Here is a 144179-nt window from a genome sequence, read left to right as displayed (position 1 = left end):
TGGCAGCTTGGACCGGGAGGTGTCAGAGGAAAAGTGCTTGATTGTGGGAGTATTTTGAAGGTGATGCCAAAAGGATTTGCCAATGGATTGGATGTGGGAGTGAAAGACAGAGAGGAATCCAGGATGACTCCCAGATTTTTGGCCTGAGAAACAGGAAAAATAGAGGAGCCATTAACTAAGATGGGAAAGACTAACGTGAGGCAGGTTGGGTGGGGGAGAAATGCAGGACTGGATTTTGGGCCTGTTCATGTTGAGATGCCTGTTCGATATCTCAGTGGAGATGTGGAGGAGGCAGGTGGAGAGAGAGGTCTGAGGACATCAGTGTGTGGGTGGTACTTCAAGCCTAGAAACTGGATAAGAGAAGTTGGCAAAGGACTGAGCCATGAGGTCAGAGAGATGTGGGGAAACCAGTGAAGGAGCCCGAGAAGGAGCAGCATCATTAAAACATTAAAATGATATTGACCCATCATCATTAAAAATAGCTACCCATGAAAAAGATTGTACTGAAGTGGGATGACCTCCCACATAAACTGTTATGTGAAACAATTAAAACAAACAAAAAGCCCAAGACACAGAAATGGGTATATTTATGTGAATACAAATACAGATTATATTTGACAAGCATCGCAGTGTAGATTAGTTCAGGCAAAAATTACTAATGGATGCTAGATCTAAGTGGGGAAAAACTGACGAGCTAGCTATAAAATATTTCAATGTCCTTCATCTGTTCCCCTACAGATTGTTTATTGTTTGCAGGAAGAACTACATCTTCACCCAGTTGATAAACATCAACATCATCAATGAGATGCAGACGGACCTCATGTGTCTCTGAATGTGATATGCTGAGAAGGCCACAGCATGGCTTAAATAGTAACCAGCCAGGGATGCGCAACCTGAATTAAAACTGTGGCGGGTTGTATTTTCCAAAGATGGCCACACCAATAGGTATCGCATTCCAAATGCTCTTCTTACAGGGTGACATCGATGTGCCTCCACTGAGAGGTGGGATCTATGTTCCCATCCCTTGAAACCAGCTACAGCTTTGTAACTTCCTTTACTAATAGAATGCGGTGACAGTGCCAGAGCATGACTTCCAAGGCTAGGTCAGAAAAGGCAATATGGCTTCTGCCTGCTCTCCCTCACTTGCCCTTTCATGCCAGCCGCCATATTGTGAGGAAGCTCAGGACACATGGGCCACGTGTGGGCCTTCTGACCAGCAACCCCAGCTAAGCTGCAGCCAGCCATGAGCAAAGGGGCCCCACATGTGAGGGAATGAGCTTTTGGGCCACTGCAAACCGCCGGTCTTTGAGTTTTCCAGCTGAGGCCCCAGAAAGCTTAGAGCAGAAATAAACCTTCTCCACTGGGCCCTGTCTGAATTCCTGACCTACAGGGGCTGTAAAACATAATAATTGATTATTGTTTTAAGCTGCTATGTTTTGTGGTAATTTGGTATGCAGGTATGTTAAGCAGACAAACCCCAAATGTGGAGCATTCTCTGAAATAACTGACTGTATTCTTCAAAAATGTCAATGTTACAAAAGACAAAGAAAAGTTGAGGAATCTTTCAGATTAAAGAAAACTAAAGACATAACCACTACGTGCAAGACATGGTCCTCGACTGGATCCTGGACTGGAGGGAACACATGCCTTAAAGGATGTTATTGCAACACTTGACAAACTTGGAGTATAAGTGGTAGATCAAAATTACCAAGGTAAATTTCCTGAATTTTGTATCAGTGCCATTGTTACATAAAATAATAAACCTGTTCTTTGGAAATATACACTGAAGTACTAAGGGGTAAGTGGGCATTATGTATGTAACCTATTCTCAAATGTTTCAGAAAATGAAAGTTAATAATATTAATATATTCCCAGGGAGATAGAGAGGATAATAAAACAAAAGGCAAAATATTGAAAATTGGTGAATCTGGGTAAAGGGTACACTGGAATTCTCTGAATTATTCTTGTAACTTTTCTATAAGTTCAAAACTCTTTTGAAACCTGCAGCTGTGATTGTCTCTGGAGAGGAGAACTAGGCCGGGAGAGAAACAGGGGAAGGAGGGACTCACTTTTTACCCTTCTGTTGTTTTTGAAAGTATGACCTGGTCAAATAAATAAGTAAAAATTGAAAATAATGACAGTTCATTTATTAGACTCTATAGTCTAGGACTGTGCTAAGCCATTTACATGATTAAGAGATTCTCATTTATTCCTCTCAACTCTGCCCATTGCACAGAGGAGGAAATGGAGGCAATTTTCCCAAGACAGGGCCAGGACTGGGAATTAACCCAGGTCAGTCTCACCTCAGAGACTTCAACTGTCAGTTGGGCAGGATCTCTACCTTTGAGGAGACTTAAAACCCTCTTCATTGCTTAAAGAAAAAAAAATTGCACTGGCCTCAGCTTGTGAATGTGGGTTGTCTGATCTGAAGATAAATCTAGGATGTAGTTATTTATTCAGTCAGTCAGTCAGTCAACAGACATTTATTGAGAATCTTTATTTGTTTCAAAGGCAGATTTACCATAAAGCTTAATCCTTAGACCCCTTCAGGTGCTGGGAGGTGAGGTGTTAAGAGTTCTAGAGTGTTCTGGGGCGAGGGAAGTGCCTTCAGGGTCCATCGGGAAGTTTTTCTATTTTAGCATTTCTGGTAAATTGTCTAAAGAGATCTTGGAAGAAGGGTCCTGAATCTCCAAGTGTCACGTGCCTGAGAAGGATGGCCACAGCAGAGCAAATCTGAGTTGAGAGACGGAGCGAGACGAAGTCCGACTGATAATGCTTGAGCTCCTGAATCCAGCCATGCCCTAATGTCCCTGGACTTATCAATTATATGAGTTTATATATTCTGCCCTCTTGCCCCCTTTTTATGGCTCAGGCTGGTTGAGCACGTAGTGTAGTTCATGAACTGGGTATGGTTGAGGTCGTGGTCACAACCCCACCTCCTTTCTTATTTATTTGTTTTTTACATTTTTCTTTAATAGCTTTATTGACATTTAATTCACATACCATAAAATTTCCTTGTTTAAAGTGTATGATTCAATGGCTTTTAGTATATTCACAGAGTTGTGCAACCATCTTCACAATCAATTTTAGAACATTTTCATTATCCCCAAAAGAAACATTGTACAGTTCAGTTACCACCGCCACACCCCACCCTAATCCTCCCACACCCCCAGCTCTAGGCAAACATTTCTTTCTCTATAGATTTGCCGAGTCTGGACATGTCATATAAATGGAATATAATAGGTGGCATTTGTGTCTGGCTTCTTTCACTTAACATGTATAAAAGGTTTATCCATGTTGTGTAGCGTGTATCGATACTTCATTGCTTTTTTTCATTATTGAACAATATTCCATTGTATACTCTTTCACATTTTATCTATCCATTCATCAGTTTTTGGACATCTGGGTTGCTTCCACTTTGGGGCTATTATGAAGAACACTGCTCTGAACATTCCTGTACACATTTTTGTGTAGACACGTTTTCCATTCTCTGGGGTATATACCTAGGAACGGAGCTGCTTGCTGGGTCAGATGTAACTCAAGGTTTAACCTTTTGGGGAACTGCCAGCCTGTTTTTCCATAGCACCCGCACCATTTTGCATTCCTCCAGCATTGTCTGAGCCACTGCTTTTTTTTTTTTTTTTTTTTTTTTAACCTTTTAAAAAATGTATTGAGGTGAAATTCACATACCATAAAATTAATCACTTAAAAGTGAACAATTCTGTGGCATTTAGTACATTCATGCTGTTGTGTAGCTACCACATATGTAGTTCTAAAACATTGCCATCACTCCAGAATAAAATCAGGCACCCACCAAGCAATTTCTCCCCACTTCCCTGACCCCCTAGCCTCTGGCCACCACCTTTCTTTTGCTTTGAGTGACTTTGGCATGTTGCTTCAACTCTTTCCGGGCCTCAGTCTTCCCATATCTGAAATGGGGATGCATTGCTATTGTGAGGACTAAAAAGAGATCGTGTACATTTCTTAAGTTCTGGGCTTCAGTTCTCATCTGTGTTATGGGAGGTGTAAAAGCATTTACCTCCCAGGGTTCTTCTGAGAATGAAATGGACTCAGATGCTGGAAAACAAGACACACTCAATACATGAGGCTGTGGCCCTAGTTTATAACGTAGTTTCCCTCTTTCTGATTCAACAAAACCAGCCTGAGCATCTCCTGCGTGCCGTGCAACCAGCAGTATGCTATCTATTAACGCTTCCTTGGTTTTCGAGTTAGTTTCCTTCCCCTTTAGAATCCCTGGAAGATTTGTGGTCTGATCTGTGAGGATCAGCTGACATCCGGAAACTCACAGCGGGGAGCAGTGGCGTGACACAATCTGCTGAAGAATGACATGTGCTGAGATATAGACCTCTGCCAAGCTTGAAGCAGGAGAATGTGAAAAACCTCACAACTGAATCACGGTCCCTGGAGTAGGCACGAGGGAAAAGGGGGGTGAGGAGGAGGAGTGGGGCGGAGAACATCACAATTCCCTGAAGTCTGCTTCCCGACTTCCTCTCTGACCTCAATGGCTTCCCCTCCCCCTCCTTTAGTACCAGTTAGTCAGACTAAATCACTTGCATTTTCCGGAACAAGCCATGCCCTCCAGACCTTTGTCCATGCTGCTCCCTCTGCCTGGGGCTCCCTTTCTAGTCCTTTTTTCCCTGTCACCTGGAAAAGTCCCGCTTATCCATGAGTTCTCGGCTTAGAGGTCAACATCTCAAGGAAGTTTTCTGTGGTGGGGATCTTTTGTTTGGCCCATGTGACAGTTATTTCCTTTGGTACAGGAAAGGGCACCTCAATTTTCCTTTGGGGAACGACGCCCCCCCCTGCCCCACACTCTTATCCATGGGGTATGGGCGTGGATCCCCGGCTCCACGGCAAGCCTGGCCTATCAGAATAGCCCTCCTCCTGGTCACAGTGATTGGTTCCTGGATGGGCATGTGATGTCAGGCCGGCCAATGAGACTCCTTCCTGAGACTTTTGGTGGAATTACTGGGAAAGAGAAGTCCCTTTGCAGTTGTAAGAATAAACGAAGCTGGAGTTGCTACTGGCCATCTTTGCCACCATGTGGAGAAAGTCTTTCTGAGAGTGAATTCAATACAGAGGAAAAGCAGAACTGAAAGCTAGAAAGAGACACAGAGAGAGAAAGAGAAAGGAATGAGAGACCAGAGACAGAGAGAGGTATTTTTTGACATTGTTTGAGCCGCTGGATCTAGCCATGCCTGAAGACAGTTGCACCTCTGCATTTTTCAATATATAAGTCAATAAATGACCCTCCCCCTTTTATTTCATGAATTTGGTTGGTACTCTATTACTTACAACCTAAATACTCCTGACTAATACTTGCTGACCCCATACACACCCTGGGCTGGGTTGGTTGCCCATTTTGGGCTCTCAACTAGCCCCTTTTCCTCCATTTTCATTGTACTTCTGAGATTGAATTATAATGATCTCTTTGTTTGGTTGTATCTCCCACTAGATTCAAGGGGTGATTTTGCCTTGCTTGCTGCTATGTTTTTAGTACCTAGCCGTGCCTGGCACGTAGTAGGATCTTGACAAATTCTATTTTAATCCCTCTGAAAAAAATTACAAATGATTTCATGAGCATTTATTCAAGCACACATAACAATTCCACAATTTTTCTATGGGTTCATATGTAAATGCACAGAAAAAGTTTAGAAGGATACAGCCCCACACATCATGGTGGTTATCAGGAGAATGGGCTTAAGTATCACTCATTGTATTAAAAATTAATTACAAACACAGTTTAACAAAACAGACAAAAGCAGCACATGCCCGTTGTAGTAACAAATGCAAATAATTCAGAAGGATATAGTTAAAAGTGAGACTTACCTTGGCGCTCCTGATAAATATTTGTTGAATGAACAAGTAAATGGCACACCTATAAATAGTTGATGAGTGAATGACTGAATAATAAAACAGTTCTGTCCAGGGAGACCTTGGTTCAAGGTGACCCTCTGAGTGGGCCAGCTGGTCTCCCTGAAAGTCTGGGCCTCGGGCCAAGGTTTTATTTCTTTCTGGGATGGGCCCGTATCTGGGATCCTGTTTCCCCTGGAGCCTCAGAGAATGACTCATGGGGTTCTGCGTGGACAAGTCCCTTAATGACAAGAGAATCACCTCCAGTTACTCAGACAGGTGAGATTTGGGTAGACCCCCTGGGGGTGGCCTGGCAGGGGATGAGGGGCTCCTATGTAGCCAGCACCTGGTGGCTATTTCCCAGGAAATAGCCCCCAACAGACTGTGAGTCCCCAGTTGTAACTAGCAGCCTGGAGAGGCTGCTGATCCAGAGAGTGGGTTCAAGCTCTGATCCTGCCAATGAACTTATTGTGGGGCCAGGGGCAGGCTCTTCCCTGACTGAGCCTCAGTTTTCCCATCTACAAAACGAGGTGAGGTATGTGGCAGACACTGGTGGTTGCCTGTCTAATAAACATACTGCACCTTCTTCCTTGCTAACATGAACCCAGTTTGGGGGGCATTGGATGGCCTCCCCAGCCTGCAGGTTTGTGTGCCCACATGTGTATGGGTGTGTGTGTGCGTGCATAGACTAGCACATAAATCTTATTTAGCCTAGGTGAATCACAGTAACTCCACTTCTCTGGCTAGTGATGGGTGTCGACACGTGATGATGTTCTTCTTACTTTCTATGTAGCTGGGACGTGTCACTTAATCTCTCTGTGCCTCAGTTTCTTCTCTAAAATGGGGATGGTTTTACTTCCTGATATTTGGGAGGCTTAGAAATACATATCTAAAAGGCCCAACATATGGCAGGAGTTAGAATAACAGTTCTTAGATAAACACAGTTTGTTTAATTCTCAGTTTGAGGACAACTTCTTTTCATAGGCACTCAATGATGACAATGTTCTTCTTAACTTTGTTTGCTAATACAGCTTATTCCATTTGGAAAATGTAACAATTATTATGTTAAAAGCAGATTCTGTTCAATAAGCAAAATAATTTCAAAACTTTGAGAATGTTGGCTGTAAAATACTGAATTGCTAGTTGTCTGGAAAGCCGATGTAGAGGAAACACAGAACTCCTGGACCCTGCCCTGCAGGTGCTGATTCAGTGGGTCTGGGGTGGGGCCTGGGCATCTATGAACAAGGACACCAGTGGATTCTTATCCGTTGGTGAATTTGGGAATCATGGTTCAGGAGATAAATTCTAATTCCGACTTTGCCGCTTATCTCCTAGAAAAGTCATCCTACGTCCGTAAGCCCCGGTTTCCTTATATGTTAAATGATAAAAATATTCCTAACCTCAGTGGTTTGTAGCAAAGGTTAATGATGGTTTTCAACTGGTGTGATTTTGCCCCCTCAGGGGACATTTGGCAACATCTGAAGTTATTTTTGATTGTCACAATTGGGGGAGAATGCCACTGGCCTCTAGAGGCCAGGGATGCTGTTAAACATCCCACAATTCACAGGACAAGGAATTCCACCCCCACCCCCACCCCCCACCCCCCATGACAAGGAATTATCCTGCTCCCAAATGCCAATAGAACCGAAGTTGAGAAACCGGGTAAAATGCACCCTGGGCTTGGTGGAGGGTAGAGGCCAAGGAGTACTTTCTATTGACTCAGTGCAAACAAAGTGTCCCACAATGTAAAGGCCTTTCAGCCTTTCGGCCTTTCGCAGTCCAGGAAAGGGCGTGGAGAAGGTTGGAGAGCAAGAGAGGGTTCGTTGTTCAGCGTGGGAGAGTGTAGATGGAGCCAGAATTTCATCCAGGTCATTTTGAGAGAGAGAAGAAAAGTGTGTGTTGGCTGGGAGGCAGCTGTGGTCACCACCCTATCACCAAAGCTCCACCAGAACCTCGGTCTGTGACCCACTGGGGGAAGCCAGCTGGCTGGAGGGTACCACCACGGCCTTCACAAGCTGTGTTTGTGTAAGGAGCCTGAGGTTTTTACTATAAGTACGGCTCAATGAAAGTAGCTACATTTCCTAAAGTTCCTTGTACTACATTTATCTTTATTCTCATATTTTATTCTCATATCTTTATTAAATTATTTTTATTGTAGAATATAGCATAGACCCATAGAAGTGATAACTTTCTGAGTGCAATTTAACAAGTAGAGAGCAAATTTGGAAGAATGTTATGGGTTACAGTTCCAAAGTTTCAGTCATTTCCTTATTGTGAAATATAACATATATGCAAAAAGCTAATATCTTTCAAAGTATGATTTAACAAATAGTTATTTAGGACATTTCAAAAAATGTTATGAGTTACAGTACCATGGTTTCAGTTATTTCTTTATTGTGAAATAGAACGTATATAAAAAAGGTGATAACTTTCAAATTACAATTTAACAAGTAGCTATAGAACAAATTTTAAAGGATGCTATGAGTTACAGTTCCACCATTTCAGTTCTTTCCTTCTAGCTATTCTAATGCCCTAGCAACCAAGAAGAAGAAAATTATATAGAGATTCAGTATTCATAATCCTTTGTTAAATTCCATTTTGCCTGTGGCTACCCCTTCCTCTAGTTTCATCACTTTCTGGATCTTCAGGGATGTCTAGGCAGTGATCATCCTAACTTGTTCATGTTGAAAAGGGGTGTTGGCATTATGGGAAAAGGGGACACATCTGGTTGATGTTTTTGAAGAAGCTGTTGCTTCTGGGTTTTGGGACTCAGCTGGCATAGGAGTTCTCTGGAGGATTTAAGTTTCTGAAGAATAAACATAGTGAGTAAAACTTTTATAGAGTCTCACATAGGGATCCAGGTCTTCTTCAGGGTTTTTGGGACTACTGTTGACTTGGGCTTATCATACCATGGTAATTTGGCATATCTAGCTGAATCTTGCATTGGCGTAACCTCCAGGATAGCCTCTTGACTCTATTTGAATTCTCTTAGTCACTGAAACCTTATCTTGTTGCCTTTCTTTTCCCCCTTTTGGTCAAAAAGTCATTCTCAATCCCTTGATGCCAGGGTCAGGCTCATTCCTGGAATCTGTGTTCCACGTCACCAGGGAGACTCATTCATCTGGGGGGTCCTGTCCCACGTCAGGGGGTGGGTGATGGGTTTATTTGAAGAGTTAGGCTTAGAGAGAGAAAGTCCACATTTGAGCAACAAAAGACTTACTCTGGAGGTGACTCCTAAGCATAATTATAGGTGGGCTTAGCCTCTCCTTTACAACCATAATTTTCACAAGAGCAAGCCTCAAGATCGAGGGCTTGACTTATAAAGTAGGGGGTTCCTAAGTTCACATGGCATATGTTATGTCCATGATAATTCATCCATATCTCACAATATCATTACTTAGTTGCACAATCCTCATTACTCTCCATTTTAAGCAATTCTCATGACCCAAATCACCTCACAGCTCTTGTCAACCCTTAATATTTGTCCCTAGTATTTGTGTGGTACTAATATGGTATTTCTATTAATTATAGTCCCTAGTATGCAATAGGTAGATTTCTCCTATATACTATTGTATTGTCGACTCTCTGAACCAGTGTCATACCTTAGAAGTATATCATGCAAGCACCTATCTATATTTGTAATGCTGATCTGTGGAATAAATGCCTTTAAAGCAATCCTTTCAATCCTATTCACCTTCACTGCAGCTCTGATACTTATAATACCATTAACAAACAATTGTCACCCCTATCCATTCTATACCTTGAATTGACCATCATTAACATATCTGAACATATTAGATGATCACTCCCCCTCCACTAGATTCTATCTCGAGGTCCCCAATATTCTTACATTATAAGACCTTGATTTTACATTGTTCAGGGAGTTCACAGAAGTGGTAACATATGATATCTCCCCTTTTGTGTCTGATTTATTTCACTCAGCATTATATCCTCAAGGTTCATCCATTTGCCCCATGTTTCAGGACCTTGTTCCTTCTTACTGCTGCATGGTATTCCATCGTACATATATACCACATTTTGTTTATCCACTCTTCTGTTAAAGGACATTTGGATCGTTTCCATATCTTGGAAATTGTGAACAATGCTGCTATGAACATTGGTGTACAAATGTCTGTTCGTGTCACTGCTTTCAAATCTTCTGGGTATATATCGAGAAGCAGACTTGCTAGATCGTAGGGTAATTCGATATCTAGTTAACGAAGAAACATCCAAACTGTCTTCCATAGTGGCTATATCAGCTTGTTACTATATTTTATATAAAATTAAGGAACTGTCATTTGTCTATATCAGTGATTCTCAACCAGGGGCAATTTGCCCCCCAGAGGGCATTTGACAATGTCTGGAGACAGTTTGGATTGTCACAACTGGAGGGGTTGGGGGATGGAGAACTGGCATCTAGTGGGCAGAGAGCATCCTACAGTGCACAGGATGGTCCCCTACAACAATAGTTTATCCAGCCCCAATGTCCATAGTGCCAAGGATGAGAAACCCTGGTCTATACCAAAGAATGTTGTTGTTATTGGGGTATAAAGGCCACCCCCAGTCATCCCTCCAATCTGTCAGAGGGTGGATAGAGAACAGGTTGGAGGGAAAAAACAAGAATTCTGTTTGAACAGGTTGAGTAGTCCCTGAGATCATTTGGGAGCCAGAGGGGAAACTTCAAGGTATTTTGTGGTTGTTTCCAGAGACCCCATTATTTTCCATGCCCTCTGCTGACCAGAGGGGCATCTTCAAGCAAGCTTGTCTCAGCTCTGGAGAAATGTTCAGTTAGCTGAATGGCATGCACCAAGGATTTGGAGGGGTGCAGAGTGAAGAGCCCAGGACCAGGAGTTCAAGTCTTGACCCGGCTACCGTGAGACCAGCAAGTACCTTCTCTCCTCTTGTTCTCCCTTTCCACATGCAAGCCCTGGACTCTGAGGGGCTGAGATGATCAGCAAACAAGATGGCAGGAGCATGGAGGGTTACAGGAGTTGGACAAAGGTCCTGGCACCACCAGGGTTCCCAGGAGACACGGTGCAGTTGAGGGTCAAGAAGGTCCAACAATGATGATAGGGTATACACAGACTTAGGGCAGGTTGGAAGGTCTGGCTGCCTTTTAGCCAAACAGGAAGTAATGAAGGGAAAGAAAAGGTTGTTAGGAGGAGGAGGCAATACAGAAGAGACAAACTGGAGTTGGGTAACCAAGTCAGCATGGGAGCTGGGAGTAGCTCCTGTAGGTTGGCTCAAAATTAGGCTGACCAACTCATCCCAGGTTGCCTAGGACTTTCCTGGTTATAACACTGACAGTTCTGCATCCCTAGAACCCCCTTATCCCAGGCAAATTGGGACAGTTGGTCACCCTATTCAAAATACCCATTCCCAATTGCTTTTCCCCTTGTCTTCCTCTATGAAAGAGACCAGAAAGCTAAATATTTGATTTTCCTAGCCACCTTCTAGCCAGTGGAGGCCATGAGACACAGCTCAGGTCAATGAGATGTAAGCAGAAATCCATTGGCAAGGCTTTCCTTCTGGAATATAAAGACAAAGCATTGCCAGGAGAAGACATTTGTCCCTTCTGCTTCCCCTTCTGTTAATAATAGAATGCCTGAAATTTAGCTGGACACCTAAAGACCACATTTCCCAGTGGTCCCCTTGCAGCTAGGTATCTGACTATATCCCAGCCAATGAGATGTGAACAAAAGTGATGAGCACAGCATTCATGCCATTTCCTTAAAGCAACAGAGTATGCCCTTCACTACTCCTTCCTGTGGGCTGGAAATATACATATGATGGTGGGAGCTGGAGCAGCCATCTTGAATCCAAACACGGAAGCCATGTGTTAAACATAGCAGAACAACTATGTAGAAGGGGCCTGGGTTCCTGACATGGTGGAGCCATCTTAGCCCTGGATTCCTTATTTCAGACTATTACACAAGAGAGAAATAAATCCTGTCTAATTTAAGCCATAGTAATGTTGAGACCTTTTATACAGGTTAAGATAAAAGACTGTATCTTAACCAATATACTTTTTAATATGGTACATAAAGTGAAAGTAATGTATAGTCAAATGTTCCTTAAAAATTCTGAAATCAAGATAAATCAGAATGCTAGTCTCCCCACTTCCACTTTCAGCACTGGAACATAAAGCCAGTTGAGTTCCAGATGAAGAATAGCCTGTATTAGGACAATGCTGAATAAAGATATGTGTTCATGCCATGAAAGGCTCGGGTGAACTGAGGTCAATTGAGGAAATATCAGATTCATGTCTCCCATCTCATATCCACTCTGAAGCAAGAGACAGTGGTGGAAACATTCTTACTTTTTAAAATGCTGTGGAGGTTTTTCTCCCTCTCTCCCATCATTCTCAGCATGAAGCATGGCTCAAGATAACTACTTGAGCTCCTGCCATCATGTATAAATTCCTGCCAGGAGTTAGAAGAAGGCTCACCACCATCTCTAAGGACACATCCTGAAAGTTATACACATTACCCACTTGTATCCCATTGGGTCAGACCATAGTCAAATGACCACACCTAGTGTCCAGGGAGGCTGGGAAATATAGCCTTTATTCTAGGTGGCCATGTGCCCAGGTAAATTATAAGTTCTATTACTCATGAAGAAGAAGAGAATGGATTGGAGAGTAACTGGCAGCGTGTGCCACAGTCGCCTACTGACCTCCTGCTGTCCTCCTCCTGTGTACTGGGTATTTGATAGCCTTTGTCCATTTAATCTTCACAATGCTCATGCCAGGTGGGAGTTATCCCCATTTTACAGATGAGGAAACCAAAGCTTGGAGAGGGGAACGGACTAACACAAAGTTACCCCAGCTAAAAATGGCTGAGCAAGTTTCCAACTCACGTCTCTGTGTGCTACCCTGCCACTGCTTGGTCAATGGACTCAGACTGAGCAGGCTCACCAGTCAGCGTCTTCGATGAGCACCTATTTGTTTGGTCTGCCCAACACTGTCTTCTTCTGGTTACAGCAGCCCAATTTTCCTTTGGAGAAGGTAGCAAATGCTACCAGTGCCCTGGTTGTTGCTCCCAACCCACAGTGCACACTGGCCAAACCTCCGTCTTTGTGTCTGAGGACTTTCTCAGGCCACCAGGAACCACTTTGTTTCCACATCCTGGAAGCTTTGGGCAACTAATGCCCTTGGTAGAAGCCCCCAGACACCAACTGACAGGGTGTGGAAGGTAAATACCTCAGCTCCCTCAGAAGAGACAGCATTAAGGGATGTGCTCCACACTGGCTCCCAGAGTTCCCCAGTGGGATTGAGCTTCACTTGCCCACAGTGGTAACGAACTTAATCCCCTACCAGTTCTTTCTGGGATCGTCTCCCAAATAATCTACTTGGACCTCAATTCCTTGTGTCATGGTCTGCTTCTGGGGGAGCCCAAAATAAGGGATGAAACTATCTTCCCCTTTCTCATTCTCAGTCCATATGGTTAAGGTGGGACTGACCACCCCCTACCTTTCTAAGGATGGTCACATGACTCGGGTCTGACCAATCATATCACCATACCTCTTTGGCCACAGTGATTGGTCCAGGGATGACCATGTGACCCCCACCAGGCCGATGACAGCCTTCCCCTGGGTTTTTGCTGTAACAATTGAGCAAGAGAAACTTTCTCTGCTGAGGTGTCTAAACCATTAGGATGTTGTCTGCAGGAGATATCCAATTCTCTGGGAATCAGAGCCAAATCAGAAAACAGTTGTAACAGTAGTGCTGAAATGGACAAAGAGAAACCAGGTCCTCATGGCTTTATGTGCATCCCTGGTTTTAGTGCAGTATATAAATAGGTTATTCCCAGGCAGTGCTAATCCTATTGCTTCCCTGATTTGCCCAACTTGCCTGGCTCCTGAAGGCACCTGGTTCACAATCTCTGGGTTTGGCTGGGAGACAGTTCTTACATCAGTGCACAGAACTGCTTTAGCAACACTGTGGAACCAGGACAGATAACAAAAGTTTAAGTGGCAGGATAACCTGATTAAGAAATCAACTGCCTAGTCAGATTAAACGGTAAAGGTTGATATTGATGGTGTTTTAAAACTTCAAATTTTGTGTGAGGCCAAAGGAAAATATGTTTGTTTGGTGCAAAATCTATATTTTCTGTAGCACACCAGATAATTTAACTTGTACATTCTGTTTACTCAAACATCATAATTACATGGAACTTTGAATAGGGAGTGAGATCTGGTTGGTTTGTACAGGTTAGTGTGAAACCCTGATACATCCCAAAGTAATTTGGGCAGATAATAAAAATGTATTTGCAAAGCCCCCTGAGGGACTGGGGGAAAAGGCAGAAATATTGAACTCCCCCACCTGGGTAATTACTGATATTCTCACAAGCATTGGGGCTACCAATTTAGAAGGCCAAGCCCTCGATCTTGGGGCTTGCCCTTACGAAGCTTGTTACTGCAAAAAAGAGGCTAACAACTTGGCAGGTGAAATCACTGCCCTCCCCCCTACGTGGGATCAGACACCCAGGGGAGTGAATCTCCCTGGCAACGTGAAATATGACTCCTGGGGAGGAATGTAGACCCGGCATCGTGGGATGGAGAACATCTTCTTGACCAAAAGAGGGATGTGAATGGAAATGAAATAAACTTCAGTGGCAGAGAGATTCCAAAAGGAGCTGAGAGGTCACTCTGGTGGGCACTCTTACACAGAATATAGACACCCCTTTTTAGGTTCTAATGAACTGGGGTAGCTGGTGGTAGATACCTGAAACTATCAAACCACAACCCAGAACCCATGAATCTTGAAGACAATTGTATAAAAATGTAGCTTATGAGGGGTGACAATGGGATTGGGAAAGCCATAAGGACCACACTCCCCTTTGTCTAGTCTATGGATGGATGAGTAGAAAAATAGGGGAAGGAAACAAACAAACAAACAGACAAAGGCACCCAGTGTTCTTTTTTACTTTAATTGTTCGTTTTCACTTTAATTATTATTCTTGTTATTTTTGTGTGTGTGGTAATGAAGGTGTCAGGGAATGATTTTGGTGATGAATGTACAACTATGTAATGGTACTGTGAACAATCGAATGTACGATTTGTATGACTGCGTGGTTTGTGAATATATCTCAATAAAATGAATATTAAAAAAAAAAAAAGAGAGGCTGAAAGCCTACTTGTAATTGTGTCATCCCCAGAGAACCACTTTTGTTGCTCATATGTGGCCTCTCTCTAAGCCAACTCAGCAGGTAAACTCACTGCCCTCCCCGTTACATGGAACATGACTTCCAGGGGTGTAAATCTCCCTGGCAACATGGGACATGACTCCCGGGGATGAACCTGGACCCAGCATCATGGGATTGAGAATATCTTTTTGATCAAAATGGGGAAGAGAAATGAAAGTTTCAGTGGCTGAGAGATTTCAAATGCAGTCAAGAGGTCCTTCTGGAGGTTATTCTTATGCGTTATCTAGATATCCCTTTTTAGTTTTTAGTGTATTGGAATAGCTAGAAGGAAATACCTGAAAATGTTAAACTGCAACCCAGTAGCATTTATTTTTGAAGACAATTGTATAACTATGTAGCTTACATGGCGTGGCACTGCGATTGGGAAAACCTTGTGGTTCACACTCCCTTTATCCAGTGTATGGACAGATGAGTAGAAAATTAAATGAATAATAGGGGAGATGTGGGTATGGGGATGTTTTGGGTGTTCTTTATTTATATTTGTATTCTTGTTTTTATTTTATTTTATTTTACTTTCTTGGAGTAATGAAAATGTTCAAAAATTGATTTTGGTGATGAATGCACAACTATATAATGGCACTGTGAACAACTGACTGTACAGTATGGATGACTGTAGGGTATGTGACTATATCTCAATAAAACTTAATAAAAAAAAATCAACTGCCTTTCATTTTTCTCTGCTCCCAGGTCATTGAGAAAGAATGAGAGATATTTCCCCTGGTCTTTGCCAAGAAGGTAGTTAGAATTTTGTGATGGAAAGATCTGGATTTCTTTTATCCCCAGGGCAAAATGAACAGGCCATACTTTCCCAAAGTCTAGGCCAGACACTCCCAGATTGTGGTGGGCAGGACCACCTATACTGGGTCCAGAGGAAGCATGTCCCAAAGATGGAGTGAGTCTCAGGCCCCAACACAGGTGACTTAGTCACAATCTGGGGATGGGGCCTGGGAACTTGCCTTTTGAACCCATGAATTCCATGGTTTCAGAGGCTAGAAGGCTTGCTTCCTCCTAGGATCAGTATCTCCTGGCTGGCTGGGGTTCTTTGGATTTTCCTTCACATGGAGTGCACATGGCAGTATCTTCTTTTTCTCTCGGGTTCCATTGACTTCTGGCTGCACCCCCGCTTCTCTTTCCATGTCCAATTCCCTTTGCTCATAAGGACTTCAGCCCTATTGGATTAAGGCCCACACTCATTCAGTTTGAGCCCATCTTCTAAGGTCCTGTTTACAAATGGCTTTCCACCCATAGGACCAGGGGTTGGGACCTGAGCATGTCTTTTATGGGGGACATGCTTCAATCCCCAACAACATACTTTTCAGAAGGATGAGAAACTTAGGATTCTCGATAAGGCAATGTATCGGCTTAAATGACTGAAAAGCACTAACTTAAGGAACTGAAGAATATTGGTTTCAGGCCTGGCTGGATCCAGGAACTCAGATGAGGTTACCCAGACACAGTCTGTCACCGTCTCTTGACTTTGCTCTTTAATGAGTTGTTTCTATTCTCAGTCTCCAATTAATGGCAAAGTGATAACCAGCAGGTCCAGGCCTGCATCCTGCCAGTTATGTCTGATGGGAAAGAGATAGTCATTTCCTAGAAACTCTGCTGAAGTCCCAGCACTGACTCTGATTGGACTAACTTAAAGTCATGGGCTTATCTCTGAATCAATCACTGTCACTCAAAGAAGGTGATGTTTGGGCCTGGTCACATGCCTACTGGTAGAATCAAGGGGTAGAGACAGCCCCACCAGAACCTCAGAAACTGGGAATGGGGGAAGGGTGGTTCCCCCAAGAAATACTGGGTGTTGTGATGACACATAGCGGGAATGGATGCTGAACAGGCAAAGGCAAACAGTGCCCAGCATAGAATCCCTGATATAGGCCATAAATCACCCCCTTACACTCAGGGTGTTCTAGGCTTCTTGGCATTCTTGTGGGTCCAAATGGTTCTTTGATCCAGATCACAAAAGGAGATCCAAGGCACCTTGCTCAGCAAGATCACCAAAGCCACGAAGCAGACACTATTGATTGCTTTATTCCCCTTCTTCTTTGCAAACAGAAACAGTTGGGGAGGGGGAAGGACATAATGTGCCAGGCAAAGGGGATGAATTCTGATTGTTCTAAGCCAGCTCATCTAAGGCAATTTCTATCTCTCTTTGCATGGAACTTAGTGCTGACCAATGAGGCATCAAAGGAAATCTGGCCTAGGCTTCTGGGAAGGATTTTCCTCTCTATTAAAAGAGAGTTTTCTTTCCCAAACCACTTTTCTTTCTCATACACACATGCATATAAACGTATTCTTCAAGCCTTAGGACATTGTTGTGCCATGGTGTGATATTTGGAGCTGTGGCAGCCATTTTGAGATCATGAGGGAAAGATCAAGGTAATCCTCAAGAAGCTGACTCTTTGCCCCAAAGCCACTGAGATTCCAAAATAACCAATCCTGGAACAGCCTACCCACTGCTTTATTATTACCTGAGATAATAAATGTCCTAGTCATTTAAGGCCTTCTTGATTGCGTATCCTGTTACCTCCAAACCAAAGCACCTTAATGGATCTACCTCTGGACTGTAGAAGTTTAGGGCAGGGAGGACAGAATCAAAAAGGCTGCCTTCTCATTTAGGCATTAAGTGATTAGTGCCTAATCACTTCTCAGAGATTATTCTGGTTCTGGAGCTGGTCAGGTCTCTCCCACTTTGCACAAGAGAAGCATTAATGATTTGTCAGGATCCTACTACCACAGTCTGGGTTTTATAAACTTCCTTGTAAGTTCTGAAGGTTCTAAGTATTTACACTGCAGAAGGTGGGAGTCGGCTGGCTTTGGGGTCTGGTCTCTAATATTTTAATTTTTATCTTTAAAATTTTCATTTGTTAATAATTTCAAACTTACAGAAAAGCTGCAAAAATAAAAATAGGATGAAGAACACCCATATACCATTTACCCCAAATCACCTATTATTAATATTTTCCTCACGTTCCTTATCATTTGCTCTGTGTGTATACATTATTTTTTGAACCGCTAAAGGTAAGTTACATACATCATGGCCCCTGTATACTTCAGTGTGTTTTTCCTAGGAATAGGGATATTCTCTTACATAAGCACAGTATAGTTAGGCAATCTTGGAATCTTTAGCAGTGGTAAAATACTTTTATCTAATCTACAGTTCATATTCCAATTTTGTCAGCTGATCGAATAAATGTCCTAAAGTGCTTTGTTTTTTTTGTTTTTTTTTTTCTCCTCCAGTACAGGATCCATTTTAGAGTCAGCTATTGCATTTAGTTGTCATGTATCTTTAGTATCCTTTAATCTGGAACAGCTTTTCCTTGTTTCTTATAACATTTATAACATTGACATTCTGAAGAATATTTATTCCCTCCTTTCCTTTTTCTAGAAAAGAATGCTCCTCATTTTGGGTTTGTCTGATGTTTCCTCATGATTAGATTCAGGTCTCTAAATGGCCTCTAATCTTGGTTCTAACAGAACCTGGCCATGTGACCTGAGCAAATCATATCCCCTCTGGGCCTCAGTTTCCCCATCTATAAAGGTAATGAATTAAATTAGATGATAACTGAAATTCCTTCCTAGGATTCTACTATCATTTTGTATATGATACCATCCCTCTAAATCCTTTCCTTTTTTCTTTATTCTAGAAGGAAAAAAAACAGATAAAATGAATTAAAAAAGAAGTAAATAGACAATGGCAATTCAGGATCCATGTGTCCATTCAGTCATTCAATAGATATTTACTGTTCACCCATATTATCCAGGACTCCTTCAGCTGAGAGGTATGGACCCACAACTCATACTGGCTTAAGCTACAAAAGGACAAAGGCCAGGGGTAGGTTTCGCTTCAGGCAAACTTATCTGCAGACGCTCAACTGACATTGTGTGGAATCTGTGCCTTTATCTTTCTTCATTCTGCTTTCCTCTTTGTTGGCTTCAGTCTCAGGCAGGCCCTTTTTTTTTTTTTTTTTACACTTTAAATATGTTCAGTTTATTGTATTCAATTATATTCAATAAAGAAATAAAAAAAAAACAAAAAAACATTGCTGGGCTCTACCACCAGAGCCTCTGACTATAAAAATATTTACCCATTTTATTAGATCAAAATCAATCATTTCAACAGTTTCCTACTGAACTCTAAAAAATCCATTCACTTTAATAGTAAGTATGACATCTCCGGAATGTAAAGTTACTATTTTCTAAATAAATTTCAATCAATCTAAAAGCACCTGTACTACATTGTTTTCTTATTAGCTGGCACAGAACAAAACACAAGGGAATGGCAAAAAGATGAAGGATCCATGAAGTTTATATTTCTAATGGTTAAGGAGAAATGGCATAATGATGACAAAGAGAATGGGGAGGAAAACAAAACAAAAGAATTCCAGCCTGGCAGCGGAAAAAGAAAGATGGAATAAGAGCTATTACTATTAGACAATAATCTTAATTTTGAGAAACTCATCGTATGGTATTGAAGTAATGAGTGGCAGGAAATGGCTGGCATACAGTAGTCCAGAAGTAACACTGCAGAATAGGATATAACAGAACTCGACTACCATCTTTTTCCTCTCAATATCTGTGCATCATGAGGAAGGCAATGTCAGAATTGCAAAATAATCATCATAAACCTGTCTCATTAACCAAATACTAGCTTAAAACTTGTTTTTTCAAAAATTAATTAGATGTGGGATAAATTTTAGGAGCCACGATTCTGTATCTTGTATCAAATTGTTTCATCTATTTCAAAAAAACAAGGACGTATAATTGGAAAAATTCTAGAGACTGTTTTATTACCAACTTCTAATTTCTAATGACATAATAGTAAATGCCACCAATTCAAAGAAGTTATAGATGGCAAATAACTAAAATCCATTATCTTGGGTATCTGACTGACATTTAAGTTATTCACGAAAATTTAGTCATTATGAGCTAATATATTTTGTTATTTAAAAGATACTTATTCATAATTAGGCTTTTCAATTTCTTTAACTATTTTCAGAGAATTAATATATTAAACTTGGAACTTAGTAAATAAAAACCACTTTTTTCCCAAGTTATGCTGAAAAGGAAAAAAATTAGTAAAATCCAGATTAATAAAAACAAGTGAATTAGGTGAAAACCCAACAAATTTTAATGCCAGCTCTTTTAAATCAGCTGAAATATTTTGTAGAATACTTAGAAGAATATTACCCAGTAACTTCTAAAAAGAGTAATATGTAATACATTTTCTCATTAAGAAACAATTTAAAATCCAAAGAATAATATTTAAAAGTTGTTACTTTAAAAAAAAAAAAGGAAGAAATAAAAATAATTTCTGAGATTTAAAGTAAACAAAAAATGGTTGCATATGAAGAAGCTAACAATACCTATATTATTAAACTAAAATAATTTCATCAGATTGATTCATACAATCAGTGATCTGTTATAGAGGATAGGAAATCACTTAACTGATCTGCCTGCTACTAAACTGAACCATCTGCATATTCAAAGCGAAGGACACAGAAGAATTTCATTTGAATTAAAAAATAAAAATAAAAAACATTCAAGGAGTAAAAGGAACCCAGTAATGCACAACTTTCATTTACAATGCATTTTTAAAAGAATTCCTACCCTACTGAAAAATAACACAAGATATCCAAGTGCTTTAAAATCCACAGCTTTTAATTCTGTTCTCAGTAATGACCATAAATCAGGCAGGCCTTTTTTATAGCGTGGTAAGATGACCACCAGCAGCTCCAAGCTTCGGCCCAACCAGCTCAGCAACAGTAGTGGAAAGACTGTTATGGCTTTCCAATTATTCCAGCCAAAATCCTGGAGCAGACTCTCATTGGCCAGGACTGCACCAGGGCTGTGGATGAGGCAGTAGATTTTTCTGTAAGGGGACCTGGAGCATGTCTCCACCCCCAAAGCTAGGGAATATTGTCTGTCCCTGGGCTGTGTATCAGTCAGGGAAGCAGAATCACTGTATCACAGAATAAGCAATTTATTATGGGAACTAGATGTCCCACAACTGGGGGGAAGTGAAGGCTCAGAAGAGGACTTGGGGGGTTAGAGAAAGAGTCACCAGTCCCATTGAGAAATCAAGCATGTCCAGCCATGAACTAAAGACTGCAAAGGGGGTGTCTTGTGGAAAGGTTTATGAAAAGTGGCTGCCTCTTTGAGTCCACAGCAAAGCATTTGGCCATAGGCCTAAGATAGCTTTTGGTCAGCAGGGCCAGCAGTTAGGGAAAAGAGCTGACATAGTAGCAGAGAGCAAGGACAAGCCCTCTAGTCATGAAAACAGATCATTACAATCCAGTTTGATAAGTGTTATTGCAGTGAAAAGCACAGGGTGCAATGGGAGCCCCAAGGGGTTACTAAATCCAGTTTAGAAATCAAGGAAGGCTTCCTGGAGGAGGCAACATCTGAGCTGAGACCTGAAGGATGAGAAGAGTGCCAGATGAACTGGGAGAAGAAGGAGCTGAATTAGCACATGCAAAGGCTTAGAGGTTTGATAGGATATTAGAGACCTACTAGGTAGATCAGTCTGGCTGGAGTCTAAATGTGAAGCAGGGAGGGTCATGGAAGATGCAAGAGACAGCCGGGGCCAGATCTTGCAGGTCCTTGCAAGTAAGGAGTTTGAACTTTGTTCCAAGAGCAGGGAAGGATTGAAGAAGGGGAATTTGTCATGGTTGGGCGTTGGCAAATTGGACATAGGATTTTCTGAGCATCTCTCCTCCAGTAAAAGTTTCAAATACCTCAACTGGAACTCTTGAGTACTTCATCTTCAAGGGTGTGCTAACTCTGGGGAAGGCATTTTGGAATAAGACTTTGGGGGGCGGGTGACTGTATTGGTTATGATACTTTCAACTGCAAGTGACAGCATGACTAACAGGGCTTAAGCAAAGAAGAAACTTAATTATTTTATAACAAAAGCTCTGTAGATTGGCAGCTCCAAAGTTGTTTCCGTGGCTCAGACATGTTATCAAGGACCGAGGTTCTTCTCACACTTCCACTCTGCCACCTCTAGCAGTTGGCTTTTGTCCTCAGACTCATTGCCTCAAGAGAGCTATGGCAGTGCCACACCTCATTTCATCACAGGACAGTGGTCAAAGCTGGAAGGAAGGGACAGGGATAAAAAGATTTCATCTCAGAAGGCTCTATCTTGTTATTAATGATCTGAAGCCAGCAGATGTGCCCTGACCTTTCTTTGGCTAAGAGCTGAATCATGTGTCCATCCCGGACTGATCGCTGCTGAGGAAGAATGGAATTCCTATGCCTGCTTTAGATGAGTCACGATTTACCTGCTGGGGTTGGAGAATGACCCACTCTCCAAAGATCAAGGTATTTCTACCCCTTAGCTGAGCCCCAAATCAAGGTTCTGTGGGCAGGGAAGATGTGGAGGTGGAGTGGGGATGACTGTGGGGTGCATCAGTTCAGGTCCTCCCAGAAGCAGATCTAAGATGGGGTTAGGAAGATATCTGTACATCAGTGTTCATGGCAGCATTGTTCAAAATTGCCAAAAGGTGGAAACAACCCAGGTGTCCGTCAACAGGTAAATAGATAAACAAAATATGGTCAATCCATACGATAGACTATCATTCGGCCATAAACAGGAGTGCAGTTCTGATACACACTATGACATGGAAGAACCTTGAAAACATTAGGCTAAGTGCAATAAGGCAGATACAAAACAATAAATATTGTATGACTCCATTCATATGAAATATCTAGAAAAAGCAAATTTCATAGAAACAGAAGATTAGAGGTTGCCAGAGAGGGGCAGGAATGAAGAGTTACCACTTAATGGGCACAGAGTTTCTGTTTTGGGTGATGAAAAATTTTAGTAATGGAAGGTGGTGATGGTAACACAACACTGTAAAAGTAATTAATGCCACTGAGTTGTACACTTAAAAATGGTTAAAATAGCAAATTTTATGCTATATGCAGGAGCAGAAGAGGTTTATGGGAGGTAGAGGAGGGCTATGCCTGTGAAAGATAAATATGGGAGAAGGCAGAATTGAACAGGGGATGCTTGGACTGTAGTGCAAATCTGACAAAGTCTTGGTCAACTCAAGGGGAGCTCCAGAGCAAAGACTATGAGAGGAGTCACATTTTGGGCAAATGTGACTAGGCCCTAGCACCCCACTGCTCAGTCACCCACTGCATGTCCCTGACTTGAAAGTTAAGGCAGATCCCTAACACACCACAGCTGGAAGCTGTCAGCTAAATGCACAGTTTGCAGCTGAATAGCAAGTTCTTTCCTGTAGCTGTGCCCCTGCAGGGCTGCTCAGGGCAGTGTGTGCCACAGGGAGTCTGGCCCGGCTGTGCCCAAAGAAGTCAACTTTGAGGAAACAAATCCATTTCTGCCTGGGCCAGCATCAGGCCTATGGAGGGAGTCAGTAGAATGACAGAGAGATCAGCCTCAATTCAGAAACTGAGTTTCATGTTTTGAAAAACATGTTTCTGTTGTTGTTTTTTCCCACACATAGAATATTTTCATCTTAGTAAAATGAGAAACTGCACATTAGAAAGAAGAAGATATAAGTCAGTCAAGATTCTTCCATCATTGATGAGGGTGATATTGATAATGATAACAGTAGCTAACATTTACGGGATGATTACATGTCATGCAATGTGCTGAACGATTCATAAACATTATCTCGTTTAATCCCAGCTCTGTCACATGAGTGAGTTACTTAGCCCCCCTGTGCCTTAGTTTGTTCATCTGCCTGATGGGGGTTACAACAGTAGTTATCATATGAGGTTGTCTTGCAGATTCAATGAGTTAATCCATTGAAGAACATGGCCTGGCACTGAGTAAATGCTCAATAAATAGTAGCTCTCATTTTCATTGCAACTGCTCATTCCTTTATCCACAAGTCTGAATTTAAAAAAAAAAAAAGGACAGACTATAAAAACAAAATTTTCCAAAAGTCTAGCACAGAAATTCATTTGGGGGCAACTCCTGATGTAATTTCTAGTCTTGTTTTTCCCACTTTGTGTGAATATTCATGTTTCATGTCCGTCCGTTAGATTATGGGGTGCTGTAAAGTATATGACGTGTAAACCACTTTACCTGTCTAAAATCTAAACATTTCAAAATTTGAGGATACTGGTTTCTTATAAGTGATTGTGGACTTGTAATAGTAATCTGCATGACAACTCTGTGGGATGGGTACTATTTTAATATCCCTGTTTTACAGATGAGCAAACTCAGGCTCAGAGTCATTATGTGATTTGCCCAAAGTCACCTAGTTAGGAGGTGGAAGAGTGAGAATTAGAACTGATTCCAGAAATTATGTTTTTGGGAAAAAACAATCTTTTTAAATAAAAGTCATTTTTGTAACTTTAAGAAAAAAGTACTTTTCTTTAGCGCAGGACTTTTCAGAACCTTTAATCCACTAAAGCTGCTCTGTCAATCTGCAGGTGGAGGGTATAGAATGCTGCATTCCCCAGACTTACGAACCATGGATGTCAAGTTCATTTTTTCATAGATCTCCCAGTGCTAACTGTTTGAGAATCAGGGAAGACCCTTTGGATAGGACAGCCTGGAGGCACTGGACAGAATGGGAGCATTTAAAGGATCCCAAACCAAGAGGAACTGCAGGCCCAGGGGAATCCCTGGGGAATTCCTGGGGACTCCCTCTTCAGTCACCAATTGACTGCGTGTGACCTTGAAAAAATCCTTCTTCCTCTTGGAAAATCAGCCTCCTGACTTGGAAAGCAAATGACAAAACCATCTTTGAGGTCCTTTCAAGCTTGCCAGCAGTACTTTACCTTCCGCTTTTGAATAAAAGGAGGCAGGCTGACGCACTTGAAGCAGACATTCAAAAGAACTTCAAGGGGGTACAGCTGGTATCAGGTTTCCCTTCCTAGAAATCTTTTGAAACATCAGGCTGGGCTGAGCGAGATGCTTGGCAGCAGGAAAGCAGACAGGAAGAAGTCTGACTGTCCCTCCAGCTCTGTGATGCTGAGTCCCAGATCACCTTCTAACGCTTTAATAACAGCTTTCAAGGACATTTCTTTCTTCACTGTCCCAGCAGCCTCTCCAAGACTATCTGAGCAAGGGCCAGGTTTGCCAGATTAGATTTATTTATTTCATGCACTTAAAAGAATGTCTAACCCAATTGTTCCACTGACTTTTGAAATTTAATTTCTAGTTTTTGAAATGGTAAATGCTGGCCCAGGGTAAAAAAAAAAAAAAAAATGCAAGCAGAATAAAAATATCCAGGAAATGTTAGGTCTCCTTCCCACTCCCATTCTGCTCCAGCATCCTTAGCAGTCTGACTTCTGGCCTGGAACCCTCTTGTCTCCACACTGGAAGTGTCAGTAGAGTGGGCAGTAGGATCCCTGGAAGCCAATCCCAGGCCAGGACAGCTAGCAGTACCTTCCCTGTGCACAGAAGAGATTGAGAGCTACAAGATTACTTCCCATGAGAGCCAAACTGAATGGATCCCCCATTCAGCTTCCCCTTCGCCAATCCCGAAAATGCCCCCTGACACCAGAGCATGTAATGCAGGGAAGCTGGAGAATCAGTGGTCTTAGCTGTGATTGTTGTCAAAATACCTCATCTCTGATTTTACAGAAGCACACGACCTTGCAAATACATTGCCAGAGCTTTAGAAAGGGCTGGGCTCGGGAAGGGCTCTGCACTCACACTTCATTAAAATCCTGGCAGATCCACCTCTAGCTGTGCAGGAGGCTGGGCAGGATTGAGTGATGGGTTGGCTGTGAAAAGTGAGTGGGTGTAAAAAATTGAGAATGACTCTAATGAGTGTTTTTGGCTTGAGCAACCAGGTGTGTAGTAAGAGAAAAACAGGATTGTGTGTGTATGTGTGTGTGTGTGTGTGTAATCCAAAGTTACATTTGTGATTCCTAGTAGACGTCAAAGTGGCAGGTGGACCCCCAAGTTTGGAGCTCATGGGGAGGTCAGGATGGGAGCTATAGAGGAATAGATGGAATTAAAAGTGATGGGACTGCTTGGGGATCACGGGAGTTCTCGTGGCTTCCTAGTGGGATCAGGCTCTCTTTGTCCTGCTCTGATTGAATGCTCCTCCTGGCCCCTCCTGGGTCCTATCCTGACAGCTGGTCCACTTGCCCATCCAACTAGCCTCAGCACACCCCAGATGCAAGGCTCAGTCCCGTCCCAAAGTAACAAATTCTTAGCTTCAGGCCTGGCATTTGCAACTTATCTGCCATCTCTTTGTAGATAACCTCATTCAACTGCAGAGCATCATGGGCACATTAGGTAATATCTTCTCAGCCCATGGTGGCCTCATCTCTTTGAAACTGCTTCCTCCACATTGTGTGGGCACCCCAGGAAGCCATGCAAACAAGCTACATGACCCCAAGCTCCAGCCAGAGTTGACAGGACAAGGATGGACACCTGACCCAAGATAGGCCAATCAGATCCTGTCTCTTGGGAATTTGGGAATAGACTCTAGTGATTCTCGTGGGCTGCTGCTTAAAGGAAGGGGTTGTGAAGTCAAGTGCTATGAGGTGGCCATCTTTGGTCACGGCCTTGGGGAAGGGGGGAGAGAGAGAGAGAAGGAAAGGAGAGAAGCATAGGTGAGGGAATCTGTGGGCAGAGTGACAAAGGGACACAGAATGGGCTGCAACGATTCCTGATGACTTCTCAGGTGCCAGTTCTGGAAATATGGGAGGCCACTGCTTTTCCTGCTCTTATGTTCAGTGTGATAACAGGGATCCTCCTATAAGGACAGCTCGGCGGTATGGCGGAAACCCATTGTCTTTACCTTTATGTCCTCTACTCTTTCTTCTTCTGGAAACAGCACCTCTATTTTCCCTGGGGCACCACCACCCCCCTCCCATTCAGTCTGTGGGATTCTGTCAAAGCTGGTTCCATCTCTGATTGGCTCTAGCTGACCCAATAACAGCATTTTATCCCCTCTAGCTACAGTGATTGGTTCAGAAATGGACACATGACCTGTGAGAGCCAATGAGATTCGATTCTGGGATATTTTGTTGGCACCAATGAGAAGACGCTGGTCCTGTGGTTGCTGAGAGGCTGGAGTTATTGGTGGCGATCTTGTCCCCCCGAGGGGAAACTCAGCACCGAGAGTGGAAAGCAGAGGTGGAGATGGAGGACATGTTCTTGGGACATCATTTCAACCCTTGGATTCAGCTGTACCTGAAGCTGGTATTCATCCTGGCCTTTTCAATTAAGTAAGCCAGTCTACTTCTCTTTTTGCTTAAACTGATTTTAATTGGATTTCTGTCACTTACAACCAAAACACTCCTGAGTAATACAGCTTGTGATAAATTGCTCTTTTCACTTGAGCTAGTTTGAGTGTCTTCTGTTACTTATGATCTAAAGATCCTCAACTAGGACACTGAGCTTGTACTCTGATATCCATGCTTCTGCTCATCCCAGTGACTCTGTAGGTTCCAGGTTTGGGGCCATGGTTCCTTTTCCTAACTTTCTGTTTTGATAATCTTCCTGGGGAAAAGGAGAAGTGGGAACCCCACTTCTTCAAGTGATTATAATTTTAATCATCCCAACTCTCCTATGAGGAAGGTATTATAATCACCTCTGCCTTGGGATTTAATGGAGGCAGGGCCTTACAGATGACCAGCAAAAGCCCAAACTGGTGAAGTGATTTGCCCAAGATTATAGAGCCCCTAATTAGCTGAGCCAGGATTTGAACCCTGATCTATTTGACTTCAAAGCCAGCTTTAACCACCATCTGCACTGCCCAAAAAAAGAATGCTCCCATGATTACCACCTGCCTAAATGAATTTTATTGAGAGTTCTCAAGTTTATGCTCTTTGACCTGCAAGTTCCAGGTGTAGGTGTTTATCTTAAGAAACAAACAGACAAGGATAATTGAGCATGTGCTTTGCAATATTGAGAGTGAAAAATTGGAGACAACCTAAATATCTATTAAGGAGGACTTAAATAAAGTATGATACGACAAATTGTGTGTATGGGTTCTGGAACTAGATTCCCTGGGTGGGAGTCCCAGTCCTGGGCTTACTTTACCTCTCTGCATCTTCTTTCCTCATCTATAAAATGGGTCTGATAATAGGATTATTATGATTAATTAAAACACAGATACAAGTATATTGTTTAGGACAGGGCCTAGCACATAGAAAGGAATGAATGTTAGGTATTATGATTTTACCTGCTAAAGTCTTGTACTGTATTTTCACAAATTCTGCGCCCCCTCAATATGATAATCGCTAGTGACAGGAGCACTTATATGGACCAGCTGTGTGCTAAGCCTACCATCTGTTTTGTAAGGTCCTCAAGCTAAGAATGTTTACATTTCTAAATGGTTAAAAAAAAAAAATCAAAAGAATCAAAGGGGGAAGTGAAATGAAACAAAATAAAGTTTCAGTGGCTGAGAAATTTCAAATAGAGTTGAGAGGACATTCTGGAGAGTATTCTTATGCGCTGTATAGATCTCTCTTTATAGTTTTTAGTGTATTGGAATAGCTGGAAGGAAATACCTGAAACTGTTGAACTGCAACCCAGTAGCCTTGATGTTGCTTACATGGTGTGACTTTGTGATTTGTGACTCACACTCCCTTTATCCAGTGTATGGACAGATGAGTAGAAAAATGGGGACAAAAATTAAATGAAAAATAGGGTGGATGGGGGGGGATGAGATGTTTTAGGTGTCCTTTTTTACTTTTATTTTTATTTATTTTTATTTTTTATTTTGGAGTAATGAAAATGTTCAAAAATTGATTGTGGTGATGAATACACAACTATATGATGGTACTGTGAACAACTGATTGTACACTGTGAATGATTGTATGTATGTGAATATATCTCAATAAAACTGAATTTTAAAAAAAGTGAAAAAAATCAAGAGAATTTTTTGACACACAAAAATCATATGAAATTCACATTTCCATGTCCAAAATTAAGGTTTTATTGGGACATATCCTCCCCATTTTTTCTTATTGTTTAGGCTGCCTTCACACTACAATAGCCGTGGTCAGTAGAGGTGCAAGAGATGGTTTGGCCCTCAAAGGCTAACATGTTTTCTATGTGATTCTTTACCTAAAAGGTTTGCCGAACCCCATCTTATTTGGATTCTCATAACATCCATGTGAGGTTGGAGCCATTTTTGTTCACTTTTTATGAATGGGAAGACTGGGTCTCACTGCGGTGATGCCACACACCAGGGTCACACAGAAGGAAAAAGCTTGGATTGGAACCCAGGCATCCTGACTTCTGAGCTCAGGGCTTAACTGCTGGGCTAGATCCCTCCTCACTAGCTATCTGCCTGCCTGAGACTCACCCTGGGCGTCCCCCCAGCCTATGGCCTGTCCTCCCTGCTGCAGCAGAGGCCAGGCCAGAGGCGGGGGAAGGGGAGGAGGACTGCACAGTGTCTCCTCAGATGGCCTGGAGGGCCCCTCGCCAGGCCCTGTTTTCCCCTGGAGCCCGGCCCAGTGCACACAGGCCGCTCTGTGAGGCTGTGGGCAGGAGGCCTCTCTCGGCAGCAGTGTTCGGTTACCCCAGTGACATTCAATTGTTCCTAAGAGAGGAGGCCTGTTTTTGGCAGCTCCTACACCTGGATTCCAGGAAGCTCTGCCTGATTCCTTGCCTCTTTGTTTCCAGTCAGCGAATCTGCCTCTATCACTTTCCAGTAGGTTCCGTAAGTCCGCCTGTTGCTCTCTCTTGCTGTTACTTCCACACCACTCTGAGCACATGGCTGGCCGGAGAGGGTGACATGGATGGGGTCTGGAACTTATAGGAGGAAGAGGTGTCCGTAAGAGTTAGTGCTCCTAAGATAGACCCAGCACAAAAGGCTCTAGGGATGCATGCCCTTCCGTAGCCCACAGAGCCCAGGGGTGAAAAGAGATCCCTGGGGTGGCAGTTCAGCTCTGTGGAAGAAAGACACATGCCCACATGTTCATCTTCTGTAAGGTACTTTGGAGATAGGGAAACAGAAGACGGACAGGCAGACTCTGGAGGTGACTGCCTGGGTTCAAATCCCGGCTCTACCATTTACTGGCTGTGACTTGGGCAAATTTCTGAACCTCTCCATGCCTTAGTTTTTACACCTGTACTCTGGAAATAATAAAAAAAATTCCCCTTATTAGAGTATAGTAATTAATTAAGGATTAATTACTTAAGAATTAAATCATGTGATACACATTAAGGGCTTAAAACAATACCTGGCACAAAATAGGGGTTCAATAAGTATAAGTGATTATTATACTACTACTACTAATAATTACTGTATTCACCAGAGAGGAAGGGCCATACTTATGCCCCAGGAAATATGAACAGTGATATTCATTGCAGCACAATTTTTAATAGGGGCAAATTGAAAGCCATCTAAATGTCTCTCAATAGGGAACAGCTAAACAAGTTATGGTACCTTCATACTATGGAATTCTGTGCAGCAGTTAAAAAGAATGAAGCAGATCTATACAGCCCAATATGAAAGATTATCAAGATATAGTGTTCAGCAAAGAAAACAAGTAGCAGAAGGGTACATAGAGCACGGAAATTCATGTAAAACACAAAAATGCAAAACAGTCTGTAAGTTCACATATGTAAGTAAATGCAATAAGAAAAAAGTCTAGAAATGCGCCTTCAATAGGTAGCCACTAGCCACATTTGGTTATTTACATTTAAATGCAAAATAACTGAAATTAAATAAAATTTAAAATTCAGTTCCTCAGTGACATCAGCCACATTGAAATGCCCAAAAGCCATACGTAGCAAGTGGCTGGCATATCTGATGGCTGAGGTATAGAATATTTCCATCATTGTAGAACATTGTATTGGACAATGTTGGTCTAGATGGATAAAAAAGTCAAACTGATACAGTAATTACCTTGGCTTGGGGGTGGAGGCAAAGATTGCAGGACATTATTTATTCTTTTAACAAATATTTATTGAGCACTTAATCTGTACCAGGCATGATCTTAAGCACTAGGACAGCTATGAATAAAACAAACACAAATCCCTGTCTTTTTGAGTTTTCATTCTAGTAGGTGGTATGTCAAGTGGAAACAAAGCTTTGGTGAATAATAGAGGCAAGGAGGGTAAGTTGGGATGGGGGTGGGGTAGACAGGGAAATGTTGGCAGATGGCAACATTGATCGTTAAAGGTGATTATTAAAGACATTTTTTACACTTACCTACATTTTTTTTTTTAAATAAGGAGACTGCCTTAAAAATTTATGAAAGGTAACCAAAGCATTCCAAGGATGAATAATAGGAGGGGATGGGGATATGGGATGTTTTGGGTGTTCTTTTTTACTTTTATTTTTATTTTTATTCTTATTTTTATTTCTTATTTTTTGGAGTAATGAATGTGTTCAAAGGCTGAATGTGGTGATGAATGCACAACTATATGATGATACTGTGAACAATTGATTGTACACTGTGGATGATTGTATGGTTTGTGAATATATCTCAGTAAAATTGCAGGGGGGGATAAGTACCCCATGGAACTTGGGAGACTTGAGTTGAGTGGCTTAACCTTCCTGGGCTTCCATTTCTTCCCCTCCAGTGTGCAGGAGCCACGGGTTCCCGGGCTCTGCCAGCCCCCAGCCCTGCCCTCCTGCACACCCACACTTCTGAGAGTCTCTCCACCTGCAGGAAATGCCCAGTTTGCTGGAGTCCTTTGGGAGCGTTCATATGGCAAGACTCTGCAGGATCTCTTGCAAGAATCACAAGAAACCTGGGAGAAGGAAGAAGAAACAGGAGACAGAGGAGGAGGAGGCAGGCCAGCAGAGGCCCGAATCTCCAGCCGAGGTTGCCTGGGGGCTGCTTCTGCCAGGGATTAAAGTGACACACAGAGTTCCTTATGGTAATGCAGACAGACACTTCATAATAGTAGCTAATTTTTATTGGGCACTGACCTTGCTCCAGGCACTGGTTCTTTCACTTGGATTAACTCACAACACAGCCACCCTAGGAGACTGGTATGATTTCTCACCCCCATTTAACAGATGTAGAAATTGAGGTTTGAACAAGCTATAAAACACCTGGTTATAAGTGGGGAGACTGGCCTTCACCCCAGAGCCCTAGTTCTTAACCACCACGGTGCTTCAGCGTCTGCTGTTTACCGTCAGCTGGAACGTAAAACAAAAGAAATAAAAGCTTTTGCTGGTTTAAAGCAGTCCAGGACTGGGTTCTGAGTAGCCAGACTAAGTGGGGATGAGCTCTGATTGCCAAGTGGAGGGTCTTTTGCTTCTACCCTCGCCACCCCCATCTCTCAGGACCTTCTCTCTCCAGAAGCCAAAGGGATCCTGTTAGAACCTAAGTCAGACCATGTCTGTCTGCTCAAAGCCCTCCAATGCTCCCACCTCCTTCAGAGTAAAAGCTGAAGTCTTACTGTGATCTACAGAGCCCTCCACCATCGGGGTGGGGGAGGGAGTGGGCAGCCATTACCCCTCTGACCTCATCCCTCCACTCTCCCCGCCCCCTCCACTCCAGCCACCCACACTGGCCTCTTCCTGGTTGCTGCGACTCTCCAGCTCGGTCCCTCCTCTGGGCCCTTGCATGAGCTGTGACCTCTTCTGGGGAGGCTTCCTGGCAGAGGTGCGGTCTCAGCTGAGCCCTGCAGGATGTTCTTGTCTAAGGGAGTGAGAAGAGGAGGGGAAGGTGCCAGGGAAAAGGCGTGGCATAGAGAGTGAGTGTGAGCAAGCACGGCTCATTCAAGAGACTTAGAGGGAGCCAGTGAGGTCCAAAATACAGATTGGCATGAAAAATCTTGTTGTTTTTAAATGATGCCAACTGAAAACAACAATGACAACAAAATCAAGTCTGTTTGCCACCACTTCTCAACCTCTGCTTTAGAACACAGGCATTTCCCAATAAATGGCACTGTATAAAACTGCTACCTCCTCCAGGAAGTTGCCCCAGAATTCATCTTTCCCTCCCTGTCTTTCTTTGTTCTTTGTTTGTATCCCTCGGACATACTTGTTTGATGTTACAGCTGGTACCCTGGCTTAGCCGTTTAATTAATCTGTGAGTTCTTGACGTTCATGGTGGGAGCTCCAAGAATGTGTGGGAAAGGTGGATTTAAATTTCTTTCCCTTTTAGAAGAGGATTCTGCTCAGTTGCTATGGTTCCAGGGGAAGCAAGGTCTAAGGTGAAGACTTGTGGGCTGTTTGTGTGTATGTGGGGGTGGGGGGGGTGGGGGAGCTTGGTCTGGCCAAGAAACCGAAAGTCCACAGATGAAAAAGCATGTCAAAAAGACAAATGACCAACTAGGAAAAATTTCGACTTGTATACCAAAGGCTAATGTCTCCCTAACAGATAAAGCATCTTTAGAAACAGAAAGAAAAGTATACAGCTAATGGGAAAATGGCAAAAGAAATGAGCAGAGAAATACAAATGGCTCTTAAACATATTGAAAAATGCTTGAATTAAAGTACACCAAGTTATACTTTCCACCCTGTCAGGCTGGCAAAGATTGGGTACCCTCCCTCCCCCTTTGCAGGGGGGCATGTAAACGGCTACAGGACCCTTGGAGGGCAATTTGGCAACATCTATTGAAATTGTGGAGACATATACATTTTGATCCAGAAAGTCTACTTCTGGTCATTTATCCTATAGACCTACTTGTCTGTGTAACACTTTGTAATGGTTTTTAAAAAGGTTGGAAACAACTCAAATTTCTATCAGTAGAAGACTAAACAAATTATGTTTTATCCATAAAGTCGAATATTATGCAGCGCTAAGGGCAGAACAGTATTATTATATACTATTCTTATATAAAAGGGTAGAAAAGAATCTGTATTTATATTTGCTTGTACATGCATAAAGGACTCTGGAAAATCACACAAGAAGCTAACAATTGTAGTTCGCTCTTTGTGTGTGTGTGTATGCATGGTAAGGGGTAGGTGGTGGTGGGAACTACTTGGATAGAAAATAAGGGTGGGAGGAAGATTTTTCACTGGGTATTTTATTTTTATTTTTATTTTTATTTTTGTTTTATTTTATATATGAAGAGCTAGCCTTGTTTCTGTAATCAGGGAGATAGATGTCCTGGACAGTCCATTCAAGGAAGGCCACCTAGTTGAACTTGATGAAGCCTCTATCCTTTGCACGCTGACAGAAATATTGGTGGCACATATTGAGGCCATATTTAGAAATCAGACTGTGCTGGTTTGAGCAGATGCAGCAGGAGCAGGAACCCTGGCCAAATTTTCACGAATGGCTTCAGGAGAGCTGCTGGTGACCCATCTTGCTTTCAGGGATGCAATGAGGCAAAAGGAAAGAGTGGATATTTTTTAATATAAAAGCTTTATTAAGATGCAATTCACATTGCGTACAATTCACTCATTTAACGTGTACAATGCGATGGTTTTTAGAGTTGGGCAACGATCAACACAATCAGTTTTAGAACATTTTCATCACCCCCAAAAGAAATCCCACACTCATCAATAATCACTCCCCATTTCTCCTTATTCCCACCCTGCCTGCCCCCATCCCCAGCCGTAGGAAATCACTAATCTACTTTCTTTCTCTATAGATTTGTATATTCTGGACATTTCATATAAATGGAATCATAAAATAGCTATCCTTTATGTCTGGCTTCCATCACTTAGCATACTATTTTCAAGGTTCATCCAAGTTGTTGCAGGTATCAGTACATCATTCCTTTTTATGGCTGAAAGATATTCCATTGTACGTATGTACCATATTTTATTTATCTATTCATCTGTGGAAGGACACTTGGGTTGTTTCCATCTTTTGACTATTGTGAATAATACTTTCCTGAACATTGGCATACAAGTACCTGTTTGAGTCTCTATTTTCAGTTCTTTGGGGTATACACTTGGAATTGGAATTGTTGGTTCAATAGGCAATTCTATATTTAACACTTTGAGGAACTGCCAAACTGTTTTCCATAGGGGCTGCACCATTTTACATTCCCACCAACAATGCAATTTCTCCACATCCTTGCAACCCGTTATGTTCTTTTTTCTTTAAATAGCTATCCTAGTGAGTGTGAAGTACTACTTTATTGTGATTTTGATTTGCATTTCGCTAATGACGAATTATGTTGAACATATGTCATATGCTTATTGGCCATTTGTATATCACCTTTGAAGAAATGTCTATTCTACTCAAATTCTTTGCCCATTTTTAAATTGGGCTGGTTGTTTTTTGTTGTTGAGTTGTAGTCCTTTATATAGTCCATTAAATTCTTATCAGATATATGGTTTGCAAATATTTTTCTCCCCTTCTGTGGGTTGTGTTTTCACCCTCTCAATAGTGCCTTTTGATGCACAAAAGTTATACATTGTTTCTTTTTTTTTTACTGTTGCACAGTATTCTATTATTTGATGGACCACATTTTATTTGATCAGTCTCGCATTAATGGATAATGGAGTGTATATATATATATAAATATATTGCTATTCCAAATCATGCTTTCAATAAATAATTTTTTACAAATGTTATCTCACATATATGTAGGGTTATTTGGAGGACAAATTCCCAGAAATGAAATTGCTAGGTCAAAAAGGTATATGAGTGCTGAGCCCTCTGTCCTGGGGCTGGCCCCTATGAAGCTTGTTGCTGCAAGGAGAGGCTTAATCTGCTTATAATTGTGCCTAAGAGTCTCCCCGTGAGTGCCTCTTTGTTGCTCAGATGTGGCGCTCTCTCTCGCTCTCTTTCTCTCTCTCTCTCAAACTAAGCCACCTTGGCAGGTGATCTCGCTGCCCTGCCCCCTACGTGGGACCTGACTCCCAGGGGTGTAACTCTCTCTGGCAACGCAGGATATGACTCCCGGGGATGAATCCGGACCCGGCATTGTGGGATTGAGAACATCTTCTTGACCAAACGGGGGATGCAAAATGAGACGAAACACTTCTAGTGGCTGAGAGATTTCAAGTGGAGTCGAGGTCACTCTGGTGGACATTCTTATGCACTATAGAGATAACACTTTTTAGGTTTTAATATATTGGAATGGCTAGAAGTAAATACCTGAAACTACCAAACTCCAACCCTTGACTCTTGAAGATGATTGTATAACAATGTAGCTTACAAGGGGTGACAGAGTGAATGTGAAAACCCTGTGGATCGCACTCCCCTTACCCAGTGTATGGATGGATGGTAGAAAAATGGGGATAAAACCTAAATGAAAAATAAGGTGGGATGGGGGGGTGATTTGGGTGTTCTTTTTTTATTTTTATTTTTTATTCTGATTCTAATTCTGATTCTTTCTGGTGTAAGGAAAATGCTCAAAAAATAGATTGGGGTGATGAATGCACAACTATAAGATGGTACTGCGAACAGTTGATTGTACACCATGGATGATTTTATGGTATGTGAATATATCTCAATAAAACTGAATTTAAAAAAAAAAGGTATATGCATTTGTCATTTTGATAGATATTATCAAATTGTCCTCCACAGAGACTGTGCCAATTTATACCCCATCAGCAACCATGAAGGTGCCTGTTACCTCCAACTCTTACCATCCAGCGTGTATCAAGCTTTGCGATCTTTGCCAGTGGGATAGATGGAACGATCATAGCTGTGTGGAGTTTTAATTTGCATTTCTTAGAATGTGAGAAGCTGAGATACTCTTAATATGTTGAAGAGCCATTTGAATTTCCTTTTCCTTGAACACTCTGTTTACATCCTCTGTTTATTTTTCTATTGGGCTGTTGACCATGTTTCTTATCTGTCTTGAAGAGCTCTTCTTACATTACGGAGAGTAGCTCTTTCTGAATTTTTCACTGGTTTGTCACTTGTGTTTTGACTATGCTTATGGTAGTTTTCTCATTTTCATTTTTCTTTTAGTCACAGAGAACTTTTTTTTTTAATGTGGTCAAATTTATCAATCTTTTCTTTTGTGGTTTCTGGATTTTGAATTATAGTTAGAAAGCTCTCTTTCACATTTTCTTCTAATATTTATAGTTTCGCTTTGTTACATACTTTATGATTCAACCAAATGTCATCCTTGACTCATTCCATAGCTTGTTGTTTTCAACCAACATTATTTTTGGTATCTGTCCACGTTGACATATAGAGGAGTCCTACTTCCTTCATTTTTACTGATGCGTAGTATGCCATCATGTGACTAAACCACACTTTATTCATTCATTACCTAATGATGGAATTTAGGTGGCTTGCAATTTTTTCCTGCTGTACTCAATGCTTCAATGAACATATCTCATTATGCTCACTAGCCAGAATTTCTTTGGCACACATATCAAGGAATAGAATTTCTGCCAATCTGACTGTGAAGTAGTATAGTATCTCATTGTGGTTTTAATTTGTGTTTCCCTGATTACTTCTAAGACTGAACATCTTTTCATGTTTATGGGCGCTTTGGGGTTCCTTTTCTTGCAGAAGTGCCTGTCTAAACCCTTTATTCCTTTTTCATTAGGGTGATTGCCTTTATTTTTTTCTTATTGACCTACAGGATTTTGTAAATTCTGGATATAATTCCTTTTTTATATGGGTTGTTAGGGTCTTCTCCCAGCATGCCACTTGTCTTTTCTCTTTGGGAGGCCTTCTGTCAAAAGGAATATTACATTTTGATGAAGTCAAAATATGAATCTTTTCCTTTATGGTTTGTGCTTTTTGTGCCTGATTTAAGAAATCTTTCTCTCTCTGAGATCATAAAGATATTCTTCTATATTTTTCTTTAAGGACTTTAGAGTTCTTGAAAAAAACATGTTTTAATCTAAAATGATGCCAAAGGAGACTATAAAATGCTTTCATGTTCATTGGAAGGGGGTATGGGTTTTTAAAAAAAGGAAAGTGAAATATAGCTATAACCTCTTTCCATTCTATGGCCTCTAGCTAGGGCCAAAATTATATATGCTGTCATGTGGGGTTGACTGATTATGGCTGGACTCTGGGACGTTAAGAACCTAGATTCAGATTTTCTCTCCCTGCCTTTGATTAGCTTCCCTTGTTCCTGCATATGAGCTGGGACTTAACTGTGGCCATGACCCCCCCCGCCCCTCTTACTCTGCTCAGGCCTGCTAAATGCCATCCCCCAGTGCTCAGGGAATGTGTGTGTGTGTGTTGGGGGGGTGTACGGGGGGCAGAAACAGTTGTCTTTCCTTCCTGAGACCATGACGATATCTGATTCCTCCAGAAACCTGCCAAGCATAATGTCCTTGGCTAACCGACTTCCCTTGTTGCTGACATGGATGCCTTTTCTCCAATCAGTGGGTGATATTTGGAGCCCTGTTCATTTCTTTAGAGGTGGGATGTTTTCTCACCCCGGCAGCGAATGAGCTAAGCCTAGTTTTGGAATACCAGCATTCTGTTCAGGAACTGGGCTGGAGCAGAAACAGCAGGTGGCTTGGATGTCCTCTGACCTTCCCACAGGAACTTTCCAGCAACTTCCCCATCCAGGGTGATACATGGATCTTCCTGGGCCCCCTGCATTATTATTTTTTGAGGCCCTGACCATATTCTCTTATGCATAAGAAAATGCACCCTTATCGCCCAGTAGAGCGATTACACGTAACTAAGTTCAGAGGTATTTGATTAGTAGGCCTAATATTACATTTTGTAGGCATTTAAATTAAGCATTGATGAATTACAAATTCTGCAGTTTCGTTTTTATATCTTAGACCCAATATTGTGTGCAGGTCTCAACCATCTTCTTGTGCACTTGAAACATTCAGAGACTCTGGGCCCTGGGCCAATGGTGTCCGTTGGTAAAATGACCCAGCCACCAACTTTCCTTCATCAGATCAGATATGTCAAGCCCACTACTGCCCATAGCACCCCCAAGTGCTTGCCAAGCAGCTTCCTATGTATAAAATCATGGCTTGCTTCCAGAGCCCCTTCCTGTGTATACTATCAAAGGATATTTGCAGAGATACTTTCTTCTCTCTGCAGGATCAAGAGGAGTCTGCTAGACTCCTATGTATAAATCATGGCATATTTGCAGAATACTATCTTGGGTACAGAATCCTGGCCTGTTTGTAGAGTCCCCATCTCTGTGTAGAATCAAGGGATGTTTACAGAAACCCTCCTATCTGTAGCATCATTAGCTGTGTGCAGGTTCCCTCCTATGGTTAGCACCCAAACATAGAACCATTTTACAGAGCACTCCTACTCAAAGTAGAATCAGGGAAATGAACACTCTCCTCTGTGTAGAATGATTAATTGTTTGAAGAGCCCTCCCAAGTTATGGAATCACCAACTGTTTGCAAAGCACATTGTAAAATCAAGGAAGGTCTACACAGCCCATTTCTATCTATATAATTATGTAACCTTTATAAAGCCTCCTCCTAGCTGTAATATGGTAAAATGGTTGCAGAAACTCCCTGTGAATGAAATTTTGGGATGTCTGAACAACTTTTCCTTCCTGTATATAGAATTATGAACTGTTTTTGAGGAATACCCTCATGTATATAGAATCATGGAATGTTCACAGAGCCCCTTCTCATGGCTTGAATCTTGAACTGTTTGTAGAATGTCTGCTTATCTGTAAAAAGTTTGCAGAACCCCTTCTTTTGCTTAGTATTACAGAATGTCTGCAGAACTTCCTCATCTGTATAGACTCAAAGAATGCTAGCGGAATGCCCTTCTGTATAGACTAATGGAATGTTGGCTGAGCTCCCTACCATGTATAGAATCAAGGAATGTAACTGAGCACAATCCTCAGTATAAAATCTTGAAACATTTACTCAACATTCCTCTATGAATTGGAGAGAAGGAGGGGATGGAAAGGGTCATGACCAGACCACAGAGGGTCTTAAAGGCCAGTTGAAGATTAGGCTTTGTTCTAAGTCAGCCACCAAAGGTTTAGGGGTAGAAGAGTGACATGATGAAAATTATGTTTTAGGAAGCTTAATCTGGTGAGGGAAGTAGATAGGGTAATGGTTTATAAAAATAATTCTTTCAAAGCAAAGCAAAAATTAAGGTATCAATCAATTTTACAAAGTGCTGTAATCTGTAGTAATTACTTTGAAAAAATAAAGACTCATTCTCTAGTTCAGGAGTCCACAAATTATAACCCACAGGCCAAATCTGGCCCATTCCCTGTGAATGAAATTTTGTAATTTCATTCTTTGAAATGTCTTTGCAAATAAAGTTTGATTGGAACACAGCCATGCTCATTTGTTTCCATATTGTCTATGGCTGCTTTTGTGCCCCAATGGCAGAATTACCAGGTTGTGCATACCCTACTTCTCAGCAAATTCATTATTGTACATTTGGACCCTGGAGAAACTCTTGCTCTTCTGTATAAGGATACATAGAGATGTTGTTACAGTTACTGCTGCTGCACAGCGAACCACCCCAAACCTAGTGGTGTAAAACAAGAACCATTTTGTTATGCTCACGGATTCTGCGGATCAGAAATCCAGAAAGGGCACAGTGGGGACAGCTTGTCTGGGACCTCAGCTGGAAAGTCTTGAAGACTGAGGATGACTTGACAGCTGGGGACTGGACTGTCTCCAAGCTTGTTCTCACACGTGCAGTGATTGATGCTGACTGTCAGCTGGGACTTCACCTACACATGACCTCTCCATGTGGCCTGGGCTTCCTCACAGCCTGGTGGCTCAAGGTGAGCATCCCAAGCAAAAAGTCAGAAGTCTGCTTTATCTAAGAAATGGTACAGGTCAGCTTTAGCTACTATATAAGTTCAGTTCAGGTCAGGTCAGGTCTTGCTGCCAAATAAATTATGAAAAAGCTTTTGGTTTTCAGGCTTTTTTGGATTTGAATTGTAGCTAAGGGACGAGGGACCAGTAAGCACAAAATAAAGGAAACAAGCTAAGTAGACATTATCACTAAAAAAGGATTAAAAACAAGTGTGACCTTGTTACATGATGAAATAATACACAGAAGTGAAAATGAATAAACTCAAGTTACATATATCATTATGGATAAATCTTACAAAAATAATGTCAAGAGAAAGCAAGTCGCAGAAGAGCATATTCATTATCAGTTAGGATAGATCAGGTTATGCTGTAGTAACAAATGGCCCCTATATCTCAGAGGCTTAAAACAAACTTTTATTTCCTGCTTGTGCTACATGTTTATCACAGGCTGGAGGGAGGGGCGGGGGGGGAGAAGGATTCCTCCAAGTCTCTGTCCTCCTCGCTCTGGAACCCACTCTGGAGCTGGGCAACTGCTCAGTAGAACATCGATGGTTATTGTGGTAGAGGGAGGAATGTGGTGAAGGATGTGCTGGCTCTTAAGGCTGTGGGCTGGAAATGACACCTGTCACTTCTGCTCTGAAGCTCAGTTTCCTCTAAAAGAGGATGAGTAATCCCTGTCAGGCCTGGAGTTACAAGGGTGAACCTCACAGTCAGTACTCAGTCAACAGAAGCTCCTGGTACTGGAAGAACTCAATGGCAAGGTCTCCGGACTTGGACAGTAATTACACACATGTCAGTGATCCTTATGTGCTCACTTCCTCTGGGAGTTTGAACTGACTAGTCATTGCCTCATGATGTTATCTTACTACTGGTGATTAGTCTTTATGGATTGTGCAATGGTCTCTTCAGGGTGGATAACTGGAATCTCTTCTGGTAGGGTTTGTGGGGGATTGGGCAGGGCACAGGTGTTACTAGTGATTTTTTACATTAGGCTGTAGGTCCATTTTTTAGGCATTTTCTTTGGGCCAGCCAGCAAGTGGATGTCGACAAGCGCAGGAGGCCCAACTTATGCTCTCCTGTGATTTCTCCAGGGGTCTCCCTTTCTTTAGGCCACTTTTCTGCTCTAAAACCTCCAAGGGCTCCCCAGGACCCACAAGAAAAAGTGTAAGAATAGTGATAGCTCCCACTGATTGGGAGCCTGCTATGTGCCAGGTACTTTGTGATACTATCTCAAATCCTCACATCAACCCCAGGAAGTAGGGACCATATGATCCCCATTTTACACATGTGGAAACGGAGGCTCAGAGATGTGACATGATTTGCCAAGGTCACAAAACAGAGGCAGGGCTGGTGGTTGCAGCTCCATGACTCCAGAGCCCCTGCTGAGCCACAGGGTCAGCACCCTCCAGTCCCATCCCTCAGGCCGGCCTCCTCTCACTGCCCCTCAGGCAAGCCTATCTCAGCCTTCCCTTCAGAGACCATCTGGAATCCCCCAAGATGCCTTCCTTCCCTGCCAAACACAGGAGTACATCCTCATGTCATCCTACCACAGTTACTCACTTTCCTGTCGGTCTGGCCACTGGACTGGCCAGAACCTCCACATACTCATCTCGGTGTGCGCCGTGCCCAGCAGTGCTCAGTACCCGTCTGCTATTCTTTCAGCATTCCTTCAACACGTATTGAGCACCAGCTGGGTGCTGGGCACGGTGCTAGGTGCAAGGATACAATTGAGAATAAAAGAAAATCCCTGCCCTTACGGAGCTAATTTTCTGATACAGGAGACAGAAAATGAACAACACAACACAAACACATAATACAATGTCAAGGGGTGGAAGTGCTAAAAAGAAAGATACAGCTGGTTAAAATTTTAGCTGAATTCCTCTTCCAAATACTTCTTACCCGCTTGTATGATAATTAGCACCTTCCTCGCTTGTGCTGTGCTATGGGGGTTAAGTGAGAGAAAGCACTGTGGTGGGGCAGAAGCTATTTTAGAGGAAAGTCTCTTCAAGGAGGTGACCTCTGAGCAGAGACCTGCAGGTGCCAGCTTGTTTGAAGGACGGAGTAGTCAAATGAATGAATGGGTGAGTCAGTGACTTGGAAACCTACCTTGGAGATGAAAAGCGAATGCGGAGAGAGGAGTTAGAGGTAGGGACTTTCTTGCCCCTGAGATCTTTCGACCTCTCGACACTCCGAAGAAGTTAATCCTATGAGTGCCATTTTACAGATGTGGAAATGGAGGAACACAGAGGTGAAGTGAGGGTTTTAAAAAATGTATCTCAGGCCTGTTAGGGACCTCCTCTAGCTTATTTCCCTGGGCTTCTAGAGCTCCCAGCCTCCTGGCTTTCCCTCCTCCCTCTGTCTCTTTGGCAGTCACCGAGCCATTTTCTACTCTGCCTTTAAAAGTTGGACTTAAGGCTTGGTCCCAGGCCTTCTTTTCTTCCAAATCAGAGAACCCACAGATGGTACTGAGGTGTGGTTTTAATTTGCATTTTTCTGAAGACTAGTGAAAGTCGAACACCTTTTCAGATGCCTGTTGGCCATTAGAATATCTTCTTTTATAAAATGCCTTTTCAAGTTTTTTGCTTTTTTTTCTATTGCATTGTCTCTCTTCCTTATAAAGCTGTACTGTTTTATTAAAATAATATTCTAGATATGAGTTCCTTATCAGCTATATATTTCCATTTCTTCTCCCATTTTATGGCTTGTTTTTTCCCTTAATGGTGGTGTCTTTTGATGAATAGAAATGCTTATTTAAGTGTGGTCCAATTTATCGAAAAATTTCCCTTTTGACTGGTTGTGCTCTCTTTAACAAATCTTTACTTACCCCCAAGGACGTGGAGATACAGATACTTATCTGTGTTTTCTTTTAAAAGCTTTTTTTTTTTTTTTTTTTTTTCATCTTTCACATTCAGCTCTATAATTCATCATGAATTGATTTTGTGTGAGGTTTGAGGTAGGGGTAAAGATTCCATTTTTTTTCCCATGTGAAATCCAACTGATCCAGCACTAGGTCAATTAAATCATACCAAACCAAAAACATTGATGGTATTGAGGTGTTTATTAGATTATTCTTTAAACTTTTTTGTAGGTTTTAAAATACTTTAAATAAAATGTTGGGGGGAAATCATGAGAAAAAAAAGTTAGGGAGATAGTTATAGATAACAAGTATATGGAAATAATACCAAATGCAATGTGTACACCTTGATTTGATACTGTTAAAAAAAAAGCATCTATGAAAAACATTCTTGAAACAAATGGATGATATTGTAGGATTTTATGATATGATTATTCTGTGATTTTTTGTTTTTTTGTTTTTTTCCACCTCTAGTACTGGATCTCTTGGATCATGGCCATGGCTGTCTTCCTCCATCTTATAGATGGGGAAACTGAGGCCTGGAGAAAACATCTGCCTCCTCCAAGGTCACAGTCTCCTAACCTGCAGCTCCACTTAGCCTGCTGCTTCTACTCTAAGTTCTGGCACTAATTCATCTCCAGCGTGTCCCTTTCCACCTCTGGGCCTCAATTTCCCTATTTCTAGATGGAGGAAGATGGAAGATTAATTCAACAAATACTTACTGAGCACCTGCTATGAGCCAGGTCCTGTCCTAGACATGGGACACAGTAGTGTGACTGTTCATTTTCTAAGGCATGATATTATTGTGGTTGGGTAGAACAACATCATTTTTCTTACGATTTGCTGCTGAAGAATTGAGACTTACTTTTAAATAATTTGGCAAAAAGATGTGTACATATAACTATAGACAGATAAATCTGGAAAAATAATTGTTGAATTCAGGTGGAGCATGTTGTATTTTCTTTCAACTTCCTGAATGTTTAAAACGTTTATTAAGGACATTTTGGGGATGGGGGTGAGAGCATTGTTTGGGTCAAACAAAAAGTATTTCCTGGTCAGATTATTCCAGCTAGATCTGGTCCAGGGCTTAATTCGCATCACATCCTAGACCCATTTCACAATGAACAGAAGCTCAGTGGGGAAGTGACTTGCCCAAGGTCACACAGCTAGACGTGGCCAAGTCAAGATGTGAACTCACCTCTGAATCAAAATTCTCTGCTTTTCCTTTCTGTTGTGTAAGCCTCTCTTCTCTAGTCCCATCTACTATGGGTGTTGGGAGCATCAGGTGAGAGCAACATGCATTTACCATGAGCCAGGCTTATGTGTTATTTAAACCCTTACCACAACCCAGTGTGGTTGTTATTAAATAATCCTCCATTTTACTGAGGCACAGAGAGGTTAAATACCTTGCCTAAGAAAGGAGAGGCTAAGCCTAATTATAATTGTGCCTTACAGTCACCCCTAGAGAAACTCTTTTGTTGCTCAGATGTGGCCTCTCTCTCTAAGCCAACTTGGCAGGTGGACTTGCTGCCCTCCCCCCTACATGGGACATGACTCCCAGAGGTGCAAATCTCCCTGGCAACATGAGACATGACTCCAGGAGATGAGCCTGGACCCAGCATCATGGGATTGAGAAAGCCTTCTGGACAAAAAGGGGGAAGAGAAATGAAACAAAATAAAGTTTCAGTGGTGGAGAGATTTCAAATGGAGTTGAGAGGACATTCTGGAGGCTATTCTTATGCATTACATAGATATCCCTTTTTAGTTTTTAGTATATTAGAATAGCTAGAAGGAAATACCTGAAACTGTTGAACTGTAACCCAGTAGCCTTAATTCTTGAAGACGATTGTATAACTATATAGCTTACACTGTGCGACTGTGTGGTTGAAAACCTTGTGGTTCACCTTCCCTTTAGCCAGTGTATGAATAGATGAGTAGAAAAATGAGAACCAAAAGTAAATGAATAATAGGGAGGGATGGGATGGTTTGGATGTTCTTTTTTACTTTAATTTTTATTCTTGTTATTTTTTAGTGTGTGGTAATGAAAATGTTCAAAAATTAATTGTGGTGATGCACAACTATATAATGGTACTATGAACATTTGATTGTACACTTTGGATGATTGTATGGTATGTGAATGTATCTCAATAAAATTGAATTAAAACAAAACAAAACAAACAAACAAAAAATTACCTTGCCTAAGGACACACAGCTAAGAATGGAAGAACCTGGGCAATCTAGCTCTTGAGTCTCCACTTAAAGGGTCAACAAAACATTTTTAAAAAATTTAAATCACTTTAGGAATATAAAGCAGGATTACTATTGTTTCTCATAGATTCCGAGAAGTCCTCTCCCGACTGCTTCTGCCATGCCAAGACAGTGGATGTGTCTACACGGGGGATACGTGCTTCCACAAGTCAGCTGGCAGTTCCTGGAAGCTGGGGCTGGCTGTGCTGTCCTTCACCAGGAGTCTCTGGTGAGTTTGCTAACCCCTGAGGTTCTCTGGCCTGAGGCTTAAAGCACAGGCTTTGGCTACCATTCTGCACTAACGTGAGGGTAGCGTATCAATTTGCCTGTAAGATGAGAATTGGGGTCCAGATGGAATGCAGAGGCAGTTACAACTTAGTGGCCCAGGGCCTCCCTTAAGAGACAGGCCATTGGCATTTGAGCCTTCACTTGCAAGGCTTGGGTGAGTTGCTTCTTCTAAGAGTGTCTATTTCCTCAATGGAAATAATAAAGCTCCCATCTCATAGTGCTGATTTAATAAGAAAAGCCCAGTTGTCTCAGTGTAAGTCCTCACATTGGCAAGTGTTACTGCATTTGTTATGATCTGTGGGATGTGCACCCTGCCTGAAGCTCCAAGTTCGCTGTCCTCTCCACCTCACTGGCCTTAGAGTCAACCTTAGATTCTTACTTCAGGGCCTTTGTCTCTGCTCTTCCCTCTACTGGGAATGCCCTTCCCCACCTTATTCTAAAGGCAGGTCTTTCTCACTCTTTTATGTCTCAGCTCCTGTCACCTCTTCAGCTAGGCCTTCTGCAACCAATCCAACACATTCTCCTGTTTTATTGTCTTCCTGTCACTTATCAGTACCTGACATCATGAATTTCTTCTCCCACTTGCCTGTAAGTTTCCCAAGAAGACAGGAATTTTGTTTGTTTGGTTCTCTGTAATTTCTCCAGTGACAAGAACGGTGTCCGGCATGTGCCTGGAGTTCAATACATAAATGACGAATTGAATGCATGAATGAATGAATGAACGAACGAATGAGGGCTATAACAGGCCCAGCCATCAAGCTTGCAATACCTGCTTTTCTGCCGCAGTGGGCGACCACCCGGGTCAGACTTTGCAGACGGTCCCTTGGCCGCAGGGCTGGGGGCGCCTGTGCGCGGAGCTATCGGCACTTGAGCGACGCACCCCGAGAGCCTGGGCGGCGGCCGCGCTGGGCAGAGGGGCTGTCGCCATTGGGCGATTCCCTCCGGGCCGCCGCGGGGTCCGGGCGGCGGGCGCGCGCGCACAAATCTTCCGCGCCGGTGCCCGCGGCGCCGCCCCGCCCTCCCCCCGCCCGCGCGCGCGGCCCGCCCCGCCCCGCCCCGTCCCCGCCGCCGCGCTCGCTTAGGGCCGCGCCGGCCCCCGCCCGCTTCATGTGGCCCGGCCCGCGGCGGCCCAGGCGGCGAGCGGCGGGCGAGCGCCCGGAGGTGGTGGCCGAGGCCCAGGCGGCGGCCCGGGAGCGGCGGGAGCAGGCCCGGCCCGGCCCTCGCGCGGCCGCCCGGCAGCAGCATGCGCGTCCGCCGGGGACTGCGGCTGCCGCGCCGCTCGCTGCTCGCCGCGCTCTTCTTCTTCTCGCTGTCGTCCTCGCTGCTCTACTTCGTCTATGTGGCGCCCGGCATAGGTAGGGAGGCGGCTGCGGACCCCGGGCGGTGGGGACCCTGGGGACCCCCTCGCCGCCCTGAGGGGACCCCCGCCCTCGGGAGACCCCCGGCACCGGCCTCGGAGGACCGCGGGGACCCCTGTGCAATCCCCTGGAGACCCCGGCCCGCGGGACATTCCCGCCTTCTGCGCCCCGAGGGGGCTCCCGGAACTCCCGCCCCCTCCCCGTTCCAGCCTGCAGCCCACCCCTGGCCCGCTCCTAACTGCATCCCCTAGCGGACCCGCCGGTGCCTTCACCCCGCCTCCTCTCGGTGCCGGACGCCCCTTTCCCTCCCTTGCCTCTCGGGAATCCTTACTTCCCGCTCCCCCGGCTGGAGAGCTCGCGAATCCCCTTCTCCGGGGTCTTCCTGGAGCCCCGGTTCCCCGCGTTCCGCGCACTCCGCCCCCTCGGCCCGCCGCCCCCTCCCCCGCCAAGCCCGGGTGTTGGGGTCTGCAGGCACCCCATGCTCCCGGTTCCCATCCTTCCTTCCCTTCCGCGGTTTCCTGCTCTCTTGAAACCCTCCCTACCCTTTCTTCCTTCCTCTTGCCCCCGTCACTTCCACCTCCAAGTCCTCCCCCTGGTGCCGGATCTCTCTCCTCGCCGGTGGCAGCCCCCCTCCCTTTCGGAGTTCCACCTCCCATTCAATCTCCTACTTACCCCAAGGGTCCCACACCTCCCTCCGTCTTCCCCCGCCCCGCCTGCCCCAAGGACACACCCATGTCACCTCTGCCCTCCTCCCCTCGTTCCCGGGTTCTCAGCCTCAGTTCTCTCTGGGATCGGAGACTTGGGGAAAGGATGCTTTTCCCTTTCTTTCACTTCTGCTCTCTCCGGGCTCTGTATCAGGCGGTTCCTGCTCTGGGGACGAGGGGAAGTTTAAATTGGTCCTAGAGGAGGGGATATGACTAGGGCTTTCGGGAAATGGTGCCAGGTGGGAAGGGGGAGCATGGAGAAAAGATGGAACGGGTGATCCTTTAAAAGGAAAGGCAGCCTCTGGAGAAGCGGAACCCTCCCCAGGCGTAGAGTTTAAAAAAAAAAAACAACAAAAAACCACAAAGCAGACATTTAGGACATAAAGAGATTAGAAGGAAATACAGTTTGAGGATTAAGGGCAGAGTACCTTGAGGTTGGGCTTGGATTTGAATCCCTGTCCTGCATGACCTTGGACAAGATACTAATCCTCAGTTTTTCTCCTCTGTAAAATGGGGATACTAATCCCAACCTTATAGGGTTTTAAGGATGGAAGTAGATAAATTTCGGTTTCAAGCCTGATGCATAAAGAGCTTTCAAAAAATGGCAGCTATCAATTATTATATGTAACTTTGGAGAAAGAAGGGAGTAGGTGGAAGGTTTAAGGAACATATTTGACTGACTTGGCATCACCAGGGGGCTCTGGAGAAAACCTCAGTTTAGGGGGAAATGATCAGAAGGTGCTGTTGGCTGGGGTGAGGGGGAATACGTTCTACTATAAAAACTGGATTATTTGGAGGGGGTTGAAGGCTTAGAGATAGGAAAATGTCGTTTAGGATTGTAATGACTAGTGCCATTCTCTGTTGATCTGTCAACACTGAGCCAGTTGAATAGAGAAATTTCCAGATAGAGCTGGAGGTTCTTTCCTGATTTTTTAAAAAAAGCTTATTTCACTTGATGGTTAATATTGGTGTTTTGTACTATATGCTAGGCCTGGGAAGATAGAATAGGCAACATTACCTTACCCTAACAGTATCTTAGGAAATACATTTATCTTAGGAAAAGCACCCCTCTAGGAAGCTAAGGTATGTGACTGACCTGATGGATTTGACAAATAGATGGTAAAAGGATAGGACTTTTGACAGAACAAGAAGGGGTGAGTAACTAATGGAAATAGTTGAGAAAAGAGTTCAACAGTGTATTAGTTATTAGACTCTAATAAAAATGGGTGGGAAATGATGGATTTGGACCTAGAGGCAGTCTTGGAGTCATATCCCCTTTTCTCTTTTTTTTCTGAAAGTGACAGGTATTTCTGGTGTAGGTGCATAAATCAGCCATATCTCAACCGAAAAATGTATCCCACTGGGATGGTAATCACCCTTTTGGTTAGAAAGGTTAGAAGCCAGATTCTCCAACAGAAATGGAACATAACAACTTAATTAAAATTCTTTGATGGTAGATTTTTAGGTTAGTGGAACCCCAGTATAAAGTGATGGGCTACTACCATGCTTAGATTCCTGTATCACTGATAACTGAAAAAGATGCAAAGCACATTTTTTTATTAGTATCTCCTTAAATATGAATCTCTTTAAGGATAGATCTCTTCATGATTCTGATTCTGTTAGTGGGAAAGGAAACAGTAAAAAAGATGTGGAATTGTTTTAGGGCTCATGCAACCATGATCACAGTCAGCAGTTTGGCAGTTTTACTTACCTTGGCTTTTCCTAGAAGGAATTTAAGTTTTGAAATAGCTCTCTTTGGACAGTGGGGTGGCAAATCTTTTCAAAAGGTGAAGACAATCTAAAGAAATAATAAGGTATTATGTGACTTGGGATATCAGAACCTAATTTGAAACAGTTATTAAAATGAACTTAGAAAACAATATTAGGTTGAACCAGGTGGAATTTCTGCTTTTGCATATTAAATGATTGTATATTGACGATTTCATATAATTCAATATTTCCAAATAATGACAATTTTGTTTTTTGACACAATGGAAAATGTCAGACTTGTATTTCCTTCCAGGTTTAATTTTTTTCCCCAGTCTTTGCCTTTGATTTGCTTTGTATACCCTGTGGCTTCTTTGTGTTCAATAGCTAAAGAGGAATATGGGTGACCCATAATCAAAGGGCAAATGGAAATTTCTTGGACTTGAGGGTCATCTGTGAAATGGGGGTAAGTACCACCTGATCTAGAAAATTGGGCATGAGAAAAATTATTAAATATAGTGTGTTTGTAATAAATATCAGGTGTTCTTCCTTGCTACCTTCACAGCCTCACCTCAACACAGTTGATATTGTTTAAAGTATGGCTTCAGTGGATGTTATGTTTCTGATATTAATTCAAAAGCAGTGGGTACAAGCATTTTTTGACTCATGGTTAAAATTTCTGAGTGAGTGGAGATATAATATGTTTAAAGATGAGACAAGTTATTCTCTAGTTGTATGTTATTTTTATATTAGCTGTTTAAAAGTTGCAATATAAAAGGATAGGACAGAAGATAGGAGGTGGTGGATATGAAAATAGGAAGGGGAAGGATACATTGTATACAAATGCATACACCTTTTCTCTCCAACTCCCTGCCCCACTACGTCCTGGGTGATTTTCATTTATTTAATCATTTATTTCACCAGCAATGTTGAAATATCTCTATTCCTTTCAGGTTTTTGAAGAAAACTTTGAATTTATTTATGATCCTTTAAGTTAAAAAAAAAAACAAAAACAAAACAAAAAAAACTTAACAGCTCAGAGTACTTCCATATTCCAGTCTGACCAGGCCTTTTAAGAGATAACAGAAGTGAGCTATTTATAGATATATGTGGGAGGGACTGATTTTTAAAATTCTTAGTAAGTTATGGTGCCATCATATGTTGAAGTTGTATAGAAGTTACTGACATGTGAAAATTGTTAGAAGAGGTACCAGTTTTGAGAGAGGGATAATCGTCTATGCATTAGTGAAATTTTATTAATCGAAGTTCTGCCATTTAAATTAATGTTGGTTTTGTCTTTTGATTATTGAAGAAAGGAGATGGTGAATGATTTTTCCTTTTTGGCCTGTTTAATTCTAAGCAAAACTTGATTTATGGCTGGCTTTTGGAAGGCCAGTAGTTCTAATCCCTCCTGATTTGACCAAATGACCTTGAGCAAGTCATTTGATTTCTTGATCTTATACTTGGCCAAAAAAAGCAACAGTGTTTGAAAAACTAGAACTGCATATTAGTCAAACTTTTAGTGAGGTGCTTTTACATATACAAAGTTAATGGTTCATTTACATTATAAGCAAATATTGGACCCAAGATTTAGATAAGATACATGTTTTATATCATCAAATAAAACTTTCTTTAATAACATAGGAATTTTTCAGATTTTTCTAGTCAAGTAAAAGTAAAGTAAGTAAAGTATGAAAATAGCCTCTTTGTTTTGTTTTGTTTTGGTTTTGGTTTTTGGTTCTTCACTTAATAGTGCCATCTGAATGCCTCAGTGTTTTTTTTTTGTTTTTTGTTTGTTTTTTCCTGGAATAAAATACATGTGGGGAAATACAGACTATTTCATTTTAGAAAGTTAAAAAGCTTGGTCCCTGTGAAAGACACCCTTCTTTTCCTCCAACATATGCAAACACACACACACTCACACATTTTTGTTGGGTATAGCATGTCTTTTTAGAAGGATTCCCAGTTTGGAGAACAGGTTGAAGTTATAAAAACTGAACATCACCTCTTTTGGCCAGGACTTTGGTAATGTGTTTCCTTTCTGCAGAGTTCTTAGATGATATTTCTTTAATACTGAAAATATGCTAGACTTGGATAAATTTTGGAAGCAGCCGTTCTAACAGTATCAACTATTGTTCCAGGATGTTGATTCTCTAGCCAACAGATGATTCTGCTACAATCCTGACACTTTCTTCCCCCTGAGCTTGACAGGCCAGTGTTAGGAGCTTGTAACAATCACCAGGAAGGATGGTCTCTTGGTATTGCTCTCTTAACTCTTCTGAACTTTTTGAGAGAGTAGAAATTTAAAGTGGTCAAAATGCTACTGACTTATCTGTTTCCCTAAAATTTGCAGTTTTTTAGATCATGGAAGATATGTCGGGCACATCCAACCATATGAGGCAAGCAAGAAGCAAGGAATGTGATGCTGCCTAGGGCCTTTCAAGAAATAGAGAAAAGTGGAGGTTAACAGTAGTCAAGATAAAGGATAACTAGAAGCAAACAGATTGGTTGTGGGCTTGAAAGAAGTTAATGGCACTATCATGAGAAAGGCAAGCCCCTGTGTACTGTCAGTGAAAGGGCAGTCATTCTTTAGTTTCTAGTACTAGCCAAATAAAGATATGCAAACTAAGCATTTTTTTTCTAGAAAGTTGTGAGTGATCCAGTATTTGAATGTCTACCTGTCATGTTACCAGCTATGGTAGATACCTGATCACACAAGTCTAGGTTGAGTTATTAACTTGCCCATAGTTGAGAATTATGAGATACCCCCTGAGGTGCATACCATCTGGTTGAAAGACAAGACTGATCACTCAAAACAGAGAAAAATAGAAGACAGTATCTAACCAATTACTGCATTATATGATATGGTTTGTAATGAGGTGGGATTTCAGACTCAGCAATGTAGAGGGAGGTTTATTCATTAGGTCAACAAATAGTTCTTTTGAGCATCTCTTCTTGTCAGATACTCTTGGGTATTTAGAAGTGAACAAGGAAGAACAGTTTTGCTGTCATGGTGCTTTTATTCTAGTGGGAGGTTTCTGCCCTTCTGCCTTTCTTCTGATGAGGAGACAATCCATACACAAGGTAATTTCAGATAGTGGTTTTTAGTTTGAGTGGTCAGGGTAAGGCTTGTTGAGGTGATACTTGACTTGAAGGGCAGAGCCAAGCACTCACCAGTAGGGGTAGGGGGTGAGGTTAGGGGGACTTCCAAGACACACAGAAGCCCTTAGGCAGGGGTGATCTTGAGTAAATGTTGACTGTGGTCTAGTGAGTGAAGAGAGAGTGGGAGGAAATGAGTTCAGAAAGGTAGTATATAGGTCAAACCAAGTAAGACCCTGTATGCCATGGTAAGGAATATAGAATAGGAGTTAACATTAGCTTTGAAATCAACCAGACATAGGTTCAAATCAACTTTCTTCTTTACTGAATAACTGAGCAAATTATTTTCAATTTTCTTAATGTGTCAAATAGAGGACTGTGAGAATTAAATAAAATATGCATGTAAAAGGGCTTAGTACAGAGCTTGACACAAAGATCCATACATTTATAATTATTATTTATAACCATAGGAGATGTCCTCTTGGTCTAATATTAAATACTAAACTGAGTTAGGAGGACTGGGCTCCAATTCTGACTCTACCAATAATTAAAAGTGAGGCTTTTACTTTAGTTTTCTTTTCTGTTAACTGAAGAAACTGGACTATAAATTGTAGGGCTCCTTAAGATCTGAAGTTACATGATTCTGAGCAAGTATGAATTGAGCCTTGAAGTAGGAGAAGGAATATTGGTTTTTGTTATCAAGTAAAGATACCTCCATTTTTTAAAATTCAGATTTTCCATTCACTTAGTCTTCTACTTTTAATGAAGTACTGAGCCATAGATTCTTTGCTACTGTTGGAATGGTGAAGTGTTTGTGTAACCATCAGACTTCACAGTTTCACTCTTTGGGGTGATTGGTGAAATTCACACTGTGATGCTATTGTTTTAAGGCACTTGCCTGGGAACTCAAGACTTGGAATTTCTGTGCAGAAATTTATCTTTAAAATCAATGTGGCAAAAAAAAAAAAATTGTGTTGTCTTGATCAAAGGAAAAAAGTGAAAGAATTTTATGGAAATGTCTTTGGGATGTTAAGGTCTTCTCCCTCCCTCCCTTCCTTCCTTCCTTCCTTCCTTCCTTCCTTCCTTCCTTCCCTCCTTCCCTTTCCTTCCCTCGTTCCTTCCCTTTCCTTCCCTCCTTCCTTCCCTTTCCTTCCTTCCTTCCTTGCCTGTCCTTCCTTCCCTCCCTGTCTTGGCCTCTTTTGTCTCCGGGTAATACTTTTAAGTTTTAACCTGCTTAATCAGTCCTTTCCTCTAGCTCACACTTTTGCTTTTAACTATGAAATACAGCCCTGGACTCATTAGTTCCTGCTCATCCTCAGTCCTCTTGGTAGTTGGATATTAAATGAAAGTGAATTTTACATTTTGACCCAGCAATTCTTTTTGTATTATGACTTTAATCTGAGACCAAGAAGCATTGAAGAACACTCTTACCTGCTGCTGATCTCATGAATTCAGTGTTTTCCCAAGCATGGGAATCACATTGAATAATTTAGAGTGCTGTCTGTTCTCAAATTTCCCATTTTTTTCTTTTTGTTAGTTTGAGTAAGCAATTATTGGATCCTGGGTGTTGTTCCTCTTTCTTTCCAGGTTACAGAGATACCCAGGTAATTTGCACCAACTGGAAGGAAGCCTGGTTATTGTTTCTGAGGTGCCTTACTTAATGTCATCAATTATGAAGAATAGTTCTCTGAGCCTAATTGTGATGATGAAAAATGTGGAATGTCAGGTACAAGAAAGTACAGATTGTAGGAAAGCTCAGTGTTGTGCTTGAAAAATTAATCTACGTTATACTAGTTACCACAACTGTGTATGTTTTTGTTGAAGAGTTGTAAAACATTTACACATCTGTATAGGGGGAACTGTTTTTCTTTTCTACCCTCCACATGGTTCTGACAGTATGATTAATAGACATTAAACCCTTTTCTTAATTGTCATGTGTTAAATGACCATAAACTGGGTATTTTTTTTCCTGATAGAACTGCTGATTGCCTCATTTTGAGGAGTCCCACTTTTAGGCATCAAGCCTAAATTCTATTCATGATTATGATTCATATATTTTCTTATGGATAGGCCATTGGCTTGTGAAGGACAGAAAATAGTATTTTCCTAAGTACTGTGTTGTGGTTATGTTTGAAAAATTCTTTATTTCAGTTGAGAAAAATGATAAAATTGCCAATTTAAGGAGGTCAAACTAGGTGGACTAAAGGTGGTAATGGACTGGCTTCAGGACTCATGAGGTACTTATTTTGAATCTGTCTTTTAAATAAAAGCATTTAATCTTTTAATTTTTCCGGAGAAGCTCATTTTACCTATATCCTCATAATCTACAAAATAGTGATAGGGAAGTTTTCTGGATTGAAATTTGCTTGTGCTCGGCTAGTGCCTGTATTAGATAGAAGGTAGAAATAATCTTGCCCTGATTGCTAAGACTATTTTTTTTCAATAAAAGCTTGGGCTGACTAGTGCTAGGCCAGTACTCATCGACTGCATTGTCTGTTAGGGGCAATTAGAATCCTTCATTGTGTAGTGTGTGTGTCTGTGTGTCTGTGAGAGTGGGAGAAAGTTAAGTGTTTGGGGTTTTGTGTTGGTTTTGGTTTTGATTTCTGTTTCATTGTTGACTCAGCATGTATGAATTAGAAGATACAGATTCATTTGGATTTCATTTGGCAGTAGGGAAATTAACTCTCGGTAGGAGCTACTTTCTGTATTGGCTTTATGTTGAAGGTAATTTTTTCCCTTAAAAATTTTTTATTACAGAAAATTTCAAACTTATAAAAAAGCAGAGTGAATAGTATAATAGACCCCCATGAGCAAAGGTAATTATTTGATGTAAGCGGGGAGCTATCACGAAAAATATAAGCATGAAAGGGCCAAAAGACCTTTTGCTAATAAGTAAGCACAGCCTTAGGCTAATTCATAACCTGGATTTTTAAAGCTTTGGAATAATTGGATTTCATTTTGTTCAGGTTTCTTGCTGATCCAGTTATCTAAATGAGTGTTTCTTTAGATAAAAAGGAGGACAAACAATATTTGAACTCCAGAATTATTGTGTGAGGAGAGTATAGTTGTCAGATGTTTGCAGAGCTTGGTACCCAGTTTGGTACTCAACAAGTAAATGTCCTCTTCCCCTTTTATAATCCCTTAATCACAGTGCACAGTCCGAATTGAGAGGTGAAGGGCAAGAAGGAAATTTTCTGTTACCATTAGCAATTCTGATGAACTGGTGCATGGTGGAGGAGGGTATGAGCAATTGATTACAGTGAAGTTTCCAGAGGATTTGAGTTTTTCCATTACCCCGTCCTTTATTTGAACCCTCAGAATTTAGAGCTGGAAGAGCAAGGGTAAGTGTGTTTGCAGAGGGTGAGCCTTTGCATGCTGTGGGGTACCCCGACGGCAGTGCTGAGCTAGAGGAGCAGGTGCCGTCTGAAGATGCTGAGGTCCCTAGGGTGCTCTGGGGGAGCAGACGATTACTGTTATTTTGTGTGCACCTGTGTTCTTTTGGCTCCCTTGGCCTTTACTGCCTGAGAACCTGTTGCTAATTTCTGTAGCTATTTACATCAGCTTTGACCAAAGCCAAATGCAAAGCTTGCAAGGGGAAGGGTGGTGAAAATATCCCTTTAGGACTTGTTTTGGCACAGATTTTGTGGTTTGTGTTTAGTTAAATTCCCTGGTAGCCACAAATTAAACAATACGATCCAATTTTAGTAGTATTCTCTTTATTAGTTCTATGATTAAAATAGTAAGACAGTTTGCCATAGAGTGAAGCCATAGTTTTGGGTTGTATTGTATGTGTGAAAACTGGCTTTTTTCATAGTGAGTTTTGAGCAAACTCACCAGATTATTTATGTAAGCTTTGTGTCATCAGAAACATTCCAGAATGAATCATCTTAGGCTCTAACAAATGTGTCCACCGTTGTCGTGTTGAGCAATATTTTTAAACTATTAAATCAACTTTAAGAATGATAAAATGAAATTATAATACTCTATTCATAATCACCTTTTCATTATGAGTATTTTCTTTGTTTCCTTCTCATCTTTATACACACACACAGATATTTGAAAATTTTGCACCTTAGGAATTGCTGGTTTGAGAGAATTGATTTTAGAAGGATGGCAGCAATTTAATGCAATTGTTCGTGCTAGAATAATCTTTTACAGTCTTTTTCTGTAAAGCCTTTTCCTGGGCTGTTCTGTGTTTCTCTCACTATAACTAAACATTGTATCTTAATATAGAATTATTTCTTGCAAGGGATTCTTGAAAGGAAAGCTGTTAAAAAAGTACATGCTTACTGCTATATGGAAAATGTGATGGGAAATTCTAGCTCCTTTGGTATCATTCAAATCTATTTACTCTCATTCCTGAATACTATTAATAGAATTAAATAGAAGATTTCAAATTTTATCATATGTTGTAACAGTATGGCTAATTTAACATGAGTGTAATATTTTATCTTTTCCCTCCTTTGGTTGGATTTCACAAAGTAGAGACAAGATCTTTCTTAGACATTTATTTAGACTTAGTAAAAATTTTTCTCCAGTCTGGTACTTTTCTCTGGTTTTCAAAAGTAACAAACTATTGTTTGTTGATTGAGAAGCTATTGAGGAGTGGATACGGTCAGTTGAACAGAAACCAGAGAGGGTAGGTTGGGCTTGCCTGGCAAATTAAACATACAGATTATTGCCATTATTTCCTTTGTGTCTTCAAATGTAACTGTGGCACAGTCTGCTTTTAAATCTGTAGTTAAAGGGGTTGAATATGTAGTTAAAGTTAATTTGTGTCACATTCTATAGGTTGATCTTGGCTTTCTTGACCCTTTGGAAGATCCCACCTGGAAGCATTAGACATGAGAAAAATCCAGGATATTTGTTTGCTTCTGAGTTGTTGGAAATGATCAGAGTGAAATGAATTGTGATAGTTTCTTTTTTCCACCCTGTTTTTTTTTTTTTTTTTTTAAGTCAATCCTAAATACTGATATCTTCAGAATGGGGATGTATTAATATCATGCAGTTTATTTTTTTCTGTGAAAGTGATTATATTACATGCAGTCAGTTCTGCTGCAACACAGCTTGCATTCCAAAAATCACCATGCAGTGTAAAATTTTTCAATAAAATCCACAGAGCTCTAGGACTTGCCCAACACTCAAAAATGTCATCAGTGACACATTAAAAAAAAAAAAAAGATAGCACAGTTTTACACATACTAAATGGTTAAGAAATACCATAAATATGGTACTTGATTTTGAAAAAGACCTGAAGTTTATTTGCAGAAATGAACATCAGAAGGGTTGCAACCTGTGAATTATTGTGAAGTGGTAGAAGGAGGGTTGTCTGAAATTGTACTGCAAGTCAAACATTACATGTGTATGGGATGCCCACCTTGTGAAAGAGGTAGCTGGTAGATGAGGGAGGTGTGGATGGTGTATCTGTTTAGCTGGATGTAGTTTTCTGGGTATTTCTCTTGGACGAAACTTGCACAAAACTTTCTCTTACACAAAACTTCAAGTTCAAGAAATGGAGTTATGTTCATCATTCCCAGTACACCAATTGTGTTGAAACAAATTTGCATTTTAAAACAAGCTTAGTAGTAGAAGTGACTCTGTAAGACAAAGTGTAATGTAATCTGTATGAATATGTGAAACTTTAAAAAAAGTGATTTTTTTAAAAGTTCTTGAAGTTTTGAAATAATCTGAAACTTACAGGTATAGTGCAGTGGCTCTTTTTCATTTTTTTTTTTTTAATCCTTGCCCGCAAATACTGAAATGTGTTTTTCCAACAAGCAAGGACATTCCAACAAAGCAGAATACAGCCATTGAAATTAATTAATATTGATACTTTGCTGCCAACTAATCCTCAGATCTCCAATAAGTTTGGCCAATTACCCCAATAATATTTTATATCACAAGGATCCAGTTCAGAATCACCTGTTGTATTTACTAGTCATGTCTCTTTAGTCTCCTGGAAAATTTGGAAAGGTTCCTCAGTCTTTGCTTGAATTTCATGACTTTAACACTTCCGAGGATTACAGACCAGCTCTTTTGTAGCATATCCCTCACTTTGGGTTTAACTATTTCCTCATGGTTAGATTCAGGTTATGCATCTTTGGCAGGAAAATCATAGAGGTGATGCTATGTTCTTCTCATTGCTGATGAGTTTACTTTGGTCACTTGATTGAGGAGGTATCTGCTGGGTTTTTCCATTGTAAAGTTACTCTTTTCCTCTTTGTAATTAGTATTTTGTGGGAAGGTACTTCAAAACTATGTAAATATTGCCTTCTTCATCAGATGTTTCAGTGTAATTATTTATTTCTTGTATCAATATGGTCTAATTTTTAATTTTTTCAATTCATTTGTTGTTAAAAATCAGTATGGACTTGTGGTTTTAATTGTTACTGTCATATTGATGCCCGAGTATCCTGATTGGGTGGTGGGAGTCTCTTTGCCCTGGTATCTGTCCCTTTAACATGTCCCCAATAATGATTTAAGCATTTCCTCACTTTCTGGCATAAGGAGGTGTTCCAGGCACATTTTGTACTTTCACTATCCCATACCTGGACTCAGATGTTTGAGGAACTGATTCTTTTTAGTGGAGAATGGTACTAAGAAGCCAAGATTTGGGTGCTGGGTGTGCTTATTGTTATTTGGGGTGTTGTGGCTTCTAGGGCTTCCTAGTATATAGAGCTATGGGAGATATATATACACACACACACATACACACACACATTTACAACTATATTTACATAGTGGTTGATTATTGTTATTTGTGGTAGTTGTGTTCTGTAAAGTCACTGTGAACACTGAATTAGCGATTATTAATTCATTGCTCCTAGGGGAAACATGGGTTAGGTTCCTGGAAACCTCTGGTTATAGTTTCTTCAACTGATTAATACATAACCTTGTTTTATGTGTTTCTGTTTAAAGAAACATTATTTAATTTTGTGCCAGTTTGAAACTGTTATGTACCCCAGAAGAAACATGTTCTTTTAATCCACTCTTGTTGGGTGGAACCTTTTGATTGAGTGTTTACATGGAGATGTGACTCATCCAACTGTGGGTGAGACCTTTGATTAGATCATTTCCATGGAGATATGACCCCGCCCATTCCAGGCAGAGACATTTTGAGAGAAGCTGACAAAGACATTTTGGAGAGAAGCTAAGATTTGTAATCCAGAGTTTGCCCCCAGGAGAAGATAAGAGCTGACACAGACCCAGATGCTTGGAGTCACTGGGAAGTGCAGACAGAAGGATGTCTGGAGATGCTAAGCTAAGAGATGAAGCCCAGAGTTTGCCCTGGAGGAGCTAAGAGAGGACCCCTAGATGATTAGAGAGTAACGTCCTGGGACAACGAGCAAGGGCACAGGAGCTGAGAGAGAGAAGCTAAGAAGAACCCCAGAGGCATTTTGGAGAAGGCCATTTCAAAACCAGAACACAGGAGCAAAGGACAAGCAGACACCAGCCACATGCCTTCCCAAGCTGACAGAGGTGTTCCGGATGCCATCGGCCTTTCTTCAGTGAAGGTATCCTCTTGTTGATGCCTTAGTTTGGACAATTTCATGGCCTTAGAACTGTACATCTTTAACCTAATAAATCTCCTTTATAAAAGCCAATCCATTGCTGATATTTTGCATAATGACAGCATTAGGAAACCAGAAAAAATATATAGTGTTGATTCATTGGCGTTTACCTCATTGGCCAACTGCACTGTAACTCATGCCTGAGTGAAGTTTACCTAGCACGTGTGTTTTCTCCATAAGACACATCACAGCCTTCTTGACTTAAGAACATTGGGTAGCACTTTCAGCACTTTGTTTGGGCTTCATTTTAAACAATGAAATCACTAACAGAAAGCACAAAAATGTGAAAAACATGTCACTAAACATAACGTGAAAAGGACATTTGTTTACAGTATGAGAGCTAACTCATGAAGGCAGAGGGTCACCTCGTTCGATCTCAGCTGGGAATATGCACGTCGGGCAATTCAGATTTTTCACTGCCCTGCGCATGTCTGAAAGTGACTATAAAAGCACAGTGAGTACAGGCATACCTTGGAGATATTGGGGGTTTGGTTCCAGACTATCATAATAAAGCAAGTCACACAAATTTTTTGTTTTCCCAGTGCATATAAAAGTTATGCTTTCACTGTACAGTAGTCTATTAAGTGTGCAGTAACATTATGTCTAAAAAACAATGTACATATCTTAGTTTAAAAAGACTTTATTGCTAAAAAATGCTAACCATCATCTGAACCTTCAGCAAGCTGCAATCTTTTTGCTGGTGGAAGGCCTTTCCTCCGTGTTGTTGGCTGCCGAAGGTGGTGGCACCATTAGGGTAGTGGTTGCTGAAGGTTGGGGTGGCTGTGGCAATTTCTTAAAGTAAGACAGCTGTGAAGTTTGCTAATTGATTGACTCTTCCTTTCACAAAAGATTTCTCTGTAGCATGTGATGCTGTTTGATAGCATTTTACCCACGGAACTTCTTTCAAAATTGGAGCCAATCCTCTCAAATCCTGCCACTACTTTTCCATCTAAGTTTATATAATACCTAAATCCTTTGTTGTCATTTCAATAGCATTCACAACTTTACCAGGAGTAGATTCTATCTCAAGAAACCACTTTCTTTGCTCAGTTTTCACTCATAAAAAGCAGCTCCTCATCTGTTAAGGTTTTATCATGAAATTGTAGCAATTCAGTAACATCTTTAGGCTCCACTTAGAATTCTAGTTCTTTTACTGTTTCTACTTCATCTGCAGTTACTTCCTCCACTGGAGGCTTGAACCCCTCAAACTCATCCATGAGGGTTGGAATCAACTTCTTCCAAACTCCTGTTAATGTTGATATTTTGACCTCCTCTTATGAGTCAAGAATGTTCTTAGTGGCATTTAGGATGGTGAATCCTTCCTGGAAGGTTTTGGTTTACTTTGCCAGATCCATCAGAGAAATCACTATTTATGGCAGGATTTATTATGAAATGTATTTCCTAAATAATAAGACTTGAAAGTCAAAATTACTCCTTGATCTGTGGGCTGCAGATTGGATGTTATATTAGCAGGCATGAAAACAACATTAAACTTGCACATGTCCTTCAGAGTTGTTGGGCGACCAGGTGCATTGTCAATGAGCAGTAATATTTTGAAAGCAGTCTTTTTTTCTGAGCTGCAGTTCTCAACAGTGGGCTTAAAATATTCAGTAAACCATGTTGTAAACAGATGTGCTGTCATCCAGGCTTTGTTGTTCCATTCATAAAGCACAGGCAGAGTAGATTTAGCATAATTATTAAGGGGCCTAGGATTTTCAGAATGGTAGATGAGTGTTGTGTTCAACTTACAGCCACCAGCTGCATTAGCCCCTAATGAGAGAATCAACTTGTCCTTTAAAGCCAGGCATTGACTTCTCCTCTCTAGCCATGAAAGTCCTGAATGACATCTTCCATTATAAGGCTATTTTGTCTACATTGAAAATCTGTTGCTTAGTGTAGCCACCAATTATCTTAGCTGGACTTTCTGGATTACTTGCTGCAGCATCTACATTCAGCGCTTGCTGCTTTACTTCACACTTTTTTTTTTTTTTTTACCTTTTTTTCCTCATATGTATATATTTTTATTGTAGAATATAACATATATATATAAAAGTGATAACTTTCCAATTGTAATTTAACAAGTAGTTAGAGAACAAATTTCAAAGAATATCATGGGTTACAATTCTGAAATATAACATGTATACAAAAAAGTAATATATTTCAAAGTATGATTTAACAAGTAGATATATAGGAAATTACAAAAGTTACTATGAATTATAGTACCATAGTTTCAGTTATTTCCTTATTGTGAAATATATATACAAAAAGATGTGACTTTAAAATGACAATTTAACAAGTAGCTATAGAACAAATGTCAAAGGAGGTTACAATTCCACCATTTCAGTTCTTTCCTTCTCTCTATTCTAATATCCTAGCAACTAAGAAAAAGCGAATTATATAAAGATCCAGTATTCATAATTCTTTGTTAAATTCCATCTTGTCTGTTGCTCCCCTTCCTCTAGTTGAATCACTTTCCCGATCTTCAGGGATGTCTAGGCAGTGACCACCCTAACCTATTCGTGTTGAAAAGGGGTGTCGACTTTATGAGCAAAGGGGACAGATCTGGTTGATGTTTTTGAAGAGGCTATTGCCTCTGGGTTTGGGGACTTAGCTGGCATAGGAGCACTCTGAAGGATTTAAGTTTAACGATCGTCACCCCTATCCATTACCACACCTCTGAATTCACCATCATTAATGTATCTGAATGTATTAGATTATCATTCCCCCTCTCTAGCTACTGTCTATCACTAGGACCCCAATATTCTCATAAGACATTGATTTTGCATTGTTCAGATAGTTCATGGAAGTGGTAACATGCAATATCTCTCCTTTTGTGTCTGACTTATTTCACTCAGAATTATATCATCAAGGTTCATCCATGTTGCCATATGTTTCAAGACCTTGTTGCTTCTTACCGCTGCATGATATTCTGTTGTACGAATATACCACATTTGGTTTATCCACTAATCTGTTAAAGGACACTTGGATTGTTTCCATCTCTTGGCAATTGTGAACAATGCTGCTATGAACATTGGTATACAAATGTCTGTTCAAGTCACTGCTTTCAGATCTTCTGGGTATATACCAGGAAGTGGAATTGCCAGATCACAGGGTAATTCACTATCTAGTTCTCTGAGAAACCGTGAAACTGTCTTCCAGACACCTTGTACTGTTACGATATAGATGTGGCTTCTTTTCTTAAACCTCGTGAACCAACTTCTGCTAGCTTCAAACTTTTCTTCTATGGCTTCCTCACCTCTCTCTTTCAGCCTTCATAAAATTGAAGAGAGTTAGGGTCTTGCTCTGGATTAGGCTTTGACTTAAGGGAATGTTGTGGCTGGTTTGATCTATCCAGACCACTAAAACTTTCTCCATATGGGCACTAAAGCAGTTTTGCTTTCTTATCATTTGTGTCTTCACTGGAGTAGCACTTTTAATTTCAAGAACTTTTCCTTTCATTCACAGCTAACCGTTTGGCATAAGAGGCCTAGCTTTCGGCCTGTCAGCTTTTGTCGTGCCTTCTTCACTAAGCTTAATCATTTCTAGCTTCTGATTTGAAGGGAGAGATGTGCAACTCTCCCTTTCACTTAAACAGTTATGAATCATTGTAGGTTGTTAATTGGCCTAACATTAGTATTGCTGTGTCTCAAGGAATAGGGAGGCCCAAGGAGAGGGAGAGAGAGTTGGGGGAATGGCTGGTTGGTGGAGCAGTCAGAAAGCAGACAGCATTTATCGATTAAGTTCGCTGCTTTCATATGGGCTATGTGTGTGGTGCCCAAAACAGTTAATAACAGTAACATCAAAAATCGCTGATCATGGATCATCATAACAGATATAGTATAATGAAAAAGTTTGAAATATTGCAAGAATTACCAAAACGTGACAGTGACATGAAGTGAGCACATGCTGTTGAAAGAATGGTGCGGATAGACTGGCTTGACTCTGCGTTGCCAGGGACCTTCAATCTATGAAAAATGCAGTGTCTGCAAAGTGCTGTAAATTGAAGTGTAATAAAAATGAGGTACACCTGTATTGATTTGGGGGTTACAAATAAACTTTAGTGAGTAGGTGAATTTGAAAATATGGAATCTGTGAATGAGGACTGGCTTTTTGTATATTGAAAACTATCAATTCACGACAGTACTTTCAATTCTAACCCAACACCATAGGGTTCATTCTAGTTTTCCCCCTTCCATGTTTGTAACTCCTTTTTCTGCTAATAAGAAACCTAGCTCCCATTTTTCTTGATATATAGGAATATATTCCTTATATATGTATTAATGGCTATGTATGAAACCAGACTGCTCTGCCTCCAACCCCTATTTGGACATCCTTCATACCCCAAGCATGTTTCATCTCTCTTTGCTGGGCTGACCTCCCTCCTTACCCTGCTTGGGCTCCCACGTCCTGCAGTGGGCCATCTTCCATCATGCCCTCCTCCTTACCCCAGTTGGGCTCGCAACACCCTGCACAAGGCTTTTGCCCCCTCCTCATTGTGGACACTTTTTTCACCACCACTTGGACTCAGGTGCTCACTGTGGCATGTCTTCCTGAGGTAGATGCCCTCCTCACCTTGCTTTGACACTTTGTGCAGAGCAACCCTTCTCTTCCTTGTGTGCTCAGGTATAACCCTGGGCTGCTGTGGCTCCCCCACCTCTCCCTGGCACAGACACCTACCTTGTTTGGGCCAACCTAAAAGCTTTAGGGCTGAATTGTTTCAGAAGAAAAGGGGAAAGGAGAAGGGCTATATAAAACCTTTTAATAAGTAAATTTCACATTTTTGGGGAAAAATTATTTTGCATTCTGAAAATATAGTCACTGTACCTGTCTGAATTTTTTTAAGACTATATTCTCTGTCTCTTGATGATGCACAGGATATTCTTGATTTCTTCCTATAAGACCACACATTTTTAGCTAACCTAGAGGCAGACAAGTGAAACATTTAGCCCACATAATTATGAGGTTTTTTTTTTTTCCCCCTCTTCAATCTTTCCTGTGACTTAGATAGGGACCTCTGTGTTGGAGAAACCCTGTTTCCCAGAATTGACTCGTGCGGTCTGTAGTTTGAGATAAACATTCTCATAAAATATAATTCCTTCTTCTCCCTCTGTCTTCCAGTTTAGCAGCTGAAGCTGCTTCCATTTATTGAGCCCTTACTACATGAAACACTATCTTACATGTTCTGCATGTATTATCCTATTAAAATACCTGAGGTGCAGGTATTTTACAGATGAGAAAACCAACCCAAGGTCACATAACTTGTAAGGGGAAGAGCTGGAATTTGAGCCTCAGGCTGCTTTTTTTTCTAGAACCTATGCTCTTCTAAGTAAGTCTATGTTGTCGTTTTAGCATTAGGTTAGATTTGATTATACCAAGTTCTTTAGTCATTGTTTTTGATTCCTTTTAATTTAGAAAGAGGATGTGTGAACTCTTGAAAGATACAGTTGGAAAAAGAAAAATAGATGCCATTGGCTGTCTGGAAACACTGTCACTTTAAATTTTTGTGTTACTGGAATAGGCCCAAAGCAGTGATACGTGTGAAGCCTAGATAAGCACATTTCTCTTCTGATTTCATTTTATACAGAAAGTATTTAACAAAATGTTGAAGTATGAGGATCAAAACTTTTCTAACTTCTCTGGAAACTAATTTGAAAAGTAGGATCTTAAAAAAAGGTTCTTAAACTATCTGATGCTTTTTATGGAAGAGCAGCTAAGACTTCTGTTGAGCTTACTCAGTTTATCTCAGAGAATGGAAAAGATGGCCTACTCCTGAATTTGTTGGGGAAAGAAAGAGGAAGCCTTGAGTAGCATAGGAAAGGTAGTTTCCCAGGAGAAAAGTTCTGTTTTTCCTATACTTCTTTCAGGCTTTGCTATAGGAAGTGGACCGGATTTTGATTTTGAGGTGCCTCATCTCGGTTACGTTTTTGTGAATGGAATGATGTGGCTAATTATTATGTTGAAAATGGGGTGCGCGTCATGTGGTCCTGAGTTATTTTCCAGGTGCAGAAGGTAATTGCTTTGCACCTTTATTCCCCTTCATATCAGCTTTCTCTTGTGACTGGTTAGGCATTTGCGAAGTTGCTGTCTGGGTTTGGGGAGCCTCCCCTGGAGGCTGTTCCTTATGCAAAGCATTGTTCTTTATGCAAAGCACTGTCCTTTATGCAAAGCACTGTTCTTTATGCAAAGCTGCAGGCCAGCCCTGTAGTCAGACTGGTACCTTAGCCTCAACTGTACTACTTTCTCATTCTGGAGCTGAGCTTATCATACCTGCATATAGACACACACTGTCAGCCAGACTTCTTAAAAATTTCTTAAAAAGTACTGAGGGAAGTAAGCTTGTTTTCTTGATGATTTATAACAATAAGAATAGTACAGATATTTATACTCAGAATTCCTAGAGTCCTTGAAATCAGAGGTGTAGAAAACTTGCTTAATCATCCAGCTTACAGCCTTTAGAAGCATTTAGCAAGTTACACCTTATTGTATTGTGCTTTATTTGAGGCAAAAGAAATTCGCCTGCACCTGGGAGATAGAGACTTTAGTGAGCTCCAGAGTCATATCTTCTGAGCTCCTGTCCCAACTCTGCAATTTGCTGGTTTTGTGACTTTGAGCAAGTTACTCACCCATTCTGTTCATACTTCAGTTTCCTCATGGAGATAATGGTTCTGCTTCATAGTGACGTGCTTAGCAAGGGACCTGACAATGTTAAGCATCCCCAATAAGGTTAGCTGTTACTGTGTTTGATATTTTGCCTACGGGAAGGTTGAAATCTTACATGTGTTAGGGACTAATTAACATATATAGGATATAACAGAGTCTTAAGATTTTAAAGTGGGGCAGGATATTAAAGATTACTGAGCTAACCCGTGTATTTTACAGATGAGGAAATTGAATCTTAGAGATATTAAAGGGTTTACTTAACCTTCTAAATAATACTAAGACTAGAACGGATGCCAGTCTAGTTGTTATACTAAGGATTTTCACTGGGTTGTATATCAAGTTGGCAGTGAATGATGATGATGAGGAGGAGGAGGAGGAGGAGTTGGTGATGATACTGGGAGTGAGGCGGAGAGAGGCTTGTGTGTAAGTAGGAAACACATTCAACATACCTATTTTGTTTATAATGCAGACTACAGTGAATATATTTACAAAAAATCTTGTCAGGTCGGAATAGGCCAAAGATAGAGAGAAAGCATGATGGTAGTGGGCATAGGTTTAAAACAGTGAATTATTGCCTGATGCCTCCTTATAATCAGTGGGGAAATGGGGATGCCAAGGTGTTTTGTTGTTGGAAGAGGCAGGTTACATGCACCTTTTGGGGTGTGCAGCAAGGATGGAAGGAAAAAAGGGCATTGTAGCTCCATAATTGGAGTCTGATGGGAAATCAGTCATTTGGTGATCATTACAGATCAGTCACTGCTAGGGTTTTTTATTTCCCCTGGTAGCTTATATTTATTTTGGATTATAAAAGTAATACACTCAGTTTATAAAATTTGGAAAATTCAGCAAAGCGTAAGAAACAAAATAGCCTAAAATCTCAACTCAAAGATAATTTGCTACTAACGTAGTACCATCTCCTTCTGGCTTTTGAAAATATGTGTAATTTAAAAAGAAAACATAGTTGAGCTCATATTATATGTACAGTTTTTTATACTAATTAAAAATCTTAAAGTATAATCTAGAAGCAAATAACTGTCAGTTTTTCAGTAGTATGAGAAAATGTGAACTCCACCAGATACCATTCTAGAACACACTTTGGTGTGTCTTTTAGTTGGTAGTAGTTGTCTAAAGCAGACTGATTGCCCTGCACCTTTGTTTTTATCAGAATGACTCATATTTTCCTATCTATAGGTAGTCTTAGAAATTGAAGTAATAATAATATAGTAATCCTCAAAGAAGTTTTGACTTGTTAATCAACCACCATTTTGACTACTTACAGTTCCTATCTGCTGTTGAATAATATTCTAAGAACTGAACACAGGCATAATCTGATAATTTATGTTAACTTAATGGGTTGCCAGATAAAGCCAGGTAACTGTAGGTCACAGAAGAGGAAGCAATCCATTCTTTGTGTTTTTTTAAATTTTTTTTTTATTGGAGCAGCTATAGATTTACAGAAACATCATTCAGAACATGTGGATTTCCCATATTATCCCTACCACACGGTTTTCCCTGTTACTACTGTTTTGCATTAGTGTGGGACTTTTGTTACCACTGATGAACCATTATTGATAGAATTATGTTATTAACTTAGTCCATATTTAATTAAGGTTTGCTCTTTATATTGTACAATTCTATGGGTTTAAAAATCTTTTTATTGTGGTAACTATTTAGTCCATAGTTACATTAAGGTACACTCTTTATATGGTATGATTCTATGGGTTTAAAAATTGTACAACCTAAAATTTCCTGTTTTACCCACTTTCAAGTAGTGGTGTTGGTAACATTCCCAGTGTACCACCATCACCACCATCAATCACCAAAACATTTCCATCAACAGTCCAGTCTTGCCAAGAAAAGATTTGGTTTGGTCATATGCAGAAGGGAAAGCCAAGTATTCAAGGAGTTTGAATTATAGACAAAATTGAAATCTTGTGAGGGATTCTTCCCTAGAATATTTTATGCTTTTATGAATTCCTAAAACAACAGAATTTTGAGAAACAAAAAATGTTTGTTAAAAAAGGAATATGTTGGATATGCCAATCAGTGTGCCGCCTTTGGGACTAAATATCCCATTGAAAGATACTGGCAGTAAATTAACTGTTAGCTTGATATTAAAGTGGTTCATTGGCATTTAAAGATGTCACTTGTTTTTGCTACTTTGTTTATATAAGTATGTTAAATTTAACTTCAGAAAGTGCTTTCATTTACTATTTTGTAATTAAAATTATTGTCCCTTTTAAACGTTACTTTTTAAGATTGATTCTTCGCACTACAGACTTGAAGTTGTTCAAAATGAAGCTCTGAAAATGGGGTTAAAATGAAGGCTTGATTTGAGAAGGGGAAATGAGAGTGGAGAATGACTAGGGAGGGGCATGGGAAACTTTCTATAGTGATGGCAGGGTTCCATTATTTTATAGGAGTTTGGCTTACAGACACAAGTGCCTTTGTTAAAACTCAGCAAACGTATACTTATTCATTGTATAAAATTTTATGTCAAAAGGAAAACTATATAAATATGGAACTTTAATTAATGATAGTATACTGAAGTATTTAGAGGGAAGTATAGTGATTTCTGCAGTTTGTCTTGAAATGCATCAGAAAATAAGATGGATTGATAGATGGGTAGATGGATAGATTTGTGATGAATAAACTAATAGAATCAAGGTGGTGGGTAGATGGGTGTTCACTGTAAAGTTCTTTCAACTTGCAGTATGTTTGCATTTTTCATAATAAAATGTTGATTTAAAAATGTTAGAAATTAGTACCTTCAAAATTCTAGTTAGCATAGGGAAGAAATGGAGCCATTCAAATCTGACTACTGCCTTCATCATTTTAACTTGGAGATTGATGGAGAGTTAAGAATTTTTGAGTTCTTCATCTTAAGAATCTCTCAGTGTCTTTTCACTGAGTCTAAAAATTGTTTTTCTAAATATTATATTATCCTAAAAATGATATATAACATAAACTTTGTATAATTGGCAGTTAGCACTCGTGTTTATTTCTGCATATAATATCAAAAAGCTACATAAACACTTTTGACAAAATAATTTCTAGAACTGGCTCTCAGTACAAATCTGTATATTTTATACTGCCACCTTCCTTCCTCGAACTTGTCTGAATTTGATCTGACTTCTAGTTCACTAATTCTCTTTTCTGCTGCATTTAATCTGACATTAAATCCATTATTAAGTTCTTTTTTTAATCTTCATTTTATTGAGATATATTCACATACCACACAGTCATACAAAACAAATCGTACTTTCGATTGTTTACAGTACCATTACATAGTTGTACATTCATCACCTAAATCAATCCCTGACACCTTCATTAGCACACACACAAAAATAACAAGAATAATAATTAGAGTGAAAAAGAGCAATTGAAGTAAAAAAGAACACTGGGTACCTTTGTCTGTTTGTTTCCTTCCCCTATTTTTCTACTCATCCATCCATAAACTAGACAAAGTGGAGTGTGGTCCTTATGGCTTTCCCAATCCCATTGTCACCCCTCATAAGCTACATTTTTATACAACTGTCTTCGAGATTCATGGGTTCTGGGTTGTAGTTTGATAGTTTCAGGTATCCACCACCAGCTACCCCAATTCTTTGGAACCTAAAAAGGGTTGTCTAAAGTGTGCGTAAGAGTGCCCACCAGAGTGACCTCTTGGCTCCTTTTGGAATCTCTCTGCCACTGAAGCTTATTTCATTTCCTTTCACATCCCCCTTTTGGTCAAGAAGATGTTCTCCGTCCCACGATGCCGGGTCTGCATTCCTCCCCGGGAGTCATATTCCACGTTGCCAGGGAGATCATTATTAAGTTCTTAATTTCAATTACTGCATTTCTCAGTTCTCGAATTTTTGATACTTTTAAATTGATTCCAATTTTCTGGTGCAATTCTCTACTTTTTCCCATGTGTTTTATTTTTTTCCCTCTACGTGTTATCATGAGCACAGTTACTTGTAAAGCCCTATAATGATAACTCCAATACCTGGGTCACCTGTGGATCTTTTCCAAGTGTCTATTTTATCCTTTGATTTTCAGTCATTTGGTTCTGTCTCTTGGCATGCCTGGTATTATTGATTGAAAACTGGACATTGTGTAGAAAAAATTGTAGTGGTTCTAGATGATTTCATCTTCTAAAGAGAGCTCATTCCTTCATTTACTAAGCAGATAGGATGTGGACTGATCTCACCAGGGACTGGGTTGACCAAGGCTGGGGTGTGGTTTTGGTAAGGCTCAGTTTGATCAGGCTTTGTCTACTTCTGGTTTGCCTAGACTCTTAGCGGGTAACCCTGCAGGAGTTCCAGCTGTTCACCTCCGTGGTGTATCCTGAATTGTGATCTTTGTCTCCAGTTAGCTAATACAAATTCATCATTTATACATTACTACATTACTTTTTGCCTAACAATATTAATGGTTAATTTAAAAGAAAGTATTAGCACAAAGAAATGAAATGATTTGTCTAAGGCAGAGTTTCTCAACCTTTTTGGGTTGGCTAATTATTTGTTAGGGTGTGTGGGTTTCTCCTCCACATTGTAGGATGTTTAACAGCATCCCTGGCCTCTACCCACCTGATGCCAGTGACACCACCCTCCCCATTTGTGACTATTGAAAACATTTCCAGATGTTGCCAGATTTCTGCTGGAGGGCAAAATGCCCCTGATTGAGAACTACTAGTCCAAGGGCAAGCATTAGTTTCCCTATCTTGATATATTACCAGAGAAGTAGAATTGAATTTTGAGTTACTCAGGTCATTGTCTTTGACCTTTGGATTATTATTCCAGTTTCATTCTTGCCTGATAATTTGATGGTAGGTACTGGGGCCCTAAAATGGTTGTAGGGGACTAAATGGAACTTTTCACCATTAGCTAGCTTTCTGTGAATTTGGAGCTTAGGCCACTTGTTCACTTATTCTAGGGTTGAGAAGACAGATTCTCTTGATTTCTAGAAGTGCATGTTTCATTTCTTTGGGCTTTCCAGGGTAGTCCTGTTGCAGTCTACAGTGTGATCTAACTCAGATGTGGTAGCTCCTTCAGTTGATAGGGGTAAACTAACACAAAGAAGTCCACTCAAGAGTATAAATAACCATTTGTAACTTACGAATGACATAAAGAGATCAGAATTAGGGCTAAAACTAAGGGCTAAAAGAGAAAAAGACAGCTTAGAAGAAAAATGACTTAGACTGTACGTTTCTGAATGGTATGACACTGCCAAAAAAATTATTTAAGCTGTTTGCTACTCTTTCTCTTACTCTGCAGACATTTTCCTGTTTTCCAAATCATTCTGCTTTGATGCCAGAGTTCTTATTAATAATGCATTACTTTTAAAAATGGTACTCCTTTCCCATCATTCCTTTTAGGTGCTGAGTCAGAGAAGATTGTTACAGCAGCAGCTCAGGACCAATTAATAGAAATCCCTCTGCAGTGCTCAAATGCTGCCTTTTCCCCTGACATTTATTTTGTAACAAGGTTTTCACCTTAAATACTCTGACTAAAGCTTCATTTCCGAGGAGGCTTCTTTTCTGTTACTCTCAAAGAATGTTTTAAAACTTATCCAGAAATGTCTGTGATAAGAGGTTTCTGAGAGCTCTTTAAAGTGCATCTGAACGTTAATGTGAATAGCATTAGATTTCTGGGATAGTAACTGTTATTTTTTCTGCTTTTCTAGCTATTGTTTGGGAATGTTTTCTCCGAGTCCTAATTTCTGTTTCATAAAACTTAAAATGATATTTCACACCACAGTTATGGTAAGCAGCTGCTAGGAGACAGATCTGAGGGAATGGGATAAGTAATTAATTATTTGGTGTGGGCACTGAGATCCAGGCTTGAATCCAACATTTTTCTTCCCTACCTTTGCCAGCCCACAGCGTTCTGTATGGCCACTCAGAGTCTGACCTTCAGTAGCTCAGCAGCTGCTGTCCCTGCTGTTTTCAAACCAAAGTCTGTCTAAGCCACGGGTTTTTCATTTTCTGGTTGGATAGGAAATACTGTATTGTGATGGGCCCTGAAAAAAAAAAAGAAATTTTTGAAGCCACTGGGTTTGTGGTATAAGATGAGGAACCACCCACCACACCTGCTGAAGCTCCTTTTGGAGGTGGTAACATGGAGAAAGTGTTGCTAGGTCTGTGGTGAGCATTTTAGCTTCTTACTCATGTCTGCCTTTAAACTGTGACACATCTTAACACGCTGTTATTAAATCCATTCACCTGCTTAAGTCAGGATTTTCCTAGAGTGACAGTCTTTAATGTTCTCATGGAGTTTAAATGTTGCTTAAAAATTGTTTTCCTTTCTTCATAATCAGTATACAAAACAATAGTATGTTACTCAGAATAACAGTATGGATAAAAACAATAAGAGCATGGGAATACTCTACAGTCTTTGCAGCTTTTCTGTAAATCTAAAACTAAATCTAAAGTTAAAAGGCTTATGAAAATAATACTAGCTGTAACTTATTGAAGGTCCACTTTGTTCTAATCGCTAAGTTAGGTCTTATGTTTATTATTTCCAACCCTCATAAATCTGTAAGAAGTTGAGTCATGAGCTCGAGACCACACAGATGAGGAGGGTTGGGACTCAGATCTCTGAGCTGAATCAAAGACTGATCCCTAACCCATGTTGCCTCACCTGTTCACTGGGAAATTGGGCTCTTCAGTATGTCATTTAAGTCTACAAATTTACTTGATTTCTTTTGGCATAGTAATATTGTGTGGCACTTAGTGATTTGCGTGTTTGTTGCCTTGGCTAGACTGTTGGCCTCCTTCAGTTTGGGGACCAAGTTTTTTGTTTTTTTTTTTTTCAATTAAAGTAAATTCTGAACTAACGTGAATGCTAAGCATATATACAAGGCACTGCTCTAGGAGCTTTGCATGTGTGGCTTATCTTCTTAATCCTATGAATTAGGTGCTATTATTTTCCTCATTTTATACATGAGGAAATTGAGGTGCAGAGTCTAAGAAAGTTGAAGAAGATTGCACAGTTACTATGTGACAAAGCCAGCACTCACCTTCAGGCAGACATATTCTGGAGGCCAATCTCTTAACTATTAACTGTATTGACATTTTAATTGTCTTTGGATTCTCACTACTCAAAGTTGATGGCTGGATAGACGAATAAATTAAATATAAAAGCAAGCTCTTTGGAGGGGAGAAACAATGAAATTCTGATATTCTAAAATATTTTTCCTTTTCACCTAAGCAGAAGGCATAAACTCAAATGCTGGTGTCTCTAGGGACTAGGCAGGTCCTCTGAGGACTGGAGTCTAGTAGAGAGTATAGTCTTTTAAAAGTGGACAGCTGCTAAGCTACTCATCTTCTAATGATTGCATCAAAGTGGCAACTATATCCTGTTGTTGCTGGATCTTCCCGTTTTTCAAGAGAAGCTGGAAATCTGGATTTTTATGTGAATAATAATGATAGCAAACATTCAAATAAATATAGTGCTTATGTTCCAGGCTTTATTCTTAGCGTTTTACATATATTAACTCATTTAATCCTTAATGATATAAGATTATTGTTATCCCCATTTTATGGGTGAGGAAACTACTGCACAAAATGCTTAAATTATTTGCCTAAGGTTATTCTGATGACTAGGATTTAACCCAAGGCGGCCTGCCTCCAAAATTGATATTTTTAAGGATAAGTGATTTACCTGGCAATTAATTCACAGTTCAAAGACAAAAGGAAAAACACAAAACCCCTGGTAGGCCAAACCAAACATATTCGTGCGCACATAGCTTGCAACTTCTAGGCTGAACATCAACTATTTGTGAAACCCAGACAGTTAATTCGTAAACTAGCTGCTTCATTCATCACTTTTAGTTGAGAATTTTTATTCACTTTGTAAAGCTTATTTTCACTCCTCTATATCATTTATTTATATCTTTATTATTATGCTCACAGAGAAATATCAAGTTACACGAAATCCAAGTAAGTCCTGCATAACCCCACCTGTTCCTCCAAATAACTATTGTTAAATAGCCTCGTGCATATTCCTCTCAGCTTTTTTCTAAACATAAACTAATGCATTATTAGTCACTAAGCATAAACTAATGCACTGTTAGTCACCGAGTTCATGTCTTTATGTTGTTATTAAATATCAAAATTGCGGTTAAGTTCTCTGCCTGTATGTGGCTTTACTTGGTAAATTCAAAACTTGGAGTTCTTGCAAATTGGCCTATCAGGTTTCCTTGATGTTCTTGATTGTGGGGTGAAGAATTTACTATCATTCTTCTATCTTCTCTTGCATGATACAATAACTTTGTCTTCTTTTAAATATTGCTTCTATGAACTAGAGTTGTCAATTTTGTTAGCACAGGGCTGTTTGTTTTTTCTTTTTTTCACTAATTTATACCATTTCTTTAACCTACTTCATCAAAACAGGAGTTTTTTCCTCTAGTTCTGATTATTTCAGCTAAGAAAGTGGAATGAAAAGTAGTACTTATGGAATATTGGGATAGACTACTAGAGTGTATATAAATTAAGATGTTGACTTATGAAAATTTAAAGTTTAGTGGGATGTAAATATCAAATTAGAGAGTTATAGTTTGAAACAGATTTCAGTTTGTGAGCATGTATGTTATTTGTTACTTACACTTAACTGAAAAATTCTAGACTGGTATTTGATTTTTTGAGAAATTTGTCTTTAAATTTGGAGGTATTGTTTGTATTTGGAGTATTTTATAAGCCAAAATTGTATTTTCAGATTCTTTTTAAGTACAGGTCCTTATTTTTCCCATCTCTTTTTTTAACCATTTGGTTTCTCTCCTCCCTCCCCACAATTAGAATAGAAATTTTGAATTTTTACCTTAGGCTTCACTAAACCAAGTGTACTCTTTCAACTATATTTAACATATATTTATTGCACTGCTGCTCTTTGCCAGGTGCTGTTCTAAGCACTGAGATACTGAACAAAATATACAACAATCTCTGTACTCATGGAGCTTGTATTCTAGTGTGGAGGGGTCAATTCAATTTAAAAAAGAAAATTATGTGTTATATTAGACAAGTAGTGCTATGGAGAAAGATAAAGAAGGGGGAAAGGTGTGGGTGTGGGGATGTGTGTGTGTTGCAATATTAAGTAGTGTGGTTAGGGAAGGTTTGAAAGTGACGATTGAGTGAAGACTTACAGGAGGTACAGGAGCAAGCTGTGAGTTTCCTGGAAGGAGAGTAGTCCTGGCTGAGAGGAGAGCGCATGAGTTTGCCTGGGGAATTTGTGGAACAGAAAGAACAGTGTGGTTGGAGCAGAGTGAGTGAGGGTGGAGAATAAAAAGAGATGAAGCCAGAGAGGTGAGGGTGAGATACAGATCATTAGGAGCAGGGGTAGGCAAACTTGGTCTGTAAAGGACCAGATACGCATGCTTGAGGCTTTGCAGTCTCACTAGCAATTACTCAACTCTGTGTTGTAGCATGAAAAAAGCCATAGATCATACGTAAACAAACGGGCATGTTTCTGTCCCAATAATACTTTATTTACAAAACCAAGTGATGGTCCCAAGTTTGTTGACTCCTTATTTAGAGCTTTGTAGGTCATTGTCCAGAATTTGCCTTTATTCTTAGTGAGATGAGAATGCCTCTGGCTGTGTATGTGAGAATTGGCTGTAATAGCCTGGGGGTGATAGAATGGAATTATCATTAACCAGGATGGGAAGACAGTAGGAAGAGTAGGTTTGTGGGTGGGAAGGACAATAATTTGGTTTGGACAAGTTAAGTTTGAGATGATCATTAGACTTCCAAGTGGAGATTGTAGAATAGGCAATTGTTATACAAACCTGGTGTTCAGGTTAGAAGTCAGGGCTGACATCTAAATTTTGGAGTCTTCAGCATATATATATACAGTATTTAAAGTCATGAGACTGGATGAAATAACCAAAGAAGTGAGTATAGTGCCCTCCAGCTTAAAATGAGAACTACTGTAGCATGGTCTGGAATATTTTGCCACTTTTGGATTGTTGATTCTGATTATGGACACATGTAGCACTTCTGACTCATAATTTAATGTCCCTTGGGTTAGATTTCTTATTTGCCACCTATAACTTTATTAAGTTAATAATTCTAGTTTTTACATACAAATTTTATTTTTTTAAGCATCCTTGATAAATAATATAAACCTCTTTCTTTATTTCTAAGAGGAATTCTTTCTTTATTTTGAGTCTTATTTCTAAGAGGAATTCTATAATTCAGCCTTGTGTTCCTAAATAATCATGGCGTATGTGTCTGGGAAGCTTTAAGAGTTTGTTGAAGTGGCTCTTTAACTTCTGCTGCCATCTCACTTTTGTAATAACAATGATATTAAGTAGTGGATGATTTACTTTGTGGCTAAAATAATTTGGTGGATTGTATGATATTATATGACATCTTGAATCAAAGGCTAAGCTTATTGTGCATTGTCGAAATAGAAAATGTGAAAGTAACAGCTTAAAGATAGTGTTAGGTCCAGAGCCGTTCAAGAATCCACACAACACAGCAAGTCATGGTTTAAGTAGAGAGTTTAAGGTTTATTAGAGGAAGAAAGCAGGTGGGAGCCATCAGAAAAGAAAGAAAGAAAAAATAGCTCCGGCTCTCTATCTGAGAGCAGTATTTTTTAAAAGAAAAACCCACTTGGGGGGGGAAGGGTGTTGGGGGAGAAGGGTGCCTGCTGAGTGCGTCCTGTGCCTCGATTGGGTGGGTGCCTGTTAATTTTTAGGCTGATACGTTGCTAGGATTCTGACACATTATTCTTCTCAGAAAAGCAGCTGCGTTATCTATCTAGGGAGAGCAGGCCTTTTCGGTTGTTCATCTTATAGACATATCTGACCTTGCTTTTACCCGCCTTTTGGGGTTGGAGCGCCACTGTGGCTGGAACAGCCTTGAACAGCCTTCATTCTTTAGTTTATGGGGCACCTGTTTTCTGTGAGATAAGCAGAAGGGCCCCTGGATCAGACATTCCTTCTATATGTTAGACTCTTTTTTCTGGGGTCTGACAGATAGCAGTCAAGTTGGAGTAGATTCCATTTTCTGGAAACTGCATGAATGCTGTATTTAGTGTGAGATATTTTGGAGATCATAGTTTTACAGCTTGCTCATTTGACAAAATTGCTGGGCTTGGGGCAAGTCCTATGTTTGTTTCTTTAAGGTAGGTGTATGAATAAATGACTTGTTTGCCGTATTTCCAAAATAACCTACTCATTCTTTGTTTGATAACAGCAGAATTTATGGCATTAATGTGCATTGAGGGAAAACCTGGTTTTCTTTGGGTTCAGGGGTCAAGTCCACTGAAAGCTCAGTTGACATGTGAATGAGACATTGTTTGTCTAACCAGCATTCAGTATCATTGGCAAGGCTTAGTATAATGCTCTTGACTGGTGGCAGAGTGATAACGGTAGAATGAAAATCTTTATCTTCATTTCAGGACTAGCAATTGTAAAAAAAAATATATCTTTCTTAATTTAAAAAATTGTAGGGGAATAAAAAGACAGGTAAGTGGTTATTTTCAAGAGGCAGCCTTGGTTTAGCCTAGTTTCCAGTACACCTTTCAGGTCATTTCCCATATAACAGCACTGAATCATCCCAGTGGTGCTGAAAACAGTCAGCTATAATGGAAGTTGAAAAGGAGGATCAAAGTATCCATTGTTCTCTCCTTTTGAATTTTGGTTAGCTTTGGGTCTTGGCCTTAAGGCTGTGTTGTTTTGGCCTTGTTATTTTAACATAATCATCTAGTAGGCAAGGAATTAATTTATCTATCTAGGTGCTTAGAGGGGACTTTGCTTTGGGCTCCAGGAATCCTGAGTTATTTTTTCCCATTAGCAGTAAGGGCAATAACTGTTTATATTTAAGTGGCTATGGAGGCCAAGGATCTTCAAGCCCTTAGCAGATTTTTTCCTTTTTAACCTTGGTTTAATTTTAAATGTTTCCAGACCAAGGTTATTTTTAATAGGAAATGTGACTTACAGGAGAAATTACTAATAATTAGTAATTGAGCAGAGAGTAACACCCAACTTGTCCAATAGATCATACTGATTCAGCCATGTTTTGGGGGCAGCTCACACTCTGGGATGATAGTGGGGAAGAAAAGGACTTTAAATTTAAATGTGGACTCAAAGTTGAACCCAGCGCCTCAGAGGATTTGTTTTAGTCACTGAATTAGGTAAGGGTTTCAGGTTCAGGCTATAATAGTAGTGCTTAGTGAATAAATAAAAGTTTTAATGAAAAATACTAATGGTAAAAGACAAACCATCCAAGTGGAAAGAGCGTGAGCTTTTAAGCCAGATCAAAGCAATGATTAATTCTCAGCTTGTTTTTCTATAAAATGGGAATCACACCAACTTCATAGAACTTAAGTGAACCCCATAACTCTTAACTTTTCTTCTTGTTAAGGCTTGTGCAAGAAAGAAGAGGTTTGAGAAAAGCACCTTTGTTACTTGTCTGTCTCACTTCTTTCTCCCAAAGACGTGATGAGTTCCTGAATGGCTTCCAGGGTAGTTTATTTTATCAAGCAGGTATTGGTAGGCTTTTTTCAAGATCTCATAGCCAGCTGATTATAAGGCTTGTCCTTCAAAGGCAGCACCCACGTCAGCTGGGGTATCTGCTGAAGGAGTCATGGCTGGTACCTCGATTCTGGGAAAACCCCTGGCTGCGGTAGGAAAGCACCTTAAGTTTTGGAGCATTTGGTGAGTAAACTCAGGAAAGGGCTTAAACTCTTGTCCAGCCAAATTATTGTTCACCTGTTCTTGGCAATAAAGAGCGCTGTGACATGCATGTAATCCTATTTGAGTTCCCGGATTGGTTTTGCTTTTCTATCTTGGTTCCCGTGAGCTGTTTTTTTAGTTTAGTTGACGTTCATCTTTTAATTTAGCCCAGGAGCCATAGACTGCATCTGATTGACATATCAGTAGGGGTAAGATCTGGGCCGTGTCATCTGATTCTTTCCTCTGTTCTGAAGAAATAAAATTTGTTTACTCTGTGTCCAAAGGTGGAAAATAATGTCTTCTAGAGTGCATGCTAATGTATGATTTGAAAGATAATTCACCTGTCACGTTGGCCAAATACATAGGTAATACAAGAGGGGTTATGACCCTTACTTTGTACTGTGTTCTGATTATGTGTAATTTTTGTTTCATCCATTCAGCTGCATAAGAAAAAAAACTATTTCAACTCTTTCCCTATGCAAACAACTCAAGTTAAAATCAGAAATAGATTGAGTAGAATCCAATTCCTTATTCATTTTACCACTTGTTCTTAAGAAGTCTTCCTTTAACATAATCACCAACAAACATTTGCATTTGGGTTCAGAGACTTTTACATTTGTGTGTTTTTACAGTCTAAATGGTGGGAACAGGGATAAAAAATAAAAATAATAGTATGCCTTAGCCAGTGCTAAAGTTTTCAGTGGAATAAAGAATTGTGCTGTCCTGGAAACAGTGCTTTGGAGAAGCTGAGGTTGGGGAGTGGTGCTGAGGTGGTGATGGGGGATAATAAAAGGGTGAGCAGAGGCTTGTAGGAGGAGATATCAGTGCCTTATCAGGCTCAATATGTGTGGTGTTACCTTTAGAGACATACTTTTGAGGAGAGACTACCTTAAGACTTATGCTCTAGATGAGCTTGTACTTCAGTTGGGGCATGGATGATCTTTGTAGGAAGGTGGTGTGGCTGTTGACATCTTAGAAGCCCTGTGGTTCCCTTTCCAGCCCCTGCCCACCCTAAAGTTATAGAGCTCACTGGCTAGTACTCTAAGGTTCTTTGGAAAGGCTACAGAAATACCTCAGAGAACAAAGAAGTCAGCAAAAATATAATGCCTTTGAAAAGATAAGCACAAACACGTCATAAGGGTATATAACAGTGTCCAGATCCCATAATGTTGGAATTATTATGCCTTTATGTCAGTAAAGGAATACAGAAGTAATTCTCAGCTTCTGAGGATGACTCTCCTTCATTACTCACCAGCAGGTACTAGTCATTTTAAACACAGAGTATGAATGCCATTTAACCTTGTCTGCCGGTTTGGATATATTATGTCCCCCAACAAAAAGCCATGTCCTTTTAATCCATTCTTGTGGAATATTTGAATTAGGTTGTTTCATGTGGGAGATGTGACTCACCCAGCTGTAGGTGAGACTTTCTGATTAGATTATTTCCATGGAGGTGTGACTCTGCCCATTCAGGGTGGGTCTTAATTAGATCACTAGAGTCCTTTAAGATAATGCTTAGAGACAAAAACGCCCTGGGATATGCTAAGCCAGGACACCCGGAAGCTTTGGAGCCAACAGAGATGCTTACAGATGCTTGGGGTTCCAGACAGAAGGATGTTTGGAGATGCTAAGCTAAGAGATGAAACCCAGAGTTTGGGAGCAAAGGACCAGCAGACAGACACCAGCCATGTGCCTTCCCAGCTGACAGTGGTGGTCCGGACACCATCGGCCGTACTTCAGTGAAGGTATCATCTTGTTGATGCTTAGTCTGGGACACTTTTATGGCCTTAGAACCGTAAATTTGTAAGCTAATAAATACCCTTTATAAAAGCCAGTCCATTTCTGGTATTTTGCATAATGGCAGCATTGGTAATCCGAAAGCGATTTTGGTACCAAAGAAGGGGTGCTGCTGAGTTTGCAAATACCAAACATTGTGGAAAGTTCTATTCTGATAGTTTTGACCCCTGTATGCTGTGTGCCAATAATGTTTTGTGAGATCTGTATAGATAGAACCACTGCCAATCTGGACTAAAAGGGACAGAAAAGGGACATATTGAAGGAAAAATTTCTTCAAAGAAGGCAGAACCATGGAAGCCTGGATCTGAAGCCAAGAAATCTCCAGCAGGAGGACAGAGCAACACTTGCATCTGGAAAGGGTGGGTTTGCCCTGGAGGCAGAGGGCGGGCCTTCAGGAAGAGTGCTGCCACCCCAGGCCTCAGAGAGGGTGGAGCACATTCCCTGGTAATTGGGAGAGCCTGGCCACCACCCCACTGTACTGAAGGGGTTAGTGTGTGCCCTGGAGATGGAAGCAAGTCTGGGTGCTGCCCTGATGTTTTAGGAGGGTGGTGCTGAGAAGAAGGTGGTCTCCTCAATGCATGGATATGTTGAAACAATCACCCCACCGTTTGAAGAGAAAAGGGCTGCTGTGAAGGCCTTTGGAAAGGGTTGGACTCCCCCTCTCTCAAGCTCCAGGGACAAAACATCATTCTATAAATGCCTCTCAGCCTTTGAAATCTAATGGAGTTTGCCCTGCAGGTTTTTGGAACTGTTTTGGTCCCATGATGCCTGTTTTCCTTTGAATTTCTCACTGTGGCAGTGGGAACATTTATCCTATGACTGTCCCTCCTTTGTATATTGGAAGCAGATAACTTGTTCCAAGTTGCACAGCCAGAGGGGAATTCTGAGTTAGGACAGACTATACCTGTAATTGATTATGATAAGACCTTGTAACTTACGTATTGTTACTGAAATGATTTAAGCTTTTGTGATATTGTGATGGAATGAATGTATTTTGTTTATGGAAAGAACATGTCTTTTTGGGTCCAGGGGGTGTAATGTGCCGGTTTGGATATATTATGTCCCCCACAAAAAGCCATGTCCTTTTAATCCATTCTTGTGGGATATTTGAATTAGGTTGTTTCTGTGGGAGATGTGACTCACCCAGCTGTAGGTGAGACTCTGATTAGATTATTTCCATGGAGGTGTGACTCTGCCCATTCAGGGTGGGTCTTAATTAGATCACTGGAGTCCTTTAAGAGATGCTTAGAGACAAAAACACCCTGGAATATGCTAAGCCAGAACACCCAGAAGCTTTGGAGCCAACAGAGATGCTTACAGATGCTTGGGGTTCCGGACGGAAGGACGTTTGGAGATGCTAAGCTAAGAGATGAAGCCCAGAGTTTGGGAGCAAAGAACCAGCAGATGCCAGCCATGTGCCTTCCCAGCTGACAGAGATATTCCATTTGCCATCAGCCGTTCTTCAGTGAAGATATCATCTTGTTGATGCCTTAGTCTGGACACTTTTATGGCCTTAGAACTGTAGATTTGTAAGCTAATAAATCCCCTTTATAAAAGCCAATCCATTTCTGGTATTTTGCCTAACAGCAGCATTAGCAAACCGGAACACCTTGATTTTTTTAAACAGTGAAAACTTTTGCTGTATCGTTTTAGTCCCTCCTCCCCAACTGCCCTCCACACCAAGATGTCTCCTTCCTTCAGCCTGCTTCCAAGTGGTTTGGAGACACCTGCCCAAACCTGGTACTGTGGACCTTCACACACTGCCTGGGGCTCACACACAGCCACTGTACAACTAAGTGCCAAGAGGGTTGTCCATAAGAGCAAAGGCACTATTTAAAGTTGAAAGAGATCAGTTGGTAGGTACATAATGAGCTAGGTCTTAAATTCATCCTTCTTTGATTTTTGACAGGGCTAGTACAATCTTCAATCAATATATTAACTTCATCTCTGCTTTTATTACTGCTCCCAGCATAAATTATTTAGCATAAATGCAGACATAATCTCATAAAATTACTTAGTATTTTAGTGTCCTGCTGTGAGCATAATTTTCTTGAGTGTGCTGTGCTCTAACCACAAATTAGCAAAAGATAATTCAAGAAAGCCTGCAGATGAGGGATAGTTTGGGTAGAAGGTTGGTGGTGGTACTTGATAATTTTTTTTCTTTAGGTGAGTTTTTCTTTTATTCTTATATATTAACAGCTTTTCTCATAACAATTATTTTAATTCATTTTTTACCTGATAAAATTTTAATCCCTTATGGATTTGTCAGTTACATTAGTGGAATGAGTCATTTTATAGGCAGGAATCAGAACATGCCAAGCTTGTTTGGGTGCCAAGTTTTATTTGGGGCAAGGAAAGGGGGCATAGAAGGAGGCAGTAATAAAAACTCTTTACCTGAAGATTCGGGGCCCACAGTGGGGGCCTTGTTTAAATTCAAGAACTAGATTTATTTAAGGTGGCTTATGTTTGGCTCATAGTGCAGTGACCCTGCTATAAAGATGAAATCACTCAGTTGTTTAATGATTTGCCAGATTGTTGAAGTAAAGTCGAAAGCTGATGATTTTCCTCTTTTTAACAGTGATCTAATTGTGAAAAGCACAGATGGCTACTGACAATTTATGAATGTTAGGCATTTGCTGATTTTAAAAATAACGGTGAGAAGGGAAAAACCAAGGTGAGAAAAGAGCCTAAAATCAAATAGCCACGTTAGATTTGGGGTTTTGGATCTTCAGACAGTGAAAGAAACAAAACAAAAATAAAAACAAAATACACACCTCAGTTTGCTCAGGTAATTGTAATAGTTCAGGTTTGGCCTCCCTGTACACTAAACCCCTAGTGCATTGATGTAAGAGATTTTGGGGCAGAGGCACCTGCTGATAAATCCACAGGGTCATAAGTAACTTTGAGCACCTTTGGATCTGATTGTTGGGCGTGTTGGGAAATGTTAATTGGCCTCTAAGTGAACTAGGAGGAGTGCTAGAATTCTTATCCCTTGATAAATGTACTCCCTCTGGCAACCTTGTTAATATTTAAAAATAAAGCACTAAATCTATTACAGAACACAGTAATTTAATTTTTGTTGCATTTCAGTTCTATATGGTTGCCAACACAGGATCAGTGTCATGAGGTCTTTGGTCTTATGGAGTTTTAACTTCTAACACCTTCAGTTTTTTGATTATGCAGTGTGCAGGCCTGGGAGTTGATATTTGTCTGAGAGTAATGCCAGTCTCAGGAATTAGTGATGTTTTTTGCTTTTGGTGAGCCAAGGAGAAATGTAATTGAAGAAGAGCCACTGTACGAGCCAACCATAAGATTGCCAAATGTAAAGAGAAAGGGAGGCACAACTGGGTTTGGTCTAAATTTGAGTAGTTTCCCCTCCCCCTACCTACACGTTCCTCCCCTTCTCTCTTTCCTTCCTTTCCCTTCCCGAGCTCTGGATTCTGTTTTGATAGGGAATTTTCCCCTTCCAAATCCATTGGATTTTATTCTTAAGTTCCAAGCAATAGGAGCAGCATTGTCTGAGAGCTTGCTCAAATAGACCAGTATGGCTGGTGTTGGGGAGTGGCAAGAACTGAAATTGCAGAGGCTGGGGCCAAGTTTTAAGGACTCAATTCTAAGTCATGCCAAGTATGAGGAATTTGGTCTTGATCTTGAAGGCAGTGGAAAGCCATTCAAAGACTTGAAGTGAGGGAGCAACAGGAAGATTATATGTATGTATAGATACTTAAAACTCTACCATGAAATTATAGATAAAGAGTAAATGTAATTCTCGATTCCAAAAAACCGAATAATGTGTGTTTTTTTGTGTTTTTTTTGGTTGGGGGGGGGCGGCATACAATATCCACTGAAAGATTTTGCTTATGTGATCATTGATAGGGTATTTACTCCCTGTATACAATTTTTGACCCATTTGCAGGGTTCTTAATTTTAGTATAGTATTAGTATACTTTGATTTAGGTTTAGTTGGCAATTTAGATACATCCAAAATCTATCTTTTCCTCCAACTTTTTATTATGAAAAAACTCAAACATACAAAAAAAAAGAATAACACAGTGAACATATTACCTTCTACCTAGAGTCAGCAGTTGTTGCCGTTTTGCTTTATTTGCTTTAACTCTGGCTCTCTCTCTTTTTTTTTTAACCTGAGCCATTTGGAATTAAATTATAGATACATATCAGGACATTTAACCCCTAAATACTTTGGCATGCGTCTCTTAAAAAACGAAGGCTATTTTCCCATATAACCACAACAGTATTATTGCAACTAAGAAAATTCTGTAATATCTTCTAATATCCGATCTGTATTCAGATTTCCCTGATAGTGCCCAAAATGTTATTTATAGCTGCCCTCTTTCTTCGAAATTACATGTTGTATTTAGTTCTCTCTCTTCGGTCTCTTAGTCTTCCTACCTTTTTTTTTTTTAAATTCAGTTTTATTGAGATACATTTACATATCATACAATCTTCCGTGGTGTGCAGTCAACTTCATAGTACCATCATATAGTTGAGCATTCATCACCGGAATCTATTTGTTGAACATTTTCCTTAAGCCAGAAAAAGTAAAAATAAGAGTAAAAAATAAAGGTAAAAAAGAACACCCAAATCATCCCCCCCACCCTATTTTTCATTTAGTTTTTGTCCCCATTTTTCTACTTACCCATCCATACACTGAATAAAGGGAGTATGATCCACAAGGCTTTCACAATCACAGTGTCACCCCTTGTAAACCTACCTTCCCCCCCACTACTGTAACTTCTTTTTCCCTATTTTATTTATTTATTAAACTTTTTATTTTGAAATAATTTTGAACTTACAGAATATTTGCAAAAATAATAACAAACTCCATACATATTACTCCAACATACCCCCCATACCAGTTTTAACATTTTGCCACATTTGCTGTATCATTCTGTTTGTCCATTTATCAACCCATCTGTCTGTATCTCTCTGTGTCTGTCTGTCTATCTATCTGTCGTCTTCTAAACATTTCAGAGTAAGTTGTATGCATCATGCTCCCTGAACAAATAATACTTCCATGTACATTTCCTATAACACTTATATACCCACCTTAAGTACAGTTACCAAGTTCAAGAAATTTAACATTGTTATAAAGTTTATAGTCTATATTGCAATACTTTTCTCCTCCACTATTAGATCCAGTACAGGATCATGTATTATATTTAATTGTCTTTTTAGTTGCTCTTTTTTTAAATAATTGTAGAAACATAATTACAACATAAACTTTCCCATCTCATCCACTCCTCAGCATACCATTCAGTGGGATTAATCACATTGTTATGCTATCCTTGCCACCATCTATTTTCAGAACCATTTTTCATCATTCCAAACAGAAATTCTGTACCCATTATGCATTCACTCCCATCCACCCCAACCTGTACTCTACTTTCTATGTGTTTGCATATTTGATCTATTTCATTTAAGTGGAGTCATATAGCTGTCCCTTTGTGTGTAATTTGTTTCACTCAGCATGATGTCTTCAAGGTTCATGCATGTAGGGGCATGTATCAGGGCTTCATTCCTTTTTAAGGTTGAGTCTTATTCCATTGTATGGATATACTACATTTTGTTGACTCATCTGCTGGTGGACATTGGGGTTGCTTCTACTTTTTGGCTATTGTGAATATTGCTGCTATGAACATGGGTATACAAATATCTGTTCAAGTCCCTGCTTTCAGTTCTTTTGGGTATATACCTAGTGGTAGGATTGCTGGGTCATATGGTAGTTCTGTTTAACTTTTTGAGGAACCACCAAACTGTTTTCCACAGCAGTTGCACCATTATATATTCCCATCCACAGTGTACAAGGGTTCCTATTTCTTTGCATTCTTGCCAACAATTACTATTTTTCATTTTTAAAATAATGGCCATTCTAGTGTGTATGAGGTGGTATCTCATTGTGGTTTTGATTTGTATTCCCTAATGATGTCGAACATCTTTTCATATACTTATTGGCCATTTGTGTATCTTCTTTGGAGAAATGTCTGTTCTGGTCCTTTACCCACATTTTGAAGAGACTAGGCCAGTTGTCTTGTAGAATGCCCTACATTCTGCGGTTTGCCTGGTATCAGTTTAATATGTTCCTTAACCCTCTGTATTTTGTAAACTGGAAGATAGTTCTAAAAACTTGATTGGGATTGTGTTAAAAGTTACCGGCAAGAATATTCTAAAGGTAATGATAGCTTTTTCCAATGTTACAACATCTAGTTTGATCCCTTGGCTAAGTGGTGCCTGTCTAATCTCTCCATTGTAATTGTACATTTTCCCCCTTTGTGTAGAGTTCTCTGTGAGGAGAATTTGTCTTTAATTTTCCAGAATATAGAATCTTACAGGATTTGACCGATCATTGCATTGTTCCAACATTCCCTTATGGAGTAGTTGTTCCAACATTCCCTTATGGAGTAGGTTGGCCCTTCTGTTTCTGTGGACCTGAATCGCTTTAACACGTGAACATCAGTTCGTTCACTAAAGAAAGAAAGTTAATGTCTGATCATTCTGGATCAAGTGATTAATAGAGTTCTCTAATAGATGACAGAAAAAACAGTTCAGTTCTTGCATGGCTCAGAGGATCTTTTTAGGACTGTAGTTTGATGTTTGCTGAAGACAAGCCATCTAGTTGTGAGGAGTGTTAAGGAAGACCTTGTTTTGGTAAGCCTTTATGCCTAAAAGGCAAGAAATTTTCAGGTACCTACTATGGTAATTTTTACCTTTGTATGGAAATCATGGCTCTGATTTCATGGATTTGACAATTTGGGTGTTATTAACAGTTGGAAGGATACCTTCTGGAAACATTTAATTCCCAGAGTAGATAACCCTGTTAGTTTGTTACATTCTTCCAGGCTAAAAATAACATGATTATTTTATCCCCCACAGGTCATGGAGAATAACCTCCTTTCCAATAGGGGATCTGGAGGGAGACCAAAGAATTTGTCTATGGGAGAATACTTTGGGATTTTAGGCTAGGTAGAGAAAGTTTGCTTGGTGCAGTTACTAGAAGCATCAGAAGTTTTAGGGTAATTGTGACTCATTTGGGGATAGGTGAAGAGGAATAATGGTTTGGGATTGAGGAAAATTACTGGGTCTGGAGCAGTAAAGAGGAGGGAGAGCCCCTATTAAGGCAAAAGCTTGATTGTGTTTATGTGCTTTTACAATATAAAAAATGAATGATCATTGTTTAAAACATAAAAAGACCATACCCAAAGGCAGCATTGCTAACCTTTGTTCATAGATATTAAATATGTGCTGTTTAAGAAACGGATTCTCAATAACTTTGGAAAGTTTGAAGTTTGGGGTAAAAAATTCCCCACATCTTACTAGATCAGCTTAATTTTGTTTCTACATGTGTGACTCTGTGCACCAACTACCTTGCATCTTTGTGTCTCCCAGTGCCCAGCATATTAAGTAGGTTTGAAATGCAGAAGTTCATAGAGTTTTAAACTTTCACAGTTTTATAAAATTTGTAAAATATTAGGGCTATCCCTTACTGTTTTTTGAGTATTGGCACCCACTATTGAAGTACAATATTGGAAGCCATATAACATACTGACAATGAAGATCCAGATGAAAGGAGTCAGTAAGCAAAGTGTGGGAATAGTAGCTATGGATTCAGGGCATTCTTAGGCATTGAGAACCTGAGAGATGATGTAGCATATTTTTGAAAAGCTTGGACTCTGAGACAAAGACCTGTTGTGAAATCTTGGTTCCATATGGTCAACCTACTTACCTAGACCTCTGTTCCCTCATCCATAAAATGAGGGTTAATGACCTACCTCTCAGTTTGATGTGAAGATAAAGTGAGATAATGCGTACAGGTATTTAGTGAGGTACTGGCACATGATAAGGACTCAATAAATGTGTTGTTATTGTTTAAGGAATGCATTTTTATAAGCAGAATAAGTGGATTCATCTTTAACAGAACAGCTGTTATGCAGAGCAGTGAACACTGATAATCTCTGATTGTATGGGGGTAGAAAGTGTGTTGAGGGAGAGCCTGTTGTATTATATTTATTTCACTGGATTTGGTAACATCATAACCCATAAATCAGAGAGTTCAGTTATTTTTCATGTTCTGTTTTTTCCTGGAAATGTGGGTCAAAAAAAAATAGGGCAGATTTCGCGGATCTTTTAGCATGGCCAAAATCAACCTTCATCCTTCCCATGACATAATTCTGTTCTTTGTTTTCCCTTAGTTTTTATTGCATGCATTTTATATGTGGGGGAGGGAGAAAGGTAACACATGTTAAAGGGTGAGAGCAACCTTTCCCGCTTCTGCTTACTCCTTTTCTACTTGTATCCTCTTTATATTCTTTCCTTCTTCCCTGTGTCTTATTTTATTTTAAAAGCATGGACGCACAGAATCAGATCCTGGACTATTTCTTCAGTGTCATGGCTTTAAGAATGAGGTACGAACCCCGAAACACGGCACATAAAGCCGTTTGTGATCTTACGCTCATCTGTTTTTCTAACCTCCTCTCTCATGTTCTTGCCATACATACCCCTCATTCTAGCCATAACTGTTTTTAGTTCCTCAAATCTCTTATGTGTTTGTCTTCATTTCTGCTATTCCCTTTCATATTTCAGTGCCCCTCTTGAAGACTGTATTCTAAAGTCACCTTCTCTTCCCTGAGAGCATTTCTCTGACTCCCCCCTTCCCCATATGTTTTAGCCACTCCCTTGTGCTCCCGTAGCATCCTATGCTAACATAACACTTAACAAACACAACTGTAGTTGTGGGTTTCTTGGTTGTGTCCTCCACTAGAAGGTAATGGCAAGAATTGTTATTTTATTCACATCTGTGTATCCTCAGCTTAGACAGTGGTTCCTGGCACCTAATATATTTGGAGTGAATGTTGGATGAGTAAATGCATGAATGGGAAAGTTCCTTATTAAGGTCCTTTCACTTGTGTTAGGGATTGCCATTTGAGTCATTGTAAAAGATTTCATCATATCTTTGTGGTGGTATTCTGTATCTGTTATTTAAAAGCATTTTCTTGAAGATGAGGTTTCTTCACTAAAAAAGTTTGGGAAACTGCTTTCTGCATCCTCTCCTCTGAGAGAAAGCTTTATGTCCAGCAAAAAAAAAAAAAAAAAAAAAAAAGTAACCTATTAAACCAAGCAATGGCAAACTTAATTAACATTTTTTTCTCTTTATTTTGAAAAAAATTGCAAATCTGTAGAATATGTATAGTATAGTGAATATGCATATACCCTTCCCCAGTCGTTAGCATCTGCCACATTTGTTTTAACTTTCTGTATACATATGCATACACACACACACACACACACATGCATTTATACTTTAACATTTATTTCCTAATCATTTTTGAGAAAGTTGTAGACATCAAGATGCTTGACCCTTACATGCTTTAGTAGGCATGACCCAAGAATAAGGGCATTCTACATAATCAAAGTACTGTGATCACACCTAAGGGCCTTAATATTCTGTATTCATTTTTCCTAGGTTGTCTCAAAAATGTCTCTTTTCGTCCCCCTCCTTTTTTTCTGTTCAGTATTCAGTCAAGGTTCATGCATTGTATTTGGTTATGTCTCTTTAATTTCTTCAATCTAGAACTGTCCCCTGCCTCCCTTTTTTTTGGTTTTTCGTAACGGTGAATTTTTTAAGATATCAGACCAGTTGTTTTGTAGTTTTCTCACATTCTTGGTTTATCTGTTGTTTCTTCACAAGTAGGGAAGCAAGAATGTTATATGGAAGGGTTTGTTTCCTCTTATTTGCATTATATTAGGAAGCACACAATATTAAGTTTTTCTAATATCAAGATTGCCGAGTTTGAACATTTGGTACAGGGGGTAACCTGCCAGATCTCTCTCCTTTGCAGTAACAGATGCATTTTTCCTTTGTGATTAATAAGTCAAAGTAGTGTACGGGGTGATGCTTTAAAACTGTATGACTGTCCTTTTCTGCAACATCCCTTTCACCCAGGGCTTTTACCATCCATCGACACCCATGTCATGATCATGACCCCAGTATGACTGCCAGTAGTCAACCTACTAAGTAAAGTTCTAGATTTCTTTATGGTTCTTTTTGTCCTAAGAGTATATCCTACTAAGCAGGTACAGAATACTATGTTTAAAAGTTATGTGAATTATTTTCTGTGGGTTATGTTTTCAGTTTGATACACAGTTGGAATAAATTTTTTCTGTTTGTATTCAGTTTTAGAATTTGCTTGTTTACCTCTTTTTTATTTAATTAATTTTTTTAAAATATTATTTTGAAATAAATTCAAAGTTACACGAACAGTTGCAAAAACAATACAAACCCCATACACAGCATACCCTGACCCCCCTCCCCTGATACCCCGATCCACCAACCTTAACATGCTGTCACATCGCCATTTCTTTCTTTCCCTCCCTCCCTCCCTCCCTATCATCCAACATCTATTGCTCTGTCTTCTGAACATATGAGAGCAAGCTGCACACATCCTTGAACAAACACTACAATTCACATACACAATTCCCATGAACAAGAGCATTCTTTTATGCAATCCCATTAAGTGCAGCTAAGAAGTTCAAGAAATTCAACATTGGTACAAAGCTTACATTCTATATTTCTATTTTTTTTTTTTCTTATGTCTCAACTGTGTCCTTTGAGCCTCCTGTCCTCCATCCTCTGATCCCATCCAGGATCATCCTTGGCATTCATATGTCATCTATTTAGACTGTCTTTTTTTTTTTTTTCAATTGTGGAAATGTATATACAGCCTAAATCTTCCCATTCCACTCCCTCCCTAGCATTCCATTAGTGGGATTAATCACATTTAGAATGTTGTAATGCTATCACCTTCCCACCATCCATTACTAGAAATTTCCCTTCATCTCAAACAGCAACCCTACACTCATTTCTTAACTCCCCATTGCCCCTTCCCCCACTTCTCGTAACCCATACTCTACTTTTCATCTCTATGGTCACATTCTCTGATAATTTCTTTGTGATTACTGTGGGGCTTAAATTTAACCTCTTAAATCCGTAACAATCTTGGTTTTCTTTGATACCAATTTAACTTCAATAGGACATGTAAACTATGTTCCTGTACTCCTCCATTCCCCCCCGCCTTTATATAGTTCTTGTCAAAAATTACATATTTTACATTGAGTCCAAAACCACTGATTTGTCATTAGAATTTATGTGTTTTATATCCTGTAGGAAGTAAATAGTGGAGTTACAAATCAAAAATTATTGACTTCTATTTGTATTCCATTGTGGTCAGAGAATGTGCTTTGAATGTATTCAATTTTTTTTTTTTTTTAATTTATTGAGGCTTGTTTTATGTCCCAGCATTTGGTCTATTCTGGAGAAAGATCCGTGATCACTAGAGAAAAATGTGTGTCCTGGTGATTTGGGATGTAAGGTTCTATATATGTCTGTTAAAATTCTCTATATCTCTCTCTCCTTTCTTTGTTTCTCTATCAGTAGGGTTCCCTTTAGTATCTGAAGTAGGGCAGGTCTTTTATTGGCAAACTCTCTCAGCATTTGTTTGTCTGTGAAAAATTTAAGCTCTCCCTCAGATTTGAAAGAGAGTTTTGCTGGATAAATTATTCTTGTTGGAAATTTTTCTCTCTCAGAATTTTAAATATGTCATGCCACTGCCTACTCACCTCCATGGTGGCCAATGAGTAGTCACTACTTAGTATTATGTTGTTTCTTTTGTATGTGGTGAATTGCTTTTCTCTTGCTGCTTTCAGAACTTGCTCCTTTTCTTTGGTATTTCACAGTCTGATCAGAATATGTCTTGGAGTGGGTTTATTTGGATTTATTCTATTTGGAGTTCACTGGGCATTTATGCTTTGTGTATTTATATTGTGTAGAAGGTTTGGGAAGTTTTCCCCAGCAATTTCTTTGAATACTCTTTCTAGACCTTTACACTTCTCTTCCCCTTCTGGGACACCAATTTGTCTTAAATTTGGACGTTTTATTTCATCTATCATATCCCTGAGATCCATTTTGATTTTTTCAATTTTTCCCCCATTCTTTCTTTTGTTCTTTCATTTTCTGTTCTGTGGTCCTCTAGGACACTGTGTCGTTGTTCACCTTCCTCTAATCTTGTATTATGAGTATCCAGAGTCTTTTTAATTTGGCCAACAATTTCTTTTATTTCCATAAGATCTTCTATTTTTTTATTTAATCTTGCAATTTCTTCTTTATGCTCTTCTAGGGTCTTCTTTATGTCCCTTTTATCCTGTTCCATGGTCTTCTTCATGTCCTTTATATCCTGTGCCATATTTTCATTCCTCAATTGTAATTGATTGATTAATTGTGCCAAGTACTGTGTCTCTTCTGATATTTTGATTTGGGTGTTTGGGATCAGGTTCTCCATATCGTCTGGTTTTACCATATGCTTTAAGATTTTCTGTTGTTTTTGCCTCTTGGCATTTGCTTTGCTTGATAGGGTTCTTTCCAGTTGTAAAAAAAAAATACCAATCTAATTTTTCAGAAATACAAGTTGGTGGCGTACACTTTCTCCAGCTAACTAGCAGATGGTGTCTGCGAGTCACCGATACCCCTCAAGTCAGTTCTCTCCAACTCTGTCTCTGTGGTGTGTGGAGAAATGATTTTTGTGGGGTTCAGTTGGTGAACTCAGTTTGGATTTGTTGTTGGAGCTGTCCTCCCTGAACATGCTGTGCGGGTGACTGAGCTTGTACCTCGACTTACCAGGCCTGGGCCAGGGGACCTGATATCACCCCCTGGGGAGGGTAGTAGGTACGGGCGTGAGTGCCCTCTGCAGCCCCCCAGAGCCTGGGGAGCGAGGTCAAGGCAGCTCCCTTTTCCTCACCCAAAATGCCACTGGCAGGGGAGGCTTGCCGGAGGAAACCGCCTTTCTCCCAACTGCCCTTTCCCCACTTCCTTATCTTACCCACTCACTCCCTGGTGCCAAGGCCACCCCTGCCACCGCCAGCGCGCATGCACCGTGGCCAGAACAACCCCCGCCCCGCTGCAACGGCTCCGGCGTTCTCTCAGAACCAATCCTAGCCCCTATCCCTTCAGTATTGCCATTTAAGGCTACTTCACCTCTTTTCCAGCCCTGCCCTTCTTACCAGCCTATATAACCTGTAATCACCCCTGAATAAATCTCTTTGGCGCATACTCCTACTGGATGAAGAGTGTCTTGTCCCTATCGCCGCCCTCCATACCTTGCACGCCTCCCGCCGAGGACCCGGCCACGTCCTCCGCCTCGCCCTCGCCTCCGGGAAAGAGCCCCCGCCGCCAGTACCCCTTGAGCAGCCCCGAGAGCTGAGGGCTCAGCTACCGGCCGCCTCTCCCCCTAGAAGCAGTAACCGCGACCGCAATGCTGCATGTGTCTGGGTGGTCAGGGAGGCAGGGCATCTTTAATATTCAAACCTCCCAGGTGTTCCCAGAGATTCAAGGCTGTTGCAAGAGTCTAAGCCTTCATTTGAGTTTTGCCCCAGATTTTCTCTGTTGCTGACCCACAAACCACCGGCATTGACGTAGGGTCCCTGGGTTTTCCGAGCAGGCCCCCCTTCTCAGCTGTGATCTTCCAGGACCTCTGCTGAGGGAAGGCTATGCTACGTCACTAGTGTGCGTCGTCCCTCAAGGGAAGCCCCGGGCTGCCGGGCTGTGCAGGGGCACCCTTTGCCTGATGCAGAGATTAGCCTATAATTCTTGACTGGTGCAAGTTCTGAATGAAAGGCAGGTAGCCCCTTTCCTCTCAGAGAAGATAGATGCCTTAGGGGGAGGTCATTAACATTTCAGTGGTCTCTCTCTGCCTGTGCTACACTCTTGTCTGGGTCACAGAACTGGGAACTGAATATGGCTGAGGCTTTCTCCATTGAGTTGAAAAAGAAACAGAGCTAGTCCGAGGTGAACCTCCAGCTCTCCAAGGTCAGTCGTCACCCAAAGCCTCTGTCTCCTGTTGGGGACTCACACCTCGTAGTGAGCAGTTTACGCTCGCTAATTAAAACCCCAGTTGGAGCTCAGCTGAGCCACATTTGCCTTCTGGGAGAAAGCTTCTCTCTGGCACCATGAGGCTTTGTAGCTCGGGCTGTGGAGGAGGGGTCTCCTGATTTGGATCCGCAGTTTTTACTCACAGATTTTATGCTGTGATCTCAGGCATTCCTCCAAATTCAGGTTAGCGTATGATGAGTGGACGGTCACATTTGTCCCCCTGCAGTTATTCCAGGTTATTTACTAGTTGTTTCTGGTTTTTTTTAGTTGTTCCAGGGGGACTACTTAGCTTCCACTCCTCTCTATGCTGCCATCTTAGATCCTCTCACCTCGGTCCCTGTGGATTTAGCAGACCTTGTCCAGCTGGTGCATCTCTGGAAGTGGTGTTCTGGGTCACTTTCTGGTTTTTATCTAGTATTTTTCATGGAGGTGTTTTTTTTGCCCTGTCTCACCTAGCTGCCATCTTAGGTTCTCTATTTAATTAATTTTTAAATGCATAAAATGTTTGAAATAGAAAAAGGTGTATTCAGAGAGGTCTCAATCCTATGCCTATCTCCTCCACCTTGTCCCCATCCATTCCCTATAGGTAATAATTTTCATTTGTTTCAGGTTTACCTTTATTGTGTTTCTTTTTGTAAAACTGTGTGTGTGTGCATAAAGTTTCCCTTACAGTGTTTCTTAAGCAATAGGTAGCATAATGTCTACACTATTGTTCTTTGGTTTTTTTCAGTTAACAAACAATATGTCTTGGAATTCAATAAATAAAATTTCCTCAGTTTTTTGGGTTGTTTTTCTTTTTTTTTTGGTAAGTTTTATTGAAGTATAACACATATACAAAAACGTTTGCAAATAAGTGAACAGTTAGATAAATTTTTATTAAATATACATACTCATGTAATAGTACCCAGATTAAGAAATAATAGATTACCAGAAGCTCCCATCTGGTCCCTCCCCCACATAAGGGTATACTTTGTGTGGCTTCTAACATTATAGATTAGTTATTCCTGTTTTTGGGCTTTATATGAAGGAATCATACCATATATGCTCTTTTTTTTTTTTTTTTTTTTTTTTTTTTTTGGTGCCAAAAGGATTGAACCGTATATGCTCTTTAGTGTCTGGCTTCTTTGCTCCACATGATGTATGAGAGAGTCACCAATGCTGTTTTGTGTAGTTGTAGTTTGTTCATTCTTGTTGCTGTACTATACGTCAAGATTTGACTATACTAAAAATTTTTAATTTGTTCTATAGATGGACTTATGGATTCTTTCCAGTTTTGGGCTATTAGAAATGGTTCCTCATTCTTTTTTTTTTTTTTTTTTGAAAAAAGATGTTTATTACAGCACTGCTTTTATTTTTTTTTTTTTTTAATCATCATTTTATTGAGATATATTCACATACCACGCAGTCATACAAAACAAATTGTACTTTCGATTGTTTACAGTACCATTACATAGTTGTACATTCATCACCTAAATCAATCCCTGACACCTTCATTAGCACACACACAAAAATAACAAGAATAATAATTAGAGTGAAAAAGAGCAATTGAAGTAAAAAAGAACCCTAGGTACCTTTGTCTGTTTGTTTGCTTCCCCTACTTTTCTACACATCCATCCATAAACTAGACAAAGTGGAGTTTGGTCCTTATGGCATTCCCAATCCCACTGTCACCCCTCATAAGCTACATTTTTATACAACTGTCTTCGAGATTCATGGGTTCTGGGTTGTAGTTTAATAGTTTCAGGTATCCACCACCAGCTACCCCAATTCTTTAGAACTTAAAAAAGGTTGTCTAAAGTGTGCGTAAGAGTGCCCACCAGAGTGATCTCTCGGCTCGTTTTGGAATCTCTCTGCCACTGAAGCTTATTTCATTTCCTTTCACATCCCCCTTTTGGTCAAGAAGATGTTCTCCATCCCACGATGCCGGGTCTACATTCCTCCCCGGGAGTCATATTCCACGTTGCCAGGGAGATTCACTTCCCTGGGTGTCTGATCCCACGTAGGGGGGAGGGCAGTGATTTCACCTTTCAAGTTGGCTTAGCCAGAGAGAGAGGGCCACATCTGAGCAACAAAGAGGCATTCAGGAGGAGACTCTTAGGCACAAATACAGGGAGGCCTAGCCTCTCCTTTGCAGCAACCGTCTTCCCAAGGGTAAAACTTATGGTAGAGGGCTCAACCCATCAAACCACCAGTCCCCTATGTCTGTGGTCATGTTAGCAACCATGAAGGTGGGGTAGGCAAATACCCCTGCATTCTCCACAGGCTCCTCAAGGGGGCACTACATCTTTTTTTTTTTTTTTTCCTTGTTTGTCTTTTTTCTTTTCTTTTTTTTTTTTTTAACTTTCCCTTCTTTTTTAAATCAACTGTATGAAAAAAAAAGTTAAAAAGAAAACAAACATACAATAAAAGAACATTTCAAAGAGACCATAACAAGGGAGTAAGAAAAAGACAACTAACCTAAGATAACTGCTTAACTTCCAACATGTTCCTACTTTACCCCAAGAAAGTTACATAATATAGCAACATTTCAGTGAACTTGTTCCTACTACATCCATCAGAAATTAACAGACCATAGTCATTTCTGGGCATCCCCAGAACGTTAAATAGCTTATCTGTTCTTCTTGGATTATTGTTCCCCCTTCCTTAATTGCTCTCTACTGCTAGTTCCCCTACATTCTACATTATAAACCATTTGTTTTTACATTTTTCAAAGTTCACATTAGTGGTAGCATATAATATTTCTCTTTTTGTGCCTGGCTTATTTCGCTCAGCATTATGTCTTCAAGGTTCATCCATGTTGTCATATGTTTCACCAGATCGTTCCTTCTTACTGCCGCGTAGTATTCCATCGTGTGTATATACCACATTTTATTTATCCACTCATCTGTTGAAGGACATTTGGGTTGTTTCCATCTCTTGGCAATTGTGAATAATGCTGCTATGAACATTGGCGTGCAGATATCTGTTCGTGTCACTGCTTTCCGATCTTCCGGGTATATACCGAGAAGTGCAATCGCTGGATCGAATGGTAGCTCTATATCTAGTTTCTAAGGAACTGCCAGACTGACTTCCAGAGTGGCTGAACCATTATACAGTCCCACCAACAATGAATAAGAGTTCCAATTTCTCCACATCCCCTCCAGCATTTGTAGTTTCCTGTTTGTTTAATGGCAGCCATTCTAATCGGTGTTAGATGGTATCTCATTGTGGTCTTAATTTGCATCTCTCTAATAGCTAGTGAAGCTGAACATTTTTTCATGTGTTTCTTGGCCATTTGTATTTCCTCTTCAGAGAACTGTCTTTTCATATCTTTTGCCCATTTTATAATTGGGCTGTCTGTACTATTGTCATTGAGTTGTAGGATTTCTTTGTATATGCAAGATATCAGTCTTTTGTCAGATACATGGTTTCCAAAAATTTTTTCCCATTGAGTTGGCTGCCTCTTTACCTTTTTGAGAAATTCCTTTGAGGTGCAGAAACTTCTAAGCTTGAGGAGTTCCCATTTATCTATTTTCTCTTTTGTTGCTTGTGCTTTGGGTGTAAAGTCTAGGAAGTGGCCTCCTAATACAAGGTCTTGAAGATGTTTTCCTACATTATCTTCTAGGAGTTTTATGGTACTTTCTTTTATATTGAGATCTTTGGTCCATTTTGAGTTAATTTTTGTGTAGGGGGTGAGGTAGGGGTCCTCTTTCATTCTTTTTGATATGGATATCCAACTCTCCCAGCCCCATTTGTTGAAAAGACCATTATGGCTCAGTTCGGTGACTTTGGGGGCCTTATCAAAGATCAGTCGGCCATAGATCTGAGGGTCTATCTCTGAATTCTCAATTCGATTCCATTGATCTATATGTCTATCTTTGTGCCAGTACCATGCTGTTTTGGCAACTGTGGCTTTATAATAAGCTTCAAAGTCAGGGAGTGTAAGTCCTCCCACTTCGTTTTTCTTTTTTAGAGTGTCTTTAGCAATTCGAGGCATCTTCCCTTTCCAAATAAATTTGATAACTAGCTTTTCCAAGTCTGCAAAGTAGGTTGTTGGAATTTTGATTGGGATTGCATTGAATCTGTAGATGAGTTTGGGTAGAATTGACATCTTAATGACATTTAGCCTTCCTATCCATGAACATGGAATATTTTTCCATCTTTTAAGGTCCCCTTCTATTTCTTTTAGTAGAGTTATGTAGTTTTCTTTGTATAGGTCTTTTACATCTTTGGTTAAGTTTATTCCTAGGTACTTGATTTTTTTAGTTGCTATTGAAAATGGTATCTTTTTCTTGAGTGTCTCTTCAGTTTGTTCATTTCTAGCATATAGAAACATTACTGACTTATGTGCATTAATCTTGTATCCTGCTACTTTGCTAAATTTGTTTATTAGCTCTAGTAGGTGTATCGTCGATTTCTCAGGGTTTTCTAGATATAAGATCATATCATCTGCAAACAATGACAGTTTTACTTCTTCTTTTCCAATTTGGATGCCTTTTATTTCTTTGTCTTGCCGGATTGCCCTGGCTAGCACTTCCAGCACAATGTTGAATAACAGTGGTGACAGCGGGCATCCTTGTCTTGTTCCTGATCTTAGAGGGAAGGCTTTCAGTCTCTCACCATTGAGTACTATGCTGGCTGTGGGTTTTTCATAAATGCTCTTTATCATGTTGAGGAAGTTTCCTTCAATTCCTACCTTTTGAAGTGTTTTTATCAAAAAGGGATGTTGGATTTTGTCAAATGCTTTTTCAGCATCTATTGAGATGATCAATTGATCTTTCCCTTTCGAGTTTTTAATGTGTTGTAATACATTGATTGTTTTTCTTATGTTGAACCATCCTTGCATGCCTGGAATGAACCCCACTTGGTCATGGTGTATGATTTTTTTAATGTGTCTTTGGATTTGATTTGCAAGTATTTTGTTGAGGATTTTTGCATCTATATTCATTAGGGAGATTGGCCGGTAGTTTTCCTTTTTTGTAGCATCTTTGCCTGGTTTTGGTATTAGATTGATGTTAGCTTCATAAAATGAGTTAGGTAGTGTTCCATTTTTTTCAATGTTTTGAAAGAGTTTGAGTAAGATTGGTGTCAGTTCTTTCTGGAAAGTTTGGTAGAATTCCCCTGTGAAGCCATCTGGCCCTGGGCATTTATTTGTGGGAAGATTTTTGATGACTGATTGGATCTCTTTGCTTGTGATGGGTTGGTTGAGGTCTTCTATTTCTTCTCTGGTCAGTCTAGGTTGTTCATATGTTTCCAGGAAATTGTCCATTTCTTCTACATTATCCAGTTTGTTGCCATACAGTTGTTCATAATATCCTCTTATAATTTTTTTAATTTCTTCAGGATCTGCAGTTATGTCACCTTTTTCATTCATTATTTTGTTTATATGGGTCTTCTCTCTTTTTGATTTTGTCAGTCTAGCTAGGGGCTTGTCAATCTTGTTGATCTTCTCAAAGAACCAACTTTTGGTGATATTTATCCTCTCTATTGTTTTTTTGTTCTCTATGTCATTTATTTCTGCTTTAATCCTTGTTATTTCTTTTCTTGTACTTGGTTTAGGATTGGTTTGCTGTTCATTTTCTAGCTTCTTCAGTTGATCCATTAGTTCTTTGATTTTGGCTCTTTCTTCCTTTTTAATATATGCGTTTAGTGCTATAAATTTCCCCCTTAGCACTGCTTTTGCTGCATCCCATAGGTTTTGGTATGTTGTGTTCTCATTTTCATTCGTCTCTATATATTTAGCAATTTCTCTTGCTATTTCTTCTTTAACCCACTGATTGTTTAGGAGTGTGTTGTTTAACCTCCAGGTATTTGTGAATTTTCTAAGTCTCTGATGGTTATTGACTTCTAATTGTATTCCATTGTGGTCAGAGAATGTGCTTTGAATAATTTCAATCTTTTTAAATTTATTGAGGCTTGTTTTATGTCCCAGCATATGATCTATTCTGGAGAATGTTCCGTGAGCACTAGAAAAGTATGTGTATCCTGGTGATTTGGGATGTAATGTCCTGTAGATGTCTGTTAAATCTAATTCATTTATCAGATTGTTTAGGTTTTCAATTTCCTTATTGGTCTTCTGTCTGGTTGATCTATCTATAGGAGAGAGTGATGTGTTGAAGTCTCCCACAATTATTGTGGAAACATCAATTGCTTCCTTTAGTTTTGCCAATGTTTCTCTCATGTATTTTGTGGCACCTTGATTGGGTGCATAGACATTTACGATTGTTATTTCTTCTTGCTGAATTGCCCCTTTTATTAGTATGTAGTGGCCTTCTTTGTCTCTCAAAACATCCCTGCATTTGAAGTCTATTTTATCTGAGATTAATATTGCTACACCTGCTTTCTTTTGGCTGTAGCTTGCATGAAATATTTTTTTCCATCCTTTCACTTTCAGTTTCTTTGTGTCCCTGTGTCTAAGATGAGTCTCTTGCATGCAACATATTGATGGTTCATTTTTTTTGATCCATTCTGCGAATCTATATCTTTTAATTGGGGAGTTTAATCCATTTACATTCAACGTTAAAACCGTGAAGGCATTTCTTGAATCGGCCATCTTATCCTTTGGATTATGTTTGCCATATTTTTCCCTCTCTCTATTAATATCCTTTATTGTACCCATACCGAATCTCTTTAGTACTGAACCTTTCTCCAGGTCTCTCTGTCCTGTCTTTGTTTCTCTGTCTGTAGGGCTCCCTTTAGTATCTCCAGTAGGGCAGGTCTCTTGTTAGCAAATTCTCTCAGCATTTCTTTGTCTGTGAAAAATTTAAGCTCTCCCTCAAATTTGAAGGAGAGCTTTGCTGGATAAAGTATTCTTGGCTGGAAATTCCTCTCACTCAGAATTTTAAATATATCGTGCCACTGCCTTCTTGCCTCCATGGTGGCTGCTGAGTAGTCACTACTTAGTCTTATGCTGTTTCCTTTGTATGTGGTGAATTGCTTTTCTCTTGCTGCTTTCAGAACTTGCTCCTTCTCTTCTATGTTTGACAGTGTGATCAGTATATGTCTCGGAGTGGGTTTTTTTGGATTTATTCTATTTGGAGTTCGCTGAGCATTTATGATTTGTGTATTTATGTTGTTTAGAAGATTTGGGAAGTTTTCCCCAACAATTTCTTTGAATACTCTTCCTAGACCTTTACCCTTTTCTTCCCCTTCTGGGACACCAATGAGTCTTATATTCGGACGTTTCATATTATCTATCATATCCCTGAGGTCCATTTCGAGTTTTTCAATTTTTTTCCCCATTCTTTCTTTTATGCTTTCATTTTCCATTCTGTCATCTTCCAGGTCACTGATTCGTTGTTCAACTTCCTCTAGTCTTGTACTATGAGTGTCCAGAATCTTTTTAATTTGGTCAACAGTTTCTTTAATTTCCATAAGATCATCCATTTTTTTATTTAGTCTTGCAATGTCTTCTTTATGCTCTTCTAGGGTCTTCTTGATTTCCTTCATATCCCGTACTAGGGTCTCATTGTTCATCTTTAGTTCTTTGACTAGCTGCTCTAGGTGGTGTGTCTCTTCTGGTCTTTTGATTTGGGTGCTTGGGCTTGGGTTATCCATATCGTCTGGTTTTTTCATATGCTTTATAATTTTCTGTTGTTTTTGGCCTCGTGGCATTTGCTGAACTTGATAGGGTTCTTTTAGGGTTTGTAGACCAGTTGAAGTCCTTATCTCTAATTTATCAGATCTACAGCTTCGTGGAGTACACTTTCTCTAACTAACCAGCAGGTGGCGTCCACGAGCCACCTGTTCTCCACAAGCCAGATCTCCCCTGCTTAGCCTTTTTGGTGAGTGGGGGAGTGAGTCTTGCGGGGCCCAATTGGTGTACCAAGCTTGCGTGTGTAGTTGGTGTTGCCTGCCCTGTATGTGGGGCGTGTTTCTGGGCAGTCGGGGAGGAGGGGTGGCCCTAACAATCAAATCTCCCTGATGGTCCTAGAGTTTTAAAGCTGCTGCAATAGTCTAATCCTTCAGTTCAGTCCTGCCACAGTTTGTCTCTGCCACTGACCCACAAGTCTTTGGTATTGGCGTATGGCTCCTGAGACTTGCAAGTGGGCCCCTCTTCCAGGCTGTGCACCCCGGGTCCTCTGTTGAGGGATGACTGTGCTATGTCACAGGTGAGTGCCGTCCCCCCAGGGCAGTTCTGGGCTGCTGGGCTGTGTAGGGAGGCTCCCAGTCTGCTCAAATGATGGCTGAATGGGGCTTTGTTAATTCACACTGCTCCACCTTCCCAGCTCTGGGACCTTCAGCTGAGGTTGCAGGGAAGGCTAATGTCCACGCCCAGTTTTGTGGTGTGTGCCTGTTATTTGAAGCACTTCCGTCACACTGGGTTGTCTGGGGCAGCTCTGGGCTATGGGGCTGGCGATGGGCAGGAGTGTTTCCTGTCCACCAGGATGGTGGCTGTGAGCGGACACCCCCCTTTTCTTGGGAAGTTGTGTTGTTTAGTGAATTTTCTCAGCCACTGGAATATTGCCTTTTGTCTCAGAGCTCTCTTAGTTCTGCTCTTGACTTGACGTGCCCAAATTTCAATTCTTTGAAGCTTTCTGTATTGAGCTTCTTAGAGTAATTGTTTTAGAAAAAGCAAAAAGGATTTTAAAAAAAAAAAAAAAACAAAAAAAAACGGCCCTCCTCGGAGATCTAATGGGTTATTGAAATGCTAATAGACAAAGCAACCAGGGCCATTAAGGAAAGATGCACAGGGCAGAGAGATCAGCTTTGCTTCGGGATTTGCATATGCGCCTCGAGGCCTGATCTCTGCCCTTCCCCTTTCTGTGTTCACCAGAACTCGAAAAATCCTCTGCTTTTATTTTGGAGTTTTTCGTGTTGTTTTTTTTCTATGTCTGTCTCCTCTCTGCTGGGCTGGCTGCTCTCAGAGTCTCTGGTGTCTGGTCTCAGTCTATCTATGGTTGGAGTTTGAATTAGTAGAATGAGTTTCCGATAAGAGCAGCCACTGCAATTCTCCCTTCTCCTTCCCGGAGCTGACAGCCCCTCCTCCCCCGGGACTGAGCCTGGCAGGGAGGGGCGCGGGTCCCCTGGCCGCAAAAACTTACAGATTTCGCTGATCTCAGCAGTTCCACGTTTTCATGAGTGTTGTATGAAGTATGCCCAAAGACAGATTGCTCTGTGGTGTCCAGTCTACGCAGTTCCTGGCTTTTTACCTACTTTCCTGGAGGAGTAACTAAAACATACAGCTCACCAGTCTGCCATCTTGCCCCGCCCTCACAGCACTCTCATTCTTTTTTTATGGCATTGTGTGTGTATGTGTGCATGCACAGGTGTGTGTTTGGGGGCATTGAAACGAGACAGATTTTAAACAATGCTCAGGTAAGGAATGGCTTTCTTTCCTTATTCTTTTCTGATGTCACTTTCCAATCCAAATAGAACAAACCTTAAGTATACACATGTTTGGGATGCAAAATTGTGAACTCTAAGCGTATAGAACCTAATTTTTTTTCCCTCTTGATTTATTTTCTCAAATTATTTTGCTCCTAATCTGGAATGTCAGATTTCATTGTCTTGTGTGGAATTTTATGAGCCAGTCATTTATTAATGTGTGTGCTCAAGTGAAAACTGTGTTACCTGATTCACAAGGATATGGAGGCTGCCTGGAATTCTAATGGAGAGAGGAATGCATGTGTCTTCCTCTTAGCATGAAGGACAGGAGGAAGAAGGGCTCTGTCACGTGGCTAAGAGGTGCCTCAAGGGCTGGATTCCCGGTGGTTTGCTCCCGGAAGCTCCCCAGTTCACGACACGACCCATGGCTGCTTATTACGCTGGCATCTGGGTGGAAATTTCCGATTGTATAAACCTGAATGGGGCACTGAATTATGGTTATAAGAGAGCCCTCAATCTAGATACTGGGGCTGAATAATAATTTCAATTTTTCATGAAAGTGTACAAAAATTATTAGTAAGCATGAACTTTTATTGAATATTATTTTATCGTTTACCTTACTGTATTATAGTTTCTTGTTTAATTGGTTTGTACCTTATTCTGTGCTGTGTTACTCATCCTGTGACCCAGTAGCCTTGTGCTATGCCTACAAAGCACACAGTAGAGTAGGTGCTCAACAGATACTTGTTGAAATAGTGGAGGATTGTGCGCCAGTTTAGAACTGATTTTTAACTATGATTCAGCCACTGCTAAGATCATATTATTGGAATATACTGCTTTAGCTGCTTTTCAAAGTTTTCAAAGTAAAACTCATCAAAATGTTACGAGATGTCTATCCAACCTCACCTGTCTTTTTATTATTTTATTCTTTTAATGTCTCTTTTTTTATTTCACAAACATAGTATGACCATAGCCAGATTATTTTACCTTTGGAGGACTTGACTTCCTTACCTGAAGTAAAAAATCAACATGATATATACTTCACTGAGATGTGAATTTTAAATGAGGTAATTTAGATTGAAAGCAATGTGTGTATGTTTGTATACTTTCTAGTTTAGGCTAGAATCATGGGCTGACTTCAATAACAAAATTTTTAATAACAAAATTTTTAAAGCCCTGCAGCTTGATCTGTATAACCAACTGCATGAGTACAGAACAGAAGAGCAGCTTAGTGGTAGCATCTTTAAAAAGAGGGGTTTCTTTTTTTTTTTGCCTCCAGCAAGTTTAATATGAATCAGTAATATAGTTTGACTACTCTGTAACAAGTAACATTCAGAAATATCAATTGATGACCTACCATATAATGGCAGTTTTAAATTCTATTAATGAAAGTATCCCAAATAGAATTTCCCAAAGTAAGTTCTGTGGAGATTCACTTGAGGCATGTTCGTAGCTACTATTTAAAAAAAGGGGCTCATTTGGGAAATGGTGGGTTAAATAATTGAACATCTTTCTTGTAGAATTTCTTTGGGCCTTGGGTTATTGTGCATCTCCAAGAGGGTGCTCGAGTTGATAGCATTTGGTAACAGATGGAAAGAGTGGCTGGTGTTTCTGCTTGTTTCTGGGAGCATCAGACTGCACCTGGACCGCTTTGTCAAGTGTAGACGACTGGGCCAGAATTCAGAGGAGAGCAGCCGGGATGGAAAGGGAAGTTGTGATGCTCTCTTGGGAAGAAGTGGGGCTGCCCAGCCTGGCAGGGGTGGAGAGGTATTGGTGGGTCCAGGGTGAGGATGCCTCTTGTCAAATATCTGGGGCAGAATGAGAACCAGTGGGTACAAGTGACTGGGAAGCATTTCAGACTCAAACCAAAGTAGAATTTTCTTTGAAGATGGCTATGTTTGGGTTCTAAGTTGGTAGTATTTACATATTGAGTCTGTGTTCTTGGAAGGAATAGTCTCTGGGTGGTATTGGACAGTGTTCTTTAATATCCCATCCAGATCTGAGTCTTAGGAATTTGTGATTATTTTATTTTGTTTGGTAATATTTATTTCCTCAGTCTTTTATTTTTTCATCATTTTGGTCGTTTCTGTGGATAATTAGAAAAAGTATTAATAGTATATATGTGCATACTTATTAATTGAAAAGATTAACACGCAATACAGTTGCTAGCAAACTAAGACAAAATATAAACAAAAGCATATTTTTGATAGCCTGTAACAGACCCATAGAAATATTGGGGAGTGGAAAGAAATCTTTGAAGACTGCATGGGTACTGAAAGCTTCCACAGAAAGTATGTGAAAGATTTGAAGGATTAGTAGGATTTGAATGGTAGAAAGGAGAGCAGAACTACTGCAAGTCAGCAGAAGCTCAGGGGTGAAGACAAGAGATGGGAATGCACCAGAGAAAGCTTTTGAGCAGAGGAGCAGTGTGGATGAATCTGTAATTAAGAAAGTTCAATCTGGCAGCTTTGTGCAGGAGATAAAGATTTGAGAGCTATCTCCTTAAGAGTAATCATTTAAGCCATGAAGATGCTTGAAATCTTTGAAGGAGAGGTGGTGGCGAGAACATGGATGAGTGAGATAGTAAAGCTTAGTGTTAAGAGCGCAGGCACACCTGGTTTGAATCCCAGCTGTATCAGTTGCCCTTGGTGAAGATACTTGGAGAAACTGAATCCTAGAAGTTGGTTATAAATTGGATAGTAGTACCTGCTTTTAGGATAATTGTGAGGATTAAATGAGAAGTATTATGTGATTAAGTGCTCAATAAATATACCCACTATTGTTATTTTTTATTATGGCTTAAGTTTCCTAGAGCAGTGGTTTTCAAAGTGTGGTCCTCAGACCAGTAGCATGAGTATTGCCTGGGAGGAGTGTTACAAGTGCAAACCCATAGGCCCCACTCAGACACACGGAACCAGAATCTCTGGGGGTGGGGCCTCGGAAACGTGCTTGTTATTGTTCAATGGGTACGGGTTCTGTTTGAGGTGATAAAAACATTTCGGTAATGAATGGTTGTGATGGTAGCACCAAATTGTAATTAAAGATGGTTCAAATGGCAAATTTTATGTTTTATATGTATGTTACCACAAGAAAACTTTTTAAAAAGGAAAAAAAAATACTGCAGAATCAAATTAGAAATTGATCAGTATTAAATGAAGTTTAAATATTAACATTTAAGAGATACCTGTGGACTGCTACCTGTGACCAGATACTGTCCTATATGCTAGGAATAGAAAATGAGATTTCATTCTTATTTTCAGAGGCTCCACAGAATTACATTTTCTTTAGGATGTGAAGCTATCATTTTTCCTTAACTTTTTCTAGCTAATAGAAAATAAACACTGTATCTGATCTATTCTCCAAAAATGCCAGAAGTTAAGCATGTCATTTGCCTTCCAGTCACTGCAAGGCCTAATTTGAAACTGCTACCTCTAGAAGCATTCTGACCATTGACTTCTGTTGCTTATTATTTTATGGATTAGAATATATTTTAGAGATGATTTAAAATCTTTTGAAAGATCGTATGCCTCTATTTATGTTGGCCACCAGGGTTTTTGGTGCTGAGAGTTGTGCCACTTGGTTTGTCTTTGTCTCCACCCCATCACCAGTATTAGCCACCAGCATAATAGCTTGAAATAAAGTGAGCCGGTTCCAGCCTTCATCTATCCATTGTCATTATTAACTGCCCATTGTGTGCAGAGCACTGATATTAAAGATAAAACAGTGTCTTGCTGAAGAGCCAGGGCTGACAGCATCTAGAGGAGTGGCCCAGGCACTGGGTCTGACACCTGCCTGGGGCCCTGTTGGAGGTCAGCCAAATATTTAATTTTTTTCTACCCCCTTCCTTAGAGTGTAGATTTGTAAAAATGCACCATTTCCTTGTAAAGCATTCCCATTTCACAGTGATGAGGGGGAGTGGGTAAATTAGAATGGCTAGTTAAGAGGATATGTTTTTAAACCTTTTACAATTTCTTGAAATTAAGTGGCATAGTATTTGAGATTGCAAGTGAAATACAGGCATTATATTGTAAGGTATTTGTGATCTCCTAGTTTTATATCATTGGGTGAATAGAGGAGAATGCAAATAGAGACACTCTCCAAAGAGGAGAAAAATACTCAAGTGGCAGTGTTTTCACACTGGATAGAATTTGAGTTCTGGAGAGATTAAAGAGAATGCAGTTAGATTTCTGTTTTTATTTCATCTGTAGGGTTTTGAGATGCTTGCTAAATGGTGGTAAATTAACTGAGTTTTAAGTTTGAGGTCTTCTTGTGTTTTACAAATCTACCACAGACTTGCCTGGGGGGCGGAGGGTGGAGTGTGATAGAAATATATTTTTTGGTAGAGAATTATAGACAACAGGAGAGCATTTTCAGACCCTGTCTGAGGAAGAAAATGACTTTTGGCTTCTTCATTTGATATTTATTCATATTTAAAGATGAATGTGGAATCTCCATCAAACACAGTATGTTTCAGTATAAGCCCTAATTAGTTCAGATTTTAAATAATGTAGGACTTATAAATGGTTAAAGGCTAGCTAGTAGGAGCAGCAGAGATGAGCTACGAACAAAGGAGGGAAATAGGAAAATGGAAACAAAAGAGACCCAAACTTTAAATAATAAACTATGTTCAGTAGACTATTTTAAGAGGATGCCTTTAGTGGTTATTGTGATGGAGGGAACTGGAAAGGCCTGAGAGTTTTCAGGTCATTCCTCACACCTCCTGAGTGCTCACAGGACGCCTTGGGGGTTGTAAAACAGGGTTACTGTGCTCTCCTGTAATCACATGGGCTGTAGCGGAGGAGGTGGGGTGGTCCTGGAATGAAAGAGGCTTAAAGCTGTGCTGATCCTGCAGTGAATAAGGGCCAGAAAGATGGCACGGACAGACGGCCGAAAGGGTAACTGCAGGCAGGAATAGCAATGAGAAGCTTCCTGGCAGTGACAGTGATGGGGATTCCCCTAAGAATCATTTGCATAGACTGAGGGGAAAATAGTTTAGACAGAGAACGCTACAGGAATAAGTGTGTGACTGAATCTGCAGAGTCCAGTGGTAGTGAGATGACAGAAACAAGGTGTGCTGAGAGTTAAAGGGAGGAAAGAGTAGATCAGAGAGTGGGGAACAAGGAAAGCTGGAATTAAAGCTAGGGTTTACAAACATAAAGTCTGTACATTGCTTTGAATTTTAATGCTGAATCTTTTACATGTTCTGGAAGGAATTAATGCTATTGAGCTTCATAGATTTGTTTTTCTAGTGTGATTTAATTTTTATTTCTTGTTTTTAGAACTTTAAAGTTATCCAAACAGAATTTGAAATGAATACTATTATAAAATTTCCTAGTAGAAGACTGACGCAGGCTCACTTTAAAATTTTTTCTTTTTAATGATTAAATTTTATTTTGCAATACAAAGGAGAGTCACATATTTTGTTACATTGTTAGGGTAGTCCTAAGAATTCACCTGCTAAAAGGAATGGGGCATTTATTTGGAACTGCCATGCTTCCCTCCACTACCCTCTGAAAAACTTTACAGAAAGAATTGCATTCAATACAAAGTATCAAACTTTAAACAAATATTAATAATACCCAGTGTTGGCAAGATGTGAAGAAACTGTCTTAGCTCATAATAGGCACTCAATACAACTTTATTGAATTATTGAAAAGAAATTGGTATTGACTTACTGGGGAGCAGTTTTGCAATGTCCAGTATAAATGCTAAGATACTTGAATAAAGTTGGTCAGTAAAGCACGTTTATAAGAGTAAACAGTTAAAATAGTATAAATGTCTATAATCAGAGGATTGGTGAAATAAAGTTAAATAAATAATATTACTTCAGTGAAATAGTATTATTTAGCTGCTAAAACCCAGAAAGTATATTTGTATTTTACTGATAAGGAACAATCTCCAGTGAAAAAAAGGAAGTTGCAGAATCCTGTGCAAGAACATAACATTTCTGTTTAAAGTGTGTGCTGTACTTCACACTTGCATAGGAAAAGAAAGGCTTGGGAGGACCACTTCTTTGTTTTTGTACTTCTTTTATATTGAACAAATAAAATACATTTACTTACAATTGATATTCTCTTGTTTCAGAATTGCCAAATACAACGTATTTTCTCTACTGATATATTTTAATAGGATTGTGTATGGAAGGACACTTCCTGTTTGAATTCTTGGATAGGAGAGGCCCAGGAAAAAGTAGAGCAGGATACATGTCAGGTTTTGTTCTGTGTATTGGCCAGTTAATCTAAATAACTAATTGTTAAGAGTATGTTAATTGACAGCCACCCGTTGCCACCTGCTCTTTTCCCATTGCTTTGAAAATCTGGGTTGGGGTGGGTGGGTAGTGAGAGCTGTTAGCATTCTTTCATTATCTCCCATTTCTCTCCAAATCTTCCAAAGGAAAGGAGTTGGAACTTTAGTCTACCACTTTGAAAAAGATTACCAAGACCAAACCTAGATTTAAGTGTTTTCAAAAGGCAGATCAGGCAGTGGTTCCTTTCTCTGTGTATAGCCTTCAGGTATTTAGAAGGTGAACATAAAGATAGCAGAGACTTTAAAAAAAAAAGTTTTAATTGATTCATAAAGAGCTTTCTGATAACCACAGTGTTAGATAGAGCACAGGCTGAGTATTCAAAGATCAGATGGGATATAATTTTTTAAATTTATGTTGTTTTTTTTTTTTTTAAACTGCCGAGTATTGTTAGAAATTCCCCTATAAGGAATTGATAGAAATTCCCCTACAAGGAATTCACCTACAAGGAATGTTGGTGACCTGAAAACATTCAACCAAGTATGGAAAATTGAATTATGGCGTTATAGGGTTTTAGAGGTTAAAAAAAAAAAGAAAGAAAAGAAAAGAAAAAAAAAGAAACCCTGAGTTACGGTTATGGGTTTTTGGTTTTTTTTTGTTTTTTTTTTTCCATGATTGCCTTTGAATTTACCTGCTTTTCCCCTTCCCTTCTGTTTTCTGCAGTGAACACCTACCTCTTCATGATGCAAGCTCAAGGCATTCTGATCCGGGACAACATGAGAACTATAGGCGCTCAGGTTTATGAACAGGTGGTTCGGAGCGCTTATGCCAAGAGGAATAGCAGCGTAAATGACTCAGGTATATTTTTAGCAAAGAGCTGGTCTGATTAGAATGTCTCCTCCCAGGAGAAGTAAATTTCGTTTGAATAATTATTTTTGATGGAAAAAAGTGCATTGTGAAAGAGGGGTGGTTTGGCTGAATCTTAACTTACTACTGAAAAAGAAGTTCTAGTAAGATGAATCCTTGTTCGTTTTTCTAACTATATACTAAGTATAACTGGGTGACTTGACTTTTGTTCCTAATACTTTTCAGGGAGGCAAGGAATATCTTTCAAGGCCCCTGTTTTCAGTGTAGTTGCCACAGTATCTTGCCAGTAGGCAGATTAAGCATATAGTTAGGGACCCAGCAAAAGAAGAGCACCAAAAGCCATTTGGGGAAATAATTTGATACTTGATTTCAAAAAATGTATCCACATAGCCAACAGAGAGAAAAGAACTTGGTTGGACTTCCCTACCTTTAGGTTTAACATTGTTGGTTTTGTTTGTTTTGAATTATACATAGTGGTGATGATGGTTGTGGTGGTCTGGGGTGTTTTCAGCATTTATTTATATCCTAATCTGGGCCTGATTGCTACACAGGAAGAGTTGTTCCAACTCTCTTCTTCCTATTGGACTCTATTTGAATGTGTTCAACCCAGTAGTAGTATTTTTACCTCATTGTTTATAAATGCTTTAGTTGAGTCTTACACATTTCCATTTCACAATGATCTGGTAATTGGGGACAGTTCCCACAACTTATAATTATGGAAGTGACTTCTGGAAGAAAAATTTAATAGATTATTGCTGGTTTACCCTTCCCAGTCAGGTGTGGTATTTCATCCTGTGGTTTAATTCCTTCTGTGCAGCTGAGTTTGGTGATAACACTCATTCAGCTTCTAAGAAAGCTTTTCAGACAGCCAGACAGTGATGGTGGGCATAAGAGTACACATTTCTGCCTCAATCTTGGGAACTTTTACTTGTAGATTTTGTTCTCTTCTAAGCACTAATTGTATAAAGAGGAAATCAGAACACAGAGAGGTTAGATGACCTGCTGAACATTATATTCATTACAGGAACTTGTTCTTGATCATGGTTTTGACTTTAGCTATTTTAATAAAAGACTATGTATGGCAAGTTCTTCACTTTTGAGATAAAGATATCTTAAAAAAAAAAAAAAAAAAACTATTAAAACAATTGAATACAGAAAGTATTTTCATAGGTTAAAGGGAACTGCCATAAGGCTTCTCCAGTCCAGCCAGGGATGGTTTTTTATTTTAAAAATAGGTTCTGAGATTTCATTTTGCTGAGCATTCATGATTTTCCTCCTGTTTCTTTAGCTGAGGACTAATGTGCTTTTCTGTGGCTTCTTAGTGATTCTACCCAAGCTTAATACTTAAAAAAAATGTATATTTAAAATAATTCTTCCCTCCAAATCTGTACCCTCTTGTATAATAAGTTGTAAGATTGTGTCACTATCAAATGGAAAATTTCTTTGTAAACATTACAGATGAGAATTATTCTGTGATGCTTGAGATCTCAAGAAGAAATTATTTCTCTCCAAATGGATTCCTTAAAAGATTTGACCCTATCCTAATTTGTCAGTCTTTCCTGCTGGTCAGTTTACAACATTATAGGACTGATAAGCTTTTGATACTTCCTTTCTTCTTGATTGCAAAGAACAAGAGTCTTTAAATCAGACTGTGGTCCCACTGGGACAAATTGAGCTCTAAAGCAAACCTGGAAGAGGAATTCCCGTAGTCCCCAAAGTCCTAGGAGGAGGCTGAACTCGTTTTTGTTGTCCTAATTACATGTGTGGTTTTAAATTATACAAATGATCTCCACATATGTTGTCTTCCCTTGACTCAAATATGGCTTTGTGAGGCAAGGTTTTTTTTTTTTATTTATTTAGCAAAAAAAAAAAAAGTAAAAAAAAAAACCATTTTAAACAAAACAAAAGAATAAGAAAAACAAATAACCTAAAATAACTACATTGCTTCCAACATGTTCCTATCACACCCCAAGAAAATTAACAAACCATAGTTATTCCTGAGTGTACCCATATCATTAAGATTACTCTCGGTATCTTATCTGTTCTTATTAGATTATCGTTTCCCTTTCATTAGTTGCTGTCTATCTCTAGGTCCCCTACATTCTACAACATAAAACATTTATTTTACATTTTTCTCGGTTCACATTAGTGGTAACACGCAATATCTCTCTCTTTTTGTGTCTGGCTTATTTCACTCATCATTATGTTCTTAAGGTTCATCCATGTTGTCATATGTTTCACAACATTGTTCCTTCTTACTGCCTCATAGTATCCCATTGTGTGTATATACCACATTTTGTTTATTGTGAGGCAGGATTTTATGTTATTTCCATGTTTTTTACCTGTAGTACAAATAATCTGGGAAGATGGAATGGCTTAGTCTTGTGACTTTTCTCTAAGCACTGCCAAAGCGTGCTTCTAGTTATGTGTTGAAACTAAGGAGGCTTTTGACTCCCATTCCAGAGTTCCTTCCCTGTATCACTCTGGATAAAAGAACATTTGTGCTGTCATGACATTTATCCAGTCCTAGTGTTCATGCTTCTTCTCCAAGGTTACGTGATGCTAGAATTCACCTGGGCATTTGGTGAGGTGGTCTGTTCTCTCTTAGAAGTCGGAAGGTTCCCAGCAGGACTCTATCCCTATACCGTTGCTAGTCCCTCAACACAGGTTCATATGAATACCTTGAGAGTTTATCTTTGAAAACTGAGCACAGAAGTGAGTTTCACCCTTGGAAGGTATATACAGTGACCCATTATTATTTGACTTTGCATGCTTTTATTTTCGAATTATAATAAACCAAAATAATTCTTCCTAGCATCCCTCCAGTTAGAATGGTTAATCATCCCTTTCATGTTCATTGTTTTAATTTTCCTTATGGATTGAGAGTCTTTGCTGTCAGGGGCTGTCTTACTATGTGCTTGACACTTTGCTTGCATTATCTCACTGAGTCCTCACAAGAACCCAGTAAAGTAGCTACTGTGTCCCTATTTTATGGCTGAAGGGACTAAGGCATGCAGAGGTTAAAGAACTCAGTGCAGCAGTGGAGTTGGGATTTGCTGATTCTATTTCCAGTGCATACTCTCTGAATCCCAGTGATACCCTCATTGCCTTTGTCATCTTTGTATCCTTAGGATTGTGTACACTGCCTCACATGGGAGGCACTCAATAAATGATTGTTGAGTTGTGACTGAATGAGTGGGTTTAACAAGAAAACACATTTTAAGTATTGTAACCTTGTCTGTAAGAATGCCATCTCGATTGGCTTCTGTGTTACTGGCACATCCTTGGTGAATAAGTATTAAAGTAGAAATATTTCATTGGAATTGTACCTGGTGAACACTCACCATCTTCATTCATTTCAAAGCAGTTCTCTACATAGCAGAGTTGAGAGGGTGTTCTTGGCCTGAAGCTGCTGAGAGAGAGAGATGTCTGCCACCCAGCAACACTGTGGCTGGACAGATAGTCACTGATCTACTGCCCTAGCCTGGAAGTGATGCTGGGCCACACACATTCAGAGGTCTTCATTAGGCCAAGTGTAGCTAAAAAGCTTAGGATGACATTTAAATAATGCTGGTTTTCTTTAAGTTTAAAAGCTCTAAAGTGGTAATTGTCTAATAACAGTATGCTTTTGGGTATCAGGAATGTGAGCCTGGGAATAAGCCTGAAGTAATGACCTAGAGAACCTGCTAGATGCTATGTAAGAAGCTTCTTACAAGCCACTGGCATGTAAGATTTTAAATCTTGTAAAATTTATTGTAAGCAGTGGGGATGGGGAGGGGGCAGACACTCAAGAATATTGGCAAAGGAAAAGAAGATCTTTGGGATTGTTTAGTCCAGCCACTTTAGTTTTATAGATGAGGAGAGGAGTGGTTGAGTGACTTGGCATTTCTCATTCGTATTTAAATAATACAGGTTTTCAGGTGTCATTCTACCTAGTAATTCTTAGCCAGAGGGACGTAGATCCCCCCGCCCCCTCGCCATGTACACACACGTATACCGCCCCAGTCCCCTTCTAGTCACATCCTCAGAAAAATGTTCTGTTGCCTACATGCTTCAGAACAACAGTTTGTGGCCATAGGCAAGTAAAATGAATAAAACCATTGCTCTGTAGTATATTCAGTGATGTGTATGTCCTTGGCCCCTTTCCCTTGGCTTTTAGATGCTTGGTCCATGGAGACTTTGCTATCCCCACTCTCCTCGTAGGTGGTCATCCTTAAGTGGGCTGACTCTTGAAGAATGCTAATTCTTTATATTTTACAGATACCCGTCCTGAGACCTCTTTCTGGCATATATAAATTTCCACATTTTTCGAGCAGAGAGGCAGTATTCGGTCATTTCTCAAATATAAGGGGAAAGTGGTGATTTTTCTTGTAATCTGTTGAACAGTGCTCTGCAGTCCCTACTCAACCAGATTTGGTAATATAAGGGACAACACAGATTTTATCACCCCCATGGATTGGGAGAGTTAATGACAACCTTAACTGACATTGGAATCACTTGGAGAGCTTTAAAAAATACCCATAGTCTTTTATTTAATTTAATTGGCCTAGGGTACAGCCTGGACATTAGGATTTCTAAAAACTTCCTAGATGATTCTACTTTGCAACCAAGGCTGAGAACCACTGGTGTAAAGTGAAGTTGAATAAGCAGCTGCTGATGGACAGAATTGTTGGTGTGTGAACCCCATGGAGTTAATGGCTATTTGAATCTGTAGGTAGGATGTTTGTTTTTCCCATTTTATAAATGTAAAAGCAGCTGCCTTCTTTGCCCTCCTACTTTCCTTGCCAGAAAAACATGTTGTGATTTGAAATAGATTAAATTTAAATTAAAAAGTAAAACTGTGGCCATCGAAATTCAGCAAGTCCATTTTATTCCCCACCCCCCTCTGAAGTTCCCTCATTAAGTAGGTACATGCTTTAGAGGAGTAAGAAAGTGATGTCTAGGAACCCCTGAAAAGAGTATGCAGTATAACCCACCTATTTCTAGGTAGCTGGGAGAGGAATTGGGACTCCCCACAATTAACCACATACTGTTTTACCTAGTCGTAAGCAATTAATTTCCTCTGCCTCTTTCATTTCTTATTTAGAAAGTTTCCACTGCTAGTGAGAGTAGGTTTTCTCTGTATCTGTGTTTAACAATAGGGTGTTAATTTTTGGGGGGGTAAGGCAAGATTATGAACTTTCACTTTGGAGTTGGATGGTTGAGGTTTTTTTTAAATGACATATGTTAACTTAGTCATCAGAAGAAATAATAAAGTAGCTTTGTTTTATTTCATATTAGTTGCCACCAGGCTTATTTTATTAGCATTTGAAGCAAGTTAAAAGGAATTTATCTTTATCTTCAAACAAACCCCAAATAGTAGGTGCCTTAAGTTTGGGAAGTATTTTGTCTCCTCCCTTCCATGGATTTTTTTCTTCTTTTTAACTCCTTATTTCGTGCTTAGGTTGTAGCTCTGAGATTTAAGTCTGGCGTTACCCAGTATTAATACTCTTCTCTGTTTTTGTGGATAAGCTTTTGAAAATACTTGTTATAATGCCTTTGGGAATTTCTTTTGCCTTCTAGGCAAATGTAATTACTGTGATACTATCTCCAACCAGCTTCTCCCTGCACATGTGTGCACATCGCAAACACTTTCCGGTACATGTGAAAACTTTTGCCTTTAATATATTTTTCTTAAAGAGAATTATTTTACATATAAAATATGTACTTTTTAAGAAGCAAAATCAGAATCATTAGTAATTAGTATTGGAGACTTTTCTCATAGGTTTTTGAAGTAGTTATTACCTTTGGAAGAAGGACCAACTTAGGACAGGTTTGTATTTATGAACTGAGGACTTTGGACTGATTTCTGAGTAAATGTGATTTTACCTTAAAGGTTCATGCTGGCTTGGTTTATATCTTTATATAAATTAATCTCTACTAGGCTTTGTGAATGTAGGTGTTGGTATTTCAGAAAAACTGCAACTCAAAAGGACAGAAAGTATTCTGTTTCTTTCTTTCCCTGTTAAGAGAATGTAAAAATTCTCTTCAAGTTGCCTACTTGAGTTTTGTACCCTGAGTACTTGTAGAGAGGACAGCCACATGCTTATATAAAAGGATTCAATGTATTAGCCATTTGATTCTTGGAAACCCTCTTGCAATATCTTTTATTATATTCAAGTTGAAGATTCTACATATCTAGGGTGGGAAGTGAATTTGGCAAGAAGTTTTAATTTCCAAAGAATCAGCAGGAGAGTCAAAAAGAAATTAGACTGAATCTAAAAGATTTGGAGAAAGATTTTAATACTATGTGAAAAATAATGCACTATAATGGGAAGATCACTGACCTGTAGTTTAGTCAAAGCTCTGACATATACCAGCTAAGTCTCCTTCTACAAGTTGTATGTATATGATGCCTCCGTTTCTTTATCTGTAAAAAAATATCAGGTTGGAGGAAACCCTCCCTATTCCACTATTACAGTCCCCTAGGAAAAAGGCATCTGCTTTCAAACTCTTAAAACACCACTAAAATGACAGTAAAGGAAAATTTGCTTATGTTTTTGTTTGTGTGTGTTTTAATTCTCCTTAAGAATGAGAACAGGAAAGGGTATTACAGCCAAAAAATTTGGAAGTTGGAAATGCAAATGGACCAGTGATAAAGGACTTAACAGACCCAAGAAAACTGACTCATTGCAGCAGCAGGGAAAGCCAAGAACTACCCAGTTTAGACCCCAGAATCTCCCAGAAGTTCAGGAATTAGCAATATCAAGTTCTTTTAGAAGTAGGAATAAAGATGAGGACTAAGACTGATTGAGTTGAAAGCTACCTAAAATAAAGTCAGATACCCAGCTCCCCTTTCCCACCCTGGCAAAAGACTAGAGACTTAAAACTCCACAGATAGTTAAACAGAGGGTCTCTGGAGTTGGGAACACCAGGCACAGTTTAGGGTGTTAATGTAGTATTGAACAGACAGGGATAATATATCCAGCTTCTTCTCCTCTTCAGTTCCAGGGTACTTGTAGTCAGGCCTGTACTCTCTGATGGGAGATTAGAACAACCTTCTCGGGGAATCTGACCAGACCAAGATGAAAGACTCAAAGATATTGACACTGGAGGTTTCCAAACAAAACTTCCTGGCCATGACCCCCTACAGTGAAGAACCTTGTAGTCCAAACCTTTCCAGTTAGCTGTTTAGTGCCCCACTCTTTTAAATATTAGCAGGTGACAAAGGATTACTGTGCTAAAAATCAAAACAAATAAGAAAAAGCAAATGGAGGAAACAGACTATACAGGGAAAAGAAAACTTAAAACAACCTGTCATTTATATTCTCAGAGATAAGAGAAAATGACTGCAAATGTGACTATATACAAGAATGTATTATTTTTTAAAATAATATATTATAATAAATGAATATTCAGAAAAAAAGCTCTTGGAAATTGAAAATATGATAGTACAAATGAAATTTGTTAACAGAAAAGTTGGGTAAAGTTGAGGAAATCTGTTGGAAAGTAGGAAAAAAAAGGCAAAATGGAAGATCAGATAGAAAAGAAGAGAAAATTAGAGGATCAATAGGTCTAATATCCAACTCATGTTCTCTGTTCTCCAGAAAGGGAACAGAGACTACAGAAGGGAGGATATCATCACTGGAATAGTACTTCCCCTGCGAAAAAATAATCCAGTACAGGAGAACACGAATTTGCAGACTTCAAAGGCACACTGAATGACTGAAAAAGGGGGTGAAAACAGACTCACAGCCAGTCATACCAACATGAAATTTCTGACCAAAGAGAATGTTCTTCCAGAAAGAAATTACTAGTCAATACAAACATCAGGAATTGGAATGGCTTCAGAGTTAGAGCCACAGTGGAAGCTGAAAGGCAGTGGAATGGTATATTCACAGTTCTAAAGGAAAATTATTTCCAGTCTAGAATTCTGTAAATCCAACCAAGCTATTAATCAAGTGAGAAAGAATAAGAACAATCACATATACAAAGTTTCAGAGAAATTTGCTTCCAACCATCTGTTTCTTAAGAAGCTACTGGGAGGATGGACTACACCAAGCAAGAAAAAGAAAGAAATGGAATTTAGGAAACATGAGGTTTGATAACGAAGAGAGGGCAAGAGAATCTAGGGCATTGGTGAAGGGGGTCCAAGGGTAGCATCTGCGTCAGGCACAGAGGAAGGGCTACTCCAGTTTGGAGTTGGTCAGAAGGCCCTGGACCTTCTTTGGAAAGGTAAAGTTTATAGAATAATTGATGCATCCAAATGTCCTAAGAGGAAATGTATCATTGAAGGGTATGGTGTTGAGTTAGTAATTATTATACTAAGCAAACAGAAAAATAAGACAGTTGCTCCAGAAAAATAAGTAAATAACCCCAAAACTATGTAGGAATTTCTGTTTCTCAGCTTTGAATATTATTTATAGAATAATCGTAACGTAAACACTGAAGATTATCCTAACCTCAGTTAAGAAATAAGACTCTGTTGGGAGGAAGTTTTTAACTGGTGAAGAGCTAGTTCAGAATCCTGCCTCTACAAAAGATGTCTAAGAAAAAAAAATTCTTCTTTGGTAGGTGTCTAAGAATTGCATAATTGATGATAGGTACTAGGCTGATTTGCCATTTTCTCCCCTTATTTCCCCAGATTATCCTCTTGACTTGAATCACAATGAAACCTTCCTACAAACCACAACTTTTCTTCCTGAAGACTTCACCTACTTTGCAAACCATACCTGCCCTGAAAGGCTCCCTTCCATGAGTGAGTAGAGCTAGCTAATCTCTGCTTTTTAAACTGATTTGTCTTTTTATTTGATCAAAATGGAAAGGAAGAGTATTCTTTCTGGATCTCTCTATATTTATACCTATATAGAGAATACAGATACTTCCCTGCCATTGGAAACAGCTTGCAAAAATCATTTGTGATCCTGACATTTCTTCATCTTTTCTGCAAAGTTCCTGGGTGCCCTATTCTACCAAGTTTTTCAGTCTTTCCTTTGTGACTTGGGTCTGGTTAGGATGTTCTAGAAAAAATATAATGGGTATTTTAGATGAAGAATTTAGGCAACTAGCTTTGTCTTTTAGTATAAATCTCACAGTGATTACATCTTGTTTGATATTGGGAAAGTTATTTTCTTAACAAAGTGCTGGTTGTTAAAAAATTCGTGGATTTTTTTCCTCTTTTTTTTTTTTCACATGCAATCTAAAACAATGACATTAAATTATTGTACCTTTGTACCTTTTCTGTACTTTTGGGCTTCTTAGATAGTTCTGCTTTTTGATTTAAGTCAGAGATGATGGATGTTCTGAGTTTTGGGTTTCCGAGTCCCTGACTCACAGGTGAATGAGCTGTAACAGTGTGTCTGTACTTGCCTCAGGGAGCAAGTTGAGGTAGTTCCACCAAGCTTGGCAGCTTTTCTACTTCCCCTTTGAGAAGTTTCACATTCAGTAGAAGAGAGCCTTGAGAGATGGGAGTTGGTTACAAGAAATCGTTTTCAATTGCTATTTTTTTTAATTCTTATTCTATACCCTCGGCAGAAGCAGAGCTCTGAAGTCTTAATTTCTTGATCTGCTTTTAGCAAATAATAGTGGTGAACTGAAATGCAGTGAGTTGGAAAGCAGAGGAAGGGATTTCCATCACTGTTAAAAACATCGTCAACGGAAGAAGCATTGAATAACACTGAGTAACAACCTGGAAAGAATGTGTCATTTTCTGGCCCCTTAATCCTTTTGTTTCTTCTCTGTTCAGAGGGCCCAATAGACATAAACATGAGTGAAATCGGAATGGACGACATTCATGAACTCTTCTCCAAAGACCCAGCCATCAAGCTTGGAGGTCACTGGAGGCCTTCTGATTGCATGCCCAGATGGAAGGTAGGGTGTGAAGTCAGACCAGAGACACTGGAAAGCCCACCTAGAATTTGCTATCAGTCTGAATCACCACAGGATTCACTGACTTACGACATTTAGTAATTTGCTTTCTACTGCCAAATGCAAAGTGTGCCACTGATTGAAACATTTTTGAAGGAGTGGACTTACCTGAGAACTCTTCTGTAGCCATAGGAATTTGCATCATTCTGATTACTCAGAAGGACCCTCTTGTCTTCCTAACTGAAATATCCAGGGAGCAAAGGAGAGGGATGGGGGTGGAGTTTGTAGGTCTCTTGTGACACATTTGCAGACATCATCTTCACAAATTTAGTGCTTGATGCTTTATTCTCCATTGGCTAGTCTAAAGTTAGTGGAATAAAAAGCAGAGTTATCTAGTTTGACATTGAGATTTTTTTAGTGTTTTTCTGCGTGACTATAGTCAGAAGTCAGTAGTATGGATCAAGCATATGAAACTGATTTAAATCCATTCTTTTAACAAGTATTATTTAAAATGCTTCTTCTGTGCCAGCCCTGTTAGGCACTGGTGGTGGAGCAGTGATCAAGGCAGACCTGGAACTCAGAGTTTAGAAAAGTGTTTGCAACCCATCAATTTAATGACTAGCAGTTAAAAAAGAAAAGAAAAAATATTCGAGTGCATTGCACATTGTAAGAAGAATTTTTGTGAAGTTTATTTTAGTTGTATATATCTACTATACACTGGGTCACAGTGTAAAATGTATCTCTTGCTATCAGTCTGAATCACCACAGACTGTGGGTTGAATGAATGAATTCATTTGACAGGCACTACGTGCAAGGCATAGTGTATGTAAAATATGATCTGTTTACTCCCAAGGATCGACTTGCCAGCCTAGAAGCCTTCATTTAGAGGAAGTTGTACAGAGCAGCCTCCCAGAACCCCCAGAAGCTGGTTAGCTGGTTGCCAACTCTGCACGGGTGTTCTGCTGTTAAGCAGAAATTAGGGGATTAACAGGGTTGTTTCTCTTGCTGCGACCCACTCCAGGTGGCGATCCTTATCCCTTTCCGGAACCGCCACGAGCACCTTCCAGTCCTACTCCGACACCTGATTCCCATGCTTCAGCGCCAGCGCCTGCGGTTTGCATTTTATGTGGTTGAGCAAGTGAGTGGCCCTTTCTTTTCTTTAATTCTTTCTCTTCTGGGACAGCAGTGTAGAGGCCTTCAAGCTAATCCATCTTTTGTATGAGGAGCCAGTAAAACCGAAATCTTCGAGTTGAGTCACCCCGAGGAAAGAAGGGAAGCAGAGAGCAACGCTATGCTGCTGGCTTGAGATGTTGCTCAGAATCAGCAAACCTGAGTCCGGGGTGGAACTTTGCCCCTCTGTAAGGTGGTTTTGATAGTGTCTGCTTTGGGTGGTGTCTTCAGACTCTAGTCCCAGGAAATTGCTCTTAAGATCAGGGTCCAGCACAGAGAGCATGGCATTGGAGTCAGGAGACCTCCGTGCTTTTCCCATATCTGCAATTAATTAACCATGTGACATGAAGCATTCACAAACTTCTCTGAGCCTCAGGGTTTTATTTTGGTTTGTGGCTTTTTAATCTTTAGAGTACTGGGATTGAATCAGATACTGAAGTCACAAACTGAAGACCTATGTGGGAAATTCAGTCTATAAATACTTTCCTTTGGGTGGGGCGTGGCCCCTGCACATTCTTTTTTCTTTGTTTGCTTTAGGTGAAACATGCACTGTCCAGTCCTCACCTCTACTGTGGTCTCCTCCCTGGCCTACTTCACACATTTGCATTACTGACCTGGCTTCTGTAGGCATTTTTTAAGTATGTGATACTTGAACTGGAGGCTTTATGGACAGATGGAAGGTTTACAGTTTCCCCTTAATACACTGTTTCTCAACATTGAAGACATTTTTCAAACTCACCCCTCCTTGCAAGCACACTTTTGAGAATTGCTGTCTGAGCTGCTGTAAGTGGTGATGATGCGGCTGGTCTTGTGCTGGAATGATGAAAAATAGGCTGAGAATCACTATGCTAAAAAGGAAAGGCATCTAGGAATTGGATGAAGTAGTCCAAAGAGCTCAGGAACATAGCTTTCATTTCTGTCTGCCTGTGGCTTGTTGAAGTTATGTCATAAAAAGTCTTATCCTATTAAATATCAAATCAAGTATTCTTCTTTAATACTCTTATTTAATTAAATTTCATGTTCTATATGCTCATCATAAGTTTGGGTATTTTGACTCACAGCTGGGCTGTAACTGATTTGAAATGTTCTCTTTATGAACCACCTGGCTCCTTCATGTGCTTAGTGACTGGTGTCTTAGTTGGACCTTCACAATAAAACAAGACAAGACAAAACAAAATAAACAGTAAACTCTCTTCTTAATAGATTTGGTTTATGAAATAGAGCCATTACAGATTGGTTGAAGGGGGAATGATTGGCAAGTATCAGGTAACGTGGAAAAAATTAGAAATAGTAATATTGTTCTCTTACCTTTATGGGGTGGATACTCTTCTAAATGCTGTTATATGGTTGATTTTCAGCCTCCACAACTGCCTTGGAAGAGAGGAAGGTTGTTTTTATCATTATACAGAAACCCTTTCCCCCTGCTTTTATTTCTAAAGAAGTCAAGGAGAGGGGTCAAGTGACTTCTGGGTCCTACAATGAGTGAGGAGTGAGGGAGTGGTGCTGGACCTAATCTCACTTCCAGCCCAGTGATCTTTTCTAGTCAGTTCCAGTAAACCCTCCCTGGGTAAGACTAAAGCTACAAAGATACTGCTTCCGGAATTCTTTTAAAAGTAAATTTCTGCTTCTTTCAGGTTGGTACCCAACCCTTTAACCGAGCCATGCTCTTCAATGTTGGTTTTCGAGAAGCAATGAAGGATTTGGATTGGGACTGTCTGATTTTTCATGATGTGGATCATATACCGGAAAGCGATCGCAACTATTATGGATGTGGACAGATGCCGAGGCACTTTGCAACCAAATTGGATAAGTATATGTATCTGTAAGTATCATTTCCTCTTAATTAAAGAGGGTAAATCTAAGAGGGGATGTAAGAGCAGCAAAGATGGCAAAATCCAATTAGCTATAACCCAGATGTCCATCAGCTGATGAATGGATAAATAAAATGTGGTGTACCCATATAATGGAATGTTCTTTGGCAATAAACAGAAATGAAGCACTGATATGTGCCACAGCATGGATAAAACTTCAAAACAATATGCTAAGGAAAGAATCCAGTCACAGAAGACCGCATATTTTATGATTCCGTTTATGTGAAACATCCAGATAGCACAGAGGCAGAAAGTAGAAGCACAGAGGCAGAAAGTAGAACAGTGGGTTGGTGATGGGGGGAGTGGAGGGAGTGGGGAGTGGTTGCTGATGTACACTAGGCTCCCTTTTGGGGTGGTGAAAATGCTCTAAAATTGATTGTGCTCTTGGTTGCACAACTCTGTGAATATACTAAAAACCATTCATTATCCACTTTAAATGGGTGAACTGTATAGTCTGTGAATCATCTCTCAATAAAGCTGTGGTTTTAAAAATCAATTAGAAAAAAATCCAGGTAGCTACTTAGGTTGATACATCTCAGCGCATGAAAACAATTATCAAGTTGCTCAGGGCAGTAGCAGGGAGAGTGTGTGACTTAAGACTTAGCTCTCAAGAGATGGCCTGTTCCGGGGGGAGAAATCAGTCTTTAATGCATAGATCCTTGATGATGTCTGTCTCCTTTTAGGCTTCCTTACACTGAGTTCTTTGGCGGAGTGAGTGGCTTGACAGTGGAACAGTTTCGGAAAATCAACGGCTTTCCTAATGCTTTCTGGGGTTGGGGTGGAGAAGATGACGACCTCTGGAACAGGTACTGCCCTTCTTCTGGTGTGTCTTGTAGAAATGTTACCTTAAATTCTCCAGACTGGCATTGTCCAATAGAAATATAATGCGAGTCATGTGTGCAATTTAAAATTTTCTAGTAGCAAGGTTTTTTTAAAAAATGAAATTTATTTTAATAATATATTAACAATATGTTTAACATAATATATCCAAACTAATATCATTTCAATGTGTAATCAATGTAAATATCATTAATTAGATATTTTGCATTCACTTTTTCTTATTACATCTTCGAAATCCAGTTTGTATTTTACAGTCATAGTGCATTTCCTTCTGACCAGCCACATTGCAGCCGTTCAGCAGCCACATGTGGCTCAGGGCACCATATTGGATAGAGCAGCTCCAGGCAGTTCTTTCTCTGCTTGGATTTCAGAACAACTAATTTCTTTTATGACAGAGACTGGAATATTTGGAAGCATAGAAATGAATTTTTTTCACCTAAAAATTGCACAATTATAACCTTAAAACAAGCATTGAAAAAACTCTTTTACCATCCTATAACACAAACTCAGCATTCTAACAAAGCAGCTATTTTCATTTTTTCCCCTTTGACATGCAAAAATGAACTCCTGATAATTTAACAGATTTTTATTATAATAGATAATATATTCATTTAAAAATACAGATGATTATAAAAATAAAATAAATTGCCCAAAATCTGAACACCCAGAAATAACCAGTTTCCATTTCCATGAATTTATTTTGTCTTTTAAAAGTGATAAGTAAATGATAATTTAAATTCTTTGTGCATCAGGGTGTTTTATCTGTAAAATAATGATAGTACAAATCTCAGGGTTTTGTGGATCAAATGAGATAATGTATACAAGAAACTCTTTATAGTGTTTGATGTGTGATTAGCTCTCAATAGACATTACGGCTTTTATTATATCAACGTTAAATATTCTTTGAAAACAGGAGTTTACCTGGCTGCATTTAATTCCATTATTTAGATATACTATAATTTGTGTAGCCATTTCCCTATTGTTGTAATTCATTCTTTACAATTTTGCCACTATTATAGATTATAACATACTGGATGCTCTTTTGCCTGTTTCTTATTTCTACTTAGGAAAAATTCCTTGAAGTGAGAATACTAGGGTCAAATCAAAGCTCATAGCAGGCACTCCATAAATATTTGTCAAATATGAGTGAGAACACATATTCATTTGTCAAAACGAGCGTATAATTTTGAGTCGAGAAGAAGATCTTGAAATAACATTCTTCCACAGTTGTAATATATAAAAACGACCACAACTTTCATGAAGATTAAGGTTCCAATAAACCCAGCTTGTTTAAATCTTCCCTTTATCATTGTCCTTATTAAGTGGTAAGGATAAACACCCTGAACACCACCTATAAATTCTATTTCCCATCTAGATCGGAGGCATGCCATATCAATTAGTTCACTCCCTTGGCGAAAGGGGACAGTGGGCAGGGACATATGTTCTTCTTAAGAAAGGAAAACACATCTCTACTTTGACTTTGCCGAATTGCTTTATAGTAGAATGTGGAAGGGAAAGGTGCTGTAAGCCAGTGAGGAAAATCGTTTTGACAGGAATCAAACAGGCCAAGGAAGGGTGTGTGTGCACTTACTTGTCTGGTGCACTGTTGTCCTGTTGCTGAGACCCCCGCCTCAAACTTCACTCTAAGGATTGTGAATTTCTTTGAATTTCTTGTCTTTTTCAAAACTTCATATGTTAGAGATTTCTTTTCTGAAACTGTGAACAGGATAAGCTGTTGGAATGTTTAGGTACACAAGTTCTGTTGTTAAGCTCAGTTTTCAACCATGGTGCTGTTGACATTTGGGCTCTACATGCAAGGTGTTTAGATGATGTTTAGCAGCATCCCTGGCCTCTACCCACTAAATGCCAGTAGCACCACCACCCTCAACCCCCAAGCTGTGACAGCCACACCCCAGTTGAGAACCACTGGTTCAAATTAATCAGTTGGTTAAGTAAAGGAATCATGAGAAGGATAAATATTTTATTTCCACCTTAGTTATAGACATACACATTCATTTGCCAGCTCTTCTCTGTAAGGGTGTGGCCCTTCCTTTCATCATGGCTTCCCTGATCTGAGTTATCTCTTCTGCTTAAATCAGACTCACAGTGTCTCAAGCACAACTTCCAGTTCATAGAGGGCTCTTTAAAGGAGACTGATATAGTCAACTGATTTTTGATAAGGCCCCCAAATCCACTGAACTGAGACAGAACAGTCTCTTCAACAAATGGGGCTGGGAGAACTGGATAGCCATAACAAAAAGAATGAAAGAGGACCCCTGTCTCACATTCTATACAAAAATTAACTCAAAGTGGATCAAAGACCTTAATATAAGAGAAAGTACCATAAAATTCCTGGAAGATAATGTAAGAAAACATCTTCAAGACCTAGTATTAGGAGGTTGCTTCTTAGACCTTATACCCAAAACACAAGCAACGAAAGGAAAAATAGATAAATGGGAACTCCTCAAAATCAAAAGCTTCTGTACCTCAAAGGAATTTGTCAAAAAGATGAAAAGGTAGCCAACTCAATGGCAGAAAATGTTTGGAAACCATGTAACTGGTAAGAGACTAACATCTTGTATATATAAAGAAATCCTACAACTCAACGACACTTGTACAAACAGCCCAATTATAAAACGGGCAAAAGATATGAAAAGACATTTCTCTGAAGAGGAAATACAAGTGGCTAAAAAACACATGAAAAAATGTTCATCTTCACTAGCTATTAGAGAGATGCAAATCAAGACTACAATGAGATATCATCTCACACCAATGAGAATGGCTGCCGTCAAACAAACAGAAAACTACAAATGCTGGAGAGGATGTGGAGAAATTGGAACTCTTATTCATTGCTGGTGGGACTGTATAATGGTACAGCCACTCTGGAAGACAATTTGGCAGTTTCTCAGAAAACTAGATACTGAATTACCCTATGATCCTGCAATTCCACTTCTCGTTATATACCCAGAAAATTTGAAAGCAGTGGCATGAACAGACATTTGTACACCAATGTTCACAGCAGCATTGTTCACAATTGCCGAGAGATGGAAACAACCCAAGTGTCCTTCAACAGACGAGTGGATAAACAAAGTGTGGTATATACATACGATGGAATACTATGCAGCAGTAAGAAGCAACAAGGTCTTGAAACATATGGCAACACTGATAAACCTTGAAGATATAATTCTGAGTGAAATAAGTCAGACACAAAAGGAGAGATATTGTATGTTACCAATTCTATGAACTATCTGAACAATGTAAAATCAGTGTCTCAGAATGTAAGAATATTGGAGACCTAGTGATGGACAGTAGCTAGTGAGGTGGAATGATAGTCTAATATGTTCAGATATGTTAATGATGGTGAATTCAAAAGTATGGTAATGGATAGGGGTAACGATTGTTAAACTTAAATCCTTCAGAGTGCTCCTATGCCAGCTAAGTCCCAAAACCCAGAGGCAGTAGCCTCTTTAAGAACATCAACCAGATGTGTCCCCTTTGCTCATAAAGTCAACATCCCTTTTCAACATGACCAAGTTAGGGTGGTCACTGCCTAGACATCCCTGAAGATCAGGAAAGTGATTCAACTAGGGGAAGGGGTAGCAGCAGGCAAGATGGAATATAACAAAGGATTATGAATACTGGATCTTTATATAATTTGCTTTTTCTTAGTTGCTAGGGTATTAGAATAGAGAAAAGGAAAGAACTGAAATGGTAGAACTGTGACCCATAACATCCTTTGAAATGTATTCTATAGCTACTTGTTGAATTGTAATTTCTAAGCCACGCCTTTTTGTATATATGTTATATTTCAACAATAAGGAAATAACTGAAACGATGGTATTATAACTCATAATAACTTTAGAAATTTCCTGTATATATACTTGTTAAATCATACTTTGAAAGATATTACCTTTTTGTATATATGTTATATTTCATAATAAGGAAAAAACAAACTGTAGAATCGTAACCTATAATATGCTTTGAAATTTGTCTCTACTTGTTAAATTGCACTTGGAAGTTATCACTTTTATGTATATATGTTATATTCTACAATAAAATATATATATATAAAAGGAAACTGAGATCTGCTTTCAAATAATGAGTGTCAAATCCATCTAAATATTTATGATTTTTCTCTTCAGTCCCTTATAGTTACCTTGCCCATACTTAGTTCACCAGAATTTTTTTAACAGCTTGACTTTATCAAGTATTTTCAGAGCAGTCAACTTATTCTTCATGGAACAATAACTTTGGGCCCTCTCTTGTTAGTTTATATATTGTATAATTAAATTACATAACTCTAATAACAAGTGCAGTTGGCATGAAAGGCCGCGGTCATGCTAGGGGGAGCATCCACCATGCTGGTGGGAGCCGAGTTGTACAAGTGTATTAGAGAGAGGCCTGTTAGCCATGAGTACTCAGAGCTGTGAGCACTGGTCGGTGTGTTTTATGGGAGCTTGGAGAGCCTCAGTAACCCAGTGAGTCAATTAGGTGGAGCTGAGTTGAGAAAGCTTTTGCTGTACTTTATTGCAAATATGAGATTGTAACACATCTTTTAGGCTTTGATCACTTATGGGACTTTATCATTATGTCTAAACGTCTACTTTGTTTGTCTTGAACAGAGTACAGAATGCAGGCTATTCTGTGAGTCGGCCAGAAGGTGACACAGGGAAGTACAAGTCCATTCCTCATCATCATCGAGGAGAAGTCCAGTTTCTTGGAAGGTTGGTGCAATTTATATATTGCTTTTACAAATATCCTAATTACTTTGCTTTTCCAGTTGTCTTAGAGTGTATTATAGCCCCTCAGCATCTCTCTACCCCTGCTCCAAGGTCCCACTCTGACAGCCCATTTACACTTGCTGCATATATTCTATTTCAACTTTGAGGCAGGCATTTGGGGTAAAATCAGACTATTGGTGAAAACTGTGATAGTAAGCTCTTTCAAGGAAATAATTCATTCTACTTCTTAAGCTTTTAGTCTCCTCTGCAACCTTTAGGAATTACAGAAAAATCCACTCAGGTTTAGATCTTTGCATCACATATGCTAGCGTGGCAAAGCAGAGTTGGCACCTTTTTTGTAAGTGCCACTTTTGACGGGGTGTTCCTGAGCTTCTGTTTTTGTGGTTGTCTCTGTGTTATCAAGAGTGACTGTCTTTTGTGAGCTTGGGAGAGGACTGATTCTAATTCCTGAATCTCTCTTCATGGGAGAAAGTGGGCACTGAATACAGATTATGGACTTTGTCATCTGATCTGTTTTTTTTTTTTTTTAATCATATATTTTTTGTGTACTTGTGGAACATAACATATATACATAGAAGTGATAACTTTCCAAATGAAATTTAACCAGTAGTTAGAGAGAAATTTGAAAGAATGTTACAGGTTTCAGTTCCATAGTTTCAGTTATTTCCTTATTTTGAAATATAACATATATGCAAAATGGTAATATCTTTCAAAGTATGATTTAACAAGTAGTTATTTAGGAAATTTCCAAAAATGTTATGAGTTACAGTACGATAGTTTCAGTTATTTCCTTATTGGGAAATATAGCATATATACAAATAGGTGATAACTTTCAAATTACAATTTAACAAGTAGCTAGAGAACAAGTTTCAAAGGATGCTATGGATTATAGTTCCACCATTTCAGTTCTTCTAGCTATTCTAATACCCTAGCAACCAAGAAGAAGAAAATTATAGAGATTCAGTATTCATAATCTTTTGTTAAATTCTATCTTGTCTGTGGCTACCCCTTCCTCTAGTTTCATCACTTTCCTAGTCTTCAGAGATGTCTAGGCAGTGATCATCCTAACTTGTTGAAAAGGGGTGTTGACATTATGAGAAAAGGAGACACATCTGGTTGATGTTCTTGAAGAAGCTCTTGCCTCTGGGTTTTGGGACTTGGCTGGCATAGGAGTTCTCTGGAGGATTTAAGTTTCTGAAGAATAAAATTAGTGAGTAAAACTTTTATAGAGTCTCAGATAGGGATCCGGGTATTCTTTAGGGTTTGGGGGACTGCTGTTAACTTGGGCTTAATATACTGTGACCATTTGGCATATCTTGTTGAAGCTTACATAGGAGTGCCCTCCAGGACAGCCTCTCAACTCTGAAATCTCTCAGCCACTGGAACCTTATTTTGTTGCCTTTCTTTTCCCCCTTTTGGTCAAAAAGGCATTCTCAACCCCTCGATGCCAGGGTCACGCTCATTCACGGAATCCATGTCCCATGTCACTAGGGAGACTTATTCATCTGGGGGGGTACTGTCCCACGTCAGGGTGGGATGATAAATTTATTTGCAGAGTTAGGCTTAGAGAGAGAAAGTCCACATTTTAGCAATGAAAGAGGTTCTTTGGAGGTGACTCCTAGGGGTAATTATAGGTGGGCTTAGCCTCCCCTTTACAACCATAAGTTTCACAAGTGCAAGCCTCAAGATCGAGAACTTGACTTATAAAGTGGGGGGTTCCTAAGTTCACATAGCATATGTTATGTCCATGATAACCCATCCATATCTCACCTTATCATCACTTGTACAATCCTCATTACTCTCCATTTTAAACAATTCTCATGACCAAAAACACCTTGTAGCTCTTTTCATCTCTTAATTATTTGTCCCTAGTATTTGTGTGGTACTAATAAGATATTCCTATTAATTATAGTCCCTAGTATGCAATGGGTAGATTTTCCCCATATGCCCTTCTGTTGTCAACTCCCTGTACTAGTGTCATACCTTAGAACCATATTATGCAAGCACCTACTGATCTGTTTTTAATTTTACCTGACACTTCCTCACTCTGTGACCTTGGGCAAGTCACTTAACATCACTGAGTCTTGGTTTCCTTATTTGCTTAAAAGGATGGGAGGGCATTAAATGAAATCGTGTCATAAAGAAATGAGAGGCATGAGGCATGAAATCAGAGGTGTTTTTAATAATAATAATGTTTGACCTGGAGTAGCAGAATGACCGTTGTCCACCTCTAGTGTAGAAGAGAGCCATGGGTTGTGTCCACTTCACTGCTCCTCTCTGTCCTCTATGTGGCCATGGGAGGTTTTTATCCTAGCTCAGAACCACCTCTCTGCTCCCTGCTTGAACAGGTATGCTCTGCTGAGGAAGTCGAAAGAAAGGCAAGGGCTGGACGGCCTCAACAACTTGAACTACTTTGCAAACATCACATATGATGCCTTGTACAAAAACATAACTGTCAACTTAACACCCGAGCTGGCTCAGGTGAACGAGTACTGAGTTGAGAGGATGTACGTTTACTTTACCCGCTGCCACCAAGAAAGCAGCCTGATGAGATGTTTTTGGAGTCTACCCAGGAAGAGGAGAGAAATACAGCATCTAATGAAGGATCACAGGGTTCAAGGACAAAATGTGAGAGAACACACACAAAATGCCTTCTCTGTGTTGACCCGCTGTGATGGGATCAAGGCAGCTTGGGGACTTCCTTCATCAGGACTGGTTTTCTTCTTCTCTCAAGACAGATGTCTGTCCTGCTGCTGCTCCCCCTCCTGTCTCCTGCCCTGACCCCTCTCCTGTCTTAGCCACAATCGCCAGTGTCGACCTGCCATGGTGTCCCGTGAAACCCGTTCCTACCAGTGACCTTTGGAGCTTCTTGGCCTTCAGTGCAAAGAGGCAGACCCACCCCAGGGCAGCTGCATTTTAGGAAGAGCAAGTGAAATGCCCCACACCATTCTTCTACATCCCTGGTATTCTCGTTGGTTTCATTTTTTTTTTTTTTTTTAATTACCTGCTTTAGGTGGGAGTCGAGGGTGGAGGGAGGGATGGGGGAAGATAAATAGACATATATATAACAATTGCTTCTTGAAGAAGTATAATTGTAAATAAGCCATGTAAAATGCCTTTTTAAAATTTAATTTTATAGCTGGCTCCAGTTCAAACTGAGGGTTTATACATTAGATCACTTATTTGGCTGGTGAACGCAGGAACTCAGTTAAAATGCAATTGAAGGATGTCATCTCCCAAATTGCTGTCACTTTGGAAGGGAGTGGATATAGAGCACAGCACAAAAAAAAACAAACTAATCTGGCCTTGACCATGGTAGGTATCTTCTTCTGCCCCTCCTGTCACTCTCTTCCAAAAAGTCTTGATCTTGACTTTTGCTCCAGCCTCACTTCCTTGTTGGGCATATAAACTCCCACCCAGTCTTTTGCTAAGCAGGAGGCTGTTGCTTTTTGAGTGTTGCTCTATCTGCCAGAGCAGACCCTTCAGGAGGACTCACTGTGCAGTCATTCTACACTCTCTGGACTTGATTTTTTGTCCTTTCATCATCAGAAAGAGAGAGAATGGGGTTTTTGTTTGTTTGCTTGTTTGCCTTTTGTTTTTGTTTTCTTGTGGAACTTGGCCACGATTTCTGAAATTTGTGCCTAAATTACCAGTGGTCTTCAGTGATTCCTCCGAACATTTCCCTTTTTGGTCCCAGGAGGTTTCTTTGTTGACTTCATTTACTAGTACATAGAACAAATGCACAATCAAATTATGAAGAATTCAGCCTGGGAGCAGGTGACACTTGTGTGCACTGGGTGAGCTGGGATCCAGGCAGCACCAAATCAGCTTTGAAGTTAGACTAACAGAGCTCCAGAATCCAGGAGCCCAGGTTCTCTGCTCACACTTCCATGTGCTTTGTGAAGTCAGATTCTAACTTGCATTTGAATTTGTACCTCTTTGTTTTTCCCTGAGCAGGATCCCTCAGTAGCCTCTGTTGGCTTCTGCAAAATTCTGGATAATGCCAGTTTTTCCCCCTCCTTTTCCATGAAACATATTTATATATTGTGACTAGGAGTACTTTCTGAAGAGTACTTAGTATTTTTCTTAATTGCCTTGTTTGCCTTCAGTTTCCTTAATTTTCATGGTTTACATGGATTTGTGTAGGAGGTATATGTATATATATGTGTGTGTGGGTTCCATGGACATATGATCTCCACAAGCTGTGGGAGTGATTGGCCAGGACTTGTTCTTTGTTTGCATTTTTGTTTTTTGGGGGGATAGGGTGATATTTAGAAAATAAATTGCATTTGAAAGCTCTTATCAGCTTATATGAAAGAGCAGGAATTTGCCCTTGAAAATGCTGGTAAGTTGTATCATATGTTTTAAAAGAATTTTGAGCATTCATGCTTTAAAAGACCTTCATGGGGGAACATTATACATTGAAGTTCATTTGGTTTTCCTTTGTTTTATGGTGCATATAGCAATAAAGCTTTCTTTCTCCTTTCTCCCTCTCCTCCACCCCAGACTTTTGAGCTAGCCTGGGTTCTTCTCAGCCTTCTCACTCTCCTCTTTTGTCACTAAAGGGTATAAGTTGCTTTCAGTGTGATAAAACTATGGATGTAATTTGGAATGATTTGCCAGGTCAGACTCATTCTTGCTTAAGGATGATGTGTTTATGCGTAGCAGTGTTGTAAAGTGAACTTGTTGGAGTTCTATATTAACATATTTGTCACCAAGGACAAACCTGGCAAAAGGCTAGTGCCTGATTTTAAGTGAAAATGCTGATGCAAGGACAAAAGGAAAGGTCTCTTTTCACTACTTACAGTGGGGTCACTTACATTCTCTTGCAATCATGTATCAGTTTGTTTTATTGATGTGGTATCTCTTAAGGTGCACTGTTAGCTATTCACCAGATTGATTATTATATGGGAAATGTAATAGTTATAAACATACAGCCAGGTGTATGTGCTGTTGATAGTGTGAAATTCTGATGTTAAGAAGAGAATAAGAACCGAATAGGACTTTGTGAATATCTTGGCAGCTAAAATTTTTCAGAGCTACTGATGGGTAATACCTTAAATCAATCTTGTTTTTGATTGCTGCATATAGGGAAAGGTTAATGGAAAAAATGCAAGCCTTTCCTTCCCCTTTTCACTCAATTTTTTTTGGGGGGGTTGGGGCGGGTTGGGGGTGACATTTGTGAAAATATTCATTTTGACATGACTGGGGCTTTTGTCAGAGCTCCTCCGCCATGGACATTAATAATGAGCAGCAGTCACACCTGTTGATTGTATCCACTTGCTGTTGATGGCACTGAACGTAGCTAGCTTATTTCCATCATTCACCTTTTTTTGAGCTTGCTCTTATGTTTTCAGAGGTGCCAGGGGTATGTTTTTGCACTGAAATCTAAAAATGTTTTAAAAAACACTTTTCACAAAAATAATTCTTTGTCATGACATTATTTACTCATGTGTTTGTACATTTTTGTATGTTAATTTATGAATGATTTTTTCAGTAAAAAAAATACATATTCAAGAACCAAACTTCGGTGGTCGTCTCTCTTTGTCTAGGACAGTTTGGCTTCTTGGGGCCTTTATTTTCCTTTCTCGTGGGAGTTCAGCTCCTGTGTGTTCCTAAAAGCAGCTCCGCTTCCACTTTGCTCAGCTGACTTGTTTGCCCCTGAGATAAAAATGCTGCCTTTCAGACCACTGCCCCCAGACCAGTTTCAAGCTGAGTGGAAGCTGCAGCCAGTGCAGCAAAAGCACAGGAGCCCACTGTGCTAGCCAGGCATCCTCCACGCTTGGGTCTTATTTCAAGAATGACTGAATGAACCTACAGTATTCCTTTGATCAGTAACCTATAAAAATACAGTAAAGTCAAGTGAGACACCGGGCACCTGGGGGAGAGGTCTCTGGGGCCAGTGCAGTGTTTGCTCTGCCCGATTCTGCTCAGAGATTCTAATCATGGCTACTATGTATTGACTCTTTACCACTCACAAATACCATGTAAGGCTCTGTGCCCAGGTGGTGGGGCTAGAATAAAAAATTCAGGCAGGATCAATAATAAATTCTCATAAAGCTTACTGTCGAGTTGTGGTATGATTAAATTAAAATTACAACTGCAATAAGTATGATCAAGGAGAAACATGTAGGTAGTGAAAGTGCATGGTAGGAAGGCATCCCTGAGCTGAAGGTGGGTGAGCGGAGGGGAGAGAAGCAGCAGGGCCCGTGGTGAGCTGCAGGAACGGACAGCCAGCCATGTGGCTGGAGCAGAGAGGACACAGGGAAGCACAGGCCACTGTCAGGCTGAGGAGCCGGGCTGGGCCTTATAGTCCAAAGTGCGGAGTGTGGATTTTATCCTTAGAGCAGTGGGTTCACGAGTTTTAGCAGCTAGGGCTGCATGTGATGTTACCGGATGGTATAATTTTAAAAGGTGGCTCTGACTGAAGGGTGATTGGGTGATTGTAGGGAAGCCAAAGAGAAGTAGGGAGATAACAGCCGAGTAGGGACATGTGAACGGAGGAGAGGAGATGGAGAGCTGCTGAGCCAAGACCCAGAGGACCTAGGTATGGATTGTATGTGGATGGAAGAAGCCACCCAGGCTTCTCCCTTGCCCTTCTGCATAGGTGGCAGGGCTGTTCCCAAGATGGAGACGCCAGAGTTGATCAAGTATGGGGAAGAGCATGAGATCATTGGTGAGTGTGTTGAGTTCAGAGGGTTTGGAGACTACCAAGCAGAAATGTCAAATAGGCAGGTGTACATATCCTGGTTTCGGGACTCACAGGAACAGTTGACCCTGATGGATTTGTGAGTCTCTGGATGTTGGAGGTACTTGAAGATCTAGGAGTGGATGAGATTGCTTAAGGATGGAGTAGAGCAGGAACCATGAAGTGAGAAGAGAAGATGGCCTTTGGTCCTTGCCTCTAAGAACTCCATTTTATAATGGTTGAAAAGAGGAGGATGAGTAAGCAGGGCAGACCAAGCTGTAAGAGGAAAACGGGAGTGGGGGAGTCAGGAAGATTCAAGGCAAAAGACCGTTCAAGTGGTTGGAGTGGTCAGCAGTGTTGAATGCAGCAAAGAAGTGATACAAAACAAGGAATGAAAAAATGGGTTAGCAACAAGAAAGACATTGGTAATGTGGCAAGTGCTATTTTGCTGAACTGGTGTGGAGCATATTGAGAAAGAAGAGGAGGCTCAGGGAGGATTTGGGGTTTTGTTTCCAATAAGAGAAACCCAAGTGTGTTTTTGAACCATAGGAAATGTCCTCCAGAAAGGGAGACCCTAATATGAGACAAGGGATAACCCAGCAGGAACATTCTTGAACTAGTGGTAGAAGAGATTTAAAAACCTAAACAAAACCAAAATACAAAACAAAACCAGAAACAGGAGGAATTAGGAGCTCTTCATACATCATCTCTAACTGGCAGACACAACACCCTGTGAATTTTTTAATTGGGTGATGTCCAGTAATTAAAAATAGTCATTCCCCAAACAGACAATGAGAGACTTTGTGAACAAGACACCTGTCCTACAGGAAATACTAAAGGGAGCACTACAGAGTGATAGAAGACAGGAGTGCGTGGTTTGGAACACAATTTTGGGAGATGGTAGCACAACAATGTAAGTACACTGAACAAAGGTAACTGTGAATACAGTTGAGAGAGGAAGGTGGGGAGCATGTGAGACACTACAAGAAAGGAGGAAAGATAAAGACTGGGACTGTGTAACTTGGTGAAATCTAGAGTATTCAACAATTGTGATAAAATGTACAAATATGTTCTTTTACGAGGGAGAACAAGCAAATGTCAACCTTGCAAGGTGTTAAAAATGGGGAGGCACTGGGGGAGGGATGCATTCATCATAAACTAGAGACTGTAACTAATAGAATCATTGCATTATGCTTCCTTTAATGTAACAAAGGTGATATACCAAGGTGAATGCAGATAAGAGAAGGGGATGGGGAGGCATGTTAGACACTTGACATTGGTGGTATTGTCTGATTCTTTATTCTACTTTGATTTAAGGTTATTTTTCCTTTTGCTGCTTCCTAGCTGCCTTTTTTTTCCTCTTTCTTTTGCCTCTCTACCTTCTTTGACTCTCCCTCCTGCCTTGTGGAAGAAATGTAGATGCTCTTATATAGATAATGGTGAAGGTGGTGAACACATAAATGTATGACCATGCAGAAAACCATCGGTTATTTACTTGGGATGGAATGTATGGTGAGTGAACAAAACCATATTAAAAAAAAATGGGTTGATGACAAAACCTCGAGGGCAATATACTGAGTGAAATAAGCCAGACACATTAGGACAACTATTGCAGGGTCTCACTGATAGGAACTAATTATAATATGTAACCTCATAGACGTGAAATATAAGGTACCAAGATATAGGACGAGGCTTAAGAATGGGGAGTGGTTGCTTAGTATGAGCAGAATGTTCAATTAGGATGAACTTAAATGTTTGGAAATGAACAGGGATGTTGGTAGCAAGATGTGAGAATAACTAACAGCTCTGAATGGTGTGTGAATGAGGTGGAAAGGGGAAGCTCAGAGTCGTATATGTTACCAGAAGGAAAGTTGGAGGTCAAAAGATGGGAATGTATAAAACTGAATCCTATGGTCGGCAATGTCCATGATCAACTGTACAAATATTAGAAATCACTTCATGAACCAGAACAAATGTATGACAATACAATTAGAAGTTAATAATAGAGGGGCATATAGGGAAGAACTATATACCTATTACAAACTATATATTACAGCTAGTAGTATTTCAACATTTTTTCATAAACAGTAACAAATGTACTATATCAATACTACGAGTCAACAATTGAGGGGGGTTGGTTAGGGATGGGGGAGGATTAGAGTTTCCTTTTCTTTTTTTTTTTTTTTTCATCTTTCACTTTATTTCTTGTCTGGAGTAATGAAAAGTTTCTAAAAATTGAACAAAAATTAAGTGTGATGGATGCACAGTTGTATGAGGGTACCCAGGGGCAAGTGATTGTACACTTTGGATCTTTGGATAATTGTATGGTATCTGAACAATCTCAATAAAAATGAAAAGAAAAAAAAAAATCACACACACACACACAAAAAATAGTCATTCCCATTTACTGAGTGCTTGTTACGGGTTGATGTCTGTGCTAAGCTAGTTGTATGCAATTAGTCCTCAACCCTGCACGATAGACATCACCCCTCAACCTAGAGCAGGTGTTTTCAGCCTTGGCTCTATTGACATTTTGGGCCAGATAATTCATCGTAGGGGAACTGTGTTCTGTGCATTGTAGGCTATTTAGCAGCACCTATGGCCTCTTTCCTTTAGATGCCAGTAGCACCCCCACCCCAAATTGTGACACCCCAAAATGTCTCCAGACATTGCCAAACATCCCCAGGGAGGACAAAATCACCCCAACTGGGAACCACTGCTCTACAGCTGAGCACCAGAAGCCACAGCTTGCCTGACATCACAATGCTACTAAGGAGGGTTGAGCCAATTTGAAGACTGTGTCGTTTTTACCCCAGGGTGGATGCCCTTAACCCCTTGACTATTTCTGACCCAACTTCCTTATTGCACATGTGCTCCTAATAGATTTTGTTGCCAGGCAGAATTAAAAAGCATTGTTTTTTTATTGTAAAAGTAATATATGAGTACTTGCTCATTGAAAAAAGTTTCAAATCTTTCTCCTTTAATGTTAGCAGTTTGGCTTGTGTCTATATACCAACATACCTACATAGATGTTTAAGGAGATACAGGCATTTATATATTGTATATTTTTTAAACATAAATTTTTTTTAATCTTAACTATATCTTTGAGGCCTTGCATGAGCACCCCGTCTAAAAGGCCACATCCATTGCTCAACCCCCTTACTCTGGTTCCTTTTGCTTCACAAGATTCTCATTCTGAATTACGTATTTTTAAGGGTTCTTTGTTCATTGATAGAATTACCAAATTCTGTTGCTGAGGGAAACCTTGGACCATCTACTTGACCTGAGCGACTTAAGACCCTGCATATACATTTTTATTAGGCAGTGGATTTACAATCAAAAAATAGCATGAAAGAAGAAAAATCCCTAAATGACAGGCAAACAAATCTTATGGACTATTCCTATTTTGTGGTATTGTTCATTCCACTCCATTAAAATGTAATCTCCAATCTCCATGAAGGTAGAGACTTTGTGTTGTCCTCTGCTGTATCCCCAGTGCCAAGAACTGGTGGTGGCACATAGGAGGTGTTCAATAAATTCTTTTTTTTTTCTTTTAATTGTATTATAATAAATTCTTATTGAATGGTAGAATGAATATACATTACTCCTTTGAACAGCTGCATATAGTACTAATTGTATTGGTGAATGTAATTTACTTATTAGCTCTTCCCCTCCTCATGGACATGGAGGTTGTTTCCAGTTTTCCACTATCACATTAATTAATTAATGAACACAACTGTACATAAATCTCTGTGCACATATGTGTATGTCAACTTGAGGGGATGCACAAAGTGGAATTGCTGGGGCCAGGGATCCACACATTTTAAATGTTTATAGAACTCACCAAATTGTCCTACAAAAAGACAGTATGAATTAACCTTTCTATTGGTGGAGAGTGCCACTTGTATCTTTAATCCCCTGGAATTTTATGTATGGTATGATGTGGCCCATACATAAATGGATTGCTAATTATCTCAACAGTATTGAATAATTTGCCATTTCCCCATTGATTTGAAATACTGTGTCTCATATGCTAAATTATGTATCAAGACTTCCATCTCACTGAGCTATTTTTCTCATCCTGCTTTCAGAATTATATGGTTTAAGTTACTGTATCTTATTAGTATGTTTTTTTAACTTTTATTTTGAAATAATTTCAAACATACGGGTCAGTTACAAAAATAATACAAAACCCCTACAGAGAACTCCAACATACTGCCCACCCAGCTACCCAGATCCATCAACTTTTAACATTTCACTACATATACCGTATCATCCTCTATCAATTACACAATTGTTATAAGACAAGTGTTGTAGAGGTGTAGTATGCACACAAAAACGCCCATAAATCGTAAGTGAACAGCTCTTTGATTTGTCAGAGTGAACACATCCGTATAATCCCATTGTTATTATCAGAATTTTCTTGGCTAGTTTTGTATATTTTCTCAATCAAGGGAAATTTAGATTCATTTTATCAAGTTTCATGAAAATCTATTTAGGATTATGATTGATGTTACACTGAAGTATTAATTTGGGTAAATGTTGCATCTTCACAATAGTCTTATTTCTAGAATTACCAAATTCTTTTGTGAGAGAAACCTTGGACCATCCACTCCAGCTGTAACCACTTAAGATTCTGCAACTACATTTTTATTAGTCAGTAAGAAATAGTATGAAATGAGAGTCAAATAAATCTTATGGACTCTTCCTATTTTGTGGTATTATTTTGTATTTGTTTGCATTAAGATTATTCTTTTCAACTACAAGTCTTGGTGCTGAACCACTTCTCTTATGGGTTGGTCTTAATAATAAGACTTTTTCTTTTGCAGTTACATATCTATAACATAATATTTTCCATTTTAACCATTTTTAAGCATGCAATTACTTTTATAATGTTATGTTACTGTCACCACCTTCCATTACTAAAACTTTATCACCCCAAACAGAAACTCTGTACTCATTAAACAGTAACTCCCCATTCCCCTCCTCCCCCAGCCCCTAATAACCTCTAATCTACTCTCTGTCTCTATGAATTTGCTTATTCTCAGTATTTTGTATAAGTAGAATCATACAATATTTGTCCTTTTGTATCTGGTTTATTTCACTTAGCAGAATATAGTATCTTCAAGGTTCATCTATGTTGTAGCATGTATCAGAACTCCATTCCTTTTTTATGGCTGAGTAAAGAATAAGACTTAATAGTAAGAGAACGTTAGATTTATGTCTGGTGCTTTATAGTTAAGGCGGCCTGATGAAAGAGCTGCCCCTGACCGTTGCCCTTTTGTGCATCTAGCATCATGCTGGGTAATTCACATACATCATTCCATTTACTCTTTACAACAAACTTAAGTGGAACAATTATCTCCACCGACCCACCTCCAACCCGGTTTTCTAACAGGAAAAACAGGACCAGAGAAATGAAGCAACTTCCCCACGTCACTCAGCTCCTATGTGGGATTCAGATCCTGGGTTTGTCGGACTCTTTTTATATCTATTATCTTATCTCAATTTCTTATCTTATCTGTCAGATTGAGAAGGTTCATTCTTTCATTCATTCAGCAAATATTTGAACACCTAAACTCAATACCTTAGGTCCCACAGTACCCAGGTACGGAGCCAGGTGCTGGGATTGCACAGTGAGCCAAGGCAGGGTCCTTGTCCTCCGTTTTCATTAGGAAGTAAAGGAAAAAAAACAAAGACACTTGGTGTGGTGTGTCCTGTTAGGGAGTGACAGGGTGCCGCTCCGAGTCCCTGCCTTCCTTTCAGTTCTAAAGTGTTCGCCCACCTGTTCAGGCAGGACAGACACCAAAACATACTGTCCCCACCGCTTTAGCTCTCTTTAGTCCTGTCCCAGTTTCAAAGAATGTACCATTTGTACTGTAATCCACATGTCCTTCCTGCGGTGTGGTTTTTTTCTTCATGCAACAGGGTTGCTTTCCCTGTTTCTGTGTAATCTGTCACTCCTCACGGTCACTTTCTGTTCCTTCGTACAGACAAAGCCCAGCTTGTTTGGCCAGTCTTCTCTCTCTAGGTGCTTTGATATCCTCCCGTGTCGTTGTTGTGTGCCAGCCAGTACAAATTGTTTGGTTATATTTTTTCCTGGACTCCTTCCTTATTCTCCTTCATTCATATTTCTATTCATTTTTAGTCTCAAGGGTTGGCAAACTATGGCCATCCCAGCTGCCTGTTTTTGTAAATAAAGTTTTCCTGGAACATAGCCACACCCACTCGATGTATTTTTTGAGCTGCAGGGGCAGAATTGAGTCACTTTTACTGAGACCGTGTGGTCCCCCGAATTTACTATCTGGCCCTTTACAAAAAAAGTTTTCCAGCCCCTGGCCTAACTAAATTCAGTTTAAAGTACAAAAGATTAGTTTTTTATTTGAGTCTGGCACTTCCTATACTGGATAGTAATCAAATAATTGGAGTGTGCTTAAAGCTGATTTGGGGGATATTAGCTTCAAGGGATTTTCCTTGCTCTCCACTGGGCTGAGACTTTGCCTTTGATTTCAGACGCTGCCACCTCAGAGCACCCAGTCTGAAAGAGCCAACTGTCCCAGTCATCCTCCCCAGAGTGGAGCCCTCTTTCCTACCTGACAACTTCACCAAGCCTCACACCATTGTTCTGGAAATCAAATCACAGCCCCTGTAGGTCACAGGTCCGTAATCAAAGGTTGCTGAGGGGGCTGGTGGCAAAGAAGAAAGGTTTGCCTTGGGGTGGTGAGAAATGAACACAGCTCTGTGCTTCCGCTAGGAGTTGCATGGCCCATACCCTCCCAGGGAAGTTTTCTACCAGCAACAAACAGAATTCATTCCACAAGGGGTATAAATGACGCTTAACAGCTTTTCCTCACAACTAATTCACATATGATGTTAAATAGGAATCATTACTTAGTAATCATATTTTCTAAGGGAACAGCTCACCCACCCTGTACCTGGGGCATTGTGGGTGACAGCAGGAGCTAGCATTTGGGTCCACGTGGTGTCGGTGGTAGTATCTAGGGGGGCCTCAGGGCTGCAGGGAGGTGACTTTGGTTCTTTCCCTTTGCTTTCAGTTACCCCCAAAGCCACCCCCAGATAAGCATACAACACAAAATGTTTTGGTTTGTTAAAGATGACGAAGTGCA

The 144179-nt window shown here is 39.9% G+C and overlaps 1 protein-coding gene and 1 pseudogene across 3 annotated transcripts; one reads left to right on the top strand and one right to left on the bottom strand.

Moving 5' to 3' along the window:
* Positions 1-34079: 34079 nt before the first annotated feature.
* Positions 34080-34250, bottom strand: LOC119515782 (annotated as a pseudogene).
* A 12860-nt stretch (positions 34251-47110) lies between these two features.
* On the top strand, positions 47111-143769 carry B4GALT5 (beta-1,4-galactosyltransferase 5). 3 transcript variants are annotated; one of them, XR_005213116.1, is made up of 10 exons: positions 47111-47338; positions 111752-111886; positions 120519-120632; positions 121620-121744; positions 122763-122879; positions 124546-124733; positions 125466-125588; positions 130245-130346; positions 132713-133327; positions 143566-143769. XR_005213116.1 is itself a non-coding variant. In XM_037811746.1 (9 exons), exons 1-9 carry the CDS (start codon positions 47227-47229, stop codon positions 132858-132860), a joined length of 1164 nt encoding a protein of 387 aa, XP_037667674.1. In that variant the 5' UTR covers positions 47111-47226; the 3' UTR covers positions 132861-133342. The 3 variants fall into 3 exon arrangements, 1 of the variants encoding a protein (XP_037667674.1); XR_005213117.1 differs by lacking the exon at positions 143566-143769 and adding an exon at positions 142451-142490; XM_037811746.1 differs by lacking the exon at positions 143566-143769 and having other exon boundaries at positions 132713-133342.
* The last annotated feature ends 410 nt before the right edge of the window (positions 143770-144179 follow it).

The sequence above is a fragment of the Choloepus didactylus genome, chromosome 19 (genome assembly GCF_015220235.1).
Source record: "Choloepus didactylus isolate mChoDid1 chromosome 19, mChoDid1.pri, whole genome shotgun sequence".
In the NCBI taxonomy this organism is placed as follows: Eukaryota; Metazoa; Chordata; class Mammalia; order Pilosa; family Megalonychidae; genus Choloepus; species Choloepus didactylus.
This window is presented reverse-complemented; position numbering and strand designations above follow the sequence as displayed.

Excerpts from the sequence above, each read along its gene's own strand:
- B4GALT5 (XM_037811746.1), top strand. The coding sequence starts at position 47,227 with ATGCGCGTCCGCCGGGGACTGCGGCTGCCGCGCCGCTCGCTGCTCGCC. Across the intron at positions 121,745-122,762 it reads ATTGCATGCCCAGATGGAAG|GTGGCGATCCTTATCCCTTT; the intron begins GTAGGGTGTGAA and ends GACCCACTCCAG. Across the intron at positions 124,734-125,465 it reads TTGGATAAGTATATGTATCT|GCTTCCTTACACTGAGTTCT; the intron begins GTAAGTATCATT and ends GTCTCCTTTTAG.